The following is a 144,179-nucleotide window of genomic DNA, read 5'->3' on the forward strand; positions in this document are numbered from 1 at the left end:
CAACCCCCTCTTCTCTTAGCCACTGATATCCATCAATTTATAATTTCTAAATATATTTAAAAAATTATTATTTCTAAATTCACAAATATTAAAGTCTTTATAATTATAAATAAATATGTAATAAGCATAATCATAAACCACATTTTTTACAAAAATGCCCCTAGTCAAGAAAAGCACTAGGTCCATCGGAAAAACCCGCCCCACTCCACCAAAATTCACGGTTTAAGTAATGCGGGTTAGGCGAACTTTTTAAGCATGGCAGTCTCAAAATTTCAACTCGGTCCACTTTTTTGACAGATTACGTGAATCAGTCTGATGAATTTAGACCTGTTTACCACCCCTAATATGAAAAGCTTTACCATCATTCCTACCATCAAGAACAACCAGAGAGATATAAAGTATTAAAGCGGACAATATCTACAAGCGGATCGGGACTGGATTGTTATAGATAATTATAGTATTAGAGTCAATGCTCAGAACGATATACCAATGAGCCTATTAGACCCATTAAGGGTGAAATGTGAAGTTCCATATCGATTAATAAAGAGAAAAACGAAACATGTTCTATAAGAATGTGAAGACATTTCTTTTGTGAACGCATTTTGATGAGTAGGTGCCGATGTTTTATCATTATCCTTACCATTAAGAATAAAACTATGAGGCCTATAGTATTAAAGCAAACAATATCTACACACGAGTGGGCTAATTGTTACATTAGGAATAGGCATGACTTGAAAAAGAATTTATTAGATTTTATCGAATTTATAACATATAAGTAACAACGCTTACTTTTTAAAATTCACGGTTACCGTATGCATTTAATGGCGAAAGTGTACGCACTTGCGCACTACACCATATCCGGCAAATAGCAGCGGTTATGCACAGGATTAGCAGCGGTTTTGAACCGCTGCCAAACAGATAGCAGCGGTTGATATTCCACTGAAAAATAGCGTGCGGCTAAACCGTTTGCAGCGGTTAATAGCAACCGCTGGAACAACCGCTGCTAAATGATATTTTGCAGCGGTATAATTTTGTAGCGGTTCTTTCCGCTACAAAATCGTAAGAATATGACTGCTTGGAGATGTCAGCGGTTGTTAACCGCTGCAAAATGCTAGCCATTGAATTATTCTGTTAAGATATAGTAACGGATTTAAAACCGCTTCCAAATATAGAGTTACACTTTTTTTTAAAAAAAAAATCTGAATTTACACTAAAATATGCCAATTCTTTTATTCTTTATACGTTCTTCCACTCAGTTGCTTTAACTTATTAAAATAACTAACAGCCAATCAAACTACAACACACGAAACTTTACAAAAATATATGCAAAAGTGAATCATTATAATAGTTATTTGAATTCAGTGCATCGATGATTGTAAACTACGAATAAAGTCACCAAAATAAAAAACTACAAATAAATATCTCAAAAGTCATTATGACAGTGAAAAATTAAAGAGTATTCAGATTCCAACATTCATAATTCAAATCATTAGCTGCCCGCACATCATCTTGCATGGGATGAGGTTGGTGCACTTCTCAAAGAATCCAAATTTGCAGCTATTTCAGGTGGCAAACTACCTCCTTGTTGCTGGATTATGTATCTTAACAAATTTTTCATAGTCTGCATTTTTGCCTTCTCCTCTGCTGCCTCTGTCTCCATTCTCTGTCTCTTTGCCTTTTCCTCTGCTGCTGCTGCTGCCTTGAGTTCTGCTGACTCCGCCTTAATTAATGAATTATTTTTTATGTAACACAAAAATGAAAATTTATTTAATGCATTAAGTTGCAGTATTTGAAACATGTTTTTTCAGTAAAAAAATAGCGAGGACTAGAATAGTTTTAAGACGGCAATAATGTTTATACAAAAAAAAATTCAAGTTAAAAATAATATTGCAGCGGTTAGAAAAAAATCGCTGCAAAATGAGTATCAATGAATTCAACAACTGTACATTTTGCGGTGGTTACAAAAAAAATCGTTGCAAAATGAGATTATTTGGTAGCGTCCCCTAAAACCAACATAAGAACCGCTGTAAAACGGATACATTTCGCAGCGGTTACCAAAAAACCGCTGCAAAATGAGATCATTTGGTAACGTATCTTAAAACTGCCACAAGAACCGTTGGCAGATTTTATTTAGCAGCAGTTGAAAAAAATCGCTGCTAAATATCCGCCGCTATCTGCCGATTTTCTTGTAATGTTGTATGATCTTTATATAAATTTAATACTTAAAAACACATATTCTATTTTATCTCCTCACGAGATAGTTATGTGATAAATCCATCGACAATCAAAAAAATTAAATGAGAATATAAATTTTTTTCTTATAATGATATTTATAATAACTAGACCTTAATCATCAAAGATCTAAGTCACACACAAATTTTAAAGTGTTATCTTATTTTATTTTATACACTAATTTTTAAATCTCAAAGTTAGTAATATCCAAAATCTAAATTACATCATTGGATGGAGTTGTAAAAACATCATACTTAAACATTTAAAATCATTAATATTGTATAAATATATATATATATATATATATATATATATATATATATATATAATTTAATTAATTTTAATAAATATTTTATATTTTAAATTTATTTTATACTAATAACTCATTTTAATTACTGATTTTAATATATATATTTAGTATGATCGTTTGACGAATACAAAAGCCACCAATTAATTTGCATACAAATCAATAAAGTCCAATGTCCATCACAAAAAATTCTAAAAAAGAATTGGAGGTATATTCTCTGGTTAGTTGGGAATCTTCATCAAGTGCTGGTGCACCTTTAATTTGTGTTATTGACGTGATCAGACATGAGATTAGAGTATTGGTCGTTGAGGCCCCTTCATTATAGGAACCTCAGTATTTATAAAATTATATATATACTTTTATAAAATTGTCTTTACGTTCATTAAGTTTTTACACACTGAAATATTATTTGAATAAATAAATGATACACACATAAACTAATAACAAATTACAAAAAAAAAAAAAATCCAATTTTTCCTTAACCAACAAACTTATTTTATTAGCTAACATGTAGTTTACTTTTTTTTATCATCTTTTTCAATAACTAAATATGAATCATACAACCATATATATAATATAAATACAAGCTTAAACGTTCATATAAGATCCAACAATCGAAAATTATTATTATTATTATTATTATTATTATTATTATTATTATTATTATTATTATTATTAATTGAAGCTTCCAATGTTATGAAGATATTAATAACCAACAAGCTAAGTGGTGAGAAATCTTAGGTGTATAGTAGCACTAAGCAACTTGACATTTTCCAATTTGAAAGGGACTTGTTTCGTTTTTAATTTGGCTTCCTTTGTTTACGGTAATGGATTTAAGTTAACTTGTTCCCTATTCCTTTTCCTTTTACTTTTCCTTTTTGTAATCCAGTTGGCTAATGTTCTTATCCACTTCCACGTAAGCAAACGCGGCAAATACACATCGAATGGCCATAAAGTTGAGATTCATTATTGACATCTTCGAATAAGACAACTTAACATACAATTTTATATACCTACATACATATTTCATCTATTTACCTATAAAGTGTACTTTATTCATAATATATTGATATACAGATAATATTAATAAATACAAAAATAATGATGTTGTATCATAAAAAATAATAAAATGTGCTGCACGACGTATCTTGTGATGTTTTCTTATATTTTACCAAACATATATCACGGAGGTAGATGTGGAATAAGTTAATCATCCAATAAGTTTGTGTGTGTGTTAAGTTGGAGAGATAGATATTTTTACTTGAATATAATGTGTCATTATATGATATTTAATATTAACTATCTAAAATATCTATTACAATTAAGTCTCATGGTTTTAGAAGTATTAAGCTACACATGGCAGATTGCAGTGGCGGTTCTCATATCCGCCGCTACAACTTTATTTTATAAAACCAATCATAAAAATAATGTTGGTTATAAATTGCCACAAATTAGTTATCCGTTTAGCAGCGATTACACCAGCAGTTGTTGAAAATAAAATTATTTAACAGCGGTTTAAAATTTCTATAAAAATTTTAAAAACTGTCATTATCCTGTAGTGAATGAAGAACATTTTTCACTTCTTAAATTAATTTATGAAAAAAAAATAAGTCTATAAAATTTTAATATAATATCATAATCTATTTGCTCTAGTGGAGTTGATTTGGCTAACAAATTTGTTCATGTCTAATAAATTCAATAACAACCATATTAAATATATATTAAAATTAATTACTAATAAAATCAGCATTAACATAAAATATATATTGAAATATAAAATATATTAAAAATAAATTAAACAATACCTTTTTTATATACAAATAAATTGGTATTTAATTATGATAACTGATTTTGATGATCAAAAACCAATAGTCATAGTGTATTTATTTTACTTCACAATAAAGATTTTGTTATTGTCTTGATGTTTTGTGAAATTACCTCTCTTTATCAGGAAGTAGAAGTTTTGTAGTACTATGTTAATTTACCCTTTCATGAATGATGTTAACCAAAATAATATATAAAAAAATTATTATACAAATAAAAAAAACAATAAAATATTTATGTGTCCCTCCACATCGAATAATTATGAGTCTCCTTATAAATATGATAAGCCATATATATATATATATATCGTCACGGTTTAGACAGTGAAATCATTTAATTTTCAGTGCTGATGAAAATTTCAACTGAGGGTATGTTTATGTTTGGATATAATAAATAATGTCAGAGAAAATAAAAATTGTATAATAAGAAAAGTATAGTAGCTTTTGCTATTTAAAATTTCAAACATAAATATATCATGCAAAAAAATTTTAAATATAATAAACAGGAAAGTAACTTGGAAACTCAATTTCTATATATCCCTTATATATTTTCTTCTAAAAAATTGTTTATTAAAATTTAAAAAATTTGGTTGAAGTATGTGTAGCTGCAAAAATTATGCCCTCTAGATAAAATAATTGTTCTGGTTTATGTTTTAATAATATTACTTTCAAACAAAATTAGGTTTTATTCAGTTAATTATAAGTAGAAAAAAATCAACTAAATTAACTAACTCTGTATTGTCAATAAATTGAAATAAAATTATAATAAATTTTTCATAAATCTCAATTAGTTAAATATATAGGTCACATATCATGATTACATCAAAGTATCAAGCTGAAATAACATTATTGAAATAAAAAATATTTTTCAAAACCGGGTAATTGATTTTGGTCCTCTGATGTGATGACTACTATTTCCCATCACTTTTATTCTGAAGAACATGTTATCTTTTATAAGATGTTAAACATTTTTTTTTAATTTAAATCAATATAACATCTTAACCTTTTATGTTCTTTAAAAGCTACTCTATACTTGTAAAGAATTAGAATATTTTTTCTTCTTGCAAAAGTGAGAATAAATTTTATCAAAATGAATTTTACGTGTAATTTTATAATATTCATAAGCTTCACATTCACAAATGTTGTTTTTGCCATTTAAATATCTTTTCAGATAATTTAATAAGTTTAATTTTGATGTATCCAATATGCAAAGAATTTTATATAATAATTATTTAATTAAATTTATATATTTAATAATTTTTTAAGTACTGATGAATATAAAAATTAGTTATTTTTGATAATATGATAATACATAATTAGATATTTGTATAAAATAATTTTAGGATGAGCTACCAAAACTGTACTTGTTTTTTTTTTTTTTGGAACACTGACAAAAAAACTCTTACATTTGATAACAACAAAAAAATTTTCTAAATATTATAAAACACGATAAAAATAACTACAAATATTTTTTTTTATAAATAGTAAGCAATTTTTGTATTTGGCAAACTGTTTATGCATTTGATCTAAATTTGTGTATGAATATTTAAATAACTACTTAAAAAATATAAAAAATAGATAAAAAAATAATTTTTAAATTTTTTTATTTTTTAAAAATATTCTTAGTTATTGATAAAAAATTGTAAAAAAATATACTTAACGTAAAATCACCAATTTTTAAGAATAAAATTATCTCATTTTTTTAATCATATATATTTATAAAAAATTTATTAAAATTCAATCGCTAAAATATTTTTTAAAAATATATATTTAATAGTAAATATTTTTATCGCTTTTCAAAATATTTTAAAGACGTCTTTAATATTATCAAGAGTAAGAGTTATCTTTTATTAACGTGTCAAAAAGATCGAGTATAATTTTAATAGTTTATCCACTATTTTATATCCTATCAATATATATAAATTTTTTTATTGAAATTATCTAGTTCACTTAAATATTTTTTATCTTTTATCTCTGTAAATTAAAGAGGATGAGCTAAACAAAATTCCACTCACTTTGTTACATTTTTCATTCCAATAATATAGGCTAGATATATGGCATAGGCACAAAGTTTTGGTTGTGTAGATAGCATCCAGTGAAAGTTTATCCTGTTTAAAATTTCAAATTTGACCAAAACAAGTCACCGATAAGAAATAATTAAAGCCACGTCGATAATGATTAAGGATATATAAGGATGTCAAGCAAATGCCACGTTGGTTTGTTGAGAATATGCTGCGAATAATTTTGACTCTTAATTTTATTTCTCGTAATCAAATTTCAACTTTTATTTTCTTTTTCTGAATATTGCATTTTCTCCTCATTGATAATTGAGGTAATTTCGAAAGTTTTTTTTCCCGTTTTTTATTTTAAAAGTTTCGCTTGAAAAAAGACAACCCTAACAAGACATTATAAATATTTCTTAAATTATTATAATTATTATAGAATGATTTAAAATTTTATTTTTTTTAAATTCATGATAAAATTATAATATAAACAAATAAAATTGAGTGAGTTTCTCTTTTATGACATCAAAAAATTAAATAAAATGTTAAATAATTTTTTTCGATTCAATTTTTAAATTATGGTATAAGTTAGTTTGAGAGAATCTATTTCTTATTACTTTAAAAAATTAAATAAAAAATAGAATAATTTTTTTATATTTAATTTTAACTTATTTTTTATTTCTATTTCAATTTTAATATATATTCTTTATTCAATTTCAATCTTTATTTTTTTTTCCTTATCATATACTCTGGTTTTGTTTTTAATCCCAAAGTAAAAAAGAATTAAGGATAAACCTCGTTAATTATTACTTTCTATGTATTTGTTTTAATTTCTTAATACTCTCTCATTTTATAATTTAATTTTCGTTTCTAATAAATGAATATTCTTTAAAAAATTACCAAACAAATGCATTGGCTAAAGACAATCACTGGTGGTGAATACAATGTTCTTATAAAAAGTGAATTCGTTTTTATTATTCAATTAATAAAGTACATTTTATGTAAGAAAAATTTAGAGAGACTACATGAGTTTAAACTTGTAAACTTTGAATGGGACAGTTAATTATTAAAATTTAGCTTTCGAAAATATCTCAATGAGCAAAAAATTACTATATCCTAAGAAATTCGTGTCAAACAGAAAGAATGGTGTAATCTTCTTTTTTTTTTTTTTTTTTTTTGCTTTTTAAAAGCATAAGTTGTTAACAACAAGAAAAAATAATAATAGAAAACTAAACAAAACAAACTTCTTGTAAATAATTATTCTAAAGATAATATTAAATTTATTCATAATAACAAATTATTTTTACAATAATTTTTTTTCAAAATAATTAAATAGTTTAACAAGTATTCTTTAATAACAATTAAATTTATATCTTTTAAAACCATAAGTTGTTAACAATAAGAGAACAATAATAATAGAAAATCAAATAATAAAACAAAATTCTTGTAAATAAGTATTCTAAAGGTATTATTAAATTTATTTATAAATAAAAATTTAATTATTTAATAAATATATTTGAAAATAATTAAATATTTTTATGTTAAACATTTTAACGAGTAAATTATAAAAAGAAAAAGAATATCATAGAAAACAACGAACGACGTCACAGCACGTGGCACAGCACAAGAGGAAAAGGCGGTGGTCCCGGTGTCGAGTGTGGAGGGACCATCCGGTTGCCGGTAAAATCCATTGCGAAGAAAGCAACACAAATATTCAACAAGAGAAATAATAATCAAATAATAGCATGACTCGTATTTTAATTTGGAATATACGCTACATCTTATAGTAATGATGTAATGAGCTAATTTTCAAACAAAAAAGAATGATGTAATACCTCAAATCAATAAATTAATAAGTATGAAATGAGTAATTGAATCATAATTTAGTAATTAATTTTATGTGTTTGTAAACGATTTAACTATTAAGTTATTAATTACAAATATAATTATTTAATTATTTAATGTTATTTAATGTTTATAATAATAATTAAAGTAGAATTAATAATATATGTTCAAGCCTTTCAAATTGTGTATATAAAATTAAATATCTTTTGAATCCAATTAATTAATGTCTAAAATTTATCAAAAAACTTATAATAATAAAAAAATACGTGAACATGATGTTTTTTATATAAGAATTTCTTTTAAATTTTTGTAAACTTTTTTTATAGATTTTTTTTATTATTTATTTATTTTTTTTAAGTAAAGAGTTCAACACACAAAGTGGAGCATTAAAACAAATTAGTACAACATGTGAAATCAGGTAACAACACCGGACAACTCAGCAGACATGATAACCCCTAGTCATCTTTGGCACTGTCATCAACAATCAAGGGTTCACTATCATGTCTACTAAGCCATTCATCAGAGAATTCGAAAGACCTATTCAAAAAAAAGTTTGAATTAAAAAAATTATATAAATAATTATATCACCTGTCAACTAGTTGAAAAAAAAGACCTAATAAAAAAAATAATCTTCTATTGTTCTATAATTTTTTAAATTTTAAAATTAAAAATAAAAAAGTTAGTTTATCGTTAACTTATATATCGTAGTTGTTTCTTATACTTTAAAAAAAAAAAGAAGTTCAAAAATAAAAGTAGATAAATCAATGCATGCACGATGCATAAATAAAAATAACAAAAAAGAAAAAAATAAAGAATAGAAGAAAAACGACGCCGTTTGTGCAAACCCTCCCCACGGGGTTGCATTATAAATACGTGGCTGATGATGCGAAATACAATAAACTCAATAAACTGCGTCCAGTGCTATCAGTTGTTGTTCTCCGTTGTTCCCTCTGTTTCTCACTTTCTTTCCTTCAATAATATCTTCCCATTTTCTTCTCTCTCTCTTTCTTTAATTTTCTCAGAATGTGTGGCATCCTTGCTGTTCTTGGTTGCTCCGATGACTCCCAAGCCAAGAGGGTTCGGGTTCTCGAGCTTTCTCGCAGGCATGCCAATAAATCCTTCTTTCTCCATCTTCTCCATGCATATACACTTTATTATATTATACTTTTTTTTAATTATACAAATTTTGATTAAACTGTTTAATATAATATTTATCTAAATCTTAGTTATTTTCATTTTCACGTGAATAAATTCTTTTAAATACGGTCTAAAATGTTTGATGTCCGAACCCTGAAAGAGTTTTCTAATGTTTTTCGGTTTATATATAAGTTCATGGTGATTGAGTGCACTGAATTGTGGTCGCGACTTTGGATAATAAAGTGTTCTAAAGAAAAAGATTATATGAGTTTATGAAGTAAGAAAATATGCGAAGAATTGAAACTGATGGTTTAATTTATTTTCTTGTCATGGTGTGGGGTTTAATAATTTGGTTTAATTAATTTTCTCCTCGTTTTAACTGTCATGGTGGTGTCTTCTTACTCCATGGAATATATTTTAAAAGTAAAAGGCTAAGCATATACGTCAGAATTGAAATTGTAAAATTATTATTATTATTATTGATACTATTCCAATATATATGCTGGGACTCGATTCCCAGCTTTCTGATTTAACTTATTATAAGGCTTTGATAAGATAAGTTGAAAACTATGAAAGAGTACTATTATTATTTTAATTTTATTGCTTACTTACTGTAAGGATATATAGAAACAAGTGGGGGTGTGTGGGTCCAAGTAAAGTAACCATGCAATTATTGGTCAATTTTGGTGGAAAAAGTCAAAATAGAAGAAATTAAACTTGGTTAAAATATTAGGTTAAAATAGAAAATGGATTTCTCCGGGGAAATAAAAACTAATGTTTAATTTTATTTTTTATTATTTTTTTTATTTTGATCGCACTTATAAAATTAAAGGTAAAAGATCACACTTTATTTTTTTAAATGTTAAAAAAACTAAAAATGATCTATTTCCGTTAAAATAGGTCGAAAAAATGGGTGAATTTGAGAATTTGAATCCACCCATATAAAAAAAAATCTGCTAAACCTGTTTTGCTAAATTCGCGAGCTTTGACCAGATTGGATAAGACGGACTGATACGATTTTTTTGGAAAGGATATTTTCGATAACATGAAAACTTAGGTGTAAAAAATTCTTAAATAATTTGATAGGTTTAATTAAATTATCATCTAATAATTTTTAATTATTAATTTTATTTAAAATTAATTGTACCTGAATTTTTATTTTTTAATAATTTAATAAAAATAAAGATGAGGTGTTTAATTATGTATTTGTCCATGAAGCAAGCAAAAAATGAAATTATGTAAAAGTTGCTCAACGAATCACTTATTTTAATACTAATTCAAATACAAGAGAAAAATATTAGTTCTCCGTTTCAAATTTTCTATGATTAGAAATGAAAATTTATTGCATGTTTGATGTTTAAGAGAGTGAAGTTGTTGTTGTAACAGATTGAAGCACCGTGGACCTGATTGGAGTGGGCTCCACCAATATGCTGACAACTATTTGGCTCATCAAAGGTTAGCCATAGTTGATCCTGCTTCTGGTGATCAACCTCTTTACAATGAAGACAAGTCCATTGTTGTCACGGTAATTACTTTTAATTACCCTTTCTAACTCTATCACTAATATGATTCTAACCCCCCTTTTATGATTATATGATCCAATGAAAACCAGGTGAATGGAGAGATTTACAATCATGAAGAGCTTAGAAAACAGCTTCCTAATCACACTTTCAGAACCGAAAGTGACTGTGATGTTATTGCACACCTGGTTAGTCATCTTTATTTATTATTGTTAATTAATCAATGATTAAACTAGACTTTCTTGTTCTTATCGACTTGTTTGTTTTTTTCTCTAGTATGAGGAGCATGGAGAGGGTTTTGTGGACATGCTTGATGGAATATTTTCTTTTGTTCTGTTGGATACTCGTGACAACAGTTTTCTTGTTGCAAGAGATGCCATTGGAGTCACATCCTTGTACATTGGTTGGGGCCTAGATGGTAAAGTTCATGAGATTGCCCTTTTTTGTTCTGAATTGGTTCGAATTGAATTGAATTGTGACGATTTTCATAATATATATATGTTTTAGGCTCTGTTTGGATTGCGTCTGAACTGAAAGGATTGAATGATGATTGCGAACATTTCGAGACTTTTCCGCCGGGTCACTTGTATTCAAGCAAAGATAGAGAATTTAGGAGATGGTACAACCCTCCATGGTTCTCTGAGGCTATTCCATCAGCACCTTATGATCCTCTAGCTTTGAGAAATGCCTTTGAAATGGTACATATCATCCACAAAAAGATTAATCATGTTTTTAATTTTGGTATCGTGTATTGATGAAATGGATTTCGATTTCAGGCTGTCATAAAAAGGTTGATGACTGATGTGCCTTTTGGTGTCCTGCTATCCGGAGGGTTGGACTCTTCCCTAGTCGCCGCCATCACGGCTCGTCACCTAGCCGGCACGAAAGCTGCCAAGCAGTGGGGAGCAAAACTACACTCATTTTGTGTAGGCCTTAAGGTATGTGTGTGCGCGCGCGCACACGTGTGTATCTCTTTAGTACTCCTTTTTTTGATCTTGAATCATCTTATCTTATTTTGAATAGGGAGCACCAGATCTAAGGGCTGCAAAAGAAGTTGCAGATTATCTAGGCACAGTTCATCATGAGTTTCACTTTACTGTCCAGGTATATATATAATCATAATTCATAAATATTTCCATGCTTAAGAATTTTGGGGTGTCTTCAATTTATGCAAAGAATTATAATTTCAATCATAATATGTGGTGTGGATGCAGGATGGCATAGATGCTATTGAAGATGTTATCTATCACATTGAGACTTATGATGTTACCACAATCAGAGCAAGCACTCCCATGTTCCTTATGTCGCGCAAGATCAAATCTCTGGGCGTCAAATGGGTGATCTCTGGAGAAGGATCTGATGAGATCTTTGGAGGGTATCTCTACTTTCACAAGGCACCAAACAAGGAGGAGTTCCACCAAGAAACGTGCCGCAAGGTCATCATAATATAAAAGATATATTTCCCGTGTTTCAAAATATCTGTTGCTTTAGAAATTTGAACAAGTTCATGAGTTATGAATATATCAAGTTTTCAAGAACATGATGTTAAAGGATTAACTAATATATGTTGTTCTTTTACCCTTTTTTGTTAATCCAGATTAAGGCACTTCACAAATATGATTGCTTGAGGGCCAATAAATCAACATATGCTTGGGGTCTAGAAGCCAGAGTACCATTTTTGGACAAGGAGTTTATCAATGTTGCGATGAATATAGATCCTGAGAACAAAATGGTATGCACAACGAGCGCTGCGACTCATGATCACTTAAAAAAGTTTCATAACTTTTTATGAAGTGGATTTTTTGTGTGACCTTTTCAGATAAAACCGGAGGAAGGACGCATCGAAAAATGGGTTCTGAGGAAGGCCTTTGACGACGAAGAACACCCCTATCTGCCAAAGGTAATATCTGCAATCTGATGAAGTTTCCATAGATCTTTGGAAAAGCTTTTCTTTTTTTAAACTAAAATGAAATTTGAATGTCATGCAGCACATTTTATATAGGCAGAAAGAACAATTCAGTGATGGAGTTGGCTATAGTTGGATTGATGGCCTTAAAGCACATGCTGCAAAACATGTAAATATGAATCCAATCTTATACTATATGCATGAAATTCTTAATAAAAAATTCTAGAGCTAAGTCATGTAATTTAATTGTTCTTGATATTGTCTTATAGGTGACTGATAAGATGATGCTCAATGCTGCTAACATCTTCCCCCACAACACACCAAACACCAAAGAAGCATATTACTATAGGATGATCTTTGAGAGGTTCTTCCCTCAGGTAACTGATATATCGAATCTCCTGAACAAATAAGATTCGAGATTTCTTCTTAATTTGGTTCCCCACCAACCCTGATGCTAGGGGACACCATGAAATGTATTGATTTCAACAAGGGCTAATTGAAAATCTATTGTATTGTGTTGTTTGATTCAATTTTGCAGAACTCGGCTAGGCTCACAGTTCCCGGAGGAGCGAGTGTTGCGTGTAGCACAGCCAAAGCAGTAGAGTGGGATGCTGCATGGTCTAACAACCTTGATCCTTCCGGAAGAGCCGCGCTTGGGGTTCACAATTCTGCCTATGAGAATCAAATCAACTCGGCCAAAGCCGCCGTAGGACCAGAGAAGATCATACCTAAGATGGAGATTTCTCCACTTGGAGTTGCCATTCAGAGCTAGTAGGATCCATATGGCAAGAGGATATTTTGTTTCTTAAATAACAGCAAAGATCCTATGTGGTAGTGAACACAAAATGAGAGTTTTGCATTGCCTGCAATGTAATTTGTCCAAGCAATTGCTATATATACTGTGTATAAGGCTTTAGACCAAGATATCCCAAGTGTTGTGCCATCTATATATCTTATCCTTTTTTTTTTATGCTTTTTGAACACTATTATAATGTATACTAAGTATTATTTTGATGAAAAGATTGTGTTTTTCTTATCAGTTAATCTTGAATGCAAGTCCAACTATTTGAGTAACATGGTACATGGATCACCAACAAAACTTAGTTGAAGCATATTATGTTTTTCATCATAATGGTGCAATGGTGCACTTGAATTTCTTTTTTTTTTGTGCTGAAATTTTCTCTTTACACCAACAGAATAGAAATATAGGATAATGAAGAAAAAAGAATTATCTCATTTCACTAGAATATCTGTACAGATTAAACAGTTATCCATCATGCAACCATCCAAATAAATGGCATTTACCTACTAATTTAAAGGTTATAAAAAAGAAAAAAATGAAGCTAAGGAAAATGTATTGTTAATCATTAAGCTTCTAAAACATATATAACTAATTTAGTTAACCACCAGGGTTGATTCAAGTAGTACATGCTCGATTCTCGTCTTAATCGGGGTCTCGGCTCCAAGCTCCGAGTCTTGTGCGCCGGAAAACATTCTCATCCGACGCGCCAACCCCAGAAAGATGCAGATATTCTCAACTCGAACGACATTGCCTCCTGTCAAGGATACCTGTTCTGATTTTTCGTGGTTTCGGCTGAAAAATGTTTAGTAGAACAAAGCAGTGTAGAACAATTCATTCCAAGTATCCGGCAGGCCGGGGAGGCACCAGTGGCTGCAATCTGAGTAAAGAGGATTAGATCGTTGCTGAGGGCTCAAATCGCCGGTGTAGATGGAAGGGTGGCCATCTTTTCGAAATGCGGATAACAATGTTATGTCCAAAAGGGAAGGTGGATTCTTCATGTCTCTTAAGACCATGTCAATAACCTTCATTTGCTCAGGATATTCAGCACCTGGGTATGCAGTGGCTGATGTTCCACTTATTGGTTCTGTTTCGCCATAGCAACTCTTTCTTGTCACTCCTGTTACTCCATTGTTCCATTCATTTGGGCTGCACATTATTAATTAGTTTCTTTAGCACTGGTTATAAAGATAAATAAGAATGCATGTTTTTTTTTAAACAATATTTGAAAAAAAAAAGAAAGTAAGTGGGAGATGAGAATTTTAGGCTAGTAATGTTGTTGCATCATGCATGTCCTATTTTTTGTTTGACAAATAGGTAATCACATTAAAGACATGTTATGACATTCATCCAAAGACTTTTTTTTATTTACAAATATAAATATTAATGAATGGAAGGTGACAAAATAAATGAAACATTAAAGAAATTTATTTTTTTTTATAGTGAATGTTCCTTCGTATGCCTATGAGAGAGCTTAATAGCTTTATAAGTCAAAACCCTCTAATAACAAAAATTGTGCAACATTTTTGAATCAATAAACAAATAATAAAATAAAATAAAAAAAGCTACATCCACATTATGACATTTAAATATGCTTTGTATGAAATGGGGTGGCTCGAGAGAGACAGCCAGTAACAATTATTTTTTAAATTTTAATATGTACTTCTACTATATATAATAATAATAATATGAAAAAAATTCGGTGCATAACTTTCTTTTTCAAAATACTATTTGTCATATGAAATTCATAAAAATTGTTATTTGTAACAAATAAATCCAAAACCTTTTAATTGAAATAAATGTAGTTATCATTTTCACGAACTTCACATTTATCATTATTATATACATTTAATTAATAAAAAATGAATTAATAGGGATAACATATTTATTTAAATGAAACTCAGATCCACAACCTCTCAAGTTGGGAAATACCATAGACAATCAAAATATTTTATATATATATATATAAACGCGGTTTTTGTATTTATAAGTCATATTCATCGGATGATGCAAGTGTTTTGTTTCACCGACAAGATTTTCAATTGAAAAAGAAAATAATTTTTAACTTTTTTGAGGACATTGTATCAAAACAACACGATCCAGCACTTCATGTCACATGAGTGGCCATGAAGGCGACAAAAGGTACCTTCCCATTTTGAAATTCTTTTTATATATATTATATAGTAATTAACTTTGAACAAAATGTATTATTTTCTATTAATATAGACTATTAAACAAGATATCCATATTGGTTAGTTTGGGACAAATGTTGCTAAAAAGTAACATTTTTTGATATAACATTTTCAAATAACGTAATTCCAAGCATTTAATTATTCAACTTGTTCGGAAAATTATTGCTTACCACTATCATATGACTAGTGAGAGTGTGTGAGTGATAAAGATAGATTGGACCAAGCGACAAAAAAACGCCCACGAATTCCTTCAGCTGTAAGTAAAATATCTAGGTATTGAATCAACTTAAGTTAGCCAACTGATCAACTCACTCGTTCACTTAAACAAGTGTCAGGATTTGTATATACAGCAACTCATTCGCCAGCGACAGACTATTAAATGGAGCTCAAATTTGTGACAAATTAATCATTGGCCTGTCGAATTGGAGAATACCATAGACAACCCCAAAAAAAAAATCTAAATATTGAAAATGCCACCCCAAAGACAAGAAAACTCACACACATACAATAATGTAAGAGAGAGAAGTTGAAGTCAATAATAAAGACATAGAAAGAAGTGAGAGAGTAAGAGGGTACTTACTTGGTGTGAGTAGGAGAAATTCCCAAGAAGAATACTTTGGTTCTGGTTCTGTCAATATTAGTGTCCACCCAATTAGCCCATGTTCTTAGTCCTCTTTCCAAAGCTGCCAAACGATCCATGTTTGGATAGTATTTCCCTCCTAGTTCTATGTAATCCCATCTGCACTTAATATTAATAATAAGGGTTTAGATATCCGGGTACAGATTAAGATTACTATTAATAGAAGTTTTTAAATTTTTTATATTAATAAATACATAATAAATATATTAAAATCAATTTTATACTTTTTTATGAGAGTTTTTTTAATTTATAACTTTAATTTGTGTCCTTAAGATACATATTAGTTAAATTCACAATACCAAATTACTCTTAAATTGATATTAAATAGGATTTAGTTAACATGTGTCCTTGGATAGAGACAAATATTAAGATTACTAATTTACTATTGACAATTTTTTTTAAATATTTTACTTTATATTAACCGTTTCCACTAGGGAACCAATTAGAGCCAATTAGTTTTAAAATAGGAGGTTTGTCATAAAAAAAAAAAAAAAAAAAACCCACTACTCCTAATTTTTCGAATTTTAGAACTAAAAATACAAGAAATTAGCTTGAGTTGGCTCATGATGTAGTTGATTCCCTAGATTTTTTCATAACCAATACATTGGAAACTTAACTTTTGTATGGTTTTTAAAAAAAAATTAGTTTGTAATCTTAACATAAAATATCACCAATTTTAACCATTTTATGTTTACTCTCAATTCTGAAATTCAATGCTTTAACCAATTAACCAAATTAAAAAGAAAACATCAATTCTCTTTCAAAAATCACCAATGCAAACTTAAACTACATAAATATTTTAGGTAAAAAGAAATTAGAAAGATAAGCATTGTTTAGATTTTTTGATGAATAATGTCTAATTCTCTAAAAGAAAATAAAAGAGGAAGAGATTGTTTTCCCTACCCTTGAAGAGAGCCTTCATGAGTCCACCAATGTCCGGTGTTAAAAGAAATCACATCGGCATTCCTCCACGGATCGCCATTGCCATCGACCTCCTCAACTCTGAGAATCCTCTTCCCTTGCACCACATCAACCTCAACCAAAAATGGAGATTTATAAAACGAAATGGTTACACCATAGTCCTGCACATACCATATCAAAACTCATTTAGGACCACCCTCTCTTTTTGCAGCTGTAAAATGCAACTTTTAATGCCAAAACAATTCTATAGACGTGCTTTTATGATGCTGACAAAAGTATGAACATGGTAACCCGTCTAAGAGTAAAAACACAATGGAAAATTTTAAGAGTCCGAGTACTAGGGATAATAAACTGATTTTGGAGTTCACCAAGGATCGAACTCTTGACCTTTCAGATCTGTAACTCTAATACCATGTCATGATACCACTGATGGCAAAAGATAACACTAATGGTTATATCTTTAATACTCCTTAATCCCCAATTGTACACATTGTACAAATATTCCATTGGCTCCTCATACTTTCTCAAATTTTAAATAGTAACGGTTTATTATTCTACAAAAAGTCATAATATAATTTAGAATAAACATCCAAATTGGTCCTTAAGGAATTTCAAATCAGATACTTTCGTCCCCAACAAAATTTTTATTCTCTAGAAATCGTCAAAAATTAATTCCATCTAATAGATTGGTAGTTTTGAAGGGGAGTAAGAGTGATATTTTTTTAATTTAATTGTCTTATAATAAAATTTGTTAAGGACGTCCACCACACATATTAAAAATTTGATTGAAAATAAAGAAGGGAACGATTTTTCTTATGAGAGTAATTTTCAAAAACTTCTAGAGAAATAAAAATTTTTTGGAAGCTAAAATGTTCGATATAAAATTTTTTCGGAGACCAATTTAAGTATTTACCCTATAATTTAGCTTAGTGCTAAAACAACATTGAATTAATTTCTTATTCCCAAAAGGCCAAAAGGCATAATGAAGATGAATCAGTTCCAGTTTGCTTCAACTAGCCCAAATTATCATGCTTAACAGTACTTTTTGGGTCCCATTCACACTTTCATTGACAACTTTTCCCAACAGATTCCTTGTCCTATTGAACCCCATCCCCCTCTCAAATCCAATGGAACTTAACAAAGAACATCAACTGTTTCTGCAGCTGGAAAAGAAAATTCAACTTGCTGACTCTCTTTTTCCCTTGTGAACCAAAATTGAAATCTTCTTTTGCCAAAAAGACTAGGAAATATATTTGTTGAACATCCAAACATTGTACTGTGTATCAACACTCATTCCAGCTAAGATTTTGGTGTAGATCCCACTACCATAACCAAACTCTTATTTTTTATTCTTATATTTTGTTTGTTGTCTTCTACACACTGGTCGATTCGAATAACATTACTCAATGAAATACGTAACTAAACATCATCAAAAACAACAAGGGTCTTGCCTTACTAGTGGAATCGGCTACATGGATCAAACGAATAATCCTACAGTTTTATCACAACGAAAACTCCAATATGACAAAATAGTCCCTTACAATTTGAAAATGACAATATCTCAACACACAAGTTAATTCCTCACCATTCCAAATAAAAATGCGGACATAATAGTTTTTGAAAAATGCCTATACACCACTTTTGTGTACAACTCTCTTGTATATCTTCCACTTTTGGTATTAAAAATGACCGATAAGAAGTGAGAAAAGATAAAATATTTGTCTTTTATACCATAAAAAAGTGTATAAAAGACGTGTACAGAAAAAATGATATCATTTTTCATAGTTTTTCAAGAAAGGACTAACATATCACTCTTTTACAAACAGTGGGGACGAATTTGCCATTTTCAAATCTCGAGGGACAACATTGGAAATAATGTTAAGAAGTTTCATGAGACTGACCAAGAATCTGAAGGTTGAGAGAGGCTCTCCCTTAACCATCTGGGTTTGAGACTGAGACTGAGGAACTGCAGTGTATAGCATACAGATCAATGATTCCCACTGGTTATGCCCAAGTGAATCACCCACAAACAACACTGTTTTCCCTCTCATTTGCATCAGAAATTCACCTCCATTGAACCTACCAACAACAACAACATGCTACAAAACCATTCAGAGAGGGATAGCACATTCTTTTCTTAAATACACAAACATGCATTGAGAAAAAAACTGAGAATTCAGAATTAAAAATGGCAACTTTAAGGCACTAGTCTTCTGGTTTTGCAAGAAAAATACACAAAAAAATATTATAAAAATGGTATCTTTCAAACACTAGACTACTGGTTTTGCAGTGAAAAATATACACAAAAATAAAAATAAATAACAAAATGAGTATCTTTAGAATAATAGTCTTCTGGTTTTACAGTGAAAATATATGAAGATATAACATAAAAATAATAACTTTAAAACATTAATTTTATGGTTTTGCAGTGAAAACATAAAAAGATATAACAGAACAAAATGGGCATCTTCAAAACACTAAGCTCCTAGTTTTGCTGTGAAGATATATAAATTAGTAACATAAAAATGGTATCTTTAGAACACTAATATTGTATGTTACCTTGGAAGATCACAATTGAGGGGTCTCCATCTGTATTTGAGGTAATCAGAATCAGGTCTACCATACAATTGGCAGTTGAACTGAGGATCAATCATGGGGCAGCTTGAAGATTGGTAAAGAGGGTATGAGTCATCATGAACCCAGTTTCCAACAAACAATGCACAGTTGCTTTGGTTTGCATGAATCATTGGTCTCTCACTCTTTAAGTGCTGATGGTGATGCCTTAAACTTAGTAGCAAAGCTGAGAAAGATAGATTAGAGTGAAGGGAAAGTGTTGTGATGAAGAGGACAAGGAAATGAAGAAGAAGAGATGCTGGAGATTGAAGTGCCATTTGAGAATCTTAAAAGGAAGAGGGAGATGGAGAGGAAAGAAGGAAGAAAAAGGGTATAGAGAGAGCCAAAAGGTTCAGACAGAGGAAGAGAGAAAGAAAGATAATGGAGGAAGAGGGAAGAAAGATATTTGGAGTGTTTTGAATAATATATATAGTCATACAGCTACACACAAAGGGTTTTGGTCTCTGGATTTTGGAAAAATTGGTGGGGTTATGTGCATGTGAGTATGTGAGTATGTGACTATGTGAGTGGCTGAACTGAATTAGATCTTTAAAAATATGAGGAATGCTAGGGGCAGCAACTTTTGTGATTTGTAGCTATTAATGATGATTTTAATGGTATGAAATTGGTGTAAGATTTTATCTAATGACTCACTTTTCTTTGCTAGTTACATGCTGGCCAGAATTTAACAAAGTTGTTGACTCCCTAGACTTTTTCTAAAAATATTATTTTTACACAATTTTTTAATTTTTATAAGACACACAAATATAAATTATTTTTTATATAAAATATTTATAATAATTTTTTATTTAATAAATAATAATATATATCTAAATTTATTTTAAAAATACATATTAATAATAAGATTTGATATATTAGTACGTGATAATATTTTTGTGTGTTTAAATATATATAATTTTTTCATTTTTATTAAAACACAGTTAAATACGAAAACCAGCATATTGAACGATATCAAATGAGCATCATATTCAAAATGTATTCGACAAGTTGACATATTAAACTCAAAAAAGTAATTTTACATTTTTACCTAATTCACCAACACATAAAGCCTTTCTTTAAGAATGGGGTCCTACTATTTCTAAGTTGTGGGCTTGTGTTGTGTAACTTGTGGTTTTCAAGTGCGAGTGTGGTGAAGATAAAAGGTACCATAATTAAGGGGGAAAAAAAGGTACCATAATGAAGGAACTTCAAGTAGCAAAAGAATTTGGTGTATACAATAAGGTGTTATTAAATATTAATTTTACACAATAATTGAATATAGTAATAACTTATAAGTATTCAGTAATTATTCATCACAGATCAATCATATTTAAGTCTGTTATTCCATATTATTTTATTACTTTAAGAGTTAGTAATAATACATTTTTACTTTTAATATTCTAAGAATTAGTAACCAATTACCAATTTTTTTTGTTAAAAATTATTTGTAAAAAATAAAAATAATTACAAAAAATTGGAGTATTATTCTAAAATATACGAAGGATGAAGTTTATTGTAGATGCTTTCCCTCCATATAAATATTAGATTGGTGTAACTTCTTAGCCTTAGGAATAAGAATCCTCTTAACTTTCTATTTGGTAAAGGAGAGTTGAGCATACTTGCTCTATATGAGAATGAAAGAATATACATATGGCTAGAACTTTGATTTCCCTATTCTATAAAAGAATTGATTGTTCCTGCTACACAATTTTGATATAAGCATATGTTCTTTGCTTTTCCTTCTCTCACATTCATAGAATTATATCAAATTTACCTATGAGATTGAGAATTTAATCAAGGGCATGCCCTAGTTCATAATCATCATCGTCAATTCATTAACATGTTCATATTATTAAAGAAAAGTACATCGTGATGATGAATATTCGATGAAGACTCATATATAAAGATTTATATGTTCTAATATAATATGACACAAGTGATTATTTTTTGGTGCAGCACAAGTGATTATTTAAAATTTATAGTGCTAATTTATTACATAAAATTGTGCAAAAAACATGAATTAAAAATAAAAAATAAACGGTGCCTGATTAATTTAGATATGACTTTTGATATTTTTGGCTGAATTATAATTTTATTTTATAGAGAATTCTAAAAAAAACTAATATTTTCAGTGTAAAAAATAAAAAAATAATTAATATTAATTTAAATATAAGACAAAAATAAAAAATAATCAATTAGATTTTTTTTTATTTTAAACTAATTAAATTATAACTAAAGGTTCTGGTCTAAAAAAGGAGGTTGAATTTATGACTTTTAAAATTATCTCAAACCAAAACAGTTGACTTGGTTTCTGTTTGGTCTATGTAAATGATTATACAAAAGATAATTTCATTTTGTCTCATGAATCGTAGAAAATAGAATTAGAGTAGAGAGGAAGAAGATAACACAGTCATGTATCCTGGTTCAGATGCCTAATGCAATGCAATCTACATCTAATTTCCACTACAACGTTAGTGAAATTTTCACTATCACTCCAAGTATTACATATACCAATTTCCTAGGATTCAACATAATCTTATGTGGACACACAAGTTTCAACATAAACTTGACTTGGCTATATAACTACCTAGACTCAATACACTAAATACTTATCCAACTTAGCAAGGGATACCTCTCAAGTATATGACACAAAACAGAAAATACAACCAAAAAAAATTCGATATCACTCTTGACTTTTCTCTCAAGTGTTTCTCTTTGCCTTTTCACTCAATGACTTTTTCTCGATGCCTCTCTTTCTTGCCTTTTATATCAGAAAGAATACAAAGAAAGATATACATTGAAACAGAAATACAAACAGTAAAACATGAAAGAGATGATGATTCACAGCCTTTACGCTATAAGTTGAACCGGATTCAGTTCTCTTTTATGAAGGTCTCCATCTTGGAGGAATGTTTCTTTGATCTAGAAATACTGTTCAAAACATTGAACTCTCACAGGGAAGCTCTCTATGAAACTCAGATTTTGGTTCTCTCTCCTTATCTTTAAATGAGAATCATTTTTCTTTTTGTATGTTACTTGAGTCACAGCTAGGATTTCTTCAAAGTCAATTTCTTGATCATTGGGCTAACTGAAATTCTCCTTTCTCTTTCTTTTATCAACCCCAAAAATTAAGAATTTGAATCAGGACTTAGAATCGTAACAGACACAGCAGTAGCACCATTCAACTTTTTCAACAAGCTTAGCAAAATTCAAACCATTAGATTTTAGCTTTGGCTCCAATAAATACTTTCAATCATTAATTCACAATAGAGATGTTCAGCCACCACTTTCTTCATTTTTTTCCAAAATGGCGGTGCAGAGAGTCGGAGAAGATGTGAAGTAATTAACTTGCATGCAAATAGAAACAAATTACCTTTAACCTCTGAACTTGCTTAGCATGCTTTTGATTAATTTGATTTGACATTAGCTTCCTTGATCTGCTTTCTCTTTCCTTCTTCTTTGGTGTTTGAACTCGAAAGTGAAGCGCTCTCTCTCTGATGTTTACCCAAAGTGAACACATGCTGGGACTTAGCTTATGGTTCCTTTTCTTTTGCTTGGAAACTAGTGGGATTAGTTAATGAATCATTTTTCATTCAGCTACTTCAATTCATTTGGTTTCTAAGGCTTGTGCTGCAACATAAGCAATTTAGGACTGCACACTTGAATCACATCATCAAAATCCACTTAGGTTATTAACCCAAATCAATCATGTTTGTCATCATCAATATGTTATTTATTTTTCTAACTCAACAATAACCTTTCAAAAAGTAAATTGATAATTTAGGTTTGGTTTAAAAAAGTCTTTACCTTTTAAAATAACTTATGAGTTCTGCTGGGCAGACAACAGAAGGTACGAACAACGTGAATACTGGGCTACACTTCAGGCCCACTAAAACAAAAAAATATAGTATACCCTATTTATCCACCACAACCCTAGCCTCTCATCTTTCGTCTTTCTCTCTTTTTATCGTAGCCGCTTCACTCCCCGTTCCCTGTGGCGCCGTCACCAACACATCTCACTGCCGTTGTCACCGTCTGAAGAAGCAACGTGTCGCACCATCGTTGCACCTTCTTCTCCCATGCATCGCGCCGCCTATGTGCTCCCTGCAACCGACGCCACCACTGCACTTTCTTCTTCCCTGCGTCCCGCCCCCCTACACCTCAGCCCTTGCTTCCACACTGCTGTGTCGTGTTTTTGCCACTTCCATCCATGCCACTTTACTTCGTTAACCCAAATGTTATGACCCAAATAAATATTCACGTCATAGTGAAAAGAACCATCCGCATATATAGTAAAATGAACATCCTACGGAGTATGTGCATGCAAAATCAAGCAAATCAAGTAAAATACCAATGGTATACCCAAATAAATATCCACTTTAGAATTAGAAGAACCATCGGCATACATAGTAAAATAACACATCCAACTTATTTGATAAGAGTCGTGAATGGTGCGCGATTTATAACCCACAAACTAACCGACAAGTGCACCGGATCATACTAAGTAATACTTCAGGTGAGTGAGGGTCGATCCCACAAGGATTGATGGATCAAGCAACAATGGTTAAGTGATTTACTTAGTCAGACAAGAAGAAAATGGTGTTGAGAGTTCAATAGCATTAAACAGTAAATTTAGAGAATTAAAGGCAAACAATAAATTGATGTGAAGAATATGGAAGAAAACAGTTAAGGTTTCAGAGTTATTTATCTTTCGGATTTCTATTTCTTGCCAACTATTTTAATCATGCAAGATTCAATTCATGGCAAACTATATGTGACTAAACCAAAATTCCTTAGTAATTTAGTCTCCTCTAACCTAGTTAACCGCCAATTCCTTGGTCACTTAATGTCAATTAGAGGTTTAAGTCCAATTCTAGTTTATTAGCTACAAAATCCTAATTACCCAAAGCTAAAGGATTATACGTCACGTATCCCAATTAGTTCATGTAATTAGCAATTTAGGAAGAATTTACTTTCAAGCTGTGTTCAGGTGAGAGACCTCTTCCAAGGGTCACAAGAACGTATCTAGAATAAGGGTCATACTTTCATTCTACCCAAATTCATAAAATTAAGTATGAAAGTAATCCTTGAAACTAAATCAATACATTAATTAAAATAGAAAAGCAATAATTTCAATCCATAGAAATAAACAGAGCTCCTAACCTTAACAATGGAGGTTTAATTGCTCATGGAGAAAATAAACCCTAGCAGAGAGAAAGTGCAAAAGTGCAGAAGAGAGAAGTCGGCCCGAAGGACTGAATCTTTTCCCTTTTATATCTAATCCTAATTAATGTAAAATATATTTTATAAGACTAAATAATATCTTTTCTTATTATAAAATAAAATAAAGTTTTAATCAAAAGTGTAAAGTATATTTTTTTGTCCCTAAAGTTTGACAAAAGTTTCAAAAATACCCTTAAGTTTTATTTTGTTTTAATTTTGTCCTAAAAGTTTTCGATTTACATCAAATATGTCTCTGACGGCTAATTTTTCAAAAAATTTAAAACTAATTCAACAACAATTTCATAAGAACAACCCTCAATACAAGTAAATCAAACATAATTTTCAAGCATAATTTTCATGCATTATTTGATGCAAATCGAAAACTTTTGGGACAAAATTGAAACAAAATAAAATTTAGGGATATTTTTAAAACTTTGGCCAAACTTTAGGGACAAAAAGTATACTTTACCCTAATCAAAATTACTAGAAGATCTCATGCTGGCTTGTGCATAGGCGTGGGGACCACCAATTTTGCTGAACCTGGCGCCAAACTTGAGCTAAACCAAGTTTGGTGCCACTCCACCCATGTAATTATTGTGGCTTTCCTTGCTCTTGGCGCCAAACTTGGAGAATCCCAAATTTGGCGCCACCAAGTCAGTGCATTTGGAGAGTTTGCAATAATCATGGCGCCAAACTTGGGAAATCCCAAGTTTGGCGCCACCAAGGCCGTGATTCCAGACAAAGAAGTGTATACTATTATATATCGTTGGAAAGCTCTAAAAGTTAGCTTTCCAATGCCGCTAAAACCGCATCAATTGGATCTCTGTAGTTCAAGTTATTCCCGTTGGAGTATGAGGAAGTCAGGGTTGACAGCATCATCCACTTTCTTCCTTTTATTCTACACGAACTCTGTCAAATCCGTCCGAATGCTACCTGAAATAAACCAAATTGCACACAACTCAAAGTAGCGTTTATAGTATCTCAAAAATACTTAAATCTTGATTAAACTTAACAAATTCGAATGCAAATTCACTAGAAAAAGGTAGGAAAGATGCTCACGCATCATAACACCAAACTTGAATTGTTGCTTGTCCTCAAGCAACCAAAACTAATATCCACTTAAGATGTGAATTTGCATGAGAGTTGAGTACTCAATTAAGCTCCTGTCTGCCTTAAAGTGGGGTTAACAACACTGAAACCTTGAATAGTTTCGACATTTTCACTATCCTTTGAATCTTAGGAATGTTAATGTCATTCAGAATTAGAATTCGAATAATATTATAAATTCTCTAGCCTTTTTACCAAGGTTGCAAGAACCGGATCGGTCATCGAACCAGTCAAGTGACTAGTTCAATGGTTTAATGATTCAACCGGAGTTGAACCGTAATTGAACCGATTTAATTAAATATAAAATAAAATTATAAAAAATTCAATACATAAATTTAAAAGGTTAAATTTAATAATTTTTAAACTAATAAGATTCAAAATTTAACAATTTCACAAAATGAACAATACATAATTTATCATTAAAAGGTCATAAACAACTTCAAATATCAAAGTTTATAACTAAAGAAATCAAAACACACATAAATGACAAACCCAATGTTTTGCAACCAAAAGAAACAATATTCAACAAACAATACTTCAACTAAACAAAGACACTACTCATCAGAAGTCATAATCATCATTAAGTGTTCCGATGTCTCCATCATAAACAGGTAATCCAAAGCCAGTATCTTCAGAAATACCACCAAAAGAAGTATTTGAGGATTCAATTACAACATCAGGCATATCCACTTCAACTTCCATGTCTCCACCATCTAATAAAATAAAAAGAAAACTCAATAAGAAATCAATATTAATGACATGTATCTTTATGGAAGGAAACAAAGTTTGTTATGTCACTCACCATTAGGATACGAAGGCATAGCATTATCAGTGTATATTAAACTTTCAATGCCTTCAACATTTCCATTAGTAAATTCAAGATCATCCTCATCTTCCATTACCCAAAAATCTACTGTGTCAATGCTTTGAATGTCAATTGGATTATAATTCCTCTTCTTTCGATGCAACCTAGATTGAAGGCGTAGGTTATAGGTGACATAAACAATGTCACTTAGCCTTTGATGCTCTAACCGATTCCTCCTCTTTGAATGGATTTGTTCAAAAAGGCTCCAGTTCCTCTCACATCCAGATGAAGAAGAGGTTTGATGAAGAAGACGGACTGCCATTTTTTGCAAATTAGAAGCACTCCCACCGTGTAGCATCCACCATTCACCTACGTAGATATAAAAATCAAATACTTTTTAATGTTTATCACCCAACATATTAAACTTTGAAACTAAACTGAACTTGGATATGAAATAAGTCAAATAACTTACCAGGTTCGAGTCTTGATGCCGCTCTCTTAGCACTTTCCCTCCCAAAACTTTCTTTACAATCTCGATACAGCTGTATCTTTTGCATTGCAGCAACTGAGTCATCATAAAGTGTTTCAACATCAAGCAAATCAAGTAAAGATCTCAAAACATTTGCCTTCTCAACAAAACCCTCACTATAGAAAATGCCTGGATTTAAATAGTATGCTGCTGCATGGAGATCATGCTTCAAATGCTTATCCCACCTCATTTTCAAGATACTCGTGTATGGCGTATAAGCAGCTTTTTGATTTCTAAACATTGTCTTGATAGCATTTTTTGCTCTTTTCATGCCTTCATACACAATTCCCAAAGAGGGTTTTTCATCAGCATCAACAAGCCTCAACAGCTTAATCAGAGGACCAACAATTTTCACAGTGGTAATATAGTCTTGCCAAAACTTACTATCCAAGACAATTGAACTAACAATCTTTCCATTAGCACTTTTGGCTAACTTATGAGAAGTGAAATATTTGTCCACCATCAATGACTGTAAATCTTCCTTGTGATCATATATACTTTTCAAAGTAATGAAAACAGTGGCAAAACGTGTGACTTCTGGTCGAACAATTTATGTTCAACCTTTTCTTTTTCTAAGCCAAGACAATAAGATCATATGATTGTAAACAAACACAGTCACTTTTAAAGCACGGGAAGCAAGGTCAGTTATGTGAGGAATACTTGCAATATCTTTCAAAATAAGATTGATACAATGGGCAGCACAAGGAGACCAAATTATATTCGGGTATTTTTCATGAATAAGTTTTCCAGCAGATACATAATTAGCAGCATTATCAGTGACCACATGCACAATGTTACTAGGCCCAACCCACTCAAACATCAGCAAACAAATTAAATAATGCATTGGCAGTTTTTATCACATCAGAAGCATCAACAGTCTTAACAAATGACATACCAGCAGGACAATAAACTAGAAAATTAATTAAAGTGCGTTGCCTTTGATCAGTCTACCCATCTGCCATCAGCGTACAACTGATTCTTTTCCATGAGCTCCTATACTTTTCAACCAGCAACTGACACCCTCTCTTAAGATCAGCCAGCAAATAAACTCTCATTTTGTCATATGACGGTCCCTTGAAACCAGGTCCAATTGCAGCAACACCATCTAATGCAGGTTGAAAGTAAGGTGATTGAATTGCATTGAAAGGAATACGTGCATCAACAATCCATTTGGCAAGTCCCAACTTAGCCTTGTGCATAATTTTTTTACTAGCCAAAACACTTTTCAAAGTCGGTTGAGATCCTGGAGTAGTCCTTTCTTTAAAGTAACTTCTAATTTGTGTAGCTACTACAGCTCTTCTCTTTCCTTTGTCTCCTGTTGTTGTAGGAACAGCAGATTGTACAGGGTTAGGCGATTCAGCCTCTTGTGCAGGTGCTTTCCCACCATAAGAATCCTCCTCAAAATTTCTTTTTTCCATCTTATTTTTTTTTTGTTTTCCATCAGAATCCTTTTGAATTGAAGTTCAACTTCTTCGGTGACTTTGTTACATACTTTAATTTGTCCAGAAATTTTCGCAAGATGATATTTCATCCTATATATCTCCCCTCCATTATAAGTATTCAAACAAAAGATACATGTATATTGTGCCTTATGATTTTTATTATATTTCACAGTGAAATATTCCGAAGCCGGGTCAGATTTTCCTCGAGAGGAACCTGTCTGAGATTCTTGTACAGTATTATGTTGTTGTTGCTCATCATTTTATGATTGTTCCATCTAAATTCAGAATGCCAGCAATCCAGAATTCAGACCAATATATCAATTCATAGTTCATACTTCATACAATTTATATGGCATTCAACATAGCAGAATTGAAAAAATAAAAAAATTGAACATAGTAGAATTGAAAAGATAAAAAAATTGAAGAACGGAGTAGAGCAGAATTCTCAAATTCAACATACATCAAATTTATTCTCAAATTCAACATAAATCAAATTTATTCAATATTTGATTAATTATATAATAAAAAAATTAAAAAAATTAAAAAAAGAAGAACAGAAGAGAAGAAGCCCAGAACAAAAAATGAAAATAGAAAGAACAGCAGAAGAGCCAGAAGCCCAGAACGAACTGCAAGAGAAGTAGAGAACAGAGGGCCAGAAGCTCGAGCCTTGAAGTAGGGAACAGAATGACCCACGACGCTGAGGTGACGACCCGCGATGTTGAGGCGACAACCCGCGACAGTGGCACCTGCTCCGGGGTCTGTTTCGATTCACGGCGGCGGTTGTCCTTCGTAGGCAGAAGCTCGAGCCTCGAAGAGCTTAAGGTTGGGAGTGGAGGTGTTCTTCGAAGAGATTAGCTGATTAGGGATTTAGGGTAAAGTGGCTGCAATACGCGTTCTTCAGCCTTCGTTTTCTTTTTTTTTTTAAAGCCAAACGACGCTGTTTTGTTACCTGGGGGAGAATCGGTACCTGCTGAAACCGGGCCTGTTCATTCGGTTTGCCAGTTAACCACCGGTTCAGCCAGTTTTTTCGCCGATTTTTTGCAGAGCGATTTTGTAGGTGGACCAGACCGGCTAGGTAACCGGTTTTCAATTAACCCGGTTGAACCGGCCAGTATGGTCCGGTTTTTAGAACATTGCTTTTTACCTTGGATTAATCCTTGAACACAACAATTTCTTTTTATTTTCTTTTCTTTGGTGTTTTGCACCTTGAGCCTTTTCGTGACTTTAAATGCTTTGTCTCAAGTTTTACTTGACACAAAAACACCACAAGTACTTAACAATAGAACTCTCTTTAAGTTCTGATTTTTCTTTTAATTACTCCCAGACAGTGGTGCTCAAAGTCTTTGGCATACTCTGTTAGTTGCACGTGATCTCGACTCTTAGTGCTCTGTCTCAAGGGTTACTTGACACATTTACACCACAAGTATATGGCCAGGAAAACAACTCTTTGAGCTTTTAATCATACTTGACCTTCCTAGTCATTGATGCTCAGAGCCTTGTACTGTGCTTTTCTTTATTTTCTTTTTGCTGTTTCTTTTGCTTCAAGGATTAAAATTTTGTTTAATTCAGAGAATCATAATAGTTCTCTAAATTTCTATTCCTCATGCACCAACATCCTTTGATTCAAATTCAAATATGCACTGTTCATATCATGCATTCAGAATCACAGGTAATACCATCACATTTAAGTAAATAAGACTACTCTTAAATATAACTCAATTTTTCATGCAATACATCACTTTTTTTTCTTTTTCTTTTGATTTTTCAAACTCAGTGAGCGGTACATGAGACACAACTTTTTCTTTTAATTTTAAAACAAACAACAGAATTAAACTAAACCTAGGAATTGAAAATGCTAAAAATCATGCAAGCACTCAAAGCAAAAGAAAATAGGAGATAACAAAATAAGAGCGGAAGGGGAAATAGAATGAAAGGAACTCAACCACCTCGATTATCCTGGTGGCCATCTCTCTCTTCATCATCTTTTAGGCTATGTAGAGCATAGCCTCCAACACCAAACTTAAAGTGGTTGCTTGTTCTCAAGCAACAAAGAAAAATAGTGGTGATGAAATTATGAATAATCACGATTAGTTGGAGAAAGCCATTAAGTGAGGCAAGAGCTTATTCAATTAGAATAAACAGAATGAAAACAAAATGAAATTAAGGACAGAATAAAAGGTTACCAATGGTTGGGTTGCCTCCCAACAAGTGCTTCTTTAATGTCACTGGCTTGACGGTTGATTGTTGCTAAGGTGGAGGTTGACCATAGTGCTTCAACTCCTCCCCTCTTACTGTGTATCTTCTCCCTGTATCCCTATGAAGTAGCTCAATATGCTCAAGAGAGAGGATTGTGTTTACTGTATAAGTCAACATTGGATTACTAGTCAACACCACCTTCATTCCTGGGAAAAAAAATCTTCAGTGGAGATCTTTTTGTTTCTCCATCCTCTGGGTACTCTCTTCTTGGAAATCTCCTCCTTGTTGGATGATGCATTTCCAACACCAAACTTAGGTTTGATGTCAGGAGGAATTCTGTTGATTATCACCAAAGGAGGTTTCGGCTGTAGATCCTGTTGTGCATCATCAGAGAGTTTTTGAAGGTTTGGATCAATAAGCTCAGTCTGCATGCACCCCTCCTCTTCACCTAATGAATGCATATTTTTGAAGACATAAAAGACCAATTGCTCATTATGCACTCTAAGAACTAATTCACATTCTTTCACATCATTTAGAGCTCTCCCAGTGGCTAGAAATGATCTTCCTAGGATTATAGAGGTATTTTCATCCTCCCCCATATCAAGAATCACAAAATCTGCTGGGAGGAAGAACTTACCCACCTTGACCAAGATATTCTCCACTATTCTATGTGCATGCTTCAAAGATTTATCTGTCATTTGTAATGCTCTCCTTGTTGGTTGTTCCTCTTTGATTTGTAGCTTCTTCATCACAGACAAGAGCATTAAATTTATGCTTGCACCCAGATCACATAGAGCTTTCTCAAAGGTAGTGCTCCCAATGGTACATGAAATTTGAAAGCTCCCTGGATCTGGCATCTTCCTTGGCAGGTCATTCTAAATTATGGCACTACATTCCTTAGTCAGGACAACTGTCTCATCTTCCTTTAAAGGCTTATTTTTTGACAACAACTCCTTCATGAATTTAACATAGAGAGGCATGTGCTCCAAAACTTCAGCAAAAGGAATATTAATTTGTAACTTTCTGAAAACTTTCAAGAACTTTGAAAACTACTTGTCCTTGGTCTCCTTTTGAAGTCTCTAAGGATATAGCATGTTAGGCTTGTACTCAAGAGCCTTAGGTAATGTCGGATGTGTGTCAAGAGTGACTGAAAAAGGATTGTCTGCATGCCTAGGTGGGGCATGTTCAACATCCTCCTTTTTCTCCTCTAGAGCTTCTTTTTCAACCGGCTCCTCACTAATCTTTGCTTCTGAACCTGCCACTGGTCCACTTACCAAGTGAATAGCCTTGCATTCTTCTCTTGGATTCACCACTGTATCACTAGGAAGGATATTAGGAGGTCTCTCGGGTATTTGCTTGCTCAACTGGCCTACTCGCATCTCCAAGTTTCTGAGTAAAGCTCTGGTTTCCTGCATAAAACTTGCAAATAGCAATTCCAAGTCAGTGGTCTTTTGAGGCTGAGAAGTTGCTTGTTGAAGCTGAGCGGGTTGGAACTGGTGGCTATTGAAGTTGTTCTGATTAAAACCGCCCTGAGAATTATTGAAATTCTTCTATTTCTGAGGTTGATCTCTCCACCCAAAGTTTGGGTGATTTCTCCACCCCTGATTAAAGGTCTTGGCATATGGATTATTGTTGGGATTTCTAGGAATATTCCTCATAAAGTTGACCTGTTCAGGAGAAAATTGAGCATATTCATAATTCTCACCTTGAGTAAAGCCACCATTCATGTCATATGGAGCCTCTTGAGAGGTATTCTGAGCACTAACAGTTGAAACTTGCATCCCACTCAAATGCTGAGTAATCATACTAATTTGTTGAGAGATGACTTTGTTATGAGCAAGAATAGCATTCAAGGTATCCATCTCCATGACTCTTTTTTTCACATGATTCCTTCCAGAAATGTCCAGGTATTGGTTGTTAGTAACCATCTCAATCAGATCATTGGCCCCTTTAGGAGTCTTCTTCATATGTAGAGAGCCACCTGCAGAATTATCCATAGATATTTTGGCCATATCAAAAAGTTCATCATAGAAAATGTCTACCTTGATCCACTCAAAACATGTCAGGAGGACATCTTTTGAGCATCAGCTTGTACCTCTCCCAAGCATCATAGAGGGACTCATTTTCTTCCCGCCTAAAAGTCTGAACAACTATCCTCAGCTTAGTCAGTCTCTGAGGGGGGAAGAACTTGTTCAAGAACTTGTTGACTACTTTATCCTAGGTATTCAAGCTTTCCTTGGGTTGAATATCAAGCCACTCATTTGCTCTATCCCTCACAGCAAATGGGAAGAGCATTAACTTATAAATCTCGGGGTTCACTCTATTTGTCTTCACAGTGTCACATATTTGTAAGAAGTTGGATATGAATAAATTAGAATCTTTCTGCGGAAGTCCATGAAATTGGCAAGTTTATTGCACTAGAATGATCAATTGTGGGTTGAGCTCAAAATTGTTTACTCCAATGGGAGGCACACTAATACTCTTTTCATAGAAATCAGGAGTAGGTGTAGTATAAGAGCCCAAGGTCCTTCTAGGTTATATATTCCCATTCGGATCCATAGTGAATTTTCCCTGTTCCTACACACACAAATAGAAAACAAGAGAAAAGTGAGAATCTCTACATCAGAGTGCAAAAAATTCTCAGTGAGGTAACTTGTGTAAAATAAATAAAATAAAATAGCTAAATAAATTAAACAGAAAATTCAGACAACTAATAAGCAAAATAGAACACAAAAGTTCAAAAATAAATAAATACAAAATATATAACTAGGAAAAAATAACTAAGGGGATACCAAACTTAAATTCAGAAATTACGAGAAAAATTTTAAATAAAATAACACTAAATTTTTGAAAAAAATTAGAGAACAAGAACAAATAAAAACTAAAATTAAGAACGCCTAAATTAAGGGAAACTTTTTTTTAGCAAATTTTCAAAAAAAAAACAAGAAATAAAATTAAACCAAATTAAAGCAAAAACGTCTAATCTAAGAAATCAAATAACTGGAAATTGTCAATCACAGTTGATTCCCGACAACGGCGCCAAAAACTTGGTGCCCGATTTATAACCCACAAACTAACCGGCAAGTGCACCAGGTCGTACCAAGTAATACCTCAAGTGAGTGAGGGTCAATCCCACGAGGATTGATGGATCAAGCAACAATGGTTAAGTGATTTACTTAGTTAGACAAGTAGAAAATGGTGTTGAGAGTTCAATAGCATTAAACAGTAAATTTAGAGAATTAAAGGCAAACAATAAATTGATGTGAAGAATATGGGAGAAAACATTTAAGATTTCAGAGTCTTTTATCTTCCGAATTTCTATTTCTTACCAACTATATTAATCATGCAAGATTCAATTCATGGCAAACTATATGTGACTAAACCATAATTCCTTAGTAATTTAGTCTCCTCTAACCTAGTTAACCGCCAATTCCTTGGTCACTTAATGTCAATCAAAGGTTTAAGTCCAATTCTAGTTTATTAGCCACAAAAAGCCTAATAACCCAAAGTTAACAGGATTATATGTCACGTATCCCAATTAGTTCATGTAATTACCAATTTAGGAGGAATTTACTTTCAAGCTGTGTTCAGGTGAGAGACCTCTTCCAAGGGTCACAAGAACGTATTTAGAATAAAGGTCATACTTCCGTTCCACCCAAATTCATAAAATTAAGTATGAAAGTAATCCTTGAAACTAAATCAATACATTAATTAAAATAGAAAAGCAATAATTTCAATCCATAGAAATAAACAGAGCTCCTAACCTTAACAATGGAGGTTTAGTTGCTCATGGAGAAAATAAACCCTAGCAGAGAGAAAGTGCAAAAGTGCGGAAGAGAGAAGTCGGCCTGAAGGATTGAATCTTTTCCCTTTTATATCTAATTCTAATTAATGTAAAATATATTTTCTTATTATAAAATAAAACAAAGTTTTAATCAAAATTATTAAAAGATCTCGTGCTGGCTTGTGTATAGGCGTGGGGACCACTAACTTTGCTGAACCTGGCGCCAAATTTGGGCTCGGCAAAGTTTGGAGCCACTCCAACCGTGTGATTATTGTGGCTTTCCTTGCTCTTGGCGCCAAACTTGGGATGTCAGTGCGTTTGGAGAGTTTGCAATGATCATGACGCCAAACTTAGAAAATTCCAAGCTTGGTGCCACCAAGACCGTAATTCCAGACGAAGAAGTGTATACTATTATATATCGTTGGAAAGTTTTGGAAGTTAGCTTTCCAATGTCGCTAAAACTGTGTCAATTGGCCCTTTGTAGTTCAAGTTATGCCCATTGGAGTGTGAGGAGGTCAAGGTTGACAGCATCATCCGCTTTCTTCCTTTTCTTCTAGACGAACTCTGTCAAATCTGCCCGAATGCTACCTGAAATAAACTGAATTGCACACAACTCAAAGTAGCGTTCATAGTGGCTCAAAAATACTTAAATTTTGATTAAACTTAACAAATTCGAATACAAATTCACTAGGAAAAGATAGGAAAGATGCTCACGTATCAGTGAACAACAGCAACGACTAGAGCACAGGACCGCGAAACAACAGTGGTTGCGGCTGCACAGGTATCACGGGACGGCGGCACTCTTGGACAGACAAGCACCTCACGTCAAAACTCTCAACAGTGGCGACGGCAAACTGTGGATGCAGACTGACGGGGCACTGTGGTGGCAACAACCTCCCTGGAGTCAGGATCACAGATCGTGAAACAGCAATAGCTGCGGCTGCACGGATATCGCAGGATAGCAGCGCTCTCGGACGAGGCTGCGTATTGGAAGTTGAAAATACTGTTACAGTGAAATAGTAAGAACCATAGTTACAAGAACCTGATCAGACTGGCCGATTCAACAAAAAAAAAAAGACAAACCAAACCATAAATCGATCTGGTTTAATATTCTGACTGTTTAAAGATAAAAACGGGTCAAAATTCGATCAACGGCAAAATTTGCAAAATCTACTGAGTTGGGATCTGAACCCACGCTCAAATGTAATTTTGCATCCCTATAACCACTGGGCTACAATGTGTTTCACTATGCTATGTGTGTTGCTTTATATATATGACATGCCAACCAATTATAATCAAATTGGGCCCTTTTTTTTTGTCAGAGTTTGGCAACGGATATTTCTTTTTTTTTTTCCCACTAGATATTGTTGGACTTGTTTAAGTGTTCCATGATTTTCATCTTTTAGAAAAACTAAAATTAAAAAAAAATAAACCTTTATTTTTTAGAGATCATGACAATAATTTTTATTTATCAATTTCAATTGGACTAACAAATTTAAATAAATAAATTACATGGTTATTTAATACACATGAATAATACAATATAATAGGTATAAATTAATTAATAAATTTTTAAAATAAAAAATAATAAGCAATTTAATATAAAAATAGAAATAAAATAAAAATTACTTGTGACAAAAAAATTATATACAATTTAATATAATTTATGGATTGTTATTTTTATTGTGTCAAATTAAAATATTATTGTAGTAGTACTAACTAATTTTATGTTTATCTTTGTACTAGTTATTTTAGAATTTAAGACTTGACTATTCTTAAAATATTAGTGAATATATGTATTTTAAATTTTAATTTTAAATTTTTTACTATTTTATATTTTTAATTTATATAGGGCCGGTTCTATCGGTTTAATAATAATCTACCGATTCAATCAGTAATCTAGTAAACCAATAATCTAAGCAGTTCGATCACTAATTCGATTCTAACAACTATAGTAAAAACCGTATGTAATATGAATATGTTTAAGGATACTAATCCTAAATTTTTAAATATGACCATATTTAATTAATTAAAAATCTAAAATTTAAAATTAATTTCACATTTATTTTTTAATCCGTTATTCACATTATTTAGTATATATGTTATTTTTTTATATTTTTTCATAACTTATTAATGATAATTTTTAAAGAATTATAATATCTATATTTAATAAATTAAATTAAAAATAATTTTTAATAAATATAAATATAAAAATTAAATTAAAAAATTATTAATATATAAAAATATATTAAATTATTTTTATTTTAATAAACACAAATTAACTTTAAAAAATTGATTGCCTTAAGGTGAAAATTCAGGTACAGTCAACTTCACGTGAAGTTGATACTTAAGAGCTGTTAGATAATTTAATTAATTTGACTAAACTTTTATCAAATAACTCTCAAATATCAACTTTACATAAAGTCGACTTCACTTGCATTAATATCGTAAAACAGTAAAATCATTCCTGTTCAATTAAAAACTACGTGTCAAACAACTGTTAAAAAATTATACAAAACCAGGCCTCCGTGCCACTCACACGTCACACCCATTATAAAACACCTCTCTTCTTCAATTTATATAGTCCAACCCCAAAAATCTCCTTAGCAAAATACAAATCCCTTGGGAGTTTAGGATGATTTGCAACGTCTGAAGGTAATTTCTGTGCATAAAAACATTCATTTATTTCTTGTTGTTGCTTAAATACGAGATTTGTTGAGTGGGTAGCAAAATGGATGTTGAAACCAAGGATTTAAGTTAAGGAGTTAAAAAGTTCAAATTTTGTGAAAAATGAACCGAGTGTTGAAATTTCATAGTTTTAGTTTGGATCAAGATGTATAGTTTGAGGTTGGATCTTTATATAACTGCAAAAAGAATTTGAAAGTAGAGTTCAAACAGATGTATGTTAGACTTGTCTCCATGGAAGCAAATGTGTTGCAGATGAGGTGTTTGAGAAAATGTGTGAAAAATTGAGTTAAATGAAAATAGTTGTTTATCCAATAACTTGGTGTTCGATAGTTACCAAGTAAAAATATTATTTGGTAGTGTTGCATTTTTTCATGATTTTGGACTAAATCCCCATTTTAGTCTTTGAGATAATTACTCATTTTGGTCTTTGAAATTTAAAATTATCTATACTGGTCTTCCAGATTCAAATCTGGGCACCAATGTGGTCCCTGGACTCTTTCCGGCGATGACTAAACAAACGATGAGATGACACCTTCCCTATACTGGATGATGAGTAAACGACGTCGTTTACCCTTGGCATCCAAACAAGTCAGAAATGTCATCGCTTTGTAAATGAAGCAAGAAGCAACGATAGAGACCCAAAATAAAATATTTTTCTTCTTCTTTACCTCCGCTGTTCTTCATTTCTGACTTGTTTGGGCGTCAAAGATAAACGATGTCGTTTACTCATCATCAAGCGTGGCAGAGAGGATGCCATCTCAGCATTTTGTTTGCCTAGTCATCGTCGGAAAGAGTCGAGTGACTATATTGGTATCCGGACTTAAATCTGGAGGACTAATATAGATAATTTTAAATTTTAATTTTGGGGATCAAATTGAGTAATTGCGTGAATCTCAACGACCAAAATGGATATTTAGTCTATTGATTGCCACCAATTTTGAATCTACTTATATTTCGTAACGACACTTTATTATACTTTTATGGAACAAAAATATTGAATGTTTATCGCATATTTGTATATAAATATATGTATAATACTAAAATATATAAAAAAATTATAATGTTGATAAATCTAACCATAAAAAAAATTAAAACTAACTTATAATCTTTTCATAAAAGATGGGTAATATGGACTCCCTGACATTGTAATTCCAAATCTTCAAATCTTCAAGATGATGAAATGGGTGTTAGCTTCTTGAGGAAGTTTGCTATTTAGTGTTGTTTGTTTTTGGGCCTTGGGTGCTGTTTCTAATAAAAAAAAAGATGGGCTTTCATAAATAAAATTATCTAAACCCTACAAATTTATTATAAATTTTGAATCTACTCTTTTAAACTAACCTAATTATTCTCAATTCCTTTTCCAAATCCTCTCTTCTCTCATCACTCCACTTCTTCTACTTTTACATTGTTTTTCTTTTCACTTTTACTCTTTGGTTTTCTATGGTATCTTTCCGTTCACAAAGACTAATTCGCCGCAGTACTGAACTCCATTTAAGGATTTGTCGTTGATCAATGAGTTACTGCATGCACAAAGCGGGATACCAGCAATGCCTCTTTCAACCCTTGAATTCCCCAAAATTCAACTCAAAATTCTGCAATGAACAACACCACCACCAATGACAACAATGACCACAACTCCTTCATGGTACAAGTTAATTTTAATTTATTTAGAAATTTGTTAGCGTCGTAATCTTGTATGATCAGTTTTGATACTTTAGTTTATATATAATTTAATTTATTTTTATTGTATATTTTATTTTTTAATATATACCTCACATAGTTATTTTATGTTATTTACGGGAAGAATAGCCAAAATAAACACACTTAGCTAGCAAACTATTAATAAAAAATTAAAAAAATCCAAAAGTACATTGTGGTAGGTGCTTTCATGACGTGATTGAGTGATTTATTTTGAATTTTGGATATCTAGTGTACATGATGAGATAAGATAATAGTGTAAGATCTTTGTGATTCAAGTCTTTGATGATTAATTCTTGATCACTGCATATACATATTATAAGAGAAAGATCCACACTTTTGTCTAATTCTCTTGATAGCTAAAGGATTCATCATGTGCCACCTTTGAGGAGATTAGATAGGATGTATGTTTTCAAGTACCAAAGCCTCACACAAATATTATCCTTCAACCACATCCATTGTCCCCACTTCAATTTATTACTTTTCTTTTAACATTGGTGCAATAACTACTAATATTTTCAACAATATCCATTGTCCCCACTTCAATTTATTACTTTTCTTTTAACATTGGTGCAATAACTACTAATATTTTCAACAATTCAAAACAGCATGTTGGTGAGAGTGGAGGAGAACATGGGGAAGAAGGAGGGTAGATTTGGAGAATTCACAAAATATTAATGGTAAAAATGAATAAAAAATTTGTGTCCAACATAAAAAAATCCATGTCTCAACTTCCTGAAGAGACATCTAGGCTGCTGCGTTTGTTTTGTCTATCCTTTAATAAATAGACATAGAGACATATTTAATAAATAGACATAGAGACATAGACACCGAAGACACAAACACAGATTTTTTAAACTTTAGTATACCAATACAAATCACAATCTTATTATAATCTTGTTACGTTACCAACAACATGCCAACTCTTTATAACTGTATTTAATGGAAGTGTCTTTGAGGATGTGTCTAGTAAAAATATATTTTTTATGACTGTGTCTAATAGAAGTGTTTTTATAGATGTATTTTTTGGATGTGTCTCTTTCTACATATGTTTAAAATATAATAATTAATTATTGTTGGCAATAAGATGGTAAATAATCTATTGGTACCTATACTTTTCCTTTACCCTTATTGCAAACTGTTATCAATACCACCACTACACAACAACGGTCTCAACCAAACTACCACCATTAACAATCAATCATCATCTCAACAAAAAATAACTACCAATAACAATCTAAAATTAAATAACAAATTTAATCCAATAAATATCAACAAAAAATTAAATCTAACAAAATTAATACAAAATTATTTTAAATTTAACAAAAATTCAAACAAATAAAAAATTAAATTATACAAAAACAAAAAAATAGTGCCAGAAGGGAGAACAGATCTGGAACGTAATGTGGTAACAGAGTACGAATCTAGAAACACAGTATGCGGAAAAACGGTGATAGACGAGATCGTCTACATGGAGTGAAACAGAGGCAACAACTACAACAAGTGACAGCAGCGAACTGGCGAAGAGACAACCGTGAAGACAAAAAAAAGTGAGGGAGGAGAAAAGAGAGGACGGGATGGGGTGGTAGCGGTGGTTTGGGTGGAAGAAAGGGAGGAGAGGCGGTGATCTGGGTGGAAGAAAGGCCGTGGAAGGAAAGGAGGAAGAGAGGCGGCAACAAACTGGTGGTACGACGGGAGGAGAGGCGGTGGTGGTTGGAGTGACAAGAAGAGAAGATGAGAGGTTAAACTCTCTTTATTTTGGAAGTGGAAGGGAAAATGGATGAAAGGAGACCCAAAAAGGAGAAGAATTTTAAGAGTAATTATGAAAAGGAAAAGTATAAGGAACCAAAAGCTTATCAGCCAAAAACTAAACAAAACTACATTAATTTATATTAATAATTAATTAATTTTAAATTTTTTAAATTGATTAAGTAAACCTAATTAAAATCTATAAAAATATTTCTCTTCTCTCTCACATTAACCTACTCACCTCTAACAATCACACACACACAGATCCATTTCTCTCACCGTCAGGCCCTCTCTGCCTCCCCACTGCGATCCACTCCTCTTCTATCACCGACATCTGACTCGTCGGATTCGCCACCGTAAGGAGATGTTGTGGAACGTAAGGAACGGATAATCATGGTAGAAGAGTCTGATTTTCAGATATATCATAGGACGTGGCATGGATACTATTGATGGTTATTGCTGAAGGGAGGCTGTGGCGTTCAAGATTTTATGTGAAGCATTACATATTTGGTAATAAGTAGAATGCAATGCGACTTCAAGTGAGAAGGGGCTGGAATTCGTGTGTACTGGGTTTCATTTTTATTAGGGTCTAGGGATAGTTATTATATTAGTAGTTAAAGGGTATAGATGTTGACAGTGATGTGGGAGGTTGTATTCATATTTTTTTTTTGTTCTTTATGTTCTTCTAGGAGTTTTTTTACTGTTATGATCTAGTTCTCTTCTATTGAATGCGTTCTTTTGTGTTTGGACACACTCTTTTCTGGGATTTCATCACATTGTATGAAGAGATTCTACCTTGTACGCAATTGTTTTGGGATATTAGATGCCGTTTTGATAAACTACATGATCTTAGCTAAAAGAAGTCCTTGAACAATTATAGAAATATAAAAAAAATTTATTTAATATGAAAAAAAACATCCTAATACTTAACAAAAGAAACATCTAATTATATTTTAACAAAAATAATTAAATATCTATAAAATTTAAAAAAAAATATATATAAAATTCTTAAAGAAATAGAGACATTCACATTTGCAATACAAAAAAATTCGAAAAATATATAAAAGAACATCCATTTAATATGAAAAAGAAACATTCTGATACTTAATAAAAGAAACATCCATATATATTAACTCGTAGAGATTTTGAATTCATCCAAAGGTATTTGGCTGGATTTTGGCTGATATGCTTTTGGCTCCCTAGCTTTACTCTTATGAAAATTAATTGTTAAAAATATTGTCTCTATGTCTCAAGTTTAGTGTTCCACCCCTCCTTGCTATACATAAATTGTGTGTCTTTGTCTGCCTTTGTGTCTTCCTGTATCTATCAGAATTTTGTGTCTTACTAACCAAACGAAGAACGTGCGTTTGGTTAGTGGGTGTGTCTACCCAAGACATAGACATGGAAGTACACGTTCTTCTCTTTGGTTAGTAAGAGACAAAATTCTGATAGACACGGGAAGACACAGACACAAAATTTGTGTATAGCAAGGAGGGGTGAAACACTAAACTTGAGACATAGACACAATATTTTTAATATTTAATTTTCAAAATTACCCTTCAAATTCTTTTCCTTTCTCATACTCCTTTCATCCATTTTCCCTTCCACTTCCAAAATACAGAAGAGTTTAACTTTTCATCTTCTCTTCTTGCCACTTCGACCACTACCGCCTCTCCTATCGTACCACCAGTCACTGCCTCTCTTCCTCCTTTCCTTCCACCCAGACCACCGCCTCTCCCCCTTTCTTCCACCTAGACCATCATCACACCGTTCTCTCGTCTGTCATCATATTTTCTGATCCGTTCTCTGTTTTCCCATGCATTGTATTTCCAGATCTGTACTCTGTTATCATGTTCTAGATCCGTTCTCCCTCCTGGCACTTTTTTTGTATAGTTTAATTTTTTATTTGTTTGAATTTTTGTTAAATTTTGTTTAAATAATTTTGTTGGATTGAATTTCTTGTTGATATTTGTTGGATTAAATTTATTATTTAGTTTTAGATTATTATTGGAAGTTATTTTTTGTTGAGATGGTGGCTGATTGTTAATAGTGGTAGTTTGGTTAAGATGGTAGTTGTGTAGTGGTGGTACTGGTAATAGTTTACAATAAGGGTAATATTGAAATTTAACAAGATTGTGATTTGTGTCTTCTGTTTTGTACTTGTATGCCAAACAAGTTTAAAAAATTTGTGTCTCTTATTGTGTCTATGTCTTTAGTGTCTATATATTTAGATACACAAAGCAAACGCAGGCTTAAAAAATTGTCTCTCCAACCAAACGGTAGATGTGTGCCACCATGGGTGTTTATGAATCAGATCCATTCTGCATATCCGCGTGTTTATCTAAATCCAATCCGAAAATTGCAGATATGGATCCGATCCGCAAGGCTATCGAATCGGATCTGATCCGCACACTAACAGGATCGGATTGCGGATTTTGTGTAGGTATCCGCATATCCGATCTGCATATCCGCGTATCCGCAAAAATAAAGAAATAAATATTCTTTTTATATTTTATTTCAATTAATAATTATCATATATGTTGTATTATTTTAATTTATTATTTAAGAAAAGTATGTTTAATATTATTTTAAGAGTAAACATATTTAAAATAATAGAAAAAATGAAGACCGACAGAACACGGAAAGTGGATGAGATGGAAGATGGATAAAGGGTGAAAGGCAGAGGAAGACTTAAGAAGACTATCATGAAGTGGTCAAACGAGATTTACATGTAAATGGTCTCTCTATAGACATGATACATGATAAAGCTCTGACATCGTTTGATTCATGTAGCCGACCCCATCTAGTGAGACAAGGTTTAGTAGTTGTTGTCGTAGAAAAAATAAATTTTATTGATATTTTTTTAATAAAAATAAACTTTTAAAAATATTTTTATGTTTGACGGATATATCCGATATCCGATCCGCAAATGTGCGGATCGGATCAAAATTTTGGCCATATCTTATTCGATCCGCGTTCACCCATATCTATGTATTAGATGGACACACCTACTAACCAAACATTGTCTAAAGTCTCACACAAATATTATTCTTCAATCACTTGGCTTCATGTATTATAGATGTACATATATAGTTATCTTCTATTTGGTATTCTAACTCTTGGTATAAATTCAACAAGTTCTAATTCTTATGTTTTCTCTCTCGTTGGCACTGAACATTAAGTGATGTAGTAATTGAAATATATATTTTGTATTTGGTGTTTCTTTAGATAGCAAGCTATGATTTGCTTAACTTTCTTTTGGTATGTTTAAATTTTTAGGATAGCAAGTTTTTACTTACTTAACTATAGCATGCTTGACTTGATTTTGGTATGCTTAACTTAGATGACTATGTTCCATTTAAGTTTAATGGCAATTACTAGTTTGATTATATCTGGTATGTTTAAAGTGGACGATTGAATATGTTCTATATGATGATTTTACTAAACTTTGAGAAGGGGGTTGAATTAAAATGGTTTTAAACTTGTAACTTTTTTTTTTATCAGAAATATAGAAATGTATTTATGTAGAAGACTTTTTGTGTGTTGTCTCTAATATCAGTAAAGAATAGAGAAAGGAAAGAGAGAATTACATATGTATCTTGAATTCTTGATTTAGTTTTCATGTCCAATGAAATCTACAACCAATCTCTACAATCATGGTAGAATTTCAACTATAATTAAATTGATTACCTGCTTCAATACTAATGAATACAATACTATGTTTTTTTTTTCTCTATTTAGGTTTTAGATGATTTTTTTAATAGTTTTAAATGTTTATTTTCTTAGTTTTCGGATGTTCTTTGAATGCTTGTTTTCCTTTTGTTCTAGATTTTTTTATTTTTATTTTTTATGTTTCTTTTCATTTGGTTTTGAATGTTTCTCTTGATAATTTAAATTCACGTTTGCTTCAAAGAGAAAATTCAACAAAAAAGGACTCGACGGACAATGGTGGGCGACGCAGATGGTTTTGAGCAAAAGATGGTGGTGGGCGGCGTGGACGACTTCTGAGCGAGGGAAAGTTGTGGGCGGCGCGGCGCAGCAGCATGATTTTGGACTGTGGTGTGTGGATTTAGGTTTTTTTCCCCTCCATGTTGAACTTCTTTTGCAATCCATATACTAGTTGGCTAGTATCCTAATCAGTTTCCTTGCAAAGTTGTGATTTATATTATTTCCAAAAGGTTAAGTTCTAACTTCTAAGAGAGTAGATATAGGTTTTGTTTGTGACAAAGGAGAAGAGAACTTGTGCTAGTTTGGTGGAGGACTGCCTCCACCATTAGCCTTGTAAGTCAGCAGTGATCCTCCCTCTCTCTCTCTTTCCTCCCATCCTTTCTTCGTTCCCTCACTTCTTCCTCGATCCTTTCTTCTTCTTCCACCCTATTTCTTCTTTTCCTTCTCCTTTCTCTCCTCTCCGGACCCCCTATTTCTCTCTTTGCTTCGCTACTTTTTGGCTTTGTTTTCTTTGTGGTTGTTACTCTTCAATAACCTCGATGTTGTGACCCCTGCCCCCCTTTTTTTGGTGTCTGGCTTTATCCTTTATGGATGTTTCTCTTCTTTTGTGATGACTTGATTTTTTCTTGATGCATAATTTGTATATGGTGGTAAAGATATGTGAAAGAATACATGGAGAGTTGTTTTTCGATTATGGAAATATTTTCGGACATAGGAGAGAAAATATCTCACAATGTTGCAATATTTTTTTATGTAGATCTAAAAACTAAAAAACTCAAATTTGTCTATTCAAAATTCTTTGTAGTCTGAATATTGACCCGACGTTTAGGTTTTAATTCAACATAAAGAAAATTTGTTTGTCTTTTTTGAAGTGAGTTATAATTTTTTGTAGGGTAAAATATATTTTTTAAGTTTGAAATTTGTCAAAATTTATAAAAATACTCCTAAATTTTATTTTGTTTCAATTTTGTCTCTAAATTTTCGATTTGCATCAAATATATCTCTGACAGTTAAATTTTTGTAAAGTTTAGGACCAATCTAATAATAATGCATGACAATTATGTCTAATTTACTTGTGTTAAAAGTTGTTATTATGAAATTGTTCCTGAATTAGTCCTAAATATTTTGAAAAATTAGTCGTCAAGAATATATTTAATGCAAATTGAAAATTTTTGAGACAAAATTAAAACAAAGTAAAATTTGGGAATATTTTTAAAACTTTTAACAAACTCCTAGAACAAAAAGTATATTTTATTCTAATTTTTTTATATATATGTAGTATTATATGAGTTTTCCTCAAATGAAATATTATCTTCTGTAAAATAAGAAAAAGAAAAAAAAATGATCCTTAGTGATTATAGCCACTATAACCCTATTCCATTATTCAACAATTAATTTTTGGTATAACAACTAACTTCCGTTTGCCATTTGTAGGTACTTGGAATGATGTGCTCCATCTTACCTAGAAAGCTCGACTCAACAGAAAAGAACAGAAATTTTCTTAGATACCAACTCAAGAAGTACATAAGATGTAGGATGATTTCTTAGAACATTTCACTTCCATCGATAAATTTCTTATAGAGATCTAATTTATTTCGACTATGTTACGTGTATATTAAAATTAGTCACCAAAATTAGTCAATGGTATAAAATACATGTTGGAATACATGTTGGAATATAAATACACATTGAAAATAAATTAAACCACACATGTATTTATACACAAATATATTAGTAGTTGATTTTAGTGACTAATTTTAGTGTACTATTCTTGTCCAAAGATTTAACTTTTTATTCTTTCGTTGCTCATAGGTTTTACTCCTAGTGGTCACATCCTCTTCGAGTACCATGTGGATCTTAAACATGGACGATTCTCATAGCCAAGATTGGAATTTTGGTTCCCCTTGTTGCGGTGGACTAGACACTTTACTACAAGAATAAACCTCAATTGGTAATTAACCAATCTTTTATTATGATTGAAAAAGCAATTTCATCATTTAGGTTGTTTGGAACACCATGGAATTAGAATTGTTTTTATTTCAAAATCAAATTCTTTGTTTGGAATTAATGAGAAAAATATTGAATTGATTTGTGAATTCTATAGATTTACATTATAATTAGATTTGTCCAATGCAGCCCACTGCATTTATTGGTAGTGATGAAAAATTGTGTGGTAAGTAGATGATAAAAATGTAAAATTAAATTATTTAAAAATGTTATATGCATACAAAAAATTAGTAATGAAATATAAGCTAGTATATATTTGTGTATAAATATACATGTTTAACTCATTTTCAATGTTTAATACGTATTCAATACGCATTTAGTGACTGATTTTTGGCATACATATAACTAGTTGCAAATCATTATATCAATTTATGAATTAAATTAACAAAAATGTTATTTTCATACTGAAAAATCAGCCACCATATACACAAATACATGTGTATTTTTTTTTTACAAAGGTAAATGTCATTTTATTATTAAAAAAATAAAGGTATTTTCATAAGAAAGTACAAAAGAAATTGGGTTTCCCAAATCATCACCAAAAGTGATTAGAAATAGCTTAAGAAAGAGTAAAGTAAGAATAAAGGGAAATAGCATCATCCATTAGGTATGGCTATGAAGTTCACACAGTAAATTGCTGGCTTCTTGCACTATCTTTGGCGCTGGGCTTATTAACTTCTCAAAGACACCGATTGTTTGCCTTCCAAGCGCTCCAAAACAGCGCCGCAATGAAGAGGATCTTTTGTCTTCATCGATTTGAGCCGCTGCCTAAGATAAGGCTCGTTGCTACCAATTGGAAAAGGTATAGGTCAGGGGTTATTAAGTTTAGTATCCATATTATTGAAGACAGAGGGCATTGGAACAAGGCATGAGAAATTGATTCATCTTTTAGCATGCATCTTTAGCAAGTGGCAGGGGTGGATGCAAACCGACCATGGATTTGTCGCAACACCGAAAGCTTTGCATGAAGACTTCCACAAAAAAAATCTTAATTTTATGAGGTAATTTCAATTCTCAAATGCTATTCGATACTCTGTTATTTTGTATATTCTGAGGCCTAAGTGAAGTAGGAGAATGAAAGAACTCATAAGCAATCTTCTATCCTGATCCAACTTCATATATACCGGATTTTGTCTAGCACCAATTAACTTCATCCTCCTCCTTTGATGGTTTGATTGAAAAAATTTTATTGCATATATCAATTGAAAAAATTGACTGAATCAGGTTTTTGTTCTAGTTTCTATCAGGATTTAGTAGCATACTAACATAATACACTTGTAGATTCGGTTGGATTGGGATTGCAGCTTGAGGGACATTAAAGAGAAATGGTGGTGGGAGCTAGGGATCTTGGAAGATGCGGACATTAGCATCAGAACCTATTTTTCATAACAAGCCTTTCTCAATCACCTTGGGCCTTTCAAGAACAGGTCTCCAGCCCCACGATGGTATGCTACCTATCTCTGCTTGTAAGAAATCTCTATATTTGAAATATTTAGCTTTGAGCATTTGTGAAAGTGTAGGTAGATTACTTGCCCAATAAAGCCAAATTTTGCGCCCTTAGGTCTTTGATCCCCAGTCCTCCGTCATTCTTTAGTCTCGTCATTGTGCCCCATTTAGCCCATACCATTCTTTGCTTTGTCTTTTTGACCCATCAAAATTGCGAGAGCATGCTATGAATCTCAGTCAACAGCGTGTCCGGGAGCTTGAAACAAGAGAGTGTATAAATAGGAATCGCTTTCGCTACCGCTCTCAATAGCGTGTGTCTGCCACCTGAGGTCAATAAACTTTTTTTCCAATCCAGAATCTTCTTCTGAACTTTATCCTTGATAGCTCCGAAAGTTGTTTTCTTTGATTTTTGAACTATGGAGGCAGCTCCAAATATTTGTCTTGGAATCCGATATGTTCAATATTTAGTGTCTGTACAATAGCTAGTCTTGTGTCCCAAAGTGTGTTGTGACTGAAAAAAATGGCCGACTTATTCAAGTTGACTTTTTGTCCACTGAAACCCTCATAGATCTCCAACAATTCCAAAATGCTTTGGCTTGTATTAGGTGAACCCTTGCAAAAAAAGATTGAATCATTAGCAAACAAAAGGTGATTAATTGTTTTGCATCTTCGATTTACTTGAACCCCTTGAATTAATTTGTTTTGCTCTGCCTTGTGTAACAAGAAGGATTTCACAAAAAAGAAAGAGATAGGGGGTCACCTTGTCGGATGCCCCTATTTGGCCTAAAAAAGTCGAAAAAAGTCAAAAGGTTGACCTTCCACAATAAGAGAGTAAGAAACAGTTGTTACCAATTCCTTAGTCCAGTTAATCCATTTAGCATCAAAGCCCAGCTTATTCATGATATACCATAAGAAATGCCATTCTACCCTATCATAAGTTTTGCTCATATCTAATTTAATAGTCATCTCATGATCTGCCCAACTTCTCATATTTTTCAAATAGTGCATACATTCGTGGGTAATTAGGATATTATCTGAAATGAGTCTATCCTTAAGAGAAGCACTATGATTTGGGATTATGATTTTATTCATAATATCTTGTAATCGGTGAACCATAACTTTAGAAATAATCTTATACATAACTGATCGGTCTTACCTGAGTCTTGTCATTGGCATCTGGCACCTTTGGAATCAAATAAATTTGAGTATGGTTGAAACTTTTTAGAATTCTGCCACTGTGAAAGAAACTTTACATTGTCTTAAAAGCATCAGCTCCAACTATATCCCAAAAAAAGTGGAAAAACTTAGCCGTAAACCCATCATCACTAGGAGAACTTTGAGCATGAACACTAAGCGTAGCTCGTTTGAACTCCTCCATAGTTACCGGCTTTTGGAGCCTACGGTTCATGGAAACTATAACCTTAGGCTCCAAATCCTCTAAATATGGATTCGAATCGGCCGAACAAGAAGTAAAAATATCGTAAAAGTAGTATTCAGCTACCTTTGCAATATCCTCCGATTTCGATGTAATCTCATTGTCCTTCCCAACTAATCTCCAAATTCTGTTCCTTCGCACCCTTGATTGAAATTTCTGGTGAAAGAATTTAGTGTTCTGATCTTTTTTTAGCCATTTGAATTTAGATATTTTCTCGCCAATAGCTCTCTTCTTTCATATATGTCAGCTCCAGCTTCTCCTCCAATCTGGTAATCTCCTCTCCCCCATTGATTCCAGTCACTCGCTCTCCATGTCTACATTCTTTCAACTTTTGGGCTAAGGAGAACATAGCCAAGCCTACTATTTCCATTTGCCACACTCCACCGACAATTCTCTTGACATCCTCTTCTCCACACCAACGTTCCTGGTATTTAAAACGCCTTTTATTATACTAGGATTGAGGTTCAGTTTCCATTAAGATAGGAGCATGATCCGAACCTGATTCTGTGAGCCTGTGCACCACTACATTCAGAAACTTCAGCTTCCATCCCATCCCAATTAAATAGCGGTCAGGCCTCTTCTTCACCAACTCCTCTCCTTGTCTTCGATTTGTCCACCTGAAAGGCTGCCCCACCATTCCAATATCCACAAATTCGTCGTTGTCAATAAAATTAATGAATGTCGAAATGGTGGTTGCTGATTTTTTGCCTCCACCCTCCTTTTCCGCTTGGCTTGTTGTACCACTTTTCCTTCCGGTTGTTGACTCATTGTTGTAAGCTCGTCAAACGGTAAGGATTGAATTTATTCCGAACAACTCAAATGGACACCAATGAACCCCCATACCTCATTGCTTTTGGACCTCTTAACTTCGGCTGCCACAGAATTCTTCACTGTTTATAATTTGAACATTGATGTTGTCCTTCCAAGCTAGCACAAGTCCTCTTGTCACTCTGACGGGTTAACAATACGCTAGTTTTCGTAGCCGCATACCCGAAGTTTTGCTTCCACCTGTCGAGATTTGTTCTTTGTTTCACTTATGAGCACAATCTTGGAGGAGTGGGATTTACATATTTCTTTTAGGGAGTGAATTGTCAGGGTCTTTCCAAACAAACAATTCCAAACTATGGAATTGATCATCTCCAGTTTTTTTAACACTTGACAAGATACAGTGTGATTTCTCACATTTGATTCTATAAGTGGAACCAGAAATAAATAAGAGAGAGAGAGTAATAAATGGTTAGATTAAGCACTGGAGTTTTTTGTTTACTGGAGAGGATCCACTCCCCCAAACTATAGTTCTCATGGCACCTTGGATGCCATTTGTAAGTTGACACCCTTCACCCTCTGTTCAACTGCATTTTCATCCTCTGGAGCTTTGGAAACCTTAATAGGCAGTTATTAGAAACCTTATCAGAGCACTATGTTGAAGACGGTCTCTCCTATTAGTATATTCATTCATAAATACATGTATTATTTAATATATTTTTAATATGTATTTTATAATACTAAAAGCTGATTTTGCTTGTTTATTTTTTTTTTTTTTGGTGACTTTGTTTATTTTAATATACACCTAATATTACCAAAATAAAAACTGTCAAAACATAAAAAAAACCCTTAATTTCAGATTATCTAAAACCCAACAAAATTAACCCACTGGATGACATTTTAAACTAAAGAAATCTCCAAGATCGTCTCTAACAAAAATTATTCAACTTTTTTGAAATTAAGTAATAATAACTCTTATTGAACATTTGAGTGTGTAATAAACAAAGCATTGATTACAAGACTCTCCTATTCATCTTTACATTCTTTACTCCCAATAATTATATTCATCCTTAGAGAGAAACATGGTCAAACTTTCACATTTCCAGATCCAATCAAAAGTGGCATTTTTTTGCACCTATGAGGCTCATGTTTATCCATGCAAGGAATGCACATAGTTACCTAAATTTACACTTTTGTACCCCTAACTTTGAAACGAAAATACTCCCAACCACCTCGTTAAATTCTAAAACTTTGTGTATTTCCTTCTTTTGTAGTAGCACTTATATGGTGAGCCATTATTACTGTCAGCTTGTGTTACAATAGAGCTCTGTGGATCATTCTGCCACTGTTGATCCTCAGGACTTGGTTTATTCACCTAAGAGTCCAAATAAAATTCAGTGTTAACACTAAAACAAGATAACAAGATGGAAACAAAATGTGAATGAATCACTTATACAATTAAGAAGACAAAGATGAAAGTACCGGTGTGACTTGCTCAATGTCAATGGCACCATTACTGCAATGATCATTGCTTCCAGCACAATTACTGGAAAAATACAACATTCATTTAGATACAATATTATCATCATTTCTCAAAATAGAACAGCATATTTTAATATACTATACTTATTGGCAAGAATTGTAATAATGAATATTAACATATATCAAATCCACAAGACCCCATCAAAATTTAAGCTTAGTGAGGAACTTCAATTGAATGAATGCAACTAAGTTTCCAAATTTCCAATAATATAGAGGGTATAGTGTTATGCCAAATGCAACTTCTGAAGTGAAAATTGTGTATCTTTTCTTTGATCTTCTTCCTACTTGTTCTCCAGAGAGTATTTGATGGATCTAATGCCATTATAATCTCATTTCATGTTAGGAATTAATAAACAGAGATGATACATACTTGTGGATTTGTGAATTCTCTCTCTCTCCTTTGTCAGTTTCTTCTGCTTGGTGTAATACTTCAGATATCAGATCGGCGTCAAAATTTAACTTGTTTCCAGGCAAAACATGCTGTGTCCTTTGTTGGGACTCTGCAATATGAAACGTTAAAGATGTAATCACTGGCACATACATTGCTATATAACAAGACACTTGGAAAGTTACAAACCTATTAACAAAACCGGTTCTGAAGATGGAATCTTCAGCAGCTTCTGGCACATGATGGTACCCTGAAAATCTAAAAAAGTATTGTCCAAGAATTGCGACCTCTCGAACTCTGTCATCTTTACAAAGCCAAAAGAACCAGTCCATGTGTCTACAACACTAGGAACAGCAGGCAAAACGAGCCGCTCCACTCCCAACTGCATGAGCCTCTAATAAAAGAAAATTCAAGTTAGAAAGAAGGATTCAATGGAACTTCAAATGAAGTGTAAACTATTACAAACAATAGATATGAAAAGATTTTTTTTTTGTTATTACGACAATACATGATTAAATATCTATGTAAAATAACTCGGCTCTTTTTTGCACTATTGTCCTCTCCAGAATCATTTTATGAAATTTAATAACAAATGTAGAGATAAAGACTTAGAAAATTCAATACCCAAAAAAAAGAGAGAAAATTTGTGTCTTTTCTTTGTCTTAGGTTTAGACAGATCTAGAAAATACACTGTCCTTTATATCAATCTCAATATCCAAACACACTCTAGTTTCTCTGTGTTTCTATATTTTTCTTCCCTAAACCAATTGCAACCATATAGATCTAACTCAGTGCCAAAGCATTCTTGTATGGCCTCAATTCAGGTATGCCAATCTTGTATAGGCCCATATCATGTTTTCACAATTCTTGGTCTACTTTTTAATTCAATTATCCCGAGCCCAATTTTATTATCCAAAAATCTAATAATGAAGCATGATTATTCTTAACTAATGGGTTATCAATTCACAGTTTACTTTAGGTGTAAACTACAAATATTGTTTTCAAGTTTATTTATTTGTTAATTATCGTAATATTCTTTCCTATTTTCTAAAGAAATGCTGTTTTGACTCATTGGTGAAGTTGGCCAAATCATAACTCTGCCGGAAAATCTTGTCATTTTTTACTATTTTGTAGCAACAGAAAGCTAAGGGAATAAGAGAGAAAGACAGAATAATTTTATCACTGCAAGTATATAGGATCGAATATCGGATATTGGTATATCATTTTCAGATCCAATCCTATGGATGAGACAAAATTATATATATATTAATATATTTGTTAAGTAGTCTTATTTCTTTTCCCTTTTTTATATTGGTTATCTTATCTCTACTATTTAAGAAAATAATTTTTGAATACTGTTTTTGAAGTAAAACATATCCAAAAGGGAAAAAAATTCATGAAAAAATTAAAAAACATTTTTTTTTATTTTGAAAAGCCTCGTATCTGCATATCCAATCTGATCCGGTTCGAAAATTGTCAGACCATATATCAGATGTAGAAGTAAAAAACATGTATATTTGATCCGATCTAATATGATTTTTAGAGCAAATCAATCGAAAGTTGAATAATTGAAGGAGGTGCAAAATGTTGGGAACTTATTAGAAAGTTAGTGGATGATTAGTGGCTATGGAAGATTACGAAAGACGATGGCGAGCAAGCTTATGGTTTAGGGTTTATACCATAGTGAACTGGCCAAGTCTCTAAGGTGGTTTGATACTAAGCATTTGAATTTTGGAATTATTTCAACAGTTGAATGCATGCAATTTGGTTTATCCATCTTCTCCGTGCACTAAAGCAATCCAAGGGGTGGTTCAACTTCGACTGGCCACAGTTCACTCCAATTTTGACCACAGTTGTCCAAGTTAATAACATTTCTGGTCCAACTAAAGAACCAAACTGATGACCTCATAACCATAAGAAAATCTGTACCCCCATCCAACAGAGTTGCTGAGTTAACTTTTTAGCCTCACTGTCTCTAGTTTCTAAGTTGCCTTGTGCCAATAGTATTTTATGGAGTTGATGTTAATTTGTGTAGAGAGATCAATTTTGATGAGCTTAAAGATTGATATACTTTAACTAAAGGTGTTATAAAGAAAAAGAAAACGAATATAGAAATATGATCATATCTTTCATGAGTCATTATTCTCTCTTTTCTGTTTCCTTTTTACTTAAAACCCACAATCTTAGAAGTGCCAGTGTGAAATTGTTTGTTTGGATCTGTATCACAGACCCAAATTATAACTAATGATTTACATGGTATTCAAAGTAAAATCTTCAATGTTTTTAAACAAATTCATCAGGATAGTTTATAAACCAGAAAGCTAAATGGATAAAAATGAGCATGGTATATCATGAGGAGTAATATTTAAGAAGTTATTCAAGTCTTGAGCAGTTATTTCCAATTTAAATGACACAATCAATCATAGGACAATATATTGTACAGTGTTTTCTAACAAACAATAAAGGCTTTGCAATGAATGGAGGAGAGGAGAAAAGGGGGGGGGGGTGGTAAGGGAAATGTAGGTGCCTTGTGGCTTACCTTTTCAAGCTCATTCATCAAAATGCGGCACATTCCATGTCGCCGATACTGTAATCTGGTACCAATAAGAGGCAATTCTGCTACCTTCTTTCCATACCCTAAAAGAATTAAATAACAAACCAGATGATCAAAACATGAGACAGGATAGGTACTTGTAGTTCAAGATTTCAAATAGCATAGTTGCGCAATACAGATCCCATACTCACCTAAGAGTTGCTGCACTTATCAGTTCTTCATTTCTCTCCAGAAGTACGGTATAGAAACCATGGAAATTCAATCGATTAAGTGTTGACCTATAAAGTGTACATGTTTACATATCAGGTATTGGCACAGAACTATAAAAATGTAGCACAATTCAGTGGCAGATATCTAGTAATCAACAAAATAAATATTATTCAAGTGAATGATACAAAAACGAACACAGGCATAAACTGAAGGATAAGAATAACTAACCATTGACTGAATAAAACATCTTCCGTGAGATCTCTGGTAGACGAAGGTTCCTTTAGGGGCTCAAAACATTCATGCATCACTGAGAGTGCAACATTGAGTTTGCTGTAACTTTCTGGCAATAAGTAACCTTGAGTAGTACACGGATCACTACTCTCGGAGTTTATATATTTCACCAACGTCCAAGTTAGATTGTTAATGCCCACTGAAACTGGCTCTCCTAGTAGCTTATGGAGACCAAAATATATCTACAAAAAGTAGAGACAAGTATGTAAGCATTTGATCATACATCTGAAATGCTTCTCTGGCACCATAACATTTGACACCACCAAAGTAAGCATCATTAACTTGCTACTAGTAAATGATCATCATGCAGGCGTTATGAGCAATGAAGCAAATAAGTTTACCTAGATAAAGAAGTATTAACCATAAAATCTAACATAGAAGTTAGAGAAGTTTACTAGAATAATTTACGCAGCATATCGATGACAAAATGCAATTTTTGTTTGAATAGAAAGAAGTAAAACAATGCTTCCAGTTAACATAATAGCATAGCATTAAAAAATAAACAAATGACCTTAATTAGTATACCTTTTCACAGTCCTTCCCACAGAACCAGTTTTTACTATATCTTCTCGAGTTAGTTGCATATTTACTTCTGAGGCACTCAAAGTGATCTGCATAAGGTTGCCATTGTTGATAACAAAGCATTGCATCATTCATTTGCATAAGAAGGAAATATCAATGCATGACTATATGGGCAAAAATGGAAATTTAAGTAAACATAAATATTGGCTTACATTTATGTTCACACTGAATGCAAACAAGGAAATCTTCCTCCTTTTCTTTTATGTTACGTTTGTCACAAATTGCACATCGACATGATGGGCAAAACCAGTCACCATCAGGAATGTTCTGTACAGGAAAAAAAAATGAAGGCAGCATGAGGAAACAATTCAGTTCCAACAGCAATTGTTGAATGAAAGTGGTGAATTGAATTAAGATATCAATAACAAGATGCAACCAAATATGATGAGATTGAGGAAGAATATTATTAGTTACCTTCAGACCTAGACATTTCCCATGAAATGAAGATGGACATTGATCGCATAAAATTAGATTCCCACCATAGTGGCAAACAGAACAAATATTGTCATTCTCGCCTTTACGAAAATATTTTGGTGGTTCTGCCATAGCTTCCCTTGTCATATGATCTTCCACTGTTTTTATCAGGCAATCTAACAGTGATCTACCATCTTCTAAAATAATACTTGCAGCCGGTCTGCGTGTACTACAGCCACTAGCATGACTTTCAAAGCCAGCAAGACTATATACTTTCAAACAACAATTACACTTGATTCCATCACTGGTTATTCTCCCTTCAGCTAAACAGAGCCTGCCTTTTGGCTTGTAAGAAACCTTAGACCTTGGCAACAGAATGTTGTTGTCTATCAACCAAGAGAGTACATTCTGAGGTTTCTGGTGTGACAAAGAAGGGGTAGACACCTTTTGCACCCTTTTATTTGATCGCAGCACGCGTCGAGGTAATCCATTTCTTTGGGGCTTAGATAAGCTGGGCTTTGTATTGTTCAAGAGTTTCCGCTTCCGACTATGGTTTGATCCACTTGAAGTTATGACTTCTGTGGGAGGTACCATGCCTTCCTCTCGAAGCCATTGGGACGCTTTCTGCAATAAATTTGCACTCCAAACCTGGTCAACATTATCCTGTCCATTCAAAGGTTGCATTCCGAGGTCGGTCCATTTAGAAACATTTTGTTTAATACAATAATGGCAAGCTGCATGGAGTGTTGGGAGACTTCTTCCCTTGTCTGGAGGGATATACACAAACCCTTGTCTTTTATTTCTTGGGTTTGCATAGTGATAGCTCCATCCTTCAGCCAATAGATGCCTCTTTGCTTTGGACCTACCCACTTTCATGTCAGGCCCTCGCATTGCAGATCTATTGAAGAGATATTCTAAAACAGCTTGAGGACAAAACTCAGGTTCATCTGCAACTTCATCCACAGGAGACGACACAACTGGTGGCAAAATATTTAGATCATGGCTCTTTTCTGATTGATCAATAAGAATAGGTGCAAGATGATTGTCATCTGTAAGTTGCATCGCACTCTGATCATTTCGATCCTGACTCTTTTCTGATTCATCAATAAGAATAGGTTCAAGATGATTGTCAGCTGTAAGTTGCATCATACTCTGATCATTTTGGGACGGCAAAGGGTTCATGTCCGAGTTCTGTGCCACATACTTACAAACTTGACTGAGAGAGTAGTAAACACCCTGTTTATCAGGCGACCTATATCGGTACCTATAGCAAGTGTCGCTTGCTTTACGCTTTGTCCACTCAATTTCCCATCCAAGATACGCAAGTTGTTTTCGTGCTTTTTCAGGGCAAGCTCTTTTACCTGCCTGTGCATATTCTTCAATAGAATCAGGACATAACTCAACGTCAGACAATCTGAGAGGTTCCCAATGTTGAGTTGAGCTGCGAAGCTTTCTATGTTTTCTTCCATTAACTATTACTTCAGTAGCACCAACGCAGGATATTTCTTTGTGAAACTGAGTTGAGACCTCTTCAACAGGAGTAACGGGTTCTTTCTGCACTGAAACTTCTTTCTGATGGACAGTTTTGACCCCTTGATCCTGAATGGTAGGCCACTTTTGCACAGCGTTCAACAAATTCGATGACTCACCTTCTTCCATAGGGAGTTCAGCAATCCCATCATCAGAACCAAATGCATTATCAGAGGTACCATCACAATGAGCAGCTGTGATACAAATGCTACTCGACTGGCCAGCAGAGTTCGCAACATCCAAAGAGTTGGCCATATCAACTTCCTGATTGAAGTCAACATTAGCCGTAGATTCAACCGACTCCATCTCCAGTGTTTCTCTCAATAAACTCCTTGGAAGATCTAAGGAGGAGCAAACTTCTCCTAGTGTAAGCCTTAAGTAATCATCAACTACCTCCATTACCATTTTTTTCCATAACTCTTTCTCATTAAAAGTCCATTCGCCAATCTTGGCGAAGTCCTTTTTGGTCCTTACATCATACCAAACTTGCTTCACTGAAACTGAAATAAACATCTTCCTCTCATACTCCTCAAGAACTTCAAGAAAAACCCAGTTCCCTCTCGACTGCCACTCCCCAGTAACCTCATTCCAATCATAAGTTATCCGCATTTGATGAACTCCAATCTTCATCTCATCACCCAAATCCGGAAAATATACACTCCTCTCTGGCTTTTCATCACAGTGATCAAATATAACCCCATCCCACCAAGCTTCTTCATGGTACACATCAACACACAGACCAAATTTAAGTTCCCTACTTTCAAATTCCCTCTTAGGAGGCACCGGCCTAATCCAACCACGAATGTTGCAATTTGAAGAGTCGCTATCGCCATCCAATACCTTCGGAACAGTCACCTTATCCACAAGGTAATTCACCTCATCATCAAGTAATACGTTATCATATTTGACATGGCGCTGCAGTTTCCCAGAATGGACAACTTTCCCCGGGTGCCATGATCCCTGAAAGCCTTCCTCCATGCTCCTGACCTGGAAAGAATTTAGAATTTTTTCAATCTCTATTAAATGGAAAATTTTCAAACAAGGACAGAATCATAATCATGTTTCACCAACAAGTAACTAAAAAGGAAAAATAGGTAAGTGATCATGATGAGAATTACTTTGCATGGAACAGCAAAATAAGAACAATGCACAGCATCAAACCTTCAATGGGAATATAATCATGAAAGCAACAAAATATGATAAATGTAGCTGAAAACATTCAAACCAATTGTAGAAACGTCATCACAAACAAAAGATTAAGTACATTCTATAACAAATACAATTGTAAAGAATCAATAAGGGCAAGGACACGAGGGGGAAAAAGATAAATTCTTTTTACCAAAAATAGAAAAAAAATAAAGAATTCTTATATTTTAAAGGCTCTTGAAAAAAATTGACTTTTCAGTTTTCACAGCCGCCACTCTTTTCAGGTACACTCATGCGCTTTCTACACCAAGAATCCTCCACCGTGAAGAGAGGTTACGAGAATCACAGTGGTTTTAATTCATACATTAACAGTTAACACATGCACAACACCAAAATTCGAAAAAACCAATAAAAATAGAAACTTTAAAAAAGATCACGTTCTTAATCAAAACAAAAAAAAGAGAAAGAATTAGGAAACCGAGTTCACCTCGACGCTTTCATTTACGCCAAGCTTTCGTTTGGAAGAAATGTTAAGCTTTATGATCAAAGGAAGATTCTCCAATGCCATTGAAAGAGAACGAGAGAGAGAATGATCACACACTGGCTGTTCAGTTTCAATGGTTTAGCTGTTATCACCGCAAAGGGGGCTTTTGTAGAAAGAGAAATTCAATCAAAAAAAGCTACTAGACTACTAGTAATGTTAAGAGTTCAAACGAAAGAGTAAAAAACCCAATTTTCCAATCTATCTTTTTTCGCGGTTTCTATCTCTCTCTCTCTATCAATATATGCTTTGTGCCCAAGACAAGGGATAGGATTCTGTAGGTCAATTTAAAATTGAATAGTGTCATTTATCTTTTCTTTTTACTGTCATTAATTTATTAGGGGAAAAAATTTAAAAATTAAAAAATAACTAGATTTAAGATTTGTTTAGGTGAGTTTCTAAAAAAATATTTTTTTTTTAAAAGATCTTAAGAAAAAATAAAAGTAACTTTATGTTTAGATAGTTTATATAAAAAAAATTTTTTATTTATTAATTATATTTGGATATAACAATATAAAAATATTTTTTGTTTATTTATTATATGAAAAATATCTTTTTAAAAAAAAATCTTTTAAAAAAATATAAATTACAACTTCTCAAAAAAGATATTTTTTATTTTTCTAATACTTTTACTTTTATTATTAAAAATTTGTTAGAGATACTAAAAAATAAAAAATTATATCTTTTTTTATCGAAAAAATATCTTTTTTTATTAAAATAATAAGACCCAAACAAGCACTTCACACATTCCTCTGTATCCATTTTGAAAAAAAAAATTTAGAAGTCACATGCCAAAAATACCTGTTACGAGTCAATGTGGACTATGGCATATCCCAGCTGATCATGAGTTTCACAACAAACTCAGAATCGAAGATTTTCGGTTTTTTGTTTGAGGGGAGGAATGGGATGGCTGTTAGGGTACTCCCTTAATGTTTAATGTTTGGAGTTTTAAAACTCCATTAGATATAAATTTTAAAAAAAATGAAAATAAAAATTTATTTTGATTCTTTTTATTTATTTAAAATAATTTAATTGTCTTATATACCGTCGTCTCTTGTTTTTCTCTCTAACTCCGTCAGCCACTCACTGTACATCACCCTGATCGCTCCTCAATATTTTCTCTGTCGTTGCCGCCGCGTCCAACCACGTCAGGGTCAGTCTGTTTGCCTTTGATCCTTCAAAACAAAAGAATTTTTAGGCGTTGCGGACGGAGATCCAGCGCCATTGGGGGATCAACAGGAATCACAGAGGAGAAGCAGCAGCGTAGCGAATCAAAACATGAATCCAGCACAGAGGAAAGACTACGCGTGACCAAGGAGGATCGGAGATGACTGCGGAACCAAAGTGCTGAGGAGCAAACCGCGGCGGAGCTTTTTCCGGCGCTCTTGCTTCAAAAGTGATGGAGATGGTATTAGGCTTTGGATCGGGTGGGTTTTCGGGTTTGTTTGTAGTGGGTTGGGTGATTCCCCTTGACTAAAAAAAGGAAAAGTTTAACATTTTAGTTTTTATTAAATAACATTAATCTTAAAAAATGATTTTGATTTTTTTAAATTGAACCTTAAACATGATTTTTTAATTTTTTTAATATTAAATTCAAATTTTTAAATTTAGATATATTTAAACAACATTATTATTAAATAGATATTTTTGTTTTTTATTTAAACTTTAAATATATATTTGAAAATTTTAAACTAAATCTTCAAAAGAATAATTTTATCTTTTTTCAAATTTAAATATGAATTCTTTTATTTTTTTAATTTTTGTTTCTATTATAATTTTGTAATGAGCCAATAGCAATTCAAAAATAAAATAAGTATAAAATAGGCTGAAATGAAAACAAAAAAACAATGTTAGTGCAAACAAAATTTAAATTGAAAAAACATAACTTATTTCTAACTTTTTAAGGAGAGTTTTAATACTCCAAAAGTCATAGGAAGCAATTGCATCGGTCCCCGAGGAATGGTGTTGAATGGAAATGTTAAGTGGAAAGACGGAAAGATAGTAGAATAAAAATTTATATACACATATTTTTATATAAAATTAATAATTAAAAATTATTAATAATAATTTAGATAAATATATTAAATTATTTAATCATTTTAAATTAATAATTTTTTATAAAGATAATTGTATATGAATTTTAATTTCAAAACAATTATAGGCGATATTTTGCTTATAGTACAATCAAATCCTGAAAAGTGAGTTAAGTAGTGTCTTTGTAACAAGATAATGTACTTTTCCCATTTTAGGTAAAGAATAAAGGCTTTCTAAAAAAGGAATGAAAGGACGAGCAAGGTGGAGTTGCCTAATAGGGTTGTATAGTTAGTTACAGTTATTAGGGATATTTTTTGATAGTGTCATGAAAAGTGGCTCATATCATATCACATATATTCTGTAGTTAAGACACCAATTTTTTATAGAGACATTAGTATATACGGCTGCATTTGTTTATAAATATAGAATATTTAAATAGAGATAAAAAAATATAAAATTATATTTAATAAATAAAATATTGATAGAAATATTATATTTAGAAATACTAATAAAAGGTATAATTTATTTTTTATTTTTTTTATTTTTATTAATTTTTTATAATTATATTTTTTATTTTTATATTTTTTTCAAAATTTTTAAATAAAAAACTGAGAATAAATTAGACTTTTACAATTTATTTTAGTTTATCACCAAATAAAATATAAAAATACTAATTTTTGTGTTTCTGTCTTTTATGTTTTGTTCTCAATATCTTATCTTATCTTGTTCTCAAAATCAAACGCAGCCAAAGTGTACACTAAATATATATTAAGTGTTTGGGTAAAGTATATTTTTTTATTCTTGAAGTTTGTTAAAAATTTAAAAAATATCTCTAAATTTTATTTTATTTTAATTTTGTCCAAGAAGTTATCAAATTGCATCAAATATACTCATAACGGCTAATTTTTCAAAAAATGTAAGAACGATTCAATAACAATTTTACAAGAATCTTTAACATAGGCAAACCAGACATAGTATGCATTATTACTGGATTAGTCCTAAACTTTATGAAAATTTAGCTGGTAAGAGTATAATTGATATAAATAAAAAATTTTAGGGAGAAAATTGAAATAAAATAAAATTTAGGAATATTTTTAAAATTTTTTATAAACTTCAAGGACGAAAAATATACTTTACCTTAAGTATTTTGTACAAAACATTAAAACAGAAAAATTAAATATGAGATACATATCATTTATTACATTTTGAGTTAAGTACTATTTAGATCTTTAAATTTTTTGGTAAAAATTAAAATTGTCTTTCAAATTAAAATTAATTTTAAAATAATCTTTTGTTAAGGGTAAATAACCATTTGCAAACCAAATTTATGTGTACCCCTAAAGTAAATAAAAAAGGCTATGTGCATGTCTCAATTTACATATCTATGTAAATCAAATTCAATGAATTCGAATTATAGACTTAGGTAGTAAATCGAATCTATAAGATTTGAATTGGTTTATTTTTGTGTTCATAGGTAAATCGAATTAATTCAATTCGACTGCCCAATAATAGTAAATCGAATCAAATAGTAACGATTTAACCCCCTTAGTAAATCGAATTCATTGAGTTCGATTTATAGCTGGTAATGGCTAATGGTAAATCAACTCCATTAGTTTCGATTTAGTATGAATTGTACTATGTATATAAATCTAAAGGAATTAATTCGATTTAGTATATGCGTAACGTATATAAATAGAAGCTGAACGTAAAATTTTCACCATAGTGAGATTCACAATGGCTAGTGATGAGAGTTTTTTAGTTCTTCTGCACTATAGAGGGTTAATCAAGAAGAAAACGCGATCATGAATTAAATTTACTGATAAAGACCCACTGAGTGTTTTCCTCACACCTTCGACAAGTTTCACTGAGTTTCAGAATACTATACTCCAGAGACTAGGGCTGCATGGCGTGAAACGGGTGGAGAAGTTATTCTATAGAATTTCGATTTCCGTGTTGCACGATGATGTGAAGTACAATTCATTCGTCAAGATTTGCAAGTTCTATTCCATTGTCGTCGGCAGTTTCCTGAAGTGAGGACCCCAAAGCTGCTGGCGAAGCTTGTGGATATGGTATATAGTTCTGGATGTTCGAATCGGAATCCTCAATCTTCAGAACATGCAGCCTACTTTAATTCTATGCCTATTGGTGCCTCATCATCTGTGCTGGTGATTGTTCCTAAGGCAGTTTTATTTGCATCCCCGTCCTTTGCAGCTAATCTGAACCGTAGCGGTAACGTAGGAGTTGGTGAGACTGGACCCTTGGGGGAGGTTGCGATTGCAACGCTGGTACTCCTATTATGGTCCGAATCTTTAGAGAGGGTGGAGTATCAGATGGGGTTGAGGATGCACTGCTTGATGATAATGATTATGTGGAGCCCGCCACGATAGCTGATGATACTGACGATGACATACCACGGACTACTCCACTTGTGGGTGGCGGAGCCTCTAGTTCAGAAACTCATCAGTACCCCCTGCACTTCTCGACTTTGGACTTGGATGTCATGGCACAACAAGGGGATCTGAAAGTACCTGTTAGTTTCGGGGCCAGAGATACACATAATACAAGAGTTGTATCTGAATTTCAAGTTGGTCAGCAGTTTCAGAATAAAGAGGATGTCATGTTAACGTGAAGACTTATAGCATTCGCTGTCGGGTCGAGTACAAGGTGTTAGAATATGATCATCGCAAGTACTATGGCAAGTGCAAGGAGTTTGGCAACGGGTGCACATGACTCATTCGGGTTAGCCTCCGCTAGCGCAGAGTTATTTGGGAGGTAAAACGGTACAATGGTCCTCACACTTGCCTAGCCACATCGATATCTAGTGATTATCATGTCATATCGACCTTCATACTGCTGATGATTAGAGCTGATGCTGCCGTCACGATCAAGGTACTGCAGAATGCCACTGAGTCACACTTTAGTTTAGACCGACTTACAGGAGGATTTGGATGGCTAAATAGAAGGCTGTGGCGCAGATTTATGGAGATTGGGAAGAGGCATACAATGACTTGCCACGATGGGTATTGGATGTACAGATCACGATGCCAGATAGTGTCGCGGTGTTGAGGACGAGTCCTGTGCGGGTTGGTGGGCAAGTGGATGCCTTTTCAGCTTATTTCCATTGGCTTTTCTTGACATTTCCACCGAGTATCGAGGCCTTCCGTCATTACAAGCTGTTGGTCAGTGTCGGCGGGACCCACCTATATAGCAAATACAGTGGTACACTACTTGTTGCGATTGCTCAGGACGACAACTCCAACATCATTCCTATTGCATTTGTACTTGTAGAGGGTGAGAATATTAATGTTGAGTCGTGGTCATTCTTTTTATCTCACTTTTAACAGCATGTGATGTCTCAATTGAGTATTCTAGTCATAGTAGATAAGCACAATGGGATAAAGGCTACTTTGGAAGTTCCTGATGGTGGCTAGCTTCCGCCTAATGCATACCGGGTCTTTTATATCCGTCACATGGGGGCGAATTTCACCCTGACTTTTAAGGGCAAGGATGCACAGAGGTTATTAGTAAATGCTGTTTATGCCAATACTGATGTCAACTTTGACTACTGGTTTGACATCCTCCGATCCGAAAATCCTATAATGTGTGACTAGGCTAATCGGATTGACTATACACATTAGACTCAACATTGGGATGAAGGTCGGAGATTCGGACATATGACTACAAATATCTCTGAGTGTGTGAACTCGATATTAAAGGGTTTGAGTCTCTTGAACGCTTCATTTTTATGTTTGGCAATTTTTTTATCCGCTTGAACACAAAAGTGATTTCGCCTCTGAATGCACGAAAAATTGTAGTCCATGGCGGCTAGTTATTTCTTTTCTACCAACCCTACCCTTCATTTTTTTTTTATAAAAAAGATATAAGTAACCATCTACTTTCATAATAGTTCTTTGTGATTCTTCGTTTCAAATTTTTTTCATCAAGATTTTTCAAAATTTTTATTTTGTTTTTATCACTTTTAGTACTCTTTTTTATATTTTTATTTTTATATTTTTATTGTATTTTTTTATTTATATAATAAATATTTTTTATATTATTTTTTTAGTGGTCTGACATTATGTTTTTAGAATTCATATTATTTTCTTGTTCATATGATATATGTTGTTGGTTTTATAAAATTTTTATTGTTTCTTATTTGTATGAGGTTTTTTCTATTTTTGCCGTACTCTATTTTTGTTTTGTATGAAATTTTTTTTATTTTTATTCGACTTTGTAAAATTTGTAATTGTAATTATTATATACTATGTTTATTATTAAATTTTTGTATAATATGAATTATGATCCTATCAAAAAGGATAAAATAAATAAAAAATTAATTATAAGTAATAATAGAGGATAAAGAAAGAGTAAAGTATCGTTTATAAACATTGATAGTAGGATAATATTGAATCACTTTTATAAACGTTAAGGATACAAATAAGACGATTTAAACGTTAGAGACACAAATAGAACTTATCCCAAACATTTAGGACAAAAACAATATTTTACTCTTTCTTTAAAATGGAAGTCTTATTTTTTTTTAGAAAAATTGTATCCAAACACCATAAAATTTTATACAAATATTTTTCATGAAAATTTTTTTCCCTCTATGCTCCACATGAACAATTTTTTTTATTGAGCCCCACATGCAAACGTGAAGATGTTTATATATTAATTATAAATATTGAAGGGTTAGAATATTTTGAACAGGGACCCAACATGCTTCTCGTCCTGGTCCTGCTCGTCCTTCAGCCTATCGTCTTCCTCCTGAAGTAGGTCATCTTTCTATTATTATTATTATTATTATTATTATTATTATTATTATTATAACTTCGAAGGATTTTAACCTATATGAATGTTTAATTTTAAGTAAAAAAAAAAAGAATTTACATTTAGATGTTATCAACTACGAGGTTGGTTATTTGAGCTATTCCTTTTTAACTACCTGAAACATATCATATAGCAAGGGTATACATGAGGTTTGGTTCGAAAATTTGATCTGGATTTAAGTATTTTGGGAACTAATAATTTGATGTGATTTCACTAGATTTAAGGTCGAATAAGGATCCAAAAATAGATTTGGTTATTATTTAGGGTCGGATTCGGGTCAATTGAATCCAGCTTCATCTATTATGTGTGCATTTTAAGGAGACTAAAAAAAGTATATATATTTTAAATTAATTTTAATATTATGTTATATTAATTATAAATTTATCGATTTGTTTTTAATCACACTTGTTGAATTAGAAAATAGATTAAAAAAGCATGAAATTAGAATTTATGGACAAATTCAAATTCAAATATAGATATTAACTTCTCGATAATAAATATATTTTTTCTTTTTTATAAATAAGTGCATAATAATTTTTTGCCATAAAGTTTATCAACATTTGCACTTCACCGATTTAGACATGATTTTAGTGTGATTTAAAAATAGTAAAATTTTACCAAATTTAGAATCAGATCTAGATCTAGGCGAACTCGACTTCACCCTACTCATATACATCCCTATCATATACTTGGTAAGATCTCATCAACAATTGCAACTCTTGTTTCATAAATAAAAAGTTAAAATTTAAAACATTATTTCTTATTAGAATCACACAAGTTTTTAGAGTATGACTTATCTTTTCCCTCTACTTTTCATTCTTTAAAGTTAACTTTTACGACTAAATAAATAAGGGGGAAAATTGGTGTAATACTCTTAAAAAAATTCAACAGCTTATCAATACGTTTTAGTTATTCAGTAACAATCAAAATTTTTAATTAAATATCTAAATCAATGGTCACTTTTAAATATTTGCAAAATTAAAAGTATTAAAGTTGCAAAAGTAAAAAATATTTTACAAAATTGCTTTTAATTAAATTTTTCACTCATTCTCACTTTTCCATATTTTACTAACACCACTTGATTATAAATTAGTAAAAAATTAGTCAACATATTTAACGGTAGATATCATGGTTGTAATCTAAATAAAATAGTAGTATTTGTTAGAGTTTATTTAGGTGAACTTTTAAAAAAATATATACTTTTTTAAGTTATCTTTTTTCAAAAGATCTTATAAAAAAGTAAGAGTAATTTTATATTTGGATAACTCATGTAAAAAGATCTTTTTATTTATCAATTATATTTGAGTATAACCATATAAAATTACTTTTTTGTTTATTTATTACGTGAAAAATATTTTTCTAAGATAAAGATCTTTTAAAAAAAGATATAAATTGTAATTTCTCAAAAAATATTTTTTTAGTACTTTTATTTTTATTGCTAGAAATTTACCAAACACGCTAAAAAATAAAAAAGATCTTTTTTATTGAAAAAATATCCTTTTAAATCAACTTAATAGCACCTAAATAATTATTTAATATCTTAATTAATTGGAATTTGCTATCCATCTGTCTCAAAAATGAAAATAACAAAAAAAAAATTGTAGTCTTATTATTTCAATTCTCAATTATGTGAATTATATTTTAAGTAGAAAAAAGAGTTTGACAATATTGTCAGTATTTACTATTTAGCAGTGGTTTGGGCCTAACCGCTGCAAAAATGAAGGTTTATGCGGCGAGTATCTATATGCAGCCAAATTACTATATATGCTATAAAACCTTAATTAACTTTTCTTTTTCTGTTTTGAAAATAAAGAATTATTATTTTCTTAATAGAAGTGCAGAATTTTTGAACATATAATTATTTGTGCCTTTATTTTTTCTTATTTAAATTTATACAACAAAATAAGGAAAGGTGGTTTAATTTTTTATTAGTACCCTTACAAAATTGAACCACGTATGAATACTTTTTATTTGATTTTATGGTATATAATTATTTATCATCGTCCCTTTTTAATTTTGTATTTTTATTTACTGCAGAAAAGGTGCAAACATGATATGGTGCAAACCTCGGACTGAGAATTGACGAAATTAGTATGGTTTCCAGAGAGAATAAAACTGATTATGTCAAATTGTCAATAGCAGTAGTTTAGTGGTGAATGAATTATAAAATAAACTTGTACGGGGTATATATTGGATTAAAACCTCAATACTAATTACATACAAGTAAAAAGATTATATTGCATAGAAAAATATTTCTATGTATATGTTAATTTTATCTTAATATAATACACCTTATTTATTTTACTTTAATATTTTTGTTGAAGTATTTTGCTTTAATTTTAATAGCAGAAATGTTCGGAGGCAAGCTATTTTTGCTAACGTTTGACCAACAATATATTTTTATATGATGGCAATTATATGTTCATCAAGGTTTTGCATACCGAAATATATGGGTAATGCACGCATGCATAAATAAAAATTTACATCTTCTAAAATAATGAAATTAATAAAGTAATAAAGTAAGACGTTAATTTTATCGTATGTAAGTCTCACTATATTAATTAAGAGTAATTAAATCTTTACTTATTAATTATAAGAGGTAGGACTGCACATGGATTAGATCAAATATGAGTAATATTTCGATCCAATCCACATTAAGATCATCGGATCAGATCTAATATCCGCATTTCTTAACGTAGGATTCGATCCAATTCGCAAATTTACGGATCGGATCGGGTATCAGATATCCGGCTAAAAATAAGAAATCTAATAATTAAAAAATTGAAAAATTCTCTTAAAAAAACAAAATCATAATATAAACAACTAGCACAAAAGATTGAAGAATTGAAAATTTCATGGCAAATAGTATTACCAAATTCAACATAACAACAGTACTATAGAACCAAAATTTTCTTATGATAGTCACTATAAGAAAAATGTTGAATACCGTCGAATTTAGCATTGGAGGTTAGCGGTGGTTTAGCAGCGGCAGTACCGGCGTCAGATTTTGTAATAAATTTGTCGGATAAAAAACTTACGGTCGGACACAAAACCCTATCCCCCTCATTTCAAATTACACACACACACACACTCTCTCTCTCTCTCCCCTCACCGTCTCCTTTCTCACTCTCTCTCTAACCCTCTCGTCTCTCACACACTCTCATCGTCCCCGACAGCCCCCTCTCGTCGTCTTCATTCACAGTCGTTGTTGGCTTTCCACCGTAGTTTGTGTGTCGCAGCTCTCCTTGGTCTTCTCGTTGCCGACTCAGTCAAGAAAAAACAGAAGCAACCAGCAATTGCCACCCCTAGTTCGGACCTCATCGTCTTCTTGCTTTGTCGCCTGCTTTGCGCCGGTTTCATCGCCGAGCCACTGTGGGTGAGTTCCTGGTTGCATTCCCCTATTTTTTCGTTGCAGGTCACACTGCACACTTCACAAATTCTTGCATTCTTTTTAACTAATTAATTAATTTGTTATTTTGCTATAAATCATCATTGAAATTTAATCAATTTTTTGATTGATTTAATAGTACAATTGAAGGGTTGATACTATAATTTTAACTAAATTTTTTAGGTTTATGTCTTAAGAATAAAGAGTTCCTGTTTAGAGAATCTTAACCTGTAATTGTAATGATGAAGTTGATTTAGGTGTGGTTGTGCTGAATTTTAGCCTGTTAATTTTTTTTAGTTATATATTGGGTTATAATTTGATAAATTAAGTAACTGATTAACGATATTGATTATGAATCTATTTAGTTATTATTGTTGTTGATTATAACTTGTTATTTAGTACATCTAAATTTAATAGCGGACAGAATTCAATTTAAAATAAAAAAAATGAGCTAGAGTCCAAACTTAAAGGAAATAGAAGCAGAATCAAGAACCCAAAGCTTAATGGAAATAGAAGCAGAGACACAACACAAAAGTAGAAGCCAGAAGAAGCAGATGTAGAAGTAGACACGAGAAGAAGAAGTGGAAGCCAGAAGTTGAAGCCCAAAGTAGAATGACAACTTCGAACCTCGAGGACACTGGAACAACGTCTATGAGGAGAGTGGTGAGGAAGAGAGCGGCGAGGAACAACGGCAAAAAGGCAAGCGGCAAGGAGAGGACTGAGAGGCGCAGAAGATTGGGGAAGAGGAATAGATGGACTGAGGAAAAGAGGACTAGGCAGTCTGGCAGCGTAGAAGAGGAGTGAGCAGGTGAGGCGAGGGCCTTTGCTATGACGGTGAGGTTGGATAATAAGATAGAAGAGCCCGTGAAGAGAGGAGAGCCTAGAGGGAGCGAGTGAGGTGAGTTGGGGGGAGGGGGTTAGCGCAGCCAATAGGAAGGGAATGGGATTAGGGTTTTATATGAATGAGTTTTAAATATATATTCTTATTTATTTATAATTTTTAATTTAATTTTGAATTTGCGGATCGGATCTACGGATACAGATATAAAATCTGTGATCCGATCATGATCCTGCAGATTAGATAATATTCACAATTTGTGGATCTAATACGGATAAATACTGCAAATCTGCAGATATTATCTTATTCATGTTCACCCATAATAAGAGGTAATACTCAGTGATCTTTGAAATTCACAATATTCATTAAAATAATTCTTGACTTTTGAAAATGACCAAATTGATCCTTGAATTTACAAATTTTGATCTTTGTTCGTCTCTAATTTAACTACAATTAACATAGTGCTGACATGGAGCGTTACAGTACTAGTGTGGTATTTTCAACATAGATAAGACTTTAGTATAATTAAATAGGTATTAGATTGATTAATTAGAATCATTTTAGTCTCTACACTAATATAAAATTATTTAACTGAAATGCATCCAATTAACTGATTTAAGATACCTATTTGATATTGTAGCAACACTTTGATTCATCCTAGGTGAGGAGTAGATGATGTACAAATACAATGCTTGGTAGGTAAGAGTCACTAAGATCCTCTAGGAGATAATTGCAAATATCCACAACAAGGATGCTCTGGCAGACTTGATCCCGGATTATATCCTCGCATAGCTCAAGCAATACTGGGACATATAGGATTATTAGGCAACTCAGGCTAGGGGATCGACCAGCAATCGAGCATCTAGCACCAGGGGATTTATGCACATAAGGGGATCTACCACCTACCTGGCGACGATGAAGAAGATGGTTCATATAAACTAATTGTGTTACTCATTCGTTTGCTTTATTTTTTGTAAATATGATATATAATGACTTCAAGTTGTTCTAAAATATATTAACAAGAGAGTGAGTCAGGTTGTGCACACACTTGGAGCAAGATATTCAAAAAGACGCTCACAAGGAAGGATGAACGCTCACAGTGGGTCGACAAGCGCTCTTAAGGGGCTGTTGTGAGTTTCTTAAACCCTAACAATTATTCAAAATTATGGTTTATATTTAAATAATGCTAAACCTTCTCTAATATGAAATCAACGCCTATTCTAGGATACCATGGCAAAGGCTAAGGAAGAGCATGTGGCACAAATCGATCAGGGGCCAGAGCCCCCACCAGTTGACGAGGATGCCTTGTGGACGGAGCATGCGGAAGAGGGTATACCGTGTAAAATATGTCTCTACCACCACAATTCTGTGTTTCTCTGGTGCCTGGTCCATTGCCAATGGACCTGTGGACGACAGGGAGCAGTGGTTACCTGCTCAATAGGGAGTTGGCACAGGACTTGGAGCGAGAACTACAACAGCACAAGACGAGATACGCAGAGTTGGATGTACACTACCAACAGGAGCGCACTACAAGAAAAATCACTTTTAGCGGCCATTTATTTTGTTTTTAGTGGCAATTATAACATTTGTCGATAAAGACTTTTTTTTAATGGCTGCAAAAAGTATATAGTTTTTAGCGGCCATTTTCTTGGTAATTTATATGGCCATCAAAAGTAATTCTAAAATTGCAATGTTATTCACTTTTACCAGCCATTACTATTGCCGCTAAACTCTTAAGACTTTTTTAGTTATATTATACTCATTTTCTTAGAAGTAACGAACTATTTTTTTTTTTAGAATCTCAATTATTTTTGCCAATAATCATTATTGTTATGCATAATATAAATATACTTAAATTAATTACTACAAAATGAGATATTTCATTGAACTCAAAATATTGATACACAAATTTCTCTTGAAAAGTAATAAATCATGTTACAAATCTAAACAACAAAAAATGCTACAAGCCTATAACTATGTTACATCAATGTAGCAATACAAGTGTTAGCAATGAACTAAAGTTGCACCTTTAAAAGTAGCCTAGCTTTCATTTTTTGCAATTGATCTAAGAATTTAAAAATAAATGAAGAAGAAAAAATCATGAATCATGAATATACTAAAGAATCCAAAACTATAAACCCTTGGCTACTTTTCAAGGAATTGATAGTTTGGCAATGTTTTTCGCCTTGACACTAATGACACAATTCTCCTAGCTTTGAAGTTGGTCTTTGCTCTTTTTTGAAAAATTCGAAACCTATAGCCACGAAGGTCCCTTAATCTTTCTTTTAACCAGAAAAAGCTCTAGAGCACTGCACATAAAGATAGATCCTACCAAACAAACCAAAATTCCATATGAAGAAACTTTGTTAGGTGTATCTAACAGGTTTGAATGGTAAGTAATAATGAAATAAAATTATTTGTTTTAAAGTTTAGAAATGATTTGAAAACCTGCTTGTCGATAAACCTTGGAACAGTTTTATCCAAACCAAATGATTGTCATATGAATTTTCATTTATTTTTTCACAGAATTCAACCAAGCCTATGCAAATATACTTTTATTCACAATAATAAATAACAAATGATATATATAGGTCACAGATTTATGATGTTACAAGTGGTGGAACCAAGGCTACATATTACTAATTTGGTGTGAGAATCTAGCAAGTACCTATAAAACCAAGCCAAGAGATATGTCTTCAGAATATATGCAAACAAATGGAAACTGAGGGACTTACCACACTGTCACCAACCTTGAACCACTTATTTTGACTATTCTTCACATAGCTCACAGTGACCAGAAAAGGCAGCATTCATGATATCCAAGTGAACAACTACACCATACAGTCTATATATAGGTGATTTATCACTAGTCCCACTCATGAAAGGAGCCAAGTCAAGAGTTTTAGGGAACTAGATAGGCTTGTTAAGCTTTCCAAACTTTTCTGACTGCAAGACAAATGTAACAAATTTAATGTACTGTGTCCATATAGACAACACAAATAAAGGTAATAACATATTATACTTTGAATTTAAGACATAAAGTACTTGATTTTCATTATGTATGGATCATTCAAAGAATTTCCCAACAATTTCCATTAGCATGATTTAAGTCCATGATATATTTATGGAAAGAAATTGAAAGGTATAAGATAATTTTGCATAATTGTGAAAGAAAATATTTATTTTCAATTCAACAAGTGTATCCTAAATTGAAAATATAGACTTACTGTAAATTTGTTAGCATTAAAGTATCATTAGTGGAAGAAAGATGAAGAGAAATGTATAAGTTAATTCTATAGAGAAGAAAACAAAGGCAGCATTGAAAACAGTCTTAACTAGAGGTCTACCTTACTAAACACAACAAATAATAGTTTTTCACTTAAAAATTATGTCATTCCAACTTCCATGTCTATATAGTAAAGGGTAGGAAAGCAACAACTTCTAACCTTGACCTCAAATTTCTTGGTGGTCTTGATTATGAACCTGCCATCTTGAGTGAGGTAAAACAAGCTTCCACTTTTTCCAGGAGAAAACTCCTCACAACATGCAAGAGAAAAAGAGTGAAGTAGTAATTTCTTGGCCTTCACCAATCCAAGAAGTGATTTATGCACCCCAAAAATGTACCATGTTAGCATAATGATCGGTATGGCATTCTCGTATACAAATTGTTGTGTCAGTGTTGCTAGAATAAAGTTTGTAAGCAGAGTGGAGGTGCAAAAATTGTTTATTTACTTAACTACTGATACTACCATGAAAGGAATCAAACATTGTATAAAAGTTAGCAATAAATTATGGTTTTACAAAGTTATAAGTATAACTAGCATTAAACATGTGTACATATATGGCTATGGATCATTGTGAGCTCATAGCATAAATAAGAGAAATTAAAGTTGGTCAAGTTATATTATAGTGTATAAAATGCAAAATCTATATGGTCCCAATTTTCAAAGGACATTGACCAGAAAAAATGGACAAATCACTGTATATATTTCAAGGAGTTATCATCTTTTACGAGGGTTAACGTTACCTTGTCAGTCATGTTCTATATAGAGAAAAATTTGCTAAAGAAAGTAATTAACACTACCAGATTAACCATAGAATTTCAATTTCTCCATCGGTCAAGGAAATAAAATCAACCTTGTTCACACTTCATACTAATTAGAAGTAGGTGCTTCATTCTACAAGACAGAAAAACAGAACATCAAAGATACAAGCACAAAGCTTTTTGCCACTAAATGCAAGCACACACTTTAAATAGAAGCCATTATGATTAAAGTAATTTAGAACAATCATGTATCAGGTTCCAATGATATGAGGTTTTAGTGATGAACCTTTACTATTTGACTTGCAATTGGTCAAATAAAGTGTCAAAGTCACCTAATATGAGATTAAAAAAAATGACATCAAGAAAGGTTATTATCAAGAAGTGCAGAGTAACAATAAAAACAAACAAGGTATCAAAGTAGAATATAGGAAATAAAAGATTATAAACAACAAAATTTGCCTCCTGCTTGGAGAGAACGACATCTATGGAATCAATTGGGTATTAAATACAGAATTCAAGTGGAAGAGACAATATCCACTAACAAACCCTAATTCATAGATGGCCGTCAGTTTCAATAAAGGAATAATTAATAGAAATATTCTGGTAATGCCAGTTAGAACTCAGGAACTGCATTAGGTTTAGCAGTTAGGAAACCAAACCAATGAGCATGATTTCAATATGCAATTGGCAAATGGAATGAAACACTAACAAAGCAACAATGCTAAATCAGAAATGTTGAATCATGAAACCAAGCTAGGGTTTAACAAAAAGAAGCAACAAAAAATCTAAAATGGCAAAGAACTACATTGGGAGAAAAAATATGAACCTGTGATAGTGCCGTGGACAATAGTACCGTTCTCAACAAAATCCAACAATATTTACTCTATTTCCATTAAAGTTCATTGCATACAGTTGCATATAGGAAAACTTGTATGTGAAATTAAATTTGAAACAAATGGTAAACTCTGCACTTTTTATGGTGAAATTAGTCTTGTTAGTATCAAATTCTTAAAGAGAAACAAAGAAAAAACTTATAGAAACATTCTTTCCATTCCCCAACACTATAGTACTTTTGCACTCCCTATCAATGCCACTAGCTGCAACTGTTACAATCCACAGCGTAGTATTCGACAATGTACAAATTACAAATAAAATACAGTTAATTACAATTACAAATAAAAAGAAAAAATGCTGAGAGAAAACTAGCGATTGTTACCTACTTCAAATGGCGGCCATGGAGAGCAAGCTGAGCAACGAGCAACAAGTTTGGCCACCAGAGAGAAATAGCGGAGCAGCAACAACCGTTGGCGACGGCGACAACAACAACAAAATCCTGTTGAATTTTAGAATTAGTAAAAATATAAAATGAAAAACAAAAAATAAAAAAAAATTAAAGGGAGAAGATCTATCGGTGGCAACGATCTCGTTTGCAAAGGAGATGTGCTAACAGAAGATGCGCTTCTCTCGATCTCAGAGATTTGGACGTTGCTACCAGATCTAGAGATGCTTTGGTGGAGGAGGTGCCTTTGCTCGATAACAAAAAAGGAGATGAATTGCGGCGGTGATGGCGGTAGCAACGGCTACGACTATGGCGAGCTTAGGGTTTCAGCGGTGAGACCATTCTTCACCTTTAACATAAGCTAGGTCTTCTCTTCTGAATCAAAACTAGGTAAACACTAATTTTTGAACTTGCAGTTATAAAATTAGAAAAAAATTAAGCTAAGTCTTCTAAAAATATTATTGTAATGAGAATAATACTGGCCATAATTGTATGATCACTAAAAATTTTTACTAAAAAGGATTTTTTTTTGTATTTATTAGTGACAATAATAACAATTGTCATTATAACACATAGTAACAATGGCAAATATATAATTGCCACAAAAACATAACTTAAATTAAGAAATCAGTGGCCATTATGTTATTGCCACTAAAAGTTTGTCGCTAAAACATATTTTTCTGATAGTGGCGGAGTAGAAGGAGTAGAGCATGCTCATTAGAGATTTGAGGGAGGGATTACGATCAACACACAGCTCTCCAATCTCCACCAGCGAAAGAGCATCGTTTTCGACATGTACTCCTGCATAGCTCATAGCAGTGAGCCCTTGTGCCTTATCCGTCCACCTCCACTTCGTCGTTCACATTCGTGGCCGCTGACATTGCCACTACCACCACCATAGTAGTAAGATGATGGATCACGGTGATGATGATGTTTCATCTCGGAAAAATACATGTAGTATACTTTATTTTTTATTGTATTTTTAGTTTTCATAAATTTTTGTACAATATGTGCAATGGGCTGTTTATTTGGCCCAATATGTATTAATAATATAAATTAACCATCATTATCCCTAATTTCTAGTTGTCTATTCAGTTTTGTGATATCTACCCCCCAATTTACCCTAAATTCAATTTTTTTTTCACATTAACCCTTCATCACCCACCATTACCCTACCCTCCCAAAAAACCCCATTGTTTGTTCTGCAGAAAAACCCTCCTTTCTTCGCCGCCCCGCTGTGTGCGTAGCAACCTGCATCCCACCGCTCTATTTCTGCGCGACGTGTAGCCTCCGTTCCTGCCGACCGAAACTGTTGCGCTCCGCCTCCTTGTGCCAATGCCCTCGCTGGAAGAACCTCTGTCACTCCTCACGTAGCCGAACATCCGTGACCTGCAACTGTCAGCGTCACCGACGTGAGTTACAGCCCCAAACCCTTCGCGCTCGCATCATCCCAATGCCAGCCTGCTGCCTGGGTCTTGTTTCCTGTGCCATCTAGTTTAAGCGGTGACCATTAGAAGGGTCACGGTCTCAGATTTGTTACGGCCACCTAATCCAGAGCGTCTTCAAACATCTGCGGTTAGTAGGTTATATTCTGGTTTAATTGATTACTGTTTATGTTGCTTCTTGTTATGGATTCATTTTTTTTGCTGAGATGATTGAATGTTCATGAATAAAACCTCAATAGTTGCAATTTCAGTCTGTGTTTGAACATGTAGAATAATATGTTGGTTTAGATGGTTGCAATTGATTTAAGGTTGGCGTGGGAAGAGTCGCAAAAGGATGGTAATCTGGTGTAAATAGCGTAATATTTTTCCCTCGCAGTGTGGACCTTTGCATGCAATGTGACGTAAACAATTGTAGCATCGCCTTTATTTGAATCTATTTATTGGATGATTACTTTAGCAGGGTATCGGATAGTTGGTTTCCATGGTTGAGCTTTCGTTTGTTTACTTTTTTTTTTTTTTGCTTTAGGACGCATTTCCCTTAATTTTTTTTATCCTATTGAGCAATTAAGTGCAGCATCTAAGTCCTTTTAATGATTCCATGAGGTACGGTAAATGGGTTTATGCTCATCAAGTTGCACCACGCATTGCATTAGTCAGTGAAATATAACCAAATTTTTTTTATCCCTTGATCATAATTCAGTGTAACATTGTTGCTGTTGATGTTTGATGGGTCCCCCTTTTGTTTTTTTTTTTGTTAGCAATTTAGTATATGATGCTCAAAGCGGGTTTTGATTTCTGGGATAATTTCTTGTTTAATTGATTCATGTTTCTGTTGCTTCTTGTTATGGATTCAGTTTGTTTTTATGAGATGATTGTATGTTCATGGCAAAAACCTCAATAGTCACAACTTCAGTGTGTTTGAACATGTAGAATAATATGTTGGTTTAGATGGTTGCAATTGATTTAAGGTTAGCGTGGGTAGAGTTACAAAAGTTTCGTAATCAGGGTTAAATAGCATAATATTTTTCCCTCGCGGTGTGGACCTTTGCATTCAATGTGACTTAAACAAGCGGAGCATGGCCTTTATTTGACACTATTTATTAGATGGTTACTTTAGCAACGTATCGGATGGTTGGTTCCATGGTTGAGCATTGCCATTTATTTAGTTTGAAGAAGTTAAAGTTAGATGTTTACTTTCACATATACGAATTACTTTAATTCTATTATGAACATATCACATAAATAGCATGACCTTTATTTGACACTATTTATTAGATGGTCGCTGCTGAACATCCCACCGCCGCGCCGCCGCGTGACCTAGAATCTGCATCAGCGCCGATCAGAATTGCAGCCCCTAGCCTCCTTCGCGCGCGTCTTCCCTCGCTGGCAGCAACTGCTTCGTACCGTCGCTACTGAACATCCAACCGCTGCATCGCCGCGTGACCTGGAGCCTCCACCAGCGCCGACCCAAACTGCAACGCCCAACCTCCTTCCCGCGTGTCGTCCCTGGCTAATAGTAGCTACTTTGCTCGGCCCCAGGTTAGGTGGTGACTACGGGTTTAGTTGATAATTAGATGTTTATTCAATGAATTTTAGTTCCAATTTTCTCAAGAGGTAATCTAAGTTTGGATAGCAAAGGTTCGAGCTTTTGCATTTCAGTTATTTGAGTAAACTGAAGCCATCTTGTTCTACTGTCTTAGTTAATGTTGTTCATTTCTTTTTTCCCCTTCTAGATTCTACATTCATGAGCTTGGTCTTATAGGTTCATCCTCACCATGTTGTTATGTAGTGGTAATCAATTATAGTGTTAAATTGAGCTTATTTTGTTTTCAGTTGAGGGGTGAAGAGAAAGATATTCATTTATTTAGCTTATTACTTGTCTGAATAATACCTAGAGTTTTAACTGGAAACTAAATCATTTCTTAATTATGATAATGTGTACTGACTGTGGATATTAGTCTAAACAGAGTTTAGAGTTCTAGCTAGAAATCAATCATTGCTCTACCTTATTCTTAATTTCATACCTTGTTTTCATTTTGTCGTATATAGCATGCAATTTAATCTGTTTAATGTTTATGTATTTCTCATGCAATGAGTTTTAGTTGAATTTATTTTAGCATGAAAAAGTATTGGGGCCTTGTATGGTTTACAAACTTTTATGGTTGGCTTGCAGTACAAACTTCCATATTGTAAGATAGACGGTAAAGATAGGATTTATTTGTGCTGTCAAATTACCCTCCTTTTGTGGTTTATGATTTTGTTGAGTCTTCACTATGAGTAGTGTACCTAAGAAACCTCATGATGAGACTGTATACTATGAAAGGGAGAAGAATGTTTGGCCAGCAATTGCAGAAGAAAAGGTAAAGCCTGTCGTGTACAAATACTTCCCTCTCTTTGAGGCAGCGGGGCACACTGCATCATAGAAAGCAACCAACATTTTGAGAAGATATTGCTTGCTCCATTAATTTCTTTGTTCTGTAATACTGAACAATGTAAATGACGACATACTATAGATCTTTTAACTTTGTTAATCTTTATGCTATATATATGAACTCAAGAACCTATAAAGCTGTGATTTACAATAAGAAAAAATGTGTTTTTATTTGTGTGCAAGGGGTTGGCAAAAAGCACAAAGAACTGAATGTTTGAAAAGCATTAAAAAAGAAGACAAGAAAAAGAGCATTAGATTGGACTATGTCTATTGTGGCCAAAAAGTTGAAATAAAACAGCACTAAACTACTAGTCATAGTGAGACTGAAGCCAATATCCAACTTAGTTTTGCCATTAATTAATATACGTCAAACTGGTTAGAGACACGGAGCTACACTTTCTAATGTAATGTGGTTGCATGCACAAGGATACTGCTATTTTCTTGAATGTGTGGATAGGTGGCTATGGACCGAAAATAAAAATGTTAGAGAAATTAGAGAGCAGAGTCAATTTCCCTATAGGATCTCAAATAGGAAGTTACCGGCTATGTTCAGTGACCACTAATCCTAATTTGCCTTTAATCACGCGTTTATGAATATAGTTACAACTTCTTTATTAATTTATTTTTTCCTCTGAAAGAACCATAATAATAAATAGAACATTCAAAATACAATAAAAATAATCATCGGCCTACCTAGTGAAATGAACATCTGGCCTATTTTAGTTTCTCTTTTAATTTTTTGTTTACATCAACACAATAGGGTCATAAATTATACTACAAATGGTATACTCAAAGTAATCATCCACTTTAGAATGAAAAGAACCATCCGCAATCATATTAAAATGAACATCCCCTTAGTTTAAATGGCTTAAAGTATAGTACGTGATTTATCTCAATCATTGATGCGAAAAATAAAATTCAATGAATAAGAGCAATATAAACAGCAAGAATTCTTATTGTATTAATCAATATAAATAGCAGTGAATAAAAGCAATATAAACAGCAAGTATAGTACCGATTAATTTTTTCATTTATTGGACACTTAATCTAATAGTGACATTTTTTTTATAATTTATTAGCTTAAATTTTAAGAAAATGACTAACTTAAATAGAATTAAGCGTGTTAGTAAATTTTCAAATTATAACAGACTCCATGCTCATAATAATTTTAACAAAGCCTTTTAATCAGGCAAAATTATGTTAAATTCAATCCAAATCAATTAAACATCCAAATTAGAATGAAAATAACCATCAGCCTACCTAGTAAAATGAACATCCAGCCTATTTCAAATTTTCTTTTAATTTTTTTGTTTACATTAACACAACAGGGTAATAAATTGTACTACAAATAGTATACCCAAAATAACCATCCACTTTAGAATGGATAGAGCCATCCGTAATTATAGTAAAATAAACATTCGTCTTAGTTTAAATGGCTTAAAGTATAGTACATGATGTATCTCAATCCCTCTGCAACTTATTATTGAGCTCTCAATCCGTCTTAGTAAAATGAACATCCGGACTATTTTACTGATTGGACTATGTCTATTGTGGCTAAAAGATGGCTGTGGCTTTTACTGATCTTCCAATAACAGAATTCAAAGTAAACAGCACCCTAATTCTCAAAACTCTTGGACTTGAAGAAGAACCGGTAGCATTTCGACTGGTAGCTCCTATATTTGAAACATTAAGTGACCTCAATGAAGTCATCCCTGTATTTAGACGAAAATATACCAAATGTGACAACAAAATAAATTGAAAGGTATTAAATCCTAAAATTATGCAGAAAATACCAAATAGTAATTCCAAAGTTTTATCCAAGTTGCAATTCTGGGACAGTTTTGCCCAACTTCTTCCATATTGATCTATAAGACCATCGTTTCATCCAAAAAGTCGAAAATAATCACCTAGTTTATTCTTCTGACGATTTTTTTTCGTAATTGAGTAATCATTTTATACAAATTCGTTGCTTCAATCTGTATTTAAGGGAAAACTCATATAATGAGCTACATAATTACTGCAAATAAAATAAGTACAACAGATCAAAGTCAACAACATTGCCTCCATCTTTTAATACAATGACAAATAACAGGTTTACCATCAAAGATGCTAAAATCACTAAAGTTAATAGAATAACAATATATTATTACTCGAAGATTTTGCCATTTTGGTCACTAAAATTGTCTCAGAGAGTTTCCTTTTTGGAACAATAATAATCACCTGGGATATCTCATTAATGTTTTAGACCATCTGCAACATGAATCTCAATTGTTGGAATATGGAGCTTAAACATTATTAAGTGATTGAAAAATGGAGAAAATAAGAAGAAATAGTAAACAAAGGTGATTATCCAAGAGTAGAAAATCAAGAGGAACAACACTATCACCATGCTGTCATGCCTTGTAAACAAGTGCACCTCCATTTTTAAGAGAACCTATTATCAAACCAACATCAAAACAAAGCATATGTCATGTGCCAACCAGTTTCTCGAGCAGTACAAAGAGGAACATCAACACATAACAAGAATCATCATAACCAAAATAAGGCAAAAACAAGGATATATTTGCAATACAACTTCAATAAGAAACTTTTTTGAGAGGCATAAGCTTCTTCACAATATGTAAATTCTGCATATTATGATATTAAGACCCATCAAATCAAGAGATGTAACAAAAGGCAGCTATACTGGATAATACTACATATTAACACAACATGCATGGTTTTGCAAAATGCCTAATTGTACTTGAAAAAATTACATTGCCAAACTATATTTTTCGGTTGACCATAATCAGTGATCTAACATTCTGCAAGAATTAATCAAGAAGCAAATTAAAGAAATGAGTCCTATTAAGGAAATCTCTCAAATATTCCTAAATGAGTATACATTCACATAGACAAGAAGGGTCTAAATAGAAAAACTTTGTTGCAATTCAACACCAAAATCAAATATCAAGTAAGCAGTCTATCTATGAAAATAAAAATCATGTATAACCAATATACATGTGTATATGCAAATCAAAATCAACCACTTCATAGTTCACATATCATTGATTAACTTTATAGAAATATCAGAATATATCTAATAAACTAAACAAAGCAAAGGCATGAATCAGCAATAGAAGAAAAACCAGAATAAGCTTGAGCCTTGATTGATCTAGGCTTAGCAGAAGAGCCAAAAATTCCTGTTGCAAAACCCCTTTTTGCAGTGCTGAGCTCAATTTCCATGGTGCTCGGTTTCTAAAATCAAAGAACATCTGAACCCTAGGTGTCAGACAAACATAATCTATAGAGTAGAACAATAGCCTTATACTAACCTTTTGTAGTCCAAGAGGGGAACGAAGAAGACGTCGGAGGGTAAAACGTCGCTGGCTGGTGGGAGGGGCTTTTCCGACTGGCAGGTTTAGGGCTGCGCGAACGACGCAACCTGCGCGACGGTGATGCTCGGGTGTTCGCGGTGTGCACGGCAATGTCTCACGAAGCTATGGGAGACGGGGGCTGCTGTGGGTGGCGGCACAGCACGGTGAGAGAGGATGAGACTTGGGGAGAAGCAATTCCGTTCACTCGAAGGAGAGGAAGGCAGTTATGCTGCACAACGGTGTTGCTCGGTCCTTCGCGATGCTCATGGTGGCGTCTTCCGAGGCTATGCGCGATGGCGGCTGTTGCGGGTTGCGAGGTGGCACCGTTGAGAGATGAGAATGTCTGAGAAGCAAATCCGTGCAAATAGGGGAGAGGGTTGGCAGTTTTTAGTTTTGCATTGTGAAATCCTTATTTGGGTTGAATTTGAAATTTGAAATAAATAATAATAATTACATTAATTATCATTTGATTTTAATTACAAAAATATCCCCATTGTACATATTGTATGTATAGCAACTACATTGGCTCCCCATACTTTTTCTTATTTTAATTCTTTGTATTTGACTCTGGAATAAGTTTATAGATTTATTATTTATTTAATTTTGAATAATTAAAATTTGATATTATTATTTGGTTTAAAATTTTATTTAAATAATTCATTGATATAATATGTATTTGAATATATATATACATATATATAAAATTAACATCTAGAAAAAAGCAAAAAATAAATAAATAATCTTAGGCTGTCGATAAATATTAATTTCATAATAAATAAATAGAATATTTATCGACAACTTTTTTAATATATTCTTAACTACAACACCCTAATTTACTCAAGGCTATTAAATTACTTGTTTTTCACCACATTTTTATTTACCCACAGTTTTCTCATTGTTATTATTATGTTATGAGTAGAAAACTACAACACCCTAATTTACTCAAGGCTATTAAATTACTTATTTTCACCACATTTTTATTTACCGACAGTTTTGTCATCGTTATTATTATGTTATGAGTAGAAAATTACCAATGTTCCATGTCTATGCATTTTTACCAACGATTAATTAACTGTCGGTAAATTTAATTAGCGATGGCTTGACCGTCGATACAAATAATCTCTCTTACCGTGATTATAATCCAATACTTGTTGGAAGTTGTGGAAAAAATGGGTTTTGAAATTAAAATTTAATATGTAAATATTACCCATTCACCCAAAAAAACACCAAGATAAAGGAAAAGACAACAAATAAATGTTATAGAATGTGAAACCAAATCTATAACTTTACCATGCAGAAAATGGTTAAAATTTACATATTAATTCTTATCATGAATCTCACAATAGAAGGCAATGCAAGTTCAGGACTTAGCGTTTTAGCTTTTGGTCCATTGTGGTGGGATATGGAGAGTGAAGAGTGAAGGGTGTGAATGGTTGCTATCTAGAAGTGACTTCTCTCTGTGTGTGTTGCAGTGGAGTTATCCGCCATAAACATGCATGCTTGCATATATAATTATAAGCTATAAATGATCCTATCTTCTAGGTACTGTTTTGATTACCATGCACATTCAAGCTATTGGCCACGTCCCATTGTACATTGCATGCATTCTTGTTTTTTAGGTATCATCATCTATCGAGAAAAATTACACCAATGATTCTGCATGCATGGAGAGAGAAAATTACCTGAATGATTCTGCATGAAAACTTTGGAACTATCTGTTATTTATATCGTTTTTTAATAACAATAAACATAGATTTAATTATAACTAGTTAGTCAATTTAATATATGCCAATTAAAATAGAAATTAGTTTAGCGTGTTAGTTATTTAATATATTGTTATAATTAATTATAGTAAGAGTACATAAAAAATACATAAAGAGTACATAAAAAATATATTAAATATAATTAATTATAATTATTTAAATATCTTATTATTGTAAAGCGGAGATTCACATAAATTTTTTATTTAAAATTAATAGTTAAATATTATTAAATAATAATTTAGTCAAATATATTAAATTATTTAATAATTTTCAACTCCTAAATATGCCTTAATATTTAATTGTAATTGCATGAAAGTTTGGGAACTTTTGGTCTGTATTTTTATTTAATAATTTAAATTAAAATAATTTCTTATATAATATTAAAATTTTTATTCTCAAAAAATTTAAAATATTATTTTGATTGTTTTTATTCTTTTAAATAAAGATAAAATTTTAATTTTTATGTTGTATCAAAACTCTGAACCATAAGAAAAACTTACACAAATTGCTATGGTAAGAAAGCATGGACATTACGATATAAACATTACACACAAAACTCTTGAAAGCGATCATTCATAATAAACATATTGCAAAGACATTTTATAAAGAAAATAACAGCGTGGCCGGACCGCATGACAAACTTTGGTTGTGACATGCCTCCAACACTCTGAGACAATCATAAATAACTGACTCATTTTGTTGTTGTCTTTGGGATCAATTTTAGATTTTTCTGATCATGTGATGATAATGAGAAACAGCAAACAGCGTCTGTTTCAATGTTAGAAGATCTATTTTCTTTCTTTCTTTTTATTAGTCAAAGATTTGATACTCAAGACTTTTACTTTTATTTACTATGAAAAAATAATAATCTGCATGCTTTTCTTTGTTTTTTTTGTCTCGCATGTTTTTCTTTGTTTGATTTTACGGTCCTTACCAAATGGGCCGAAGTGTTGTTAGCCCACACCATTTTGCTTACAGTCCATTTAAAATTTAAATGTCTAGAATTATAATTTATAGGATAAAATATTATTTTAGTTTTTAATATTTAAAATAAATTTTAATTTGATTTTTAATATTTTAAACATTTTATTTTAGTCTAAAAATATTTTAAATAGATTTAATATTATTCCATTATTAAATTTGACATGAAAATATATTAAAGATATAATATCGTTCGATTTAAGTAAGTAAAATCGACCCTTTATCGATCAACAATATAAATGGTTTTTTTTTTATATTTTGGAGCGGTGATGATTGATTACTAATGTTTGAGGTTTTATATGAAAAAAATGAAAGAAAGGAAGTGTTACAAAAAAGTTTTGGTTATTTTTTTTTAACACTCAAAAATAAAAGATTTGACTTAATTAAAAATATTAACGTTTACAATACTCCTATTAATTATTCCTATCAGATTTAAAAGTGAGACAATATTAAATTCATTTAAAATTTTTGAAATTAAAAAAATATTTAAAATATTAAAGACCAAATTAAAATTTAGTCCCAACATAAAAGATCAAAATAATACTTTATCGAATTTGATTTGTATCGATTATAATACCAATGAAAATATGACAACTATTTGCTGTATATAGTATGTAATGCAATGTTTTTGGGTAAATTGACATACGTAGCAGGGATCTATTGATTTAGGAGAACACTTAAATAAATATGCTTATTTTACTTTTTGATAAAGATGTTGTGTTGTATTTTAATTAATTTTTGTATAATTTATTCGGTATTTTTTGTCACAGACTATTAAATTTTTTAAAAGATTTTTTTTTCAAAAATAATAAAAAACTAAAAAAATAACAGATTAACTATTAATTTTTTTTAAAATTGTTTATATAAAAAAATATGTCACACTCATCAATACACATATATATATATATATAAAGTAAAATTTATTATATGATTTATATCGATAACAAGCTCAAACTTCTTAAAATTTTTACAAATAAAAAAATAACAAATTTATATTCGTACGATATATAAAACAATTACTATATTATTATTATATTATAGATTAAAATTTACTAATTTAAATTTATTTTTATTTTTAGTATAAGCATTAAAAATAAATAAAATTTTTATAATTAGATATAGTGTAACAAAATATATATAATCTTAATTAATTTTTAAAAAATTCTAGAAAAATAATTTCTTTTTAATAAAGTGTTATTAGAAAATTAACATTATAAACACTAATTTCAATCAATACCATATAATAGGTTATTAAATATATTTAATACAAAACACATTAAATATAAATTTTTGTTGAGTTTAAATTTTAAATAATTTTTAATTGAATTTCAATATTCTTACTTTAAAGAGTTAGAATATTTTAACATCATCTTTTTCGTATTTTTTTAATTAAGTCTTTGATTTTTTAAATTATAAATCTTATTTATAATTAAGAGTAATGTTTTAACATTATCAATTAACCACATATACAAAAATATCAGAATAATTCTATAGTTATAATTATAATTTAACTGATAAAGCCTAGAGTTGGGAAGAGGTTGCATGAGTGGATGAAGGTGTGAGAGAAGAGTGACAGAGAGAAGGTATGAAAGTGAATGAAGATTAGTTGCTGAAGAATGATAGAAAGTTACACTTATAAGAGTATTATAATGAGCATTTATACATGAGACTAACAATACTTAATTAACTATGGTTAATTCTAACTCAAACTAATGGACATCTAACTGCAGTAAATTAGTAACTTTCTAATTAATTATTCACTAACTTACTTCTATAAATATTTAGGTTGAAGTGGCACCTATATCAATTAATATTTAATATTAACTTTATAAGCAATATAATAAAATTATATATATGTAATATAACTAAATTTTATCTATATTTATAGTCATATTTCATAAATAATATAATCAATGTTTATAATTAAAATATGAATAAAAATACAAAAAATTATCATGATGATTAATTTTTTTGTTCATAATTTTTTTTATTATTTTTGTTGTGAAAAGTTTAATTATTTTAATAGTTAATTATTTTCTAAAAAAGATAATTGAATAACACATAAAAAAAATTTTAAGAATAATTTATTTAGATGTGATTAAAAAATAATTGAATAATTATATATGATAAAAAATTAATATTATTAAAAAATAAAATTAAAAATCATCCCTTTTTTCTTTTTTCTAAAATTTATCCACGAATAATTCTATAAATATTTTATGATGAATAAATATATTAAACTCGTACTAAAATTTATTTTTATTCTGTAAAATGTTAAATAAACTATTAAAAGTTTATTCCCTCCATTAGAGGAAAATGATAAACTTTCATACTTCCATTTTGTTATGGCAATAATTTTGGCCTGTTATTTTTAAAGTCATGATTGCACTTCATGGTTTTTTCACTTTATCTATGAATTTTTGAATGTGCATAATAATAATAATAATAATAATAATAATAATAATAATAATAATAATAATAAAGAAGTATGTCACAGTAAAAAAAAATATATCATCAAATAATTTATCATCCAAATTATATATGAATCAAATTGATAAAAAAAGAGGGCTAATACAAAAAAAATCGATAACAGGACTAGAGACTTACAAAACCTTTCTTAAGTTCACAGAAAAAACATTTATATTTGTGTGACATATAAAATGATTACTATATTATTATTATTACATTATATATATATATATATATATATATATATGGGTAAAAAAAGTCCAACTGATTTAAAGTATATTTTTTTTAATATTTGATTAAATTGTTCTTGTATTTAGTACATTTTTTGGGACTTCTTCTTAGTTAAAATTATAATCATTATAATTTTTTTAATTATTATTGTTTAGGGTGTTCGCAAATCAGATATGGCTAAAATTTCGATACAATTCGTACTAAACTTATCAAATCGAATTCGATAACTTTTTATGTTTAGATCGGATATCAAATATATTTGTAAAATAAAAAATATTTAAAAAAATTATTTTTAAACATATTTACTTCTATGAACACTTTTTATGTTTACTTTTTTCAGAATCTTTTAGAATTTTTTTAGAAATTTTTCATAATTTTTTAAAATTAATTAATATTATTTATATTTTGTTACACTACATCTAGTTATAAAAATTTTATTTATTTCTAATACTTACATTAAAGATAACAACAAATTTAAATTAGTGAATTTTAATCTATAATGTAATAATAATATAGTATTATTTTATATATCGCACGAATATAAATTAATTATTTTTTTATTTGTAAAAAATTTAAGAGACTTGAGCTTGTTATATATATATAACAATTTTTATATAAACAATTTTTTTTATGAGTGTGACATATTTTTTTATATAATCTATTTCAGGAAAAAATTTAATAATTAATTTATTATCTTTTTGCATTAATTCAATTTAAATGTTTTTTATTATTTTTGGAAAGAAAATCTTTTAAAGAATTTAATAATATGTGATGAAGAATACCGAATAAATTATATAGAAACCAATTAAAATGCAACACAAAAATATCTTTAATAAAAGATGAAATAAGTATCTTTATTTGAGTGATCCCCATTAATTTATTATGTCTATTATCTCTATATATATTTATATTTATATAGAAAATTAGAGTCACATTTTTTTGGTTATTTGGTGAGTATAGTAGAACAATATTGAGTGTTATCTTATTTAATTTAATTAAGAGAAATTATTAATTTTTTTAAAAAGAAATTGAAGTAAATACAATTACTCATTTATAAGTTTATTATAAATAGATGATAGGACAGTTGTGTATTTATCTATAGACATCAAAGCTTAGTCAGGAAACTGAGGAAGATTGATGGCTTCCACTTCCTTCTTTTTTGTCTCCGTTTTGCTTATCTCTGCGTTCATGTGTTCTGCAAGAACCATACCAGAAGGTAATCTAAGCTTTCTTTCTTTCCTTAAATTAAACCAAAGATAAAGACACCATCATCTTCCATGTATATATATAATTGATTTAATTTTCCGGTTAAATCAATTATATAGCTTCCAGTGAAATTTAAAATTAAATAGTTTAATTATTTTATTAGTTTTTATAGTTTTATCAAATTTTTAATTAATTTTTTATATTTTTTAATTGAATTTATATACTGTTTTTAATTTTATAATTAGATTATTTTTATATAAAAAACGTTAAAATTAACAGAATATTTCTCTCAAAATACATGTGTTAAAAAATCTAGTTAGATTTTTAATTATGAATATCTTCAATTTGCGAAAAAATATTCAATTAACTCGAATATTTTTTACCTTTAAAAGGTCTAATTATAAAATTAAAAGTAATGTAGGGACCTAATTAAAAGAAAAAAATATAAAAATCTAATTATTAAAAATTTAATAAAACTATAAGAACTAACAGAATAATTAAACGAAAAAAAAAAAAAGCATTTGAGTATGTTTTATTACATGCACACTAATTGCAGACAATAATGCTAAGTCCTATTTTACGAGAAAATCTTGCGTGCCAACATTACAATCAATCTTTAATATAAGAAAAAAAATTTAAAACTCTTAAAAATAAGAAAATGATAAGAATATCTGAAATGAAAAAATATCGGTAATTCCAGTTCAATAATTAACTACTCATTTTTAGTAAATTTTATAATAGATTTATTTAATAATATATTATAGTATTAGGTGAAATTAACTGATATAGGATTTGTTCACTAGTATTACTCCTATTTTATTCGTTCACTGATGTTTGGCTCATTAATTTGAACAAATAATATTGAGAGCTGGAAATTTGAAACGATTTTTAACAGGAAAACAAAATAGCCTATACAACACACCTCATGAGGGACCAAGGACTCGTGCTTTTCCTCCTCCACTAGGTGGGTCTTTTTTTTTTTTTTAAACAATTTATATTTTTCGGAAATTAAAAGAGAAATTTTATCGTTTAGTATGTATTATCACATGATAAGTTTAATTACAGACTTTTTTAAATCTTTAATTTTGATGCATCTAATGTTAAATAGGAACTCTAGCTTTTAGGATTTTGATAATTAATGTCCTAAGTGCCCTGATTAAAATAAAATAACTATATTAGATATATAGTAAAATTAATCACCAAAATCAGTTATCAATATAAAATATACATTAAAATACAAAAGATATATATAAAAGATGAGTTGAATTATATGTATATAAATACATGGTGACTAATTTTAGTATATATCTAGCGTTTTTTATAAACAAACTATAATTAAAATTTCTTTTGTTTGAAAAAGGAAAAAAACTTTAAACTACCAATTAAAGCGTTAAACATATAAAGGAGAAACAAAATATTTTTTCTTCTATCTATCTATTCAATAGCTAAATTTTAGATTTTTATATATATATTACTACTACTACTAAGGTTTGGAATAATTTTTAACAGGAAAAGCAAATAGCAAGATCAACTCGTCAGATTCTGATGGTCCATTTTCTCCTCGACATGATGGTCAATGTTATATAGTTTTATACAGTTATTTAATTAAATTTATGTGTTTAAATATTTTTTAAATAATAGATTCAAAATATAGTTACTTTTTTAAATTTGCTGATGATACTTGGTTAACTGTTATTTAAACCAACTATTGCTAATAAGAATTGTGATATGTGTAAATAGGACTCCAAAACACCGGATATGATATAGATTATGAAGGTCCAAGGACTCATCCAGTTCCTCCTGGTGAGTGTTTATTATTGTAAGCTTTCTAAAACTAATTAAATCTTTAATGTTGATAACTTTAAACTCTAAAGGAAAAAAAAATAAACATGGAATTTATTACTATGTAAAATGTTTGATGTTTTATTTTATTCTCAAAATTTTAAAATGTATAATAATCAAACTCTGTAAAGTTATTAAATATATTGCAAAAATTAGTTCTGCTAATTATTTTTTATATTGTTTTTAAGTGTATAATTATGACTAAACTTTTAAAGTAGCCCCTCAGATTCACCATTTTTATTATTTTAGTCATTTAAATTTAAAATTATCTATATTGGTCCTCAAGATTCAGTTTTGGGCACCATATTGGTCCTGGACCTTTTTTAGTATTAAATCAACGAATTAAGTGCTGAATTAACTCTGACTTGTCACACTGAACACATGTCTAAACACAATAAATAACGTTGTTTCGTTTTAACACTTAAACAAGGCAAAAACAAAAAAAAGAAAAAAAAATTTATATGATATGCAAATTATCATATCTCCCTTCATTCTTCAAAATAACCTCTTTTTGCTTTATTTAAGAGCTAAAACGAAAAGATACTATTTTTCTGTGTCTAGCATAGCAAAAGTCAAAGTTAGCCCAACATTTCACTCGTTGATTTAACGTTAAAAAGCGTCTAGAAACTAATATAGTACCTCGAATTGAATTTTGGGGATTAGTATAGTAAATTTTGAATATGAAAGACTAATAATAAAATGGTAAAAATCATAAATCTCAAGAACCACAATGAGAATTTAATCGTATAATTATATTTTATAAAATTAATTGAAAGAAAAAATTAATTCTCTATTCTTATCGGTATATAATAAGAACCACAATGAGAATTTAATCGTATAATTATATTTTATAAAATTAATTGAAAAAAAAATTAATTCTCTATTCTTATCGGTATATAATAAGAATAAGTAGTATTTTTTTTTTGTGCCTATAAGAATAAGTAGTATAGAAACTTGAACGCACTTATCACCATTATTGTGTTAGAAAAAATTAATTGCTACTATATTCTACAATTTAAAACAAGAATAATTTAGTACGTATTCATGAAGTAATTTTTGTTTTGAAAAATATATATGGCTTGATAAATTTGCTTGTGATGCTCTAGTTAAAATAATAAAAATGATAGTAAACTGAGGGTGCCTTTTGCAGATCCCCCAATGAGGCAAATGCATCCATGATGAATGAAGATCATGTGGTCGATCAATGGTCCAAATAAAGTTTATAATTTTGCAAAAGTTGTTGCGGTTAAAAAATAATGTTTATATCGTTACTTTAAGTTTGTATCATCCAAAGAGTTCTTAAGATGAGAAAATAAAGAATAAAGTGTTGTGATAAGAATAAATATGTGGATGTTCATTTATGACTTGGGCAGTTAATTGAAAGAATCATCTTTTTAAAGATGAATTCATATTAATCGAGAGTTGAAAATGAAGTCCCTTTGTGTGTATAAATAGGAGGTTAAGTCTCCGTGAATAATATTTATTATTAATAACAATAATCTCTTCTCTCTCTATATATTGTTTATATACAAAACTTTTCTCCTCTCTTTTCAAACGTTGTTAATATATAATAGTAATAAATATATAAGTTACTTCTATTATTATAATGAGATAATTATATTAGTGAATATTAAAATTAGAGTCTTCTATTTACATTTTATTTTATATTATTCTTTTTTATTTATTTATTCTACAACACGTTATCAGCACGAGACTCTGATCAAATTTTTAGGAAGATTCAGGTAACAAATTTTCATTATGTCGAAGCTCTCTCATCTTGAATTCAATGCCCTTGATATATCTGGAAACAATTATTTATCATGGATATTAGATGCTGAAATCCATCTTGATTCAATGGATCTTAGAGATACCATTAAGGCTAAAAATAATGCATCCCAGAAGGATAAAGCCAAAGCCATAATTTTTTTTTTTGTCGTCATCTTGAGGAAGGATTGAAAAATGAATATCTCACATTAAAAGATCCTGCAAATCTTTGGAAAGACCTTGAAGAAAGGTACAATAATAAAAAACGGTGATACTTCCTCAAGCCCAATATGAATGGACGCACTTGCGTCTACAGGATTTCAAATCCATAAATGAATATAACTCGGCAATGTTTAGAATCACCTCACGAATGAAATTATGTGGGAAAAAGATATCTAATAATGATATGTTAGAGAAAACTTTCTCGACCTTCCATGCCTCGAATGTGCTTCTGCAGCAGCAGTATCGAGAAAAATAAAGGATTTAAAAAATATTCTAAGTTAATTTCTTGCCTTCTTGTTGCTGAACGCAACAATGAATTACTTTTAAAGAATCATGAAGCACGCCCAGCTGGCGCCGCCCCATTTCATGAAGTAAATGCGGCAAATCATTACCCCAAAAGAGGTAAATGGCAAGGTTTTAATAACAAGAAAAATTATGGAAGGAAAAGGAATTATGTTCAAAAGAGATGATCTCACCAGAAGTGGGATAAAGAAAGAAATATTGGGAAAAATAAATCAACAGAGGATAAGTGTTTTCGTTGTGGTGGAAAGGGCCATTGGTCGCGTACCTGTCGTACACCAAGGCACCTAGTTGATCTTTATCAAGCATCTTTGAAAAAAGACAGCAAAGGAAAGGAGACGAATTTCGTTTCAAATGATGTTGCTGAAAATTCCACCACTCATTATGATGTATCTGATTTCTTTGAGGACCCTAAAGGAAATATTGGTCATTTAATTAATGATGGAATAATTTAATATGTGAGATTGTTAAGCATCTATGTTAATAAATAATGTAAGAAACTTATTGTAAAGTTTTATTTCCTATGTATTTAAAGTTTCAAATGTGATGTATATAAATAATGAAATATTAATATTTATGCTTTGAAATCATTAAATGTGTCAAGTTTTAAAATAAAATTTTAGTATATGACATTATGTACAGTATTTCTTAGAAAAATAATTCCGATTAAGTATTCAATTTAACTATGCATACTACTCATTTTATTATTATTATTTGTCTTTGAAGAAAATGGCAAGGATATATAATGAAGATGTATGTCTTGCGGATAGTGCAAGTTCGCACACCATTTTCAAAAGTGATATATATTTTACCCATCTTGTGCCAAAAGAAGAATATGTTAATACTATTATTGGCTCAGGCAATGTGATTGAAGGCTCCAGAAGAGCTATAATTTTGTTTTTCGGAGGAACAAAATTCATAATAAATAACGCATTATTATCTACCAAGTCTCTAAGAAACTTGTTGAGCTTTAAAGATATTCGCCGAAATGGATATCATATTGAGACTATGAATGAGGAAAATCATGAGTACTTATGTATCACAACACATGATTCAAATAAGAAAGTTATATTAGAAAAATTACCCTCACTTTCATCTGGGTTATATTATACTAAGATTAGTGCAATTGAATCACATACCATTGTAAACCAGAAGTTTACTAGCCCAAATGAATTCATAACTTGGCACGACCGATTGGTTCATCCGGGAACAACCATGATGCGAAGAATTATTGAAAACTCCCATGGACATTCACTAAAGAACCAGAAGATTCTTAAATCTAGTGAATTTTGTTGTGCTGCATGTTCTCAAGGGAAGTTAATTTTAAGGTCATCACCAGCAAAGATTAGATTTGAGTCCCCTGAATTCCTAGAAAAGATTCAAGGTGATATATGTGGACCTATTCATCTATTATGTGGATCTTTTAGATATTTTATGGTCCTAATAGACGTATCTTCGAGATGGTCACATGTGTGCTTATTGTCTTCTCGCAACCTAGCGTTTGCGAGATTACTGGCTCAAATTATTCGATTAAAAGCACAATTTCCAAAAAATCCAATCAAAGCAATTCATCTTGATAATATTGGTGAATTTACTTCCCAAGCTTTTGATGCTGTATGGCTAATGGAATAAGTGTTGAACATCCAATAGCTCATGTTCACACACAAAATGGGTTAGCAGAATCACTTATTAAACGCCTCCAATTAATTGCTAGACCCTTACTTATGAGAACAAATCTCCCAACCTCGGTTTGAGGGCATGCTATTTTACATGCCACAATACTTATTCGTTTGAGGCCAACGAGTTACCATCAATTCTCTCCTATGCAATTAGCTTTTGGCCAGCAGACAAATATTTCCCAATTAAGAATATTCGGGTGTGCGATATATGTTTCCATTGCACCACCTAATCGCACCAAAATGGGACCCCAAAAAAAATTGGGGATATATGTTGGATATGATTCTCTCTCTATAGTGAGGTATCTTGAGATATAAACTGGAGATGTATTTAAAGCCCGGTTTGCAGATTGTCATTTTTTTGAATCAAAATTTCCAACATAGGGGGGAGAGAATAAGCTTCCTGAAAAGGAACTTAATTGTAATGCATTATCGTTGATGCATTTAGATCCTCGATCAGGGCAATGTGAACTAGAAGTTCAAAAGATTATACATTTGCAAAGAATAGCAAATGAATTGCTTGATGCATTTTTCGATACAAAGAGGATAACCAAATCTTATATACTAGCGGAAAATGCCCCAATTCGAATTGATGTCCCAGTTGGACAAATTGTCACTGAAGCAAATACACGCCAGAAACGTGGCAAGCCTGTCGGTTCTAAAGACAAAAATCCTCGAAAGCGAAAAGAGGTAAATACTATTCCTGTTGAAAAAGACATAGTAAAGACACCTGCAGTTGTCCAAAATTCTGATATAGTTTTAACGCCAGAAGATGTTCAGGTACCTAAAAATTGTGAAAATGATGAGATCTCGATAAATTATGTCTTTACAGGAGAGAAATGAGTCCGAAATAAGACAATTGTCAATGAAATATTTGCATATTATGTGGCATTAAATATCATGCATGAAAGTAAGGATCTTGAGCCAAGATCAGTCGAAGAATGTCGATAAAGGAATGATTGGCCAAAATGGGAAGAAGCCATGAAGGATGAATTAGACTCACTTGCAAAACGTGAAGTCTTTGGACCTGTAGTCCGTACACCAGAAGATGTAAAACCTGTTGGATACCGATGGGTATTTGTGAGAAAATGAAATGAGAAAAATGAAGTTATGCGCTACAAAGCCTGAGTTGTGGCACAAGGTTTTTCACAAAGGCCCGGTATAGATTATGAAGAAACGTATTCCCCTGTAGTGGATGCAATAACATTGCGTTATTTGGTCAGTTTATCTGCATATCATAAACTGCATATGCATTTAATGGATGTGGTAACTATAACGCCCCGATTACCCTAAGCCTTACCTCTAGCCATAAAGCAAAGGTTAATCAGAGGTTACGACAGTCCTAAGGCTTATATATATATATATAGAAGAAAATAATATAATCTAGAAGAAAATAATATAATCTAGAAGCCTGATGAAGGGATAAGCTCAAAAATTGAATTACAAAAGTGTGAAATGTTCACACAAAGCTAACGCACAAGATACAAGGTATAGGTATAAGAGAATAATACATATACAAATATAAGAATACAATAATCATAGAGAACTAGCCGCAGCTTGCGGAGTTTAAGCCGACTAGTTACAAATAGACAGATATAGGGTTTTAGAATTAAAACAGCTTATACAACCTATCTCTCAAATAAGCCTCTAAGGCCATAAAGATAAATACACAAAAGGTGAGAGAATACTATGACGAAAGTAAAACAGAAACAAACAAGGAACGAACCATACTCCGCTTTGTCACCATATCTGCAATCTCACCGAAGTAGATTACGACCTGCATTTGAAAAACAACAACAAAGTATGGAATGAGAACCGGAGGTTCTCAGTATGGTAACAGTGCCCAATAATGTAAGATGTAAGGCCTCGGGACGCCGAAGGCAATCCTAGAACTTCACATCACATACGGATATTCAAGCTTAGGACAATTATAAATAAATATATACAGAACTTAAACCATAAACCATAGGCAGGGTTATCTAACTTAGGGAATTTCTAACTAATACTATTCACACCGCTGTATCCCATAGCCCTCACCAACTAACCTCCGTACGATCCCATCGCCACCGCCTACCTAACCTCCTCAGCACCAGACAATCATAATTAATACAAACAAGTAAGACATAAATAATATTCATATACAACAAGTAGTTCAAGAAGCAGATAGGCATGTTATGCAATTAGGCAAACTCAAGTAAACAAAGAAAGCAAGAATATAGAAGATGCACATGATGAATGTCTGCCTTATTGGCTGTGATATCACATTGTCGGTTCAACTGCCAACCCGACACATCTCCATGGAGACGTCGCCCTTTGGATTTTCTCATATGGGAATCCCCGAGATATAGTGCTCGGATCACTGTCCAGGTACCGGCGCCTGCACGCTCTATAGATCCAAAGGGATGCGAGCGGGATCTATTGCCACTGACCTCACATCTAATCGCAAGCGGGACGAACCACCGCCCTTACGCTGCCACCGCTACCTCAAACAGGCGGGATCCAACCTCAGCCCCTGCCCAGGCGCATAGCGTCTCTTAGTTTCAATAAAAAGTGGTACAGTGGTTTTCAAAACATTTTTAGCACAAGATGGATCCATTACTTCATTCAGAGTCCTCGACTCCTTTCACCCACTGTTCATGCACATTTGAGTTCCTTGGTTTCGCATCTCATCCATCAACCATTCATCACACATCATCAAACCTTCCCCAGTACAACAAAATCCTAGTTCTCCGTTTGCTAACTTTTTCCAAATAAACATCAACTAAAATCCCTAGCTTATCTCCCATATTCCCATACTCAAAATTAAGTTCAAAAGCCTTAAAATGGTGTTATAGAAGCTTACAACCTTGTTGGGAAGGTGAAATAGTTGAAAACAAAGTTTAAATTATGAAACAGGGCGTGTGCGTCCGCACAGGGGTGTGCGTGCGCACGCCCAGGAAGATTTTGAAAGTGTGCGTACGCACAGGTACTAAAATATACAAGCCTGTTCACTCGCACAAGCTGTGCAAGCGCCCCCAACAGACGACCCTTCCTGACTTGTGCGTGCGCACAGGTCGTAATCCTTCATTGATGTGCGCGCGCACAACCTATGCTAGCACTGCCACCAGCGTCCTTTCCCCTGCCTGTGCATACGCACAGGTCCGTGCGTCCGCACAGAATAGAATTTTCACAGGATTGTGCGTGCGCACAAGGCTGTGCGTCCGCACATATCAGAAAACTCAGAATTCTGTGACTTTGCAAAATTTCCAGTTTTCAACACCAATTTTTGAATGATCATAACTTCTTCTACAAAACTCCAAATTTTACAAACTTTATACCAATTTAAAGAGTCTTCAAAGATCTTTAATTCTAAACAAACCTCAACAAATTTTGAAAACTGAGGCAAGAGTTATGATCAAATAAAGTTCACCAAAATCCATTTTTACCCAAAAACCACATAACCTCAAATTTTAACCAAACTTCAATCCAATACCAATCAATCACATATCAACCATACCAAAACAACCCAGAATTCATACAAACACTACTTCAACCATTTTCTCACTCACACAACCTTCTAAACCATTCCACAACTCAAAAATCCAACTTAATATCACATCTCATTCCCTTAATACCACCATTCAAATTCGCACATTAATCAAGGCTACAAGTGCTAATTCCTTTATTCCATTATCATCATCTAATCTATTCAAGTCATCAAACTGCCTCACTCACTTAATTTCAACATGAACCACAATAACCAATAATAAAAAATAATCATCAACGTCCATAACCATCATAAACACTCATAATCATCATCAACCATCAACAACATCAACACTCACTACAAACCCTTATAAAACTCCCATCCTTCGACAATAATCATTAAATAACGTCAATATTAGCATTCATTACCAACATACACTCTCATCAACATCAACTCACATCATAATATTTCATTAACACCAATAATTCTCAACAATCATCATTAACCACAATAATCAATATCAATCATCAATTAACATCAATCTCACTTCAACATATATAATTTCTTCAATCCCCATCAACATGCATACACCACAATATTAATTCAAACAACCATACATCCAATTCAGTCCTATCCTATGGGCCACTAGCCTAAGTGTCCATGAACATTATATATTACATAAAGAAAATCGAAATCATACCTTGGTCGATTTCCAAACGCACCAAACACCAAAACGAAGCCACCAAACTTGATCCAAAGCCTCAACCAACACCAACAAACACCAAGGCTCACACTAACAACACATATATCACCAAAATCAAAACTTAAGATACATAAAACAACTAAACACAAGGGTTTAGAGAAGTCTTACCTTACCCAACACGATTAACGGTAAAATTCAACATTTACCCGCTACTAGAGATCACCTAAATAAGCAAAACCACAAAATCTACTCAAAAACCAAACATAAAAATGAAGAACTGCTAGGGCACGAAACTGGAGAGTGAACAGCGATCTCGTACCAGAAAAACTTAGATAGAAAGGAAGAGCTTCGTGTGGCCACAAACGGCTCGTCAATCGAAGCTCCGGATCAAAAGTTATGGCTCTCGGAAGGTGGAGGTGAAAAGAGCACTCTCTCTTCTTCCTCTCTTCACTCTAACCAAACTCTCTCTCTCTCTCTCTCTCTCTCTCTCTCTCTCTCTTTGTGCTGAAATGAGCTTCCTTGGCTCATTTACTCACTTATATATGTTGGACCTTGGGCCCGGTCCAACCCGTTAGCATTTTTGGTCCGTTTGTCCCACTTTGGGGCAAAACCTTTAAGATTAGTGTCCAGTTTTCTATTCTAAATTATTTTTCTCCTTTCAAAACAATAAATCACTTTCCAAATATTATTTTCCAAAATACACAGTGCTGGACAGACCAGAGCCGGTACTGCCGGCTTAATCGCCAGTATGCATTTTTACAAAAACTGTTCGAAAGAAATACATTTTCCAACTCAGAAAAATTCACTGAAACCAAATTTCTCATTTATATTTTTAAATTAAAACTTCTAAATTTTGAATCTATTCCGGGCACTAAAATTATTTTATTAAAACGGTTTTACGTGAAAACGCGGGTTCTTACAGTAACAGCCTATTTATACAGCTCATTAGATCGGGATATCTATATGAAAGTCTCTGAAGGACTAAAGATATCTAAACCATCCAATGAATATTCGCAAGGGTTATGCTCAGTCAAACTGCAAAGATCTTTATATGGTCTGAAGCAATCTGGACGAATGTGGTATAATCGTCTTACTGAATATCTGGCCAAAAATGGATTCAAGAATGATGATATTTGTCCATATATTTTCATAAAGAAATCTGCATCTGGATTCATTATAATTGCTGTGTACATTGATGATTTAAATATCATTGGAACTCCTGAAGAGATTCTAACAATTATAAAAACTCTAAAAGAAGAGTTTGAGATGAAAGATCTTAGAAGGACTAAATTTTATCTCGGCCTGCAGATCGAGCATGTAAAAAATGGGATATTTATTCATCAAACAACATACACAAAGAAGATCTTGAAGAGATTTTATATGGATAAGTCACATCCCTTGAGTACCCCAATGATCGTAAGATCTTTGGATGTGGAAAAGGATCAATACCGTCCTAAAGAAGAGAATGAAGATATCCTTGGTCCTGAAGTACCATACCTTAGTGCTATTGGAGCGCTAATGTATCTTGCTAATAATACACGACCTGATATATCATTTGCTGTGAATTTACTAGCAAGATATAGTTCCTTTCAAACCAGAAGACATTGGAGTGAAATCAAACAAATCTTTCGATATCTTCATGGAACGGTTGATATGGGATTATTTTATCCCTATGGATCCAAGTCACAACTAGTTGGCTATGCAGATGCTGGCTACTTGTCTAATCCATATAAAGAGAGATCTCAAACAGGATACCTGTTCACATATGGTGGTACAGCTATATCATGGAGGTCCACAAAACAGACGATAGCAGCAACCTCTTTTAATCATGCTGGAATACTAGCGATACATGAAGCAAGTTATGAGTGTTTTTGTCTCAGGAGTTTGATCCAATATATCCTGTCATCATGTGGATTGATTGATCATAAGATAGCTCCAACTGTCCTGTTTGAAGATAATACAGCATGCATTGCTCAAATTAAAGGAGGATACATCAAAGGTGATAGAACAAAGCATATTTCTCCCAAATTCTTCTTCACTCATGATCTTCAAAATCAGGGGACAATTAATGTCCAACATATCTGCTCAAGTAATAATCTGGCAGATTTATTCACAAAGTCACTCCCAAAATTCTCCTTTGAAAGATTGGTACATGAGATTGGGATGCGCCGATTTTGAGACATTAAATGATGTCGATAAGAGGGAGAGACTGTACTCTTTTTTCCTTGGTCAAGTTTTTTTCCATTGGGTTTTTCTTGACAAGGTTTTTAATGAGGCAGTCCCCATCACAAAGGATATTGTACTCTTTTTCCTTCACTAAAATTTTTCCACTGAGTTTTTCTTTAGTAAGGTTTTAACGAGGCATAATCCTAAATGGTCATCCAAGGGAGAGTGTTGTGGTAAGAACAAATGTGTGGATGCCTATTTATGACTTGGGCAGTTAATTGAAGGAATCATCTTTCCAAAGATGAATTCATATTAATCGAGAGTTGAAAATGAAGTTCCCTTGTGTGTATAAATAGGAGGTTAAGCCTCCGTGAATAATACATCAATAACAATAATCTCTTCTCTCTCTCTCTCTATATATATTGTCTATATACAAAACTTTTCTCCTCTCTTTTCACACGTTGCTAATATATAATAGTAATAAATATATAAGTTACTTCTATTATTATAATGAGATAATTATATTAGTGAATATTAAAATTAGAGTCTTCTATTTATATTTTATTTTATATTATATCTTTCTTATTTATTTATTCTACAACATAAAGCAACTTTTGGTCAATTTGGAGATAAACTTTATTAGTTTACATGACTTTTCATTGACCGTTATTAAATAGAATAAATAATTATTTTGACACTAAAAAATTTAAATTTTGATAAATGGATCCCAAAAAAATAATAACGACAAAATAATCTAAATATTAGTCAATGATTAATTTATTCTATCAACTATTAACTTTTTTATGAAATTTTTAGTCTACCTTCATCTTTTTCTCTCACAATTATGATCAAACATCATTTTTATCTTATTTCTATTTTGTTCCACTACTATATTTTATTATTTTCATTACCTTTCATCTCATCACTTTCTATCCCATCCAATCTCACTACTACTATCTCAACAGTTACCTCTCACCTATTGTTAGAATTATCATCATTATCATTACTGCCAATACTATCACTCCCATTCTATTGCCACCACTGTCCTCGTCACTACAACCCGCATTCATTGGAAACATCATTGTCCTCGTCACACCTCACCCTTTGCTCCCTGTCACCCACCATCATACATCACCCTAATCTCTACTGTCAAATACTCAACCTACCTCTTTTATCACTGTCATACATCTAAAATCATTATCATTATCAACAATGTTAAATCAAAAAACACAAATTGAGAAGAAAAAACAAATTGAAAATTGAGAGAAAAAGAAAAAAAGACAAAAGAGATAGAGATATAGATCAATAGAACGTTCAAGAGAAGGAGCCATAAACAAAAGGAGAGAGCGTCCAAAGAAGATGACACCGAAATAGTAGCAAATGAGGTTATGGTGGTGGTAGATTTGTGGGTTATTATTGTTGTTGGTAAATATGGGATTAGGGTTTGGAAGTCACAGTAAGGTGGGGGTAGTATTTAGCGAAGCGGACGACATGGTTAAGGAAGTGTGGCGACAATATGGTGTAGGATAGTGGTAATGGGTGCAGAACGGTGACTGTGAGGTGGTGGTAGAGTAAGATGGGATGGGTTAGGAGTGGAGGGATTGGTGGTGAGTGATGGTGATAAAAATGGAGAGAGAGAGAGAGAGAGAGAGAGAGAGAGAGAGAGAGAGAGAGAGATTCACAAAAAAATTAACAATTAACTAAGTAAAACAATGACTAACTGAATGTTTAGGTCATTTTATTCTTTTCGTTTTTCTAGGGATCATTTTATAGAAATCTAAATCTTTTCGATATCAAAATGACTATTTATTCTTACAAAATATTATTGCTAGCTCTCTTAATGTTTAAGAGAGCTAAATAATTAATGTTTAAGCATTTCTTCTCCCATACCTTTTTGAGGAGTGAAGATACTGTCTTAAAATTGTCCAAAGTTGATGATTGAGTTGACTAATTTTTCATTCTGCTTTCTGAAATTCACACGATTAGTCATTTTGGTTCTCAAAATTTAAAATTACCTATAGTGGTGCTCCAGATACAGCTCTGGGCATCATTTTAGTCCCTAACTTCTTTCCGGTGCTAAGTCAGTGAACAAAATGCTTAGATGGCACCCTCCTTATCATGCTAGACGTAGCAACGGCTAACTGATGTAACAAGATTTCTATTTGTACTCAATGTGGTCTTGAAACCCTAATTTATTCCTATTATTGTTTTGAGTTCCATTCTTTTTTATCATCCTTCCTCCTTTTTCTTGTGTTCTTCTTCTTCAATTTCCTCTTCTTTTCTTTATTCTTCTTTGTCGTTCATCGCTATTAGTAGAAAAACCATGATTCGAGGTGGGAGCACTGCAGCTGGAAGCTCGATTCGCTCTCCATTGAGTAGTAACTGGGCTAGATTGCAATACCTGATCGCTCCCCCCGCACGCCACTGGCCATCTCTCTCAACCTCTTGACCTCGGCTGTAACACCCTACCACACAGAATCTTATACTTAAGTCATAAGACAGAGGTGGTGAGGTATTACAACCTCTAAAAATAAAATTATATACATATTATAGTTGAAATATATATATATATATATCTAGAAGCCTCTGAAGGAAGTTAAAACAAAAGCGTTAAACAGAAAAGCGCAACACTCACGACAACAACAGCGGTAAACGAAACAAGATAAGAGTAAGCTAACATGGTTACCTACTAAAGAGTTCCAAGATACAAATAACAAGGCTCAAGACTCGGCTCGCAAAGGTAAACCGGATAGAGCACATAAGTATATTTACATGTATATAAAAGAACCCAAAAGACGCCAAAATACAAAGTTTACAGAACCTGTTTCTCCAAAATAACCTCTAAGAGGAAGTTAATTCATCATATACATAAATAGTGGAGATACTGAGTATCTACATATATACATATATCCAAAATAAATCCCTAAAAGACAAGGATATTCGCTATTAGAAGCTTCGAGCATGCCTCAGCGAGGTGCCTCACGTCCTGCATCTAAAAACCACAAAATATGTATGGGGTAAGAACCAGAGGTTTTCAGCATGGTAATAGTGCCCACATATCTAACATATAATGTCCTGGAAAAGTAGAAGGCAATCCTAGAACTCCGACATACGATTTAATATTATAAAAACATAACTAAACCAAAAGTAAATAAGGCAACTAACTAAGGATCTCCATTCTATACTAATATTCCCTTTTCGCAACTCCTCGAAACCTCCCAATCGCCACCGGAATCAATTATTACACACACAATTACTACACGCAAGGAAATCACAGGTAGAAAGCATATACAGCAGATAAGCAGGTAGCAAGTAATTTATAAAATCAAATAGGCATTCCAAACAAAGCACACCAAACAAACATATAGATGCATATGATGTATGCTTGTCCTATGGCTGATGAGTCTCATCTGTCAGTTATCAAGCCAACTCGACGTGTCCAATAGCTAACCCGGGCACAGTCTCTCTGTTGCCTTAATATCATTAGAGGGAATCCGTGCCCTGTCACCATTAGAGGGTATCTGTGCCCTGTCCCCATTAGAGGGCATCTGTGCCCTGTCACCATTAGAGGATATCTGTGCCCTGTCACCATTAGATGGTATCTGTGTCCTGTCACCATTAGAGGATATCTATGCCATGTCACCCTTACAACCAGAAAGATAAAATTACAAGTATACTCGTATTCAACATTTTTCATCATGGTTTATTTACCACATTCATTCATTAATCACATATGCATCTCCGGCATACTCGCAAAATTTTCAAGCTTCCTCAATTAATCAATCATAGCCACAGTCACTGTTTACAGGGATATAGTGCCCAACACACTCTTGGGATATAGTGCCTGTCACACTCTCCAATCACACACACTATTTATCATTACCACCCTTATACCCTCTCTCGTCACTCACATTTCCTCAATTCATATCTTAATTCAATATCAAGTTCATCATTTATCATCATCATCATTCACTTCTCATTCAATATTGTCAACACCTCATTGCTTAATTACTCGCTTTATCCACACTTTTCAATTCAAATTCCCCACTTCAGAACCTCTCTTCACCTCTATGTCACTATCACTTCCTAGTTCAACTCACTTCATTACCATTACAACTCAATTATAGGGTCTTAAAGAGTAAAAATGGAGGTTTAGATGTTCAAAATTATATTTTAAAACACAAAACTCACTTTGCTTATTTCAGGGGTCACGCGTACGCGTGGGCCACGCGTACGCTTGGGTGGATTTTTCCCTGCTCGCGTACGTAAGCACCTTGCTCGCATACGCGAGATTCCCAAATCGGAAAGGTTGGTTGCGTCGTGTGTAGTGTCACGTACGCAAGTTCTGTAGAATGGCAAAAATGCTGAATATTGTAGAATTTTCAGTTTTGCACTCCAAACTTCCGACGCCCATAACTTTTTTATTTTAAAACATTTTTCATTCATTTTTCAAATGGCGTAAACTTCACGGACCCAATTTTCATATGAAATAAGTTTGAAAGAATTTGGGAATCTGGAAGCCAAGTTATGCCTCACCGAAGTTTGGCCAAAAATCAAGTTTACACAAAAATTCTCAAACCTCTATTTCAAAACCTACAAATTCCCAACCTTTTAAAACCAAGCAAAACCTCACCAATTCAGCATCAATCACATTCCAACTTCCTCATATAATCCACAACTTATCAATTCTCTATTTTTATCAATCTCAAATTCAATACTCCAAGTTCAACAACATACAAGACACATCATCAATTTCTTATGACAATTTCAATATCAACTTTAACAAAATCTCAGCTTTATCAACAATTATGCATACCAATCCATATCACCTACAATTTATATGCTTTATCAATAATTAGCATCAATCACAAGTTCACAACCATTCAAAGCCATTAACCACATAATCAACACTATCCATATCATCCAATCAACTACATCAACGATTAGAATTCTATCGTAGGGTCACTAGCCTAAGTTTTCACAATACATTATATTTTAGATACGAGAAACCGAATCCATACCTTGGCCAATTCTCCGATAAACCAGGAACACCTCAAGTGTTCCTGCACCACAAGCTTATCAACACAACCCCTTACCAACGAACCTAGCTTCCAAAATCGATCTCAAGCTTCCAAATCCCCAAATTAATTCCACTTTTCAATCAATTTCCAATCTAACAACATAACTACCACTATAATTAACATAGAATTCACTTACTCAACATTACACCCAGATATTGAAGAAGCTTACCTTACTCACATACCAAGGGAGCTAAACCCGACAAAACTCACAAGATAATTTGAACCTAAACACCGAAATCATGCAAAATTTAACATGCATTCACATTGAGTTTTGAAAATTGGGAGGAGAAAAATGAAAATGAGAAGTGAGTTTCATACCTAATCAAGAATTGAGCTTTGTAGAGCTCGACGCTGCGGTTGCATAACCGCAAACGGTGCGACGATCGGAGCTCCGGATCAAAAGTTATTGAGAAATGAAATTTTATTGAGGATTTTAGGTTTTCTCCTTGTTCTTCCCCCTTCCCCAGCGTGATTTCTTGTGTTTGGGAAGCAAATGAACTGAAGCTAGCTCATGAGTATTAATGAAATGAGTTAGACCTTGGGCCTGTGTTTGGGCTCGGTTTGTCCGATTTGGTCCGTTCTGCCTAATCTCGGGCCAAATTTTTTAAAATTAGTGTCAAAATTCTTATTTTAATTAGTTCTATCTCACTAAACCACCAAATTCTATTTTCTAATTTATTTGATTAATAATTAATTTATTAACTAATTATTCACTAATTTCGCAGGTTTTACATCGACGGCTACTCTCTTTGCCACCGCCGACTCTTCCTCCTTTCTTCCTCTCTTCTCTTCTCTTCTCTTTTCTTCTTTTCCTTCTGTTTTATTTTTTTCTTATTCAAATCTCCATCTTTATAAGAGCCGAGGTTATTGAAGTTCTCTTCATTAAAAAATTTTATCTTTCCAAAAAAAAACCTTTTTCTATTGTTGAATCTGATTTTAAAATAGGTGTATGAGTAATTGTTGGTATTCTTAGTATTATTCGCATGTGAGAAGGGGCTGGCTATGTATGTGATGGTGACAAGGGTGGATGGTTCAAATGAGGTCGAGTGGACCTAAGAAGTGTCCTGGCAATGGATGATGCTGTGAAGTATAAGGGATAGTGTGGGAGTGATGATGATGATGATGATGATGATAATGATGATGATAATAATGATAGGTAATGATGGTGGTGAATGGGATGAAGGGGTGGTAGCAGTAATGGATGGTGGTGATGGTAGTAATGGAAAGAAAAAAGTAAAGAAGAAGAAGCAACAACAGAAAAAGAAGAAGAAGAAGAGAACAACATCAATAATATGCATAAATTAAAGTTTCACAGACCAAACTGAGTCCTAAATAAAATCTTACCACATCACTTAATTATTGCAGCATTCAGTGTGTTAACATTTTGCCATCTAAGCATTCTATTCGCTGATTCAGTGACAAAAAGAGATTAGGGATTAAAATGGTACTCAAAGCTGTATCTAAAGCACCATTATAAATAATTTTAAATTTTGAAAATTAAAATAAGTAATCACGTAAATCTCAGAGCCTAAAATAAGATTTAGTCAATTGAGCTAATCACATTCAAGGTATTTGTTTTTAAAGAAAGTAATTTTAAAATTTTATATAGTTAAGAAAAGTTGAAAATAAATTCAGTTTTAAACTATTATATTTTTCTTTTTGGAAACAAATTTTAAAATCAATTTTAAAATTCTAATTACTTTTATAAAATATAATTTATACAATTGTATGACAAGTGATTTCGTTTCAATAAAATAACTTGATTTTTATATTAAAAATATAACTGAAACAAGTACATTCGTAAATTTTGAATGTGTGGATGAATTAATTAGTTGAATAGTTTAAACTTTTATATATAATTTGAAGTAACATTTTTCAAACTTATTTTTTTCCAACCATTTTCTAAGTTATCGTGTCTCCTTTAATTTGTTCTTTTTTTTCACCTTTGATTCGAGGGAAGTAGAAAGGAAAGTGGGGAGGGGGAGGAATTGGAAAAGGAACGAAGCAATAAGATTTGTTTGGGAGAGAAAAGTAATTTATGTTGTTTTTAACAAAGAAGTTTAAATTTTTATCTGTAATGTCCCAAAAAAATTATATATGATCAGCGATTTTTTTTCATCCCAAACCACAAATTTTTTAATCGTTTTCTCACTTATTAATTCATCTTTCTTTCGTTCTTTCTTTCGTTCTTTCTTTTCTCTTAACCAAAAGTTTCACACAACACAATTTGATCAATAATTCTCACAAAAACATTTTTTCTGTGTTAAAATGTCTAAATTCATTGAAACCTTCTTGTAATAATTCGCAAATACCAAAATATACGTGAAAAAAAATGACAAAAGCAATTAAAAAAAATAGAAGTCACTTTTACCACAGAAAAAAGTGCTTTTTTCTATTATGTATTATTACGAGTGTATCACTGTATATCTTACTTTATTTTGTGCCGTTCAAAATCAAACATATAACATATATGCAACAGAGTAAAATTATATGAAAATCGTTTTTGAAATTTAAATTGTACCAGAAATATCTCTAAAATTAATAAAGGTATATTTCGTTAGTTTCTAATCCATTTTGTATCAACAGTATATTAACGTAATTCGATGATATAGACTATTAATGACACATGTCATATCACAGTTTTGCCACATATTCTTATTTATTGTTGTGGATCACTATATCTTACTTTATTTAGTGGCTTCAAAACCAAACATAGACATATATATATGCCAATGTATCACGAATTCACGATGACTCAAAATTTGATAAAACTTAAAAGACGTACCCACTAAACAAACATTGCATTAATGCGGTATGCACCGTACCGAGCGACCACACCGATTGCCTCATCAATACAAAGCTTGTCAAATGCAATAAATCTTAGATAAAAATTCGTACTTAGTTGTATATGAAGCCCGCCACTTCTTATGAAATGACCATATTGACCACCGCTTCATTTATTTTCATAGCTTTATTGCGTACATGCTTCCATCACTTGTCACTCAATGCTCTCATGTGTATGTGTTTTCTTCAAATCAATGTATATGAAGATTGAAGACTATTCCTTGACAACAAGCTAACGCTTGTGTCAAATTTAAACAAGTTCAAGCAATATTCCAAGGATGCATGCTATGCATTGTAACCCAAGGAAAATAATATACTTGACACGTTAATAATCATTTAAAAAATATTCATGTCTGTCAAATTAATTTAATTGTATTGATATGTAATTAATATGACCTAAAGTCACACGCCAGAGTATATATATATATATATATATATATATATATATATAAAACAGTAGTTCTATATAGGGATAAGTACTTTTTTCGTCCCCAAGGTTTGGGGTCAAAATCAATTTCGTCTTTGATCTTTTTTTGTTATTAAAATCATCCTCAATCTTTATAAACACATTAAAATCGTCCTTGCCCCCAATTACGAAAATTTCTGGACGCATTTACCCCTGAGGTTCCTAACACTTGGTTTCTCATTCCCGCGAAAGGCATTCAGTATATCATTTCTCATTTACACACTTCAAAGTTGATGTTTCATGTTCCATGATGCCCTAGCTGTGGTGTGTCGTCACCGGAGCAGTATCGAAACTGCATTTTGGAGGTCGATAGCAACGATGAGGAAGGAGGTTGGTCTGGCATTGTCATCTTTCATTCAGGTACGTATGAACGGTTTTGTTTGGACTGTTTGAACAGATTCTCTTAGCATGTTAGTATTGCTCCGTTTGATTTGGTTTTTTTTTTTGTGTCTTCAAGAAATGGTAAACTTTACTCTGACTGTCTACCATGGGGTAGATTTGGTTATGAAGGTGGGACGTTGCAGTATTTAGGGGGACAGAAGACAGTCATTGAAGAAATTGATAGTGATTGCTGGTCTATTTTTGAGGCATATGCAGAGTTAAGGCAGTTCGGATACACCAGAGAGAACATTTCAGCTCTATGGTATAAGGATCCAGCGAGTCTATGGTTAGAAAAGGGCCTGAAATTATTTGCTACGGATAGAGATGCGTTAAAGATGTGCCAAATAGCGAGCTTGAGGGGTCATGTTGAGGTGTTTGTGGTGCATGTGGTTGAGAATGCAGAAGAGTTTCCTGAATGTGGTTTTATTGACGTTGGAGGCTAAACAGAGCAGAATCCCGGTAATGAGTTGGTGGTTTATGAGGGTGAAAAAGGTCAAGAGATTGAAAATGATGATGTGCAACAAGGCAATGAAGGAGATGAAGGGGCTGAGACAAATAGCGATGATGACAGTGATGATGAGGAGTTTATTCCGTCTGATCCTGAGGGTGATAGTGCAGACGACATTCATTTTACAGATAGTGACGAGGAATATGATGATGAGAGTGGGTTTGAGGAAGATACTAGTGCCAAGAATGGTAACAGGGTTGATAAAGGCAAGGGGGTTATGAATGGCGATTTTAGTGATGAGGAAGGCTTCAACAGTGATGAGGAAGGCTTCAACAGCGATGAGGTGGACTTGGAGTATGAGGTTGGTGTTGGTTCAGAAAATGAGGGAGGAGAAGGGGAACAGAACAATGAGACAAGGAGTTATCCAATTCATAAGGATTGTAAAGACATGAGTAGCTACAAGTGGGAGGTGGGAACAGTTTTTGCTTCAAGAGAGGAATTTAAGGACGCTGTGACGTCGTATGTAGTACAAACGAGAAGGAGACTCAGGTATGCGAAGCTTGATTTGGTTAGGGTGAGGGTTGTTTGTCAGCCTGGTTGTCCTTTTTGGTTATATGCTGGTAAGATGAAAGAGGAAGGAACTTGGCAGCTTCGGTCCATTAACCTTAAGCATACTTGTGGCCAATCTCATAGGGTTGGGATAATGCATACTTCGTGGCTGAGTAGGGCTTTTAAGAAGAAGGTGGAACATAATCCGAATGTGAAGATCAAGGAATTAGTGAACAAGGCACAAAGGAAGTGGAATCTGACAGTTACAACCTCAATGGCAGCTAGGTCAAGGCAAGCGGCATTGGATGACATACAAGGAGAGTATAGGAAGCAGTACAAGAGGATTGGTGATTACTGCTATGAGTTGCTCCGTTCTAATCCAGGATCCTCAGTGACGCTGAAGGTACAGAGGTCCCCTGACTTTGAGATCGAGCAGCAACACTCATCTTTGAATAACTATTGCATATTTCAAAGACTTTATGTATGCCTAGACGCCTGCAAAAAAAGCTTCAGGCATTGTAGGAAGTTCATTGGGTTAGACGGCTGCCTTTTGAAAACACCTCAAGGGGGTCAGCTGTTGACTGCTATAGGTTGGGACCCGAATGATCAGATGCTCCCTATCGCCTATGCCGTTGTGGAGTCAGAGACGAAAGATACCTGGACTTGGTTTCTGAAGCTGCTAATTGATGATTTCGGGTCTGAGACAATTGGCAGGGCAACCTTCATGTCTGATCAGCAGAAGGTAAATACTTAATGTGTCATATTGAATTAGCTTCCTCATTTAACATACTAATACATAGACAATTTTACCTCCTTTTGCTAAGGTTTACTGCCAGCTTTTGATGAGGTGATCCCAGGTGTAGATCACAGGTTTTGCGTGCGGCATCTCTACAGTAATTTCAGAAAGAAGTTTCCCGGGCTGCAGTTGAAGCAATTGATGTGGAGATGTGCAAAGGCTACACACTGGAAGGACTGGGAGAGAGAAATGGCAGTTGTCCGAGGTTTGAATGTGGAGGCTCATAGGCATCTCAACTCTATTCCTCCTAGATTCTGGAGCAGGTCCAGGTTTAACTTCTATTCCAAATGTGATACTATTGTAAACAACATTGCACTGCATGTTTCTCCAAGGAAGTTGAGGCTGATGGCAAAACTGCCTCCAAGGGAATGGGGAAAACTGTAACAATGTTTAGAGACTATTTAAGTTGTTAGCTAGTTAATGTTGATCTATTTTGTTCAAAGTGTATGGTTGTTAGATTTCATTTTTCTTGGAACTTATTACATACTCCTTATGCCTAATGTTGTGTAACAGTGAACAGAAGTACTGTTGTTTTGATATAAGTCCAACTGTCATCTGGTTTAATAAATGGTTTAAGACTATGGTTTGTTAATGAATGAAGTCACTTGGTTGTGTTTTGGTTTATCTGATTCTGCTTTCATTCTAATGTTGTGCAATTTTTCTTTACATGTTATGCATTAATAAAACAGACACAATTCTGAAGTCAGTTTTCATCTCAAACATTTCCACTTTCATTGCCAAGTTTTGGTGAAATTACAGACACACACCATCACTTACATACACATATACTGACCTATAACAACCACTTTCAATACCAAAATTCCTATCCAGCCACAGTTGCATTACCAAATTACATAAAGTATACTTCAATGTCTAAGTACAAACTAACTAAAATTGTCCTATTTTCTACCAAACTTTCATCAATCCAGTTTCAGAGGCACCAAACATGGTAAACCCTGGTTGTGATTCAACAAAACCTGCAACCAGCAACATAAACAACCAACCCAGCCAGCCATGCCAACCACCGCAGCAACCTTCAACTTCCACTCAGATGCCTTCACCTCTGCCTTCAGGGCTGCAACTTTCCACTTCAACCTTGCAACATGCGTATCTTCGCTTCCACCTTCCGGGTCTGCCCAACGGAAAAATTGGCACTCATCATTAACCTACATCAGCCCACCATACTCAGTTCTCAGAAACAAAACGATGAGGTCAGCTGAGAACAACAAAACATGAACTCACCTCGTAGTAGATGCAGCCCCAAAAACGGCGACCTGGGTTTTCTTTGGTATCCGAAACCCGCAACACTGGCCTCTCTCCATGCCCACAAAGAAACCCCCTCTTCTGCGCAGACGCCCTGCTCCGAGAGGACCTTGAGCTCTCCGACGCTTTCTGCTTCTGGTTTGGGGGTAACGCTTTTATTCAACAATAAAACTTAATTATCTTTACCATTATTGCTTCAACTAACGGTAACAACCTCAGGGGTAAATGTGTCCAGAAATTTTCGTAATTGGGGGCAAGGACGATTTTAATAACAAAAAAAGATCAGGGACGAAAAAAGTACTTATCCCTTCTATATATGAAGCACGGATATTTTGTCGAGTTGTCGTGTCTGCATGTCGGATATATTTTAGATACGACACTCATTGACACTCGTCCGATACGCGTGGCTGCTGTGTCCAATCGTATCTTAATAAAAAAAAAAAATTTCTGAACACATTTGAATACACCTAAATACCATTACGTATCAGCATGTCCAGTCTTATTCTTAACATATATTTTTGAAATAAATTTATATATAATATATATTATTATTTATTAAAATAAAAAATATTTTAAATACTTGATTTAATTAAAATAAGGCATTAAAAATAATTAAAAAATTAATTTATATTTTAATATCAATAAATATCAAAATATCATTACAAGTTATCTAAAAAATATTTTATATTTTATATATATGTATGTCTCCGTGTCTTATAAAATTTTAAAATTCACATGTCAGCATGTTTCGTGTCGTATCGTATTCCGTATCCGTATTCGTGTCTGTGCATCATAAGAACTTTCAATTATTTATTGAAAGAACCAAATATTATTAGATAAAATTTAACATCATAATCATATTCTTCGAATCAATTATTTTTGTTAACATACATTTAACATGTTTATAAAAAGTGTAATAGTAGTCGAACCATCAATGTTATAAGGCATGTGCCATTCGTTTCCCTCTCTAACTAGAAATAGTAATAGAGATGCATAAGCATGAGTATCTATAGAGATATCAGAAAATGAGAATGGGAATGGAAATGAGTGCAAAAATTATCCCATGAAATGAGAATGAGGATAAAAATCTTCCTGCAGAGAATTTAAGTTGGGATTTTATCCCCCACACTAAGGGGACCCCGTACCAAAATATATATATATATAAAGAAAGTATAGGTAAATAATGAAAATACTAAATAATGTGAATAATTGATATATTAGATGTTTATTTTATTAAGTGTGTAAATGATTATTTTAATATTAAGATTTAGATGAATAATTTAAAAATGTAGTGTATTTTAATTTTATTAGTGGTTGTTTATATTGTTCAAAAAAATTATTAATTACCTAGTATAACTCAAAATTAAATAATATCAACAATTTTTTATAATAAAAATACTAATATTGAAAGACAGTAAAGCATTTTAAATAAGAATTCTTTAGCATTTACAATGATTTTTTGTTTTAAAATCATATGTATATTTGATAAGGAAAAAGGTTTCACTTATTAGACCTTCAAAAAATATATCATTGATAATTTAGATTAAATGAACGAAATTGAAAAAATTAACACTAATACAAATTATCTTAGTTTGAATTCTTTACGACAAATAAATTAAAGTAAATCACTCACTTCATTTGAATATGCATAAAAAAAATATTTGAAAGTACTCATAAAATTTATTCAAAAAAATTGTATAAAATATTTTATAAATTTACTTAAATTAACTTCTAAATGATTAGTTTAAAAATTGGTTAAATTTTTTTAGAATAAAATTATAAATTTTAAAATTAAATAAAAAATATGACTCTAAAATTAACATAACTAATTTAAATTAAATTAAATTTTTTTAGATTAGATTATATTTTATTTAAATTTAAACTCTTAAAAATATAATGATCAATTTAAATTATATCTGATGTTATTAAATTAGATTAAATTTGATTTAAATTTTAAATACCTAAAAATACTACGAAACAAATAAAATTACTCGTGTAAAAAAAGTTAGACTATGATTCGGATACCATGTATATCCTATACGATTATTATGAGGTGACTATATATGATGATCGACTAAATGGAACACTTTAATTTTGTCATAAATACATGATTGACCAAATAAAATATTATTTTAGATTGATAATATATATATCAAACGAAAATATTTAAGCCGCCCACCAAAACTGAAAACTTTTTATTTTTTACTTTATTTATATGTATGAGTTCAGTTGACTAATATTGTAATATTTCATGTGCTCTTCTTGTTGAATGGAAATAATATCATATAATTAATGCCATTTATATTAGTTTATTCTTTTTAATGTATATATGTTAATTTCTTTTATACTCATTTATGATATTTAATTTGCATTATAATAATAAAAGCACATTCATTTGCATTATAATAATTAAAACACATTCCTTTTTATTATGTAATCACTTGTATATGTACTCTGTTTATCTGTTCATGCTATCTCCATAACCATTTTTAAAACTAAAACTCTAAAAGAATACAAGATTTTTTTGTCCGAAAGAACGATTCTCATACATCTCACTCTTCGTATTATATTTTTTTTAGATAAATGTTACTTTTCCTTATCAGTAAGTTTATATTTTTTAATTTTTATTCCTTGTAATTCAACTCTTGTCAAATATTAATTAGTTTAATATTTTTTGTTGTGACATTTGAATTTAACTTTAACATGGAGTCTATTTTTGAAAAAGTTGAATATTTTGAACATTTATTGAACTCACTTGACGACCAAGATATTCCCAGTCACCAATTAACCAATTTGGGTTGGTCGAGTAGTCAGTTTACTCGTCCGCTTAAGTAAGTGTTGGGAGTTCGAATCCCGCCTTGTGCATGCAGCAACCCATTGGCCAGCAACAGACCTTTAAAAGGAGCTCAAATCCACGATGGATTAGTCCTTGACCTGTCAGGTGGCTCAGGATTCGGTGGTCCAGGAACCTTTGGACCACTTAGTGGTCCAAGTAAAAAAACATGTTTTTTAAGATTTTTTAACAACTGTTACATAGTCCTTTAACTAATTTTAATTATAAATTGACCCTATATATTTTATATAATTATAAAAACGATTTTTTATTTTATAAATAATTAATTTATCATAAATTTATCATGTTCATTAACAATCAAATACAAAAACAACAACAATTAGATCATCCATGGATCCCAATTTTCTTAAAATATTACATTCGATCCGAGACGTTCTTGAGGAGTCATGAAATCGTGTTTCGCTGAAATCCAATCGATTGGACTATCAAACCAATCGATTGAAATTTAACCCAATCGATTGGATTTCAGTTTATCACTAAACAATCGATTGTATATTGCTGGTAAGCATGGTTTTGCATAAATCAATCGATTGGTGAAAGTAACCAATCGATTGAACAATGAATTAAATGTGAAATTTATGTAATTCAATCGATTGGTCACGGCTAAACAATCGATTGGTCTCAATATTCAATCGATTGGTTACGGCTAAAAATCGATTGAACTTTGCACGTAACTTCTAATTCAATCGATTGGTTTGAAACTTCAATCGATTGGAAAGTGTCCTAAATGTGTTTTTTTCAGCTTTCAATCGATTGGTATTGTAATCCAATCGATTGAAATTTCAAAATCGCTATATACTAAACCCAAACCATGCGTATTGAATTAGAAGTTACGTTTATTATTATTATTATTATTATTATGATTTTGAATTTCATTTGAGTATTTTTCTAATTAAAGATAATTATAGATAAGATATAATTAGATAAATTGATCAAATTTAATTTCTTAAATTGAAAATATGTTCTTAAGTTGAAATTGAAAAGTATTTGTTTTTAATTAAAAGATAAGATATCTTAAACAGTTTTAAGATTATTCGGCTGTTTCGCAAATTTTTTAAAAGATAGAATTCAAATTTTGTTATCTTTTTTGAGTATATATATGTGTTCAATCCGACTAATTTTGTATATGTTGACAAATTATTTTAACTATTTGCCTTTCAACCAAGTCTACTCCTAATATATTCTTCCGTTGATAATAATCATGGATATTCCTTCTAACGAAGATATAGTGGGGGTCTCAAATGATGCTACCAACACACAGAATAAGTCACTGGACTGTGATTTTATCAAAGTTGATTTTGGTGATCAACTTGAAACTACAATTCCTAGTGCAAAGGTAATCCTTAATGGTTATTTAATATCTAGTATAACGTATTACGAGTAATTTAAAATTTAATTTTTTCTTGTTTTCTACGGGATGACCAAGTTATTAATGACGATGTTATTCAAAGCGAGGATCTAAATAAAGTTCAAGAATTGTCTAGTAGAGTGGATAAGGTCCTCTCTAACATGGAGGTAATTTGATGTGACAAACAGTAACTAATATGGAGGTCCTATTTTTTGGTACTAATTCATAATGTATAATTTGTAGCTTGATGATCACGATATTCGCATGATAACCGCGGTGCATATACTCCGGAGTCGGATCAACCATAAGAAGCCACAGATTATAGCATCGGTCGAGGAGTTTTGGAATATGCACAGTTCTTATAATTAATCTAGATAGACTATAATACTTTGGTTAGTGCGTATTTATTTGTTAGAGTTAGTGGATGTACTTCCTGCGAATTTCTTTAAATGACTTCTTAAATAGAAATGTATTGCTTTGTTACTTTTCGCAATTTTACTCTATTTCTATGCACCGTATGGAGTTTTAGTTTAATTTATTTTAAAAACACATATTTTTATCATGAAGTAATGTCATTTCCATTGATTATTTCAACAACCAGCTCATACAAACCTTATTTCAACCACCAGCTCATACAAACATTAGATCAACCACCATCCCATACAAATATTATTTCAAACTATAAGTGATAAATCTGTAAATAAATAAAGCAAAATACAACCATGACGATTTTCTCTTACTTATTAATAAAATAATATTATTTTGTTACTTCTTGTTTCTAAAATTACGAAAAGAAATTAAAGTAAAAAAAATGAAAACACATTTTTTTCTACTCAAACGTTAAATTTATCCATCTTAATCGTGTTTATGAAAATAAATTCTTGTAATCGTTATTTATATTTGTAACTGCTTAGTTTTAAAACCCAAATCTTAGTTCGTTACAACCGAATTATTATCCGAATTATTTTCATACTTAGCTACTTCAATTTAATTAACATTAGTGGATTACAATTGAAATGGAAAAACTAAAGAAGCTAGCTACATACTAACAGCTAGGAGTCTAGGATTATTACCTAGCTAGATTGTCATTAATTGTAAGCAACCAATTGCTAATCCCACCAAGAAAGCAAATTCATCTTGTCATATAAGTAGAATGATTAATTCAAGTATATTATTATTGTGAAATATTGTGGAATATGTATGTACAGTATTAAAAATATATCATCAGCCGTTTTTCTACCCTTCCTATTATTCATCCAAGATCAACTTACACATAGTATTATTTATTCGATGGAATTAATGATATAGTATTCTAAAATAATTATTTCTACACATGGCAGTGAAAAAATAATCATTAGTTCCAGATATATAAAAAAGACAAAGAAATAAACATATTATAATAAATTAATAAGTATATGAATGTATTACGAGCAAGGTTCAGAGAATCGAACCGGTCATCGAACCGACAGAATCACTGGTTCACTGGTTGAACCGGTCCAACCGTGGTCTAACCAAAAAAACCATTTTAGAATAAAATAATATATAAATTTTAAATATATATCCTAAAATATAATTATAGCTTTTGATAAAGATCTTCCTACCAATCCAGTTCCTTTTGGTATAGCTTTGTGGGATAATTATAACTTTGTGGTATAATTATACCAATTCAAAATTAGACTGCATATACTACATTAAAGGAGAAATCTTATGCGTGTACAACAAATGATATATAATTACGATAATTCTTTGCAGTGAAATCATATTAGTAAAATCTCATTACACATAGAAAGCATAAGCACGACTATTGGAAGAATGTATAAAATCTCATTAATATAGTGAAAAAGAAAAAATACAAATACGGAACTGATTTTCTGCCCAAAAACATTAAAGATTATGGAGGTTGCTAACTATCACTATCTAACTCAGCCGTTGCTTCGGTACACATGTCGCCATCGTCCGAACCGATTGCTTCATTTTCTAAAACGTTGTTGTCAATGTCCTTTTGCCAAGGACATGTTGTCTTCTTATGTCCTTCCATTTGACAAACACTACAACGTTGCCGCTTCTTCCTCTTAGATGGCTGTCCTGAGCCTCCAGTGGTTGGATGCACATACGGATTGATACTTCTAGCAACACCTGAGTGAGGTTGATTATCTCCTTCGTCTGCAGCCTTGTATAATGAGTACAATCCCATAATTAAATCACGTGTCTCTTCATATCTCTCTGGTACTTTAGCAGCAACAGCAGCCAGTTGTTTAGAAAATTCCACCAAAGCACTTTGACGACTAATAACAACAGCATCCCTGGTGAACCCACTTGGATCATTGAGTGCTGATTTAACCTTTTTTGTCCATCTATCCAATACCAATGACTGGGGAATCTCACGGATGTCTCTGTCAACCAGAACTTTCACAATATGTTCGCAGGGAATACCAAATGACTCCATTCGTAAACAGGTACACATGAAGATCATTTCTTCTTGACGAAAATCAACGGTCCACGTAAAATCGGGCCTCCCATGCTTACACACAATGTATTTTATGCAATCATCGTTATTATCTATGTTCAAAACCCGCATTGATCCAGCTCTGGAGAGAAATGGCCGAAAGAAAAGAAATATCTCATGAGTGTATAACTCAGCAGCATATCTCTCTAGCAGCTCTATACAAGTTTGCATGACGGGCACCCCACGTGTAGATTCATAATCAGCACTAAATTCGTTAAAGCGCATGTGTGCTACACACCTTTGAAAATGCTCTACAAAACTTGTCAAATCATACCGCGACCCCACATACCTTCCCACAACTGAGTGTAAACCTTCACATCTTGATGTAGTTCTAAAGCCAGCAAAGAATTTTCCTCTTAGATATGCAGTAGCCCACATATGCTTCTCTTCGTACATGTTGATCACCCACGGCTTATCCTCAATTCCAAATTCTTCAATAAGCTGAACCCACTTACGCTTAAACACGGGAATCTCGTAGTCTCCTGTCATGATTTTTCTAAATTTAGATGTAAACGATGGATTTCCAACATTGCTAGTTGCATTTCGAATAAGGTGCCAAGCGCATAATCTATGTCTGACTTCGGGAAATACATCTCTCACTGCATTCCTAATCGCCATGGCCCCATCAGTTATGATTGAGGTCGGGGTCTTGCCCCTCATTGCAAACATGAGCTGACGCAGGAGCCAAACATATGTATCAGTAGTTTCGTCTGCGATTAACGCAGCAGCAAAAACAGTTGTTTGGTTGTGGTGGTTAACCCCGCTGAATATTACTAACGGACAACTATACTTGTTCTTCTTGTACGTAGCATCAAAAGCAATAACATCCCCGAAGAGTCGGTAGTCTAGTTGGCTAATCCCATCAGACCAGAACAAATTACGTAACAGACCTCTTGAATCGTGACATGCCTTGAAATATAATTGTGGATCCTTCAACCGCATATCCTCCAACTTCTTCAACACTCGTGTTGCATCACCAGGAATTTGACGCCTCTCCCGAGCAATCTTATTGTACATATCTCGGGGACCATAGCCAACAAATTCGTATCCGCCTGCTTGGCTAGCTAGAAGACTAAATATCTGTGAGGTGCTGATCCCTGACTTTAGCATGTTCATCATTTGCATAATATCTGCCTCTGACATTTTTCTGTGGGCAGGCAACATAGCACTGAATTGTGTATCCAATAGATCATGGTTGTGTTCGTCAGAGAAATAAAAGATATGCCACCTTCCACTTTCTGGTACAAATTTAACATCCATTCGGGCTTCACATCCAGTTCTTGTTTCCAACCTAGGCTCCTTCTTCCTTTTTTCCATCGTGTAATATTTCTCCATCCTGAATCCTTGCCTGTGGCATACAAACAGTTGTCTGTAAATATCGCCACTACTATTCTTGAAGGTCTTGCTCTTCCTTGCACTAAAGCCCTTCGACTTTGAGTACTTCATATAAAAATCAAATGCAAGCTGCAAAGTAGAAAAGTGGTATTTGCCAATTTTCTCCGCAAAATTCTCACTAAATTTCACAGATGTAATGTCTTGCACGGAGTCAACCGCATAAGCGGCTTCAACGATATAATCTGACGTATCAGATTCAGAAAAAAACGCTCCCTCGGTTATGATATCTCTGAAATCTTGTTCGAATTCATTCTGTTCATCCATCATATCTTGGTCAGTTACTAGCTCTTCTTGTTGGTTAAAGTCATCGTCCTCCTGGTATTGCTCATTCATCTCAGTGTCCGTAAATATACCTGACATCTTAAAATGTCCAATGAAAAAAAAAAATTCAATACACTCCATCTTATAACATTATATACAATAGATAGATTCGTATATTGCTAGCAGGGACGGATCCAGAGATTTTAATATTGAGGTGCCAATTTTTATATAATTTTTTTTAACCTATAAAAATAATAAACATATAGTTATTGGAGTTAGTTTTTTAATAGATTTATTAAGATACATATAATTATAACTTTTTCCAACAAATTTATTTTTAATATGATAATTACATAAATAAAATATAACTTTAACAATTGTAGATTACAAATTTATAAAATACCATATAATTTATAACGGGATTTGTTAAAAATGATCACATACCTTATTAACTAAAATTCATTCTTTCAAAAGTTTTAAAAAAAATTGAAAATAAATTATAAATTATTAATTAATTGAAAGACACGGTACCATTGTAGAATACAATATATAAGATATCTTTATAAAATTTTCTTTTACCAATGTGAATTTAGAAGAAGAATTAATATTTTTTACAAGAAAATAATATCTACAATACATAATGTGATTACCAAAACATAACTACTTAAGTTATTATTAATATAAAAAATATGAATGTTAAATATATTAATATAAAAAAACAAATGATTTTAAAAAAATAAATATAGAAATTATTATATAAAAACTAATTTGAAAGGTACAAAGACTTGAGGGTATGATATTAAATTAGTTAGGTAAAGATATTAGTGAATTAACAATTAAGACATAAATCTATTACATAGTGAAAAATAATACATATAAAACTATTAAATTACCTAATATTTGTTTTTATTTTTAAACACAAATTTTATATATAAGTATAATTTCTTAAAATTTTGGGGGGTTCAGGCCACTACTCGCCCCCTCTAGGTCCGTCCTGATTGCTAGCCAATTAGTAATAAAAAATAATAACATCTATTTACTTTTTAGTAATTCTCAATGTCTTGTCAGTTAATAAAAGATAAAAAAATATTTTTTCATTACACAATCAATTTTACGAATAAAGTATCGAAACGAATAATAGGAAAATTAGATATTCTATCCACTTACCTCGATTTTGTAATCAAAACGATGGATTGTTTTCTGAACACTACAATGAAAAAAATTGATTGGATCTTTGCTGATTGGTGCAACGGTGATTGATTGGTGCAACGGTGATTGTCGATTAACGATGAACAAAAGGTGGATATTAAATAGACGGATAAAAAATAAAAAAAAATTGGATATTTAGTAGATGGATGGATGTTCGAAAGAAAGACAATGAGATTTTTTATAAAGAGAGTGATACACGATTTTAATGGTGGAATTGAATAATTGGTGATGGATTATTCACCAATTTATAATGTTAATATTAAGGAAAAGATAAGATTAGAGTATCTAAATCAAAATAAAACTTTACAAAAGCAAGATAGAATTTTAATAATAAGATAGATGAATAAAAAGATAATTATCATTAATTAGCTAAATACTCAAATGAAATTCAAAATAATAATAATAATAATAATAATAATAATAATAATAATAATAATAATAATAATAATAATAGTAGCAGGAAAAAACAAATTAACAAAAGTTCAAAAATTTGGCAACTAATAGTAATAATAATCTTAGACGGATCATATTTAAAGAAGAAGTTTTAAAATTGGTAGATAGATTAAACGAAATCAAGCCCCCACCAATCGATTGAAGTATACTTAAACACAATATTCCAATCGATTGTTTTGTTATTTTAATCGATTGGAGTACATATAATTACAGTATCAATCGATTGGTTTTATATGCAATCGATTGAAATTGAAATTGATGATAATTCAATCGATTTTTAGCCGTAACCAATCGATTGAATATTGAGACCAATCGATTGTTTAGCCGTGACCAATCGATTGAATTACATAAATTTCACATTTAATTCATTGTTCAATCGATTGGTTACTTTCACCAATCGATTGATTTATGCAAAACCATGCTTACCAGCAATATACAATCGATTGTTTAGTGATAAACTGAAATCCAATCGATTGGGTTAAATTTCAATCGATTGGTTTGATAGTCCAATCGATTGGATTTCAGCGAAACACGATTTCATGACTCCTCAAGAACGTCTCGGATCGAATGTAATATTTTAAGAAAATTGGGATCCATGGATGATCTAATTGTTGTTGTTTTTGTATTTGATTGTTAATGAACATGATAAATTTATGATAAATTAATTATTTATAAAATAAAAAATCGTTTTTATAATTATATAAAATATATAGGGTCAATTTATAATTAAAATTAGTTAAAGGACTATGTAACAGTTGTTAAAAAATCTTAAAAAACATGTTTTTTTACTTGGACCACTAAATGGTCCAAAGGTTCCTGGACCACCGAATCCTGTGCCCTGTCAGGTTGGGAGATATTGTGAACAACCAAAAAAAATTTAACTTTCTTTTTCTAATTGGTTGTTTGCGTTATTTACTATATGCGTTTGTTTACCTATATTTTTTTTAATTATATTTATGTGTGTTTATTTATAAATAAATTTAATATTTAGTTATATATAAAATATATTATTTTCAAATTTTACCAAAATTATATTTGAACAAAGAATGTGAAATATTTAAATTAATTTATTCAATCGACAATTTTACTCATAATATTCATAAATTCATATGCATAACATCCATAGTTAGATATACATAATATTTATAATTTTATACTCATGACATCTATAACTTTATGGTAAATTTTACTCTACCTTTCCTATAATAATATGTAAATTATCTTCTATAACATGTCACTCTTTAATTGGTTGTTATGTTAACTATGATTAAACTATTTTATAATTAAATTATTTTTTAAAATAGATAATTGTATAATTTATTAAAATATTAAAAACTGAATTTGCTTCTTCCCCAAATCATGTTTTCAGAGAATGAATCCTAATTCTCGGTAATAACTTACGGCATGTTGCTTCTCCTCTGTTTCGACCTCCAAAATATCGCCGCTGTCGTCACAAGCAACTCCGCCGTCCTCAGCTATCCTTTTCTCTCACTCTATCTCTGTTTCTACCTTCCCTCAAAATTCTCTTACATTTGTTTTTGGTGCAGAATTATTCTAGCCATAGTTGCATAACACTATTTGTGCTCCTATCATAATAGGAGTTGTGTAATTTCTACTAAAAAAAATTAGCTTAGTCTTGTCAATCCGGCACAACAATTTTTTATGGTTAATTTAGACATTTGTTGATTATACTATCTTTGCATATTTTTCTTAGTTTAAGAGAGTATTCAATTTCTGATATTTTCAGCTCCCATTAAGAGTTTGGATTTTACCTTTGTCAAGACTTAAAATTTAATTTATGGATAGCTAGAGAGATAATTTAGACAAGAAAGGAGTGCAGATTTTGAAGTTGAAAGTAAATGAGATGAATGTGAATGAACAAGTATTTATAAAAATTATATAATCACCCATTTTGAAATATATTTAATTATAAAATGATCCTATTTTAATTAAGATGTTAATTTTTATTGGGTTAAATTAACTCAAACTAAAACTAAACATCCAATTAAAATAAGCCATGTCATAGAGGATAATTTACATATTATTTTAGAGGAGGTTGGATAGAACTCATCTAATTTTATACGTATAATGTTCATAACTAATAAATTTTTATAATTAATATTATTAAATTTTAAACTATATATTTTATTGTATATTTTAAATTATGTCATATGTGTATCAATAATTCATAATTTTAATTATTTTAATATTTTTTATTTGATATTTATATGTATATTTATTTATTAATTTTAATATAATAAATTAATAATTACTTTTAAAATTTTATTTTCTTAATTTTTGTTTTAGAATAAGCTAATATGTAAAAATATGAATTGTATAATAGAAATTATTAAAATTTTTTAATTTAACATTTATAATTTATACAGATATAACTTTTAAATACATAATATATATAATCTATAAATTGGTGTTGATTTATGAGAGAGATTAGAGAGAGAAAGAGAGCGAGAGAGAGAGATTGATCTACTTTAAATTAAGAATAAAAATATTTAAATAATATTAAATTAATTTGACTATCTATTTTAACAAATCATTCTAATTATATGAGATTGATTTATAAAATTAAAAAAACTATTATAATTTTTTAATTAATAATATTTTTATTTATGTATATGTATATATTAATTGTTTAATTAATAATTTCTATATTATTAGAATATCTTATTTTATTTAAATAATTTTAAATATTTTTTATTATGTATATGTATATATTAATTGTACATAAATATATTTAAGTTACGTACATTAATTTTTTAATTATGATTATTTTCTTATATATATATATATATATATATATATATATATATATTCATTCGGCGTTTTTTATTTTTTATTATTAATATTATTATACATGTAATTTTTATAAATTATGGTAATCTTTATTAATTACGGTAATCTTTATAAATCGCATTAGACAATTAAATTTTAATTATATATAGTCATCAATTTGATATATAATAATGCTAAATTAATCATACTGGAGTACTGGATAAAATAAATTTTAATTAATATTAAATTAATTTAATATATATTAATTATAGTCATTAATGATAGTTATTAACTTAGTTTTTTTATACTCATAATTATTTTTTTATATATTTAAATATATATTATTCGACAACTAAATTTTAACCCAATAATTCAATTTATTAACGTTAGTAAAATTTTAACTCAACTAAATATATCGGGACAACTAAAATTTTTACCTTTGTAGTTGATGATAAATTTTTACCCAACTATTAACTAATTTATACGTTAATAAATTTTTTTGTACAACTAATAGTAATATACATGATTTAGTTTTTGTTTGAATAATAATCTAAAAATATTATTTATTATTAAAATATTTTTTAACTTAATTATTTTATTTTTTTTAGTTATACTGGAAGACAATAAAAATAACACTAAATTTAAAAACTGAAAAAAAAAGAAACTTCATATTAAAACAAATTTAAAAATAATATAACTAAAAATATTTATTATAATATATAAATTGAGGTAATAATTTAAATTTTTTTAAAATTAATCTAATTAAACGCTAATATTAGAACTCAATTATTTAAATAATATTTAAAATATTCTAGATCTTAGACACATATAAATTATAGTCATTCTCGTAACAACAATTAACTAAAATAATATCAACAGTTTGAAAATTTATCAGAATCCCTGTAAATTCAGACTATACTCTTGTTATAGGTTTCATCATCCGCTATTCATGTACTACGATAAGGTATAAAATAGCCACAAAAGAGAAACTAAATTGAGTTTTATTTCCATCAATAGCATTATATTGATGCACGAAAAGACTTGTATAATTTTAGAAAAAAAAATTCAATGTTACAAAATTATTTTTTATTATGAAAAGTTTAAAAGTAAAAAATTTAAATACATTACTAATATTTGAAATTGTATCTCCAAGTACATTACAATTATTTAAAAACTAAACCTAAATTGAGAAAACTCAATTTCATTATATGCTTCAGTTTAAATATTTTTTAGTAGACATAGAAAGCATAAAAATAATGTTAAAAGCCGTTGTTCAATAAGAAATTGATATCCTAAAAAAACTAACTTTACTCACTTTCTATTAAGTTTGTCATAATGTATGAGTAGATCCAACAGTTCTTCATTAAAATAGAATTTATTATCCCTTCGTTAAACTCTTAGATTCATGTAATTAGAACCCGAATCAATCAATACAACTCAAGGCGGTATTTGATAGATGTGTATGCATGGTAAATGATTGTGGTCAAGAATAATCGCACTGTAACATTAAACCAAAAGAATAAGTTTGAGTAAGAATAATCATCAAATTATCAAAAGAACAATAGAATGATAACCAAAAAAATATATAAAAAACTATAACTTGTATCTTAAAAGGATCAACTTCCATGGAAAACGAAAATTACATTATTATTCTATGAAGTAGTTAAGAATGAATAACAAATTAAAAAATTAAACAAAATATTTTGACTCTTAAATCTAGACTAAAAAATTTATATATATTTTTTAGTAGTACGAAATTAATTATTGATATCAACATCAATTTGATACTAATATGATACACACATGTATAATAGAGAATATTAACAAAGCTATTAATATTAATGTCATATTTATGGCTAATTATGTTTAATTAAAAATTATACTATAATAATTAAAAGTATTAATGATTGGTAATTAGTCTAATTATGTATTAAATATTGAGTTTTATATAATTATAAAGAATATAATTTTTTAAAATAAATTGAGAAGAGAGAGGTATGCATAATTGTATACTGATATCATATTAGAATGCGCTACGTCAGTATTTTTGACGTTAGAATGCTACACGTAGTAAAATAATATAATAACAATGATTTAGATTTTTTATTTGAAAAAAAAAATTGTAGAATTGTGAATGTAATAATAAAGGAGAGTGTTTTGGAATTTGATTTTCATTAAATTTTATATTGACTTTTAATATAATTAAATAAAAAATTATAAAAAATTAATTGTGTCAATTAAATTAATTAAAAAAGTGATTCACATACACTCTTTTATAAATAAAAGTATTATTAACTTTTTTGAATAAAAATTTGAATCAACTATGTGTCTATGTGTGTCAAATAATTAAAGAATAATAAATAATTGTTAATATATAATTCACTAATTAATAATAAAATTTTAAATAAAGTTTAGATCTAGAATGATAGATTAATTACGAACCTATCATGTTAAAAAATATTGTGAGAACAAAAAAAAAATCTTATATTAATATAAAATTTGAAGGACCATGTATTAATGCAAGATTGATTTATGATTTAAATATATTATTTTAAGATCAACGATGACAACTCAATCATTAACTTAATTTTTTCCAAATAATTAAGCGAGCGAAAAAATCCTAACAATGAAAAAAAATAAATAAATACATAATTACCTTTAATTTTATTTTTTTATATTACGTAATAATAACTTTTTTATCATCTTATAAATAGATGCTGGAAGCCTCTTTAAGTTATCATACTCATCATCTACAATTATACTGTATCATCAAGAAAGAATGGCTTCTATGGTTCGGCTGTGTTTTTTGGTTGCCCTTTTGCTTATTACCTCTGAGCTCATGTGTTTTGCCAGGACCACACCACAAGGTACGCACCACTGCTTCTCTTTTCTCTTCTTAAATTATGATTTTTATTTATAACTTAAAATTTTTATTTCAAGGAGCCCTAGATAGAGGAGAATAGTCTCTTAACCTTTCAATTATGTATGTAAATTGTTGGAATGAATTTAAACAGGAAAAGAGTATGAAGATCAAGACCCAGATAGAAATGATTCCCTCCCTCTGGCACTAGCAGGTAAATAATAACAATAAATAAATAAATAAGAGGTTCAAATTTAATGTTTTGAAAAAAATGTCATTAATTTGAATGGTTGTTTTGCAGAAGATCCGGAGAAAACACAAGTAATAAGTGAGGATGACTATGGAGATCCAGGGGCCAATCCTAAACATACTCCGCCACCCCCACCGCCGCTTTGAGTTATAGTTTTAGATATTACCCGGAAGGCTATAAGCCTAATCTGCATAGGGAACAAAACTTAAATAATATACAAGGAATAAAACGTTATTTCTATGTTATTAATTTTGTTTTTATTAGGAAAATAATATTTTCTACCTTTAATATTTGAGATTGATTTTGGTTTTATCCTAAGTTTTATTTTCTATGGAGTTTATTTGTGTGGTTTTTGGATGTTACAATTTTATTTTTTAGTTAATGAATTATCATTTTTATTTACGAATATTTAAAGATAAAAATTTATATGCAATTGTTTTCATATGAAATTGATAGTTAAAATTATTAAATAATTTGATAAATTTGACTAAATTATAATCTAATGACTATTAACTATCAATTTTATATGAATATAACTGCATATAAATTTTTATTATATTTAAATATTAAAAAATTTATTCGTAGAAATACAAACATATTTTTGTACTCATGAAAAATAGATTTTTTTTTTTTTTGAATAATTAAAATTAAGCTCTTAAGATATATTATCGCGTAGTTTGGTAAAGTTTTTTAAAGAGATGTTTGTATTTTTTAAAAATTCAAGCTCTTTATTTTATGTTTGGTAAATCAGAAAGATCATGTATTTGTATTTGCAGTTTTTAAAAAATCAGAATACTTTTAAAAACATTTAAGATAGAGTTTTTTAAAGTTAGCTTTTACTTTTTAAAATTTAAAAGTCTAATATAATTTCATATATTCACTAATTTTTAAATTTAATACTTGTATTTATGTCTATTATAATATTTTTAAATTTTAAAAACATTTTACCAAATGTAATTGTTATTGCTTGTATTTATTAAAAATTATTTTTAATTTAATTTACCAAATATAATAACTTTTAAAAAGTCATATTTTAAAAATTAGCATTTATAAATACGGTTAGGAATAATAATTATCTGTAGTGTAGTTTGGTTAGGAGTGAATTGTCTGCTATTCATTTATAGAAAAATCTTGAAAATACGGTTTAACATTCAGAGCTTTTGGAGTTTTTATTATAACGATAATTTATATTTAATTTAAAACTAATATATAAATACTAAAAATCAGGTAACACATTTATATATAAATATATTTATAATTTAATTTAGTATTTTAAAATATATTTTATACAAATTATTAATTTGATAATTAATTTTTTATACACATGTAATATAATTGTATTTTTTTTTAAATTACACTAGAAAATACATTTAATTTTTTAAAAATTTATTTTTAATTCATAATAACTTTCAAACATATATTTGAAATTTTTTACTGTAACACTTTACCACACAGAACTTTACGCTTAAGCTGTAAAATAGAGGTGGTGTGGTATTACGGCCTCTAAAATAAAATATATACATATAGTAGTAGAAAGAATATAATAACTAGGAGCCTTGAAAAATAGGTGAAACAAAATTCGCAAAATAAAAAATGCAACGTTCAGGAAATGAGATTACTTGCGTGCTAAGAAACCTAAAGATCATAGGTATAAATAAACAAAAAGAGAGAATAGAGAGTCAAGGATACAGAATAACTAGCTCCTAACTCAGCCTGCGAAGCCAAGGTTGGCCGGAGAATATTTACAGCATACATATATACATATCCCGAGATATCCAAAATACAGAGATAAAACCCTAGCTCTCCTTAAGCCTCCAAGAGGAACAAAATCAACAAGTTATGCGGAGAGAAAGCTAAGTACATATATACACAACTATACAGCAACAGAAACCCAGAAACCACTCCGCTTCAGAAGTCCAGACGTCTAGCGAGCCTCTCGACCTGCATCTGAAAAACAAAAATACAGTATGGGGTGAGAACCGGAGGTTCTCAGCATGGTAAAGGTGCCACACATGTAAGATATAAGGTCCTGGGATTGCCATAGGCAATCCTAGAACGCCGACACTCAGATTGAAAAGCTTAAAAGTATTAAACAGAAACCATAAACAGAGGATAGGTATCTAGGAAATTCTAAACTCAACTTAAACTTAAACTTAATACCCAACCTGCTCACCTTTCTTCCGTTCCTCCATCTCTAGAGAATTTGCAAAGACAGGCAAACAAACAATTGCAAGCACAAGTAGAAAACAAGTAGTGCAAGTAGCAATTATTACAATTAACATAATATATTCAGTTAGGCATTCCCACATAAGGCATAACAAACAAACAAACAGAATGCACATGATGTATACCTGTCCTATGGCTGATGAGGCTCATCTGTCGGTTATCAAGCTAACCCGACAAGTCCGAAACCCTTGAACTGTTCCTCGTCGCGCATTCCTATGAGTCTATGCATACCTTTCTCATTTCGTTCATACATTCAAACTTTCATATATAACTCACTCACTCGGGGATATCCATTCCCAGGAATTTATACGTGCTCGGTCACCCTTACGACGTAGGGTCAACAGAATATCGAGTCTCAACCTGGAACACGTGGTGGCAAGCCACGGTTCTGTACCCAGGGAAACTTGTATCTCAGATAACATTAAATTCATAAGCTGCATAATATTCATAACCATTCGTATTCATTACATAATCATTCATCATAGCCATGGCATCATATAGCCATCATACATACACATTCTCCTCATATAACTCATCACTTTTAACCTTTACTTCATCCCCAAGTTACCTCTATTTCCTAGCTTCGACTTACTATTAGAGTTACTACTATGATCGGGGCTAAAAGAGTGAAAATAGAGGTTTAGAAGTTTAAAATTTGACTTAAAAACACAAAATCCATTTTTGTTAAAATAGGGGCTACGCGTACGTGTGGGCGTGCGGAAATCCTTGCTCGCGTACGCGAGAACCCCAGCCTAAAAGCGTTGGTCGCGTACATAAATCCCAGGTTACGTGTACGCATGAGCCACGCGTACGCGTGGGCATGAAAAAGTCATTACTCGCGTACGTAAGCTCCCTGCTCGCGTACGCGAGAACCCCAACCCAAAAGGGTTGATCACGTCGCGAGCAGCTGAACGCGTACACAAATGCCGGGTCACGCGTACGCGTGGACCACGCGTACGCTTGAGCGTACATTTTTCAAAAAAAATTGCATAAGTTTGAAAAGCTGCAGAATTCCAACTTTTTAACCCCAACTTTCGACGTGCATAACTTCTTCGTTAAAAATTATTTTTCTTCCGTTCTTCGAACGACGTAAACTTCACAGATCCAATTTTCATATAAAATAAATTTGAAACAATTTGGGGGTCTGAAATCCGAGTTATGCCTCGTCGAAGTTAAGCCAAAAATCAATTTTTTTACAGAACTTCAAAACCTCAATTTTCCATCAAATGACCTTTCAAAATCAACCTATAACATACACATTCATCTCCAACTCAACAATATCATAACAACATCATTCCACATTCAATCACCCTACATCAAACCCCATTTTCTTTTAACAATTCTAGCATATCAACATCATACCTACAACAACATAATCATCTACAATCCATTGTCCATACAAGACCATTACCATCAACTTGCCATTCCTCATCAACACGTCATTAAATATTTGTTTTCTCCATATCCATCATCAAACAACAATCAACTATTAGCTTAATTCACCATTATACTCAAGGCACTAAACAATTTGACATACACATGCATTCAAATCCTATCCTATGGTCCTTTAGCCTAAATCTTCACATAACATTATATATTACATACGTGAAACCCAAATCATACTTTGGCCGATTTCCACGTTTGCCCAAGGCAACCACTTAAGCCACACACACAGAGCCTCACAAGTTCCAAAATCACCAAAACCTTGGCACCAATCCTCCACCAAACCTCCAAATGTCCACAATTCAGTTCCAATATATGTATATACACCTAAATTCACATATTTCATACATATATACTTCAAAACTCAGAATTTAACATACTGAAAACAAAGATTGGCTAGGGTTAGATACCTCACCGTACCCACAGATCAAGAGAGCCAAGTTCAACGAATTTCGCCAGCTAATTCGAACCTAGAGAAGCTTACCAATTCTTCAACTTGGCACTCACAATTTTTGAAAATTAAAGGGGGTAGAAAAACTGGGATGATAGAGAAGCTTACCAATAAAATTGTTCTGGTAGAATTGTAGAGCTCGACGCGGTGGACACGTGGCCGCAAACAGTACGACGATCGGAGCTCGGAGTGAGAAGTTATAGCAATTTGAGTGTTTGAATGAAGGTTTGGAAGCTTACATGTTCTTCCTCTTCATGTTGAGCTTCTCAGCGTGTTGCATGCCAAATGAGGAAGAGAATGAGCTTCAGCTCATTTAAGTGATGGGTCCGTTTGGGCCAAGTTCGACCCAATTTTGGGCCAAATTCTTTGAAATTAGTATCAAAATTCTTGTTTTAAAGAACTCTATCCTATTTTAATATAATATTCAGATTTTTAATTTTTCTTTTTAAAATTTAATTTATTTACTAATTTAGCGAGGTTTACATCCTACCCACCTAATTAAGAATTTTGTCCACAAAATTCAAATTCAGTTACCTAAAAAGAGGTGTGGGTAGTAGTCCTTCCACATGTCCGATTTGAGCTCCCAAGTATGCTCTTCAATACCAGCCCAACTCCAAGCTACTTTCACTAATGATACTTCTTTCCCACGTAAACACTTGATGCTGGTGTCGTTAATCCTAACCGGAGTTACCGGTAGTGTCAGATCTTCCCTCACTTGAACCGATTCCTACTCTAGAACATGACTTGCGTCAGGAATATATTTTCGAAGCTGCAAGACGTGAAATACGTCGTGTAGATTCGAAAGATGCGGCGGTAAAGCGACCCTATAAGCTACTGGTCCAATTCTCTTCAGGATCTCAAATGGTCCAATGTAACGTGGATTCAGTTTCTTAGTCTTAATGGCTCTTCCCACTCCAGTGGTTAGAGTAACCTTCAAAAACACATCCTCCCTGATGAGTCCATATTTGATGGTATATTTCGACTCACTTTGAATGGATTTTAGCATATGAACTCACACTTAAGCACCAAAATAGCATACTTTTGTGTTTGATCCCTAATTTGATCTTAAATGTGAAAACATAAAATTTTGTACTTTAATAGAGCAATTTAATCCCACCTTTGTGCCATTCGATGCCGTGATATGGTTTGTGAGTGATTTCAGGCCTTGAAGGCAAGAATGGAAGGATAAAAGTGGAAGAAAGCATGTACAAGGGAGAAAATATGAAGAAAACAAGGAAAAGCATACACAGCGAAGTGTGCGTGCGCACAGCCTTGCGTGCGCGCGCACAGACAAGAATTTTCATGTGTGCGTACGCACGCACTTGTGTGTACGCACAGGTCAATTTTCAGCCGCGTGTGCGGACGCACGCGTCTGTGCGTCCGCACAGGTCCCTGCACGTGAATTCATTAATGAAGCACGCGCTGCGCGAATTTGGAGGCCCTTGGCTCATTTTTGGAAGGCTGAAATGCTATTCTGGAGTGCTATATAAAGGAGACTTCAACACTTATCAAAGGGGGAGACATTGGAGCAATTTTTACATAGTTTTCATAATAATTAGGAGTAGGAGTAGTGTAGAGTAGATAGCTCTCCTAGGGTTTATCAATTTCTATTGTAGCATTTTATAGCAAGCTTTGATTTTGGATTTTACTTCTTCAATTGTAAGCACTCTCAATTTCTTCTTTAATTCAAGCACTTTTACTTTTATTTCCTTTTGGTTCAAGTTACTTTGTTCATATTGCAATTTTGTGTTCCTTGAAGTTTTGGTTGATGAATTTTACATTTCATGCTTCCTTTATGTTTGATTGCTTGTTTATGTTTGGTTTTGTTGATAGTTGGTTATAGTTTTACATTTTACTTTGCAATTTTCGATGCTTTACTTTTATGCACACAAGGTGTTTGTGAAAATGCCAACTCTAGATTTTGAATAGATTTTCCCATCTTGGCTTGTGGTTTGAGTTCCTAGGATACTAGAGTCATAATGTCCGATATTTAGTGGTAATTCTTGGGTAGTTATTTGACTCTTGTTTCCATTGACGCTAGCCTTTTATAAACTAGTTTCGTAAGTTGGTTAGGACTTATGGATTAAGGTCAACTATGCTTGCTTGACTTACTCCTCGATGGTTGGGGTTGACTAGGCGAGATTGACTCATGATAATTACCATAGTTGTGGTTATGGCAATGGTAGGACTCCTTGGATACTCATTCCCAAGTCAAGATTCTTTTATTGCGGTTATAGCATTTTCACTAGTTTTGATCTCACCTCCCCTTAATTGCATTAATTACAGTTTTGATTATTGCTTAGTTCTTTTATTGCTTGGTTCTTTTAATCTTTTGTTCTTTAATTACAAAACCCCCTTCTGTCCTCTTTACAACCGAAGGAAGTAACATTTCATTTGCATTCCTAGGGAGAACGACCCGAGGTTTAACTACTCTCGGTTTAGATTAGAAGTTGTAAACTTTGATCGAGCATTACTTGTTGGTTGAGAACTATACTTGCAACGAGGTTATTGCTCCTTTACCGAGAAGGAATTCTCAACCGATGAATTTGCTCGCATCACTCCCCTTCCTCAAACTCCAAAGGCTTCTGCCTCTGATCGGCATAGCTCTTTTGACGGCTTTGAGCTATGAGCATTCGGCTTTGGATCTTCTTTATCTGTTCTGTGGTCTCAGCTATTATCTCAGGCCTAGCAAGCTTCTTTCTCCTGCTTCATACCAGCATAGCGAAGATTGACATTTCCTACCATACAAAGCCTCATATGGAGCCATTTCGATGCTCGCATGGTAGCTGTTGTTATAAGCAAACTCCACTAGTGGCATATACCGATCCCAGCTCGCCGACTGGTCCAAAACACAAGCTCTCAGCATATCCTCCAAAGTCTGGATGGTTCTTTCTAACTGACCATCTGTCTGAGGGTGATATGCAGTGCTTAGGCTTAATTGAGTGCCAAATGCTCGCTGAAAGGCTCCCTAGAACCTTGATGTGAATCGAGGATCCCTGTCGGATATAATGGTGGAAGGTATGCCATGTAATCTCACAATTTCCTTAATGTATAGTCGTGATAACTCCTCCATCGTGCAACTTATCCGAATGGGGAGAAAGTGAGCCGACTTGGTCAATCGGTCCACAACCACCCAAATGGTGTCATAACCCATCCGAGTCCTAGGTAAGCCCAACACGAAGTCCATTGCAATACTCTCCCACTTCCATTGTGGAATATCCAAAGGCTGAAGGGTTCCTAATGGTCTTTGGTACTCAATCTTAACTTTCTGGCAAGTTAAACACTTGGATACGTGCACTGCTACATCATTCTTCATTCTCGGCCACCAGAACATCGCTTTCAAATCTTGGTACATCTTGGTGCTTCCCGGGTGGATAGAGAACCCGCTCTTATGAGCCTCCTCCAAGATACTTTGTCGCAAATCTCCGACATCTGGTACAATAGTTCGATCCTTGAACCTCCATAAGCTGTTCTTATCCTCTGATACTCTTCACCGCTTTCCCTGCTCAATTGCCGGCAAAACCTTATACAACTCTTTATTATTCTAATGAGCCTTTAGAAGTTCAGCTTTGAAATCACTGGAAATCTGTAGTTGACTTAAGCACAGAGTCCCAAACTCTTCTCTAACTCTCGGTTTCAAACCTTGGAATGCTTGCAGTAACTCTTCCTCTCGCAGCATCATCCAAGCAGCACATAGAGATTTCCGACTCAAGGCATCTGCCATAACGTTCGCCTTTCTAGGATGGTAGTTCAACTCGAAGTCGTAGTCTTTCAGAAGCTCCATCCACCTCCTCTGACGCATATTCAACTCTTTCTTCTCAAAGAGTACTTCAAGCTCTTATGATTTGAGAAAATTTGAAACTTAACGCTGTAAAGATAATGTCTCCAGATCTTCAGAGCAAAGACAACGGTAGCAAGTTCTAAGTCGTGAGTTGGATAGTTCATCACATGCGGCCTTAACTACCGTGAGGTATATGCCACAACCTTATGGTGCTGCATCAGCACACACCCTAGACCCTTCAAGGATGCATCGCAGTACACCTCAAACGGCTCACTCGGCTTGGGCAGTACTAGCACATGTGCAGTGGTCAACCTCTGTTTCAATGCTAGAAAACTCTCTTTACACTCAGGTGTCCAGACGAAAGGCACATCTTTCCTAGTCAGCTTGGTTAAAGGTATGGTGAGCTGTGAAAATCCCCTAATGAATCTCCGATAATAACCCGCTAAACCTAAGAAACTCCTAATCTCTGTCACTGAAGCTGGTCGCTCCCAATTCATCACTGTTTTAACCTTAGCAGGATCTACTGCTATTCCCTGCTTGCTCACCACGTGGCCAAAAAACTTCAACTCACTATTCCAAAATTCGCACTTAGATAGCTTAGCATGCAATTTCCTATCTTTCAAGATTTGCAACACAGTCCGTAAGTGATCTGCATGCTCAGCTTCTGTCTTGGAGTAAATAAGAATGTCATCGATGAATACGACAACAAACTTATCCAGATACGGATGAAAATTTCTATTCATGTAATCCATGAATATATTGCCGGAGCGTTAGTCAACCTCAAAGACATCACTGTGTACTCATAATGTCCATAGCGCGTTCTAAAAGCAATTTTGGGAATATCCTAATCTCTAACCCTTATCTGGTGGTATCTGGAACACAAATCAATCTTAGAAAATACACCGACTCCTTGTAACTAGTCCATTAGGTCGTCAATGCTTGGCAATGGATATTTATTCTTCATGATAACCTTATTCAGCTGCTGATAATCGACACACAGGTGCATACTCCCGTCTTTCTTCTTTACCAGTAACACTGGCGCTCCCCACGGAGAAACACTCGGTCAAATAAAGTGTTTTCCCAATAGATCTTTCAGCTGAGCCTTCAGCTCAACCATTTCTAGAGGTGACATCCTATAAGCAGCACTCGAGATCCGACCAGCTCCAGGCACCAACTCAATAGCAAATTAACCTCTCGGTTAGGTGGGAATTCATTAAATCATTCGGAAACACTTCAGAAAACTCACAAACAACCGGAATCTACTCCAAGCTTTTATCATCACCCAAAACACCCGAAGTTAATAGCAGATACTCTAGCATTCAGTCCCAAAACAATTCACTACCATAGAGTTCAAATAATAGCTATTCGCCACAACCGGCCCTTCCGTATCTTCCGGCATAAAGCATACTGATTTCACAAAACAATCAAGCAAGACATGATTCTTAGACAACCAATCTAGTCCCAAAATGAGATCAAGACCAGTCATCAACAGACAAATCAGATCATGCACGAATTCACGTTGTTGTACTTGAAACGGAACTTGTGGACATCCTAACCGAGTCACCATAGCTTTATGGGTAGCATTATACACTTTTAAATCATAGCCCAAGACCACTATTTTCAATCCTAGTTCATCCGCCTTCTCAAATGCAATAAACGAATGTGTTGCTCCTGAATCAAATAAGGCATTTAAAACTTTACCGGCCAACTCACAGTTTCCTCTAATCAGTGTCTCTGACCCCTCAGCACCTGCTGCAGTAGTAGTGTAAACTCTCCCTGGCTGATGTACCCTTCCGGTCTCATATGCCCGGGTTGTCCACAAAAGTAACATACCCTAGTACCAAATCTGCATGGGACTCTCGGATGATATTTCCCGCATCTCTGATAGCTCAAGTCCTGCTGTGGCTGCTTTCCAAGTTGCCCTGTCCCTGATTGTTTTGAGGGACAAAGCCGCCACCCTTGAAGTTTCTGCCCCTTGGGGCAAAATTCCTCCCTGGAGTCCTCTGGAAAGGCACCCTCAGACTTCCTTCTCTGCTACAGCCTTTCTCACACACTCTTCCGCCACTCTATTCTTATTTACGAGCTCGAAAAAGACTCTGATTTTCATTGGTGCAACAAAACTCAAAATATCGCTCCGAAGGCCTCCCTCATACTTGATGCATTTCCATTCAGCAAAATTCTCCGGAGCTCCTTGACAAATCTGGAAAAAGCGACACAATTCCTCAAACCTGCTAGTATACTCAGTAACAGTCATCTGGCCTGTTTCAGCTGAAGTAGTTCAAGTTCTTTAGCATTCTTGACTGAACTGGGAAAGTATTTCTTGTAGAACTCTGTTCGAAACAATTCCCAAGAAATCACGTCACTATCTGGCTGCAGGATTCGCCGTGTTCCCTGCCACCAGTGCTGGGCCTCGCCTTGTAGCTGATAAGTTCCAAACTCAATCCACTGCTCTTCAGGAACCTGTTGAGCCTGTAGTGCTCGCTCTATAGCCTGAATCCAGTTATCCGCATCGGTAGGGTTTGAGGTTCTCCTGAAGGTCGGAAGATGAACCTTCAGGAAGGAGGAAAGAGTCATTGGACCCTCTTCGTCGTTATTGTTCCCGTGGTTACCATTGTTTATTTGATTACCCAAGGCCTTGGCTGTTGCTTGCATAGCCGTAGCCATGTTTTCCAGGGCAGCCATGAAGTCTACTGGGTCATTCCCTATCGGGCCAGGATTAGCATTGCCTATTCTACCTCTGCCTCTCCCTCGACCGTATCCGCGAGTGGACATCTGGTTCCTATACACACCAAATGAGTGATATCAAGTTGATCAGTTTCAATATCGCAAGTGTAGTGCTTCAAGTCCCCAAATGCATGCTCATGAATGTTTATGCCACATATATCAGTTAGATATCCTAATAGCACATAGACACATACACAGAGAATACACAGAAGCATAGTCAGTCCGTCCCTTAGGCTCTACAGGAACGAACTGCTCTAATACCATAATGTAACACCCTACCACATAGAGCTTTACACTTAAGCCATAAAACAGAGGTGGTGTGGTATTACGGCCTCTAAAATAAAATATATGCATATATATAGTAGTAGAAAGAATATAATAACTAGGAGCCTTGAAAAACAGGTTAAACAAAAATCGCAAAATAAGGAGCGCAATGCTCAGGAAACGAGATTACTTGCATGCTAAGAAACCTAAAGATCATAGGTATAAATAAACAAAAAGAGAAAATAGAGAGTCAAGGATACAGAATAACTAACTCCTAACTCAGCCTGCGCAGTCAAGGCTGGCCGGAGAATATTTACATACATATATACATATCCCGAAATACCCAAAATACAGAGATAAAACCCTAGCTCTCCTTAAGCCTCCAAGAGGAACAAAATCAACAAGTTATGCGGAGAGAAAGCTAAGTACATATATACACAACTATACAGCAACAGAAACCCAGAAACCACTTCGCTTCAGAAGTCCAGACGCCTAGCGAGGTGCCTCTCGACCTGCATCTGAAAAACAACAACACAGTATAGGGTGAGAACTGGAGGTTCTCAACATGGTAAAGGTGCCACGCATGTAAGATATAAGGTCCTGGAAATGCCAGAGGCAATCCTAAAATGCCGACACTCAGATTGAAAAGCTTAAAAGTATTAAATAGAAACCATAAACAGAGGGTAGGTATCTAGGAAATTCTAAACTCAACTTAAACTTAAACTTAATACCCAACCTGCTCACATTTCCTTCGTTTCTCCGTCTCCAGAGAATTTGCAAAGACAGACAAACAGACAATTGCAAGCACAAGTAGAAAATAAGTAGTGCAAGTAGCAATTATTACAATTAACATAATATATTCAGTTAGGCATTCCCACATAAGGCATAGCAAACAAATAAACAGAATGCACATGATGTATGCCTGTCCTATGGCTGATAAGCCTCATCTGCCGGTTATCAAGCCAACCCAACAAGTCCGAAACCTTTGGACTATAATTCATACTCTCTTATAAATAAAAGTATTATTAATTTTTTTGAATAAAAATTTGAATCAACTATGTGTGTCAAATAATTAAGGAATAATAAATAAGTGTTAATATAATTCACTAATTAATAATAAAATTTTAAATAAAATTTAGATCTAGAATAATAGATTAATTATGAACCTGTCATGTTAAAAATATTGTGAGAACAAAAAAAATCTTATATTAATATAAAATTTGAAGGACCATGTATTAATGCATGATTGATTTATGATTTAAATATATTATTTTAAGATCAACGATGACAACTCAATCATTAATTTAATTTTTTCCAAATAATTAAGCGAGCGAAAAAATCCTAACAATGAAAAAAATAAATAAATACATAATTATCATTAATATTATTTTTTTATATTACGTAATAATAACTTTTTTATCACCTTATAAATAGATGCTAGAATCCTCTTTAAGTTATCATACTCATCATCTACAATTATACTGTGTCATAAAAAAAGAATGGCTTCTATGGTTCGGCTGTGTTTTTTGGTTGCCGTTTTGCTTATTACCTCTGAGCTCATGTGTTTTGCCAGGACCACGCCACAAGGTACGCACCACTGTTTCTCTTTTCTCTCCTTAAATTATAATTTTTATTTATGACTTAAAATTTTTATTTCAAGGAGCCCTAGACAGAGGAGAATAGTCCCTTAACCTTTCAATTATGCATGTAAATTGTTGGAATGAATTTAAACAGGGAAAGAGTATGAAGATCAAGACCCAGATCACAGAGATGATTCCATCCCTCTGGCACTAGGTAATTAATAACAATAAATTAATAAATAAGAGGTTCAGATTTAATGTTTTGAAAAAAAAATGTCATTAATTTGAATGTTATTTTGCAGAAGATCAGGAGAAAACACAAGTAATAAGTGAAGATGATTATGGCGAACCAGGGGCCAACCATAAACATACTCCACCACCGCCACCGCCACTTTGAGTTTAGTTTTAGATATTAACTGGAAGGCTATAAGCCTAATCTGCATAGGGAATAAAACTTAATAATATACAAGGAATAAAATGTTATTTCTATGTTATCAATTTTGTTTTTATTAGGAAAATGATATTTTCTACCTTTAATATTTGAGATTGATTTTGGTTTTACTCTAAATTTTATTTTCTATGGAGTTTATTTGTGTGGTTTTCGAATGTTACCATTTTATTTTTTAGTTAATGGACTACTATTTTTATTTACGAATGTTTAAAGATAAAAAATTATATATAATTATTTTTATGTAAAATTGATAGTTAGAATTGTTGGATAATTTAATAGCTTTAATTAAATTATTATTTAATTATTATTAATTATTAATTTCATATAAATATAATTGTATATAAATTTTTATTATATTTAAATATTAAAAAATTTACTCATAGAAATACAAAAATATTTTTGTATTCACAGGAAATAAATTTTAAATTGACAAAAAAATTTTAGTTTTTAGACTTTTTATTACTACCTCTAAATCTTTTTTCATCTGAACTCTAATTTCAAGTACTATCATCACTATTGTTTTTTTTGTTTGAATAATTAAAATTAAGCTCGAGGTATACTACGATTTAGTTTGGTAAAGTTTTTCGAAGAGGTGCTTGTACTTTCTAAAAATTTAAGTTCTTCATTTTGTGTTTGGTAAATAAAAAAGTTATGTGCTCGTACTTGCAGTTTTTAAACGATCAGAATATTTTTAAAAAGATCATGTGTTTGTATTTTTCAAAATTTAAAAATCTAGTATAATCTCATATATTAACTAATTTTTAAATTTAATGTTTGTATTTATGTCTATTATAGTATTTTTTAATTTTTAAAGCTATATTACCAAACGTAATTATTATTGTTTGTGTTTATTGAAAATTATTTTTAATTTGATTTATCAAACATAAATGCTACAACTTTTAAAAAGTCATCTTTTAAAAATTACTTTTTTATAAACTATCTTTAAAAAGTAAAAATTTTACCAAACAAAGCCTATCATTATCATTGTCTGTAGTGTAGTTTGGTTAGGAGTGAATTGTCTGCTATTCATTTACAGAAAAATCCTAAAAATACTGGTTAACATTAAGAGTTTTTGGAATTTTTATTATAATGATAATTTATATTTAATTTAA

At 32.1% G+C, this 144,179-nt stretch overlaps 8 protein-coding genes, 1 long non-coding RNA gene and 1 other non-coding gene across 15 annotated transcripts; 4 read left to right on the forward strand and 6 right to left on the reverse strand.

Moving 5' to 3' along the window:
- Positions 1-8,999: 8,999 nt before the first annotated feature.
- LOC112719985 (asparagine synthetase [glutamine-hydrolyzing] 2) lies at positions 9,000-13,809 on the forward strand. Its single transcript, XM_025770762.3, has 13 exons — positions 9,000-9,313; positions 10,734-10,872; positions 10,960-11,055; positions 11,144-11,285; positions 11,375-11,565; positions 11,644-11,805; positions 11,891-11,971; positions 12,082-12,303; positions 12,465-12,599; positions 12,687-12,767; positions 12,856-12,942; positions 13,043-13,150; positions 13,312-13,809. The coding sequence occupies exons 1-13, from the start codon at positions 9,234-9,236 to the stop codon at positions 13,543-13,545; spliced, it is 1,758 nt and encodes a 585-aa protein (XP_025626547.1). The 5' UTR covers positions 9,000-9,233; the 3' UTR covers positions 13,546-13,809.
- A 178-nt stretch (positions 13,810-13,987) lies between these two features.
- LOC112719986 (protein PMR5) lies at positions 13,988-20,463 on the reverse strand. The gene is made up of 5 exons (XM_025770763.3): positions 19,885-20,463; positions 19,227-19,404; positions 17,308-17,486; positions 16,345-16,503; positions 13,988-14,721 (listed from the first exon to the last, which is right to left on the reverse strand). The coding sequence occupies exons 1-5, from the start codon at positions 20,214-20,216 to the stop codon at positions 14,379-14,381; spliced, it is 1,191 nt and encodes a 396-aa protein (XP_025626548.1). The 5' UTR covers positions 20,217-20,463; the 3' UTR covers positions 13,988-14,378.
- A 6,366-nt stretch (positions 20,464-26,829) lies between these two features.
- On the reverse strand, positions 26,830-28,065 carry LOC112720851 (uncharacterized). The gene is made up of 3 exons (XM_025771946.1): positions 27,546-28,065; positions 27,071-27,442; positions 26,830-26,981 (listed from the first exon to the last, which is right to left on the reverse strand). The coding sequence occupies exons 1-3, from the start codon at positions 28,063-28,065 to the stop codon at positions 26,830-26,832; spliced, it is 1,044 nt and encodes a 347-aa protein (XP_025627731.1).
- Positions 28,066-37,583: 9,518 nt separating this feature from the next.
- On the forward strand, positions 37,584-53,985 carry LOC112719988 (uncharacterized). The gene is made up of 6 exons (XR_011867194.1): positions 37,584-37,679; positions 39,209-39,357; positions 46,542-46,638; positions 46,920-48,115; positions 48,396-48,559; positions 53,825-53,985. It is a non-coding gene; the product is annotated as an uncharacterized lncRNA (long non-coding RNA).
- LOC112719987 (uncharacterized) lies at positions 51,691-60,207 on the reverse strand. The gene is made up of 11 exons (XR_003812170.2): positions 59,905-60,207; positions 56,742-59,258; positions 56,480-56,594; positions 56,271-56,356; positions 55,683-55,927; positions 55,436-55,522; positions 55,230-55,327; positions 52,880-53,084; positions 52,673-52,802; positions 52,243-52,306; positions 51,691-52,135 (listed from the first exon to the last, which is right to left on the reverse strand). It is a non-coding gene; the product is annotated as an uncharacterized protein (transcript).
- Positions 60,208-90,107: 29,900 nt separating this feature from the next.
- LOC112719989 (uncharacterized) lies at positions 90,108-93,610 on the forward strand. Of its 6 annotated transcripts, none has more exons than XM_025770766.2 (5): positions 90,108-90,264; positions 91,150-91,218; positions 91,764-91,826; positions 91,995-92,073; positions 93,247-93,610. In XM_025770766.2, exons 1-5 carry the CDS (start codon positions 90,186-90,188, stop codon positions 93,311-93,313), a joined length of 357 nt encoding a protein of 118 aa, XP_025626551.1. In that variant the 5' UTR covers positions 90,108-90,185; the 3' UTR covers positions 93,314-93,610. The 6 variants fall into 6 exon arrangements, with proteins under 6 accessions (XP_025626551.1, XP_025626552.1, XP_025626553.1 ...); XM_025770767.2 differs by having other exon boundaries at positions 91,995-92,057; XM_025770768.3 differs by lacking the exon at positions 91,764-91,826.
- Positions 93,611-120,326: 26,716 nt separating this feature from the next.
- LOC112720852 (protein FAR1-RELATED SEQUENCE 5-like) lies at positions 120,327-122,684 on the reverse strand. The gene has a single exon (XM_025771947.1). It carries the CDS (start codon positions 122,682-122,684, stop codon positions 120,327-120,329), a length of 2,358 nt encoding a protein of 785 aa, XP_025627732.1.
- Positions 122,685-129,779: 7,095 nt separating this feature from the next.
- On the forward strand, positions 129,780-130,457 carry LOC112723754 (uncharacterized). The gene is made up of 3 exons (XM_025775192.3): positions 129,780-129,904; positions 130,052-130,111; positions 130,199-130,457. The coding sequence occupies exons 1-3, from the start codon at positions 129,817-129,819 to the stop codon at positions 130,291-130,293; spliced, it is 243 nt and encodes an 80-aa protein (XP_025630977.1). The 5' UTR covers positions 129,780-129,816; the 3' UTR covers positions 130,294-130,457.
- A 7,770-nt stretch (positions 130,458-138,227) lies between these two features.
- On the reverse strand, positions 138,228-138,800 carry LOC114924640 (uncharacterized mitochondrial protein AtMg00860-like). Its single transcript, XM_029289877.1, has one exon. It carries the CDS (start codon positions 138,798-138,800, stop codon positions 138,228-138,230), a length of 573 nt encoding a protein of 190 aa, XP_029145710.1.
- Positions 138,801-139,360: 560 nt separating this feature from the next.
- LOC112720854 (uncharacterized) lies at positions 139,361-139,879 on the reverse strand. Its single transcript, XM_025771948.1, has one exon. It carries the CDS (start codon positions 139,877-139,879, stop codon positions 139,361-139,363), a length of 519 nt encoding a protein of 172 aa, XP_025627733.1.
- Positions 139,880-144,179: the final 4,300 nt, after the last annotated feature.

This window comes from Arachis hypogaea, chromosome 11 (genome assembly GCF_003086295.3).
Source record: "Arachis hypogaea cultivar Tifrunner chromosome 11, arahy.Tifrunner.gnm2.J5K5, whole genome shotgun sequence".
Lineage (NCBI taxonomy): Eukaryota > Viridiplantae > Streptophyta > Magnoliopsida > Fabales > Fabaceae > Arachis > Arachis hypogaea.

Excerpts from the sequence above, each read along its gene's own strand:
- LOC112719985 (XM_025770762.3), top strand. The coding sequence starts at position 9,234 with ATGTGTGGCATCCTTGCTGTTCTTGGTTGCTCCGATGACTCCCAAGCC. Across the intron at positions 11,286-11,374 it reads CATTGGTTGGGGCCTAGATG|GCTCTGTTTGGATTGCGTCT; the intron begins GTAAAGTTCATG and ends TATATGTTTTAG. Across the intron at positions 12,768-12,855 it reads AACACCCCTATCTGCCAAAG|CACATTTTATATAGGCAGAA; the intron begins GTAATATCTGCA and ends AATGTCATGCAG.
- LOC112719986 (XM_025770763.3), bottom strand. The coding sequence starts at position 20,216 with ATGGCACTTCAATCTCCAGCATCTCTTCTTCTTCATTTCCTTGTCCTC. Across the intron at positions 19,405-19,884 it reads CTCAATTGTGATCTTCCAAG|GTTCAATGGAGGTGAATTTC; the intron begins GTAACATACAAT and ends TGTTGTTGGTAG. Across the intron at positions 16,504-17,307 it reads CATGAAGGCTCTCTTCAAGG|ATGGGATTACATAGAACTAG; the intron begins GTAGGGAAAACA and ends TATTAAGTGCAG.
- LOC112720851 (XM_025771946.1), bottom strand. The coding sequence starts at position 28,065 with ATGGTGGACAAATATTTCACTTCTCATAAGTTAGCCAAAAGTGCTAAT. Across the intron at positions 27,443-27,545 it reads GGCATCAAGACTCGAACCTG|GTGAATGGTGGATGCTACAC; the intron begins GTAAGTTATTTG and ends ATATCTACGTAG. Across the intron at positions 26,982-27,070 it reads TATGCCTTCGTATCCTAATG|ATGGTGGAGACATGGAAGTT; the intron begins GTGAGTGACATA and ends TTATTTTATTAG.
- LOC112719989 (XM_025770766.2), top strand. The coding sequence starts at position 90,186 with ATGGCTTCCACTTCCTTCTTTTTTGTCTCCGTTTTGCTTATCTCTGCG. Across the intron at positions 90,265-91,149 it reads TGCAAGAACCATACCAGAAG|GAAAACAAAATAGCCTATAC; the intron begins GTAATCTAAGCT and ends GATTTTTAACAG. Across the intron at positions 91,827-91,994 it reads ATTTTCTCCTCGACATGATG|GACTCCAAAACACCGGATAT; the intron begins GTCAATGTTATA and ends ATGTGTAAATAG.
- LOC112720852 (XM_025771947.1), bottom strand. The coding sequence starts at position 122,684 with ATGTCAGGTATATTTACGGACACTGAGATGAATGAGCAATACCAGGAG.
- LOC112723754 (XM_025775192.3), top strand. The coding sequence starts at position 129,817 with ATGGCTTCTATGGTTCGGCTGTGTTTTTTGGTTGCCCTTTTGCTTATT. Across the intron at positions 129,905-130,051 it reads TGCCAGGACCACACCACAAG|GAAAAGAGTATGAAGATCAA; the intron begins GTACGCACCACT and ends GAATTTAAACAG. Across the intron at positions 130,112-130,198 it reads CCTCCCTCTGGCACTAGCAG|AAGATCCGGAGAAAACACAA; the intron begins GTAAATAATAAC and ends GTTGTTTTGCAG.
- LOC114924640 (XM_029289877.1), bottom strand. The coding sequence starts at position 138,800 with ATGGATTACATGAATAGAAATTTTCATCCGTATCTGGATAAGTTTGTT.
- LOC112720854 (XM_025771948.1), bottom strand. The coding sequence starts at position 139,879 with ATGTTACTTTTGTGGACAACCCGGGCATATGAGACCGGAAGGGTACAT.